The sequence below is a fragment of the Schistocerca cancellata genome, chromosome 3 (assembly GCF_023864275.1).
Source record: "Schistocerca cancellata isolate TAMUIC-IGC-003103 chromosome 3, iqSchCanc2.1, whole genome shotgun sequence".
NCBI lineage: Eukaryota > Metazoa > Arthropoda > Insecta > Orthoptera > Acrididae > Schistocerca > Schistocerca cancellata.
Genome location: NC_064628.1, coordinates 23,161,480 through 23,305,658, shown reverse-complemented (window position 1 = coordinate 23,305,658; position 144,179 = coordinate 23,161,480).

Genomic DNA, 144,179 nt, shown 5'->3' with positions numbered 1-144,179 from the left:
TTTAAAATTCTACGAGGTCATAGGTATATACCGTTCAGAGAAGGTAAGGGAGGATGATACTTACCCTCCCTGTGTTGATCTTTAGAAAAAAAGTGACGATATGTGAGATCGGGAAACCTAACTATAGTATCAGTTTTAATCAACGTTAAATGTACAGGTAAGATTCGTGACTACAACACCATAAATGGAACAATAAAGACAACCAGATTTAAAATTACATGGAGCCATCAGACAGTTATAGAAGGGTGTGGTGTCACCGCCAGACACCACACTTGCTAGGTGGTAGCCTTTAAATAGGCCGCGGTCCGTTAGTATACGCCGGACCCGCGTGTCGCCACTGTCAGTGATTGCAGACCGAGCGCCGCCACACGGCAGGTCTAGAGAGACGTCCTAGCACTCGCCCCAGTTGTACAGCCGACTTTGCTAGCGAAGCTACACTGACCAATACGCTCTCATTTGCCGAGACGATAGTTAGCATAGCCTTCAGCTACGTCATTTACTACGACCTAGCAAGGCGCCATTACCAGTTTATATTGAGATTGTACTTATGTATCAAGAGCGATGTTCTCCAATTATGGATTAAAGTTAAGTATTCCAACAACTACGTTCTTTTCTTATTAGACTCAACTACTTTACATTGTTCCAGACCTCACGCCAGTCTGCGTGAGCTTAAACGCGTGCCTTTCGACTTCCTCCAAACTCCGTGAAATGGCTCCTGCCAATGCACAACAAAGGGCTACTAGGAATATTTCGAGAATTGGCTGTTTATAGTGGACAGTAGTTACTCCGGTTCACCTCTTCTAACCATTTTAGAACTACTAATATATTTTAAATATAGCAATGCAGTCACAAGTTTTCATGGAGTGCACGAGGATGAGCAAGTATCCTTTCCTTCCTTGACAGGTCTTTCATGACTCCTTGAGGGTTTGTGATTGATTATACACTTTAGTAGTTCTCGGATATGCACCCGGGAAGTGTCGTCCAAAAGGGGAAATATTTACCATCTGCTGAGGTTCGTAATGATTGGGTGATATCTGCTGCTTTTAGATGCTCTTCCGCTTCCCCTCCCGCCACCGAAAGCCTGCGCCTCCGGGGACGGATCCGGTGCGGTGGTGGGAGAGGAATGGCAGGGGGCGTCGATCCAGTTCCTTCAGTAGCACCCCGTCCGGCGGCGGATGCTGACCTCTGCTGACGTGGCGACAATGTTTCTTCGCCTTCTTCAGTTGTGACGTAGGCTGCCTCTGTGCTCTAGTGATGCTTAAGATGCCGGTAGTGTGACCGAGCGGTTCTAGGCGCTTCAGTCTGGAACCGCGCGACCACTACGGTCGCAGGTTCGAATCCTGCCTCGGGCATGGTTGTGTGTGATGTCCTTAGGTTAGTTAGGTTTAAGTTGTTCTAATTCTTTGGGACTGATGACCTCAGATGTTAAGTCCCATAGTGCTCAGAGCCATTTGAACCATGCTTAAGACTGGGTCCCAGCCGGTGCTTAATTGAAATTTGCTCTCCTTATTTATTGGTCAGTCATGTAGTCGGACCTCTGTAGATTCCCTGGGAATGCAATTCCACAAGGTGGCGAATTGTTGCAACAAGTTTATGTCGTCATAATTCATGGTATGTCCGCTGAACGTTGTGGAGAAATGCAAGCGCAAATCTGAATTTGTCGGTTTACAGTATACGTTGTGTCCTAGTGTACCGTCTGCTCTTCGATTGACGAGCATACTCTGAAATGAAAGTTAATGGTTTTCCTCTACCTAATCGTGATTTTGAAGTTCTTATTATATACTACATAGGTAGTGACCAGAAACGTTTGGGTGATGAGAAACGGCTAATACCAAATTGGAAGAAAATAAACTTCCAAAGAATGCACAACATGAGTTTTTCAAAGTACGTCACTTATCGGAACATAGTATTCTAAACCTTTATCGAAGCAGACTCCAAAAAAAGATTTCTTTAATACCAGTCAACGAAGACATCTCTATTTCATTGAAATGATATTGAGGTCTGCATCATCGAAGCTGCTGCGAAGGTATCTACCGGTTAACCGCTGAGTAGTTGCTCTTCCTAACAGCACCTCATACAAGAAAACCAGTTGCGTCTTTACCTGGGGTTACTCGTACTTTTGGTACTTGGTCTATGCACGGTTGTGTTTAAAAAGAACTGTTCGATCTAGTCACACGGTCGAGCCATACATCTCTGTTTTCACACGCCGCAGCTAACTGGCTGCAAATTAACAACCTGTAGCTGTGATCCCGGTGTCAAATAGTCTATCCATTGATTAGATTTCAAATTAATAAAATACTCCGAAATACAAAATAAAAGTTAAATGAATAATTTAATAACAAGGATTGTATTCTGACGTCTGTAATTGATGTAGACGACAGAGAATTATCTGGAATAACGCTCAGTCAAGAAAAGACATTTCAAATAAACGGGAAGTGGTCCTACGACACTCATTTGAAATACAGACCGAAAATACACTTACAAAACGCAGTAAAGTTACTTTGAGAACATTATGACAATGCTAGAAAAATCCCAAAACTAAATAATCATCAAAGATGTGCGAAAACGAATGTTTCATAATTACAATACACGAATGATTCACCAGCTCAAAATAGTTCGTATTTCAAACATGATTATTCACGTATTAAATCGTAAATCGTATTCTGAAGCACATTCATACCTGTCGAAAAATAAAGTAGTGGCTGTTCACCACCTAGAATCAAATATCTCCGTGATCAAATGTCACTCGTTACCACAGGCAGGTCTGCTTCCTTCCAGACTTCGACATAAACTGATCAGGATCGATCCCTTGTGCTCTTCATTCTAAAAATCCCAGTCTTCACTTGACTCCTATAGTGTTCCGCTATTGTCTGCTTTCCCATTGGCTGAAGGTCGTCCCCACATCGTTCTTATGATCTACAGTCATCATTTGGTACAAGTGCACCACTTCCCAGACCAAACCAACATATTACAACAATATATGAATAAAGAAATGTCATAAGCGTTTGGTTGCACTCAGGACATTTACAATAAATGTAAGTAATAGTTGATTCATATGTAAATAAGCCAGCATTCTTGCACAAGTCTGCTCATGATACATGACAACAGATTGTTCTTAAATACTGTTTAAACAATTACTTACGTCTTCTTGAGAGAACTGTCATTTTGTTCTCTTTTCAATTGTGGTAGCCGCTAACACATGCTATTGGCCACTTATAAGTTAGAGCAGCTTTTAATAGCACTTGCAATTAACATTTAAGTAAAATAACTGTCCATTAAATAATCACACAATTCTACCAAAATGTGAGGTATTTATTCAATGACTATTTGGTGTGTAATTGTGAAGAATACGATGTTCTGACAAAGATTTGCAAAATGAAAAAGACTCAAAACACTCGAAAATCAATACGTAATACACACATATCAAAAAAAGTTTTGCATCACCTCGGTTCCGACAGTTCCAAAACCTGTACAGAAAATTGGAATAGTAATCAACAACATCATTTCCGCCCTCTTTATTACAATGAAACCCACACATTGCATGTTCAACCATCATACAGCGAGACCTTGAGAGGTGGTGGTCCAGACTGCTGTACACACCAATACCTCTAACACAGAGTAGCACGTCCTCTCGCATTGACACATGCCTGTATTCGTCGTGGCATAATATCTACAAGGTCATCAAGACACTGTTGGTCCATATTTTCCCACTCCTCAACGGCGATTCGGTGTAGATCTCTTAGAGTGGTTGGTGGGTCACTTCGTCCGTAAACAACCCTGTTCAATCTATCGCAGGCATGTTCGATAGGGTCCATGTCTGGAGAATTTGCTGGCCACTCTAGTCGAACGATGTTGTTGTCCTCAAGGAAGTCATTCACAAGATGTGTACGATGGGGGCGCAAATTGTCGTCCATGAAGACGAATTCCTCACCAATATGCTGCCGATATGGCTGCAGTAAAGGTCGGAGGATGGCATTCACGTATCGTACAGCAGTTACGGCATCTTCTGTGTCCGGCAGCGGCGTACGTCGGCCACACATAATACCACTCCAAAGCAACAGGGAACCACCTCCTTGCTGCACTCGCTGGGCAGTGTGCGTAAGGCGTTCAGCCTCACCGAGTTGCCTCCAAACACGTCACCGACGATTATCTGGTTGAAGGCAAATGCGTTACTCATCGGTGAAGAGAAAGTAATGCCAATCCTGAGCAGTCCATTCGGCATGTTGTTGGGCCCATCTGTACCGCGCTGCATGATGGACCTCACCATGGACGTCGGGAGTGAAGTTGCGCATCATGCAGCCTATTGCGCACAGTTTGAGTCACAGCACGACGTCCTGTGACTGCACGAAAAACATTATTCAACATGATGGCGTTGCTGTCAGTTTCCTCCGAGCCTTAATCCGTAGGTAGCGGTCATCTACTGCAATAGTAATCCTTGGGAGACCTGAGCGAGACATGCCATCGGCTGTTCCTGTCTCTCTCTGTATCTCCTCTATGTCTGAACAAGATAGCGTTCGTTCACTCCAAGACGCCTGGACACTTCCCTTGTTGAAAGCCCTTCCTGGCACAAAGTCACAATGCATTCGCCATCGAACCGCGGTGTTGACCGTCTAGGAATGGTTGAACTACAGGCAACTTGAGTCACGTACCTCCTTCCTGGTGGAATGGCTGGAAGTGATCGGCTGTCGGGCCCCCTCCTCCCAACAGGCGCTGCTCATACATGGTTGTTTACATCTTTGGGCGGGTTTAGTGACATCTCCGCACAGTCAAAGTTACTGTGTCTGTGTTACAACATCCACAGTCAACGTCTGTCTTCAGGAATTCTGGAAACCGGGGTGACGCAAAACTAATTAGACAAGTGCATATACAGATAGGTAGATTTTAATGATGATAGCTGTAATGGCATGGTATTGTCTCAGATAACATATGATGACATCACATGAAGCAATTAAAAGTTGGCCGGCCGTTGTGACCGAGCGGTTCTTGGCGCTTCAGTCTGGAACTGCGTGACCGCTACGGTTGCAGGTTCGAATCCTGCCTCAAGCATGGATGTGTGTGATGTCTTCAGGTTAGTTAGGTTTAATTAGTTCTAAGATCTAGGGGACTGATGACCTCAGAAGTCAAGTCCCATAGTGCTCAGAGCCAATTAAAAGTTGTTAGTTCAGAGATTCATCGTGTCAATGTTTATTCACTGTGAAGTGTTAACTTCCATAATTTTAAAGATATTGAAACAGTATTGTGTCATGGGATGCGCCTCAATTTTCTATGATCCCCTATGTATTCAGACTTGAATTGATATGTGATTCTAAACTGTTATACACTCTCAAAGGGTTGCAAGAATCCGTGTTTCAGCTTGTTCGACACTCCGCCATTTCTTGGAGAATTATGTGTCCTCTTCAGCGTCAAATTTCCTCGTACCAGAGTTTTCCCATTTCCGGCCACGTGCTTGTTGTCTGTGCACCTTTACTAGCCTGGACTGCTAGCCTAGCCGACCCTTCGGCAGCGCGCCCTGAACCCTTGGGCCCACAAGAGTTCAGCTGTACATCAAATTCACATCACCTCAAAAGAATTCTTGGCGGTAGTTCAGCTCGCCCACATACTTGCAATGTTACTAACACTTGGTAAAAGGAAGATAACGAGAAGAAAAAGATGACTCAGAATTTGGAACACGGAAATTAAAGAGGCCTTTTAAGTAAAAAGGTAGCTTATTTGACGTTTCTACAAACAACGACATCCGCGTTGAGAAAAACATAAAGTAAAAAGGAACAGTACGAAACAAACAGATGACAAGGTACATGAAACTTCTCATTTTCTACCTTGTCAGTCTACAAAATTTTCAACATTCCTCTGTAGCACTACATTTCAAAAGCTTCGAGTCACTTGTATTCCAGTTTTCCCACAGTCCATATTTCACTAGCAGTTTTTACTCGTTAGACTGTGCATTCAATTCAGCAGATACTGTTTATTCTTCTTCACTTTCACCCAGGATAGCGATGTCATTAGCAAACCTTATCACTGATGCCATGTCACCTTGAATTTTAGTCCAACTCTTGAAATTTCTTTTTATTTCCGTCATTGCCTCTTCCATGTACTGACTACATCTCTGTCTTACACCCTCATTAATCCGAGCACATCGATCTTAGTTTTACACTCTTATTGTTACCTCTTGTCCGTGGTACATACTGTATATTACCTGCCTTTTTCTCTAGCTTACTCCTATTCTCCTCAGAATTTCGAAGGTCTTGCCCCATTTGGCACTGTTGAAACTTTTTTCCAGGTCGACGAATCCTCTGAATTCGTCTTGATTTTTCTTTAGTCTTACTTCCATTATAAACCGCAACGTCAGAACTACCTCTCTGGTGCCTTTACCGTTACTAAAGCGAAACTGAACGCCAAATCCTCAACTTCCCTTTCCATTCTTCTGTAAATTATTCTTGTCATCAACTTGGATGGAGAGCTCTTAAGTTGACTGAGCGATAATTCTCGCACCTGTCAGCTCCTGCATTCTTCGTAATTGTGTGTACGACATTCCTGCGAATGTGAGATGATATATCGCCACCCTCATACGCTCTACAAACCAACGTGAACAGCCGTTTGTTGCCATGTCCCCCAATGATTTTAGAAATACCGATGGAATCTTATCTATCACTTCTGCCTTATTTGATTATAAGTCTTCCATATCTCTTTTAAATTCTACTTTTAACAATGGCTCTCCTCTCTCTTCTGTATCGACTCGACTCCCGTTTCTTCTTCTATCACGTCGTCAGACAAGTCTTCCCCGTCATAGAGGCTTTTCAGTGTACTCTTTCCACATAACCGCTTTGTCCTCTAAATTTAACAGTGGAATTGCCATTTGCCTCTTAATGTTACCATCCTTGCTTTTAATTTCAGCAAAGACTGTTATGACTTTTCTTTATGCTGAACCATTCCTTCCGACAGTCATTTCTGTTTCGTTTTCTTCACATTTTTAATTTAGCCTTTTCGCCTTAGCCTACATGCGCTTCCTACTTATTCTATTCCTCAGAGACTTGTATTTCTGTATTCCTAAATTTTTGTACATCCTACGTTCGTCGATCAACTGAAGTATTTCTTCCAGTACCCATGGTTTCTTCGCAGTTACCTTCCTTGTACCTGTTCGTTTCTTTCCAAGGTCTGTGATTTCCAGTTTTAGAGCTGTCAAATGGCTCGGAGCACTATGGGACTTAACATCTTAGGTCATCAGTCCCCTAGAACATAGAACTACTTTAACCTAACTAACCTAAGGACATCACACACATCCATGCCCGAGGCAGGATTCGAACCTGCGACCGTAGCAGTCGCGCGGTTCCGGACTGAGCGCCTAGAACCGCGAGACCACCGCGGCCGGCTTAGAGCTGTCCATTTCTCTTCAATTGCTCTGCTTACTGAGATATTCATTTTCGCAATATCTGTAGTATCAGAGAACTTTAATGTATCTCTTCGTTCCTCTTTGCTTCCGCATCCTTCCTCTTTGCGTATTGTTCTTCCTGATTAGTCTCTTAAACTACAGTCTGTATTGCACCATTACTAAATTGTGATCTGGTTCTGTATCTGGTCCTGGGTGCATCTTACAATGTAATATCCGATGTCGGAATCCCTGCCTGACCATGCTGTAATTTAACCCAAACTTTCAATTTATTCCGTCATTTTCCGAATATAGCTCCTCGTCATGTGATTCTTGAACATAATATTCGCTATTACTAACTGAAATTCATCACAGACCCTATTAGCCTTCCTCCTCTCCCATTCCTACTAACAAGCGCCTATTCTCCTATAACCCTTTCTTCTACACCTTCGCCTACAACAGCATTCCAATGCCCCATGACCAATAGATTTTCATTACGTACTACATTACTCGCCAAGTATCCTCCTGTAATTTCTCTTCTTCTTCTGCTGATGACGTCGGTATGCATATCTGAGCGGTTGTTGTCGGCGGTCGTTTGCTGTCGATTCTATGAGAACAACCCTACCACTGAACAGATCATAGTAACTCACTCTCTGCCCTATGTTCCTATCCAAAACGAATCTTGTTGCTGTTGATATTACCCTATACTCATCTGACCAGAAATCCCTGTCATCTTTCAATTTCACTTCACTGGCTCCCATTATATCTAAATTGAGCATTAGCATTTCCCTTTTCAGATTTGACGGCTTTCCAACCACGTTCACACTTCTGACATTCCACGCCCCGACTCGTACAACCTCTTGTCAGTTATTCAATCTTTTCCTCGTGGTCACCTCCTCATTGACAGTCCCCTTACAGAGATCCAAATGGGGAACTTGTAACGGAACTGAAATGATGGTGGGCTGACAGTAATTTGGAGCCCGCGCGTCTGAAACGGGCGCGCTTGTGTGAGACTGCCAGGGAGTGCAGCCTGATGCCATCTATTGGCGAAACTGGGAATTAGCGCGGCCTGTCAGACAATGCGCTAAGCTCTCAGAGTCAAATGTATTCTTTTTCTTGGTAATTATAAGTTATTACTGTATAATTTAATGTTGTAAAGCGCTAGTAGTAAATTATTATGACTGGTATGAACTCCAGGGTAGTAAATATAAATATTCTTAAATACTAAATAATTTCGGTAAAAAGGTGGTAGGGGAACGCCCCCACTCTTGGTGATATGAGCGTAGCTAGAGGTAGCTGGAGACACAGGGACTGAACAATGAAATGGCCTGGGGAGTGTTGACGTGATCGGACGTGCGTAACTGTGCTCACGCAAAAGTGATTGTGCAACAGCGAAGAGGCGAATATCGTCGCCGTTTTTGGAGTAGAACGCGACGAATGGTTGTCGAAGCCGCCTCTATGCCACTGGGGCTGAATGTAAGAGTTCCTGCGCCCAGAATTTATGGCGGACGTGCAGTAGCTTATACGAGTGCTACAGCTCGTAGTTCCAGCCGCCATTAAGGGCATGAGGCGTGAAGAGCTGCGTTAGGCACGTGCATCTCACCACCAGCACCGACACGTCTACCCAAGGCAAGACTGCTTGCAATTGTTAAGTCGAACTTTGTATACATGTAAAAGGAGAATACCAGTTTTCTTTTATGCAAGTGCAGAGGACAGAATATAGTAATGAGTAAAATTACGACGCATGTTGTTCATTGTAAAGTGTAGAAACCTCAAACATAGTATAGTGAAATCAGACTGAGGCCACCATCGCCTCTTTCATTTACAATTCTTTTGGTTGTAGAATACTTTAGCGTATAAGAATGTTGAAAAGAGCAATGGTCACACCAGAATGAGTCGTCTATTTATAGTTACCTAAATTTTTCTGAGTAACCTTTCAAGTAAAGTCATTTAACTAATTCTGTATCAATTGTCCAAAGAGTAAAATTCAAAATCATTAAATAAGTTGAAGGATAGAATTTTGTTAACCTAAGTTGCACAAATTGTCTTGGTAGTAATTACCAAGCCAACTCACAGAAATTGAGAGAGTATTTGCTGTGTAGAATCATCTAGAATGATCAGAAATAGTAATATTCAGAATTAAGTTTAAATTCAACTCAAGCCATTTCACTTTGAAACGAGCCCAAAAATTGATTTATTCTTTTGCTCCTTCAGAGCTGGCGACCGTAGTTATAAGTATTTTCAGGAGGATTCGACGGTAAGTCTGCTGCTCTCGTCGTGCCGATAGGATTATCCACTGCTGCTAGCAGTGGTGATTGGATACACAAGCTCACTACCAAGTTAAGTGGGTCAGGTAGGCAGTGTTACCGTGTGAACTGTAGGGCACTGTAGGCCGTGGATCGAACCCGTTCAATCATCACAGCTCTTAGGGAAATAGTCCGGTTAGGAGTGTACTAATCATTAGGTAAATACTGGCGAGTAACGGTCAAAAATGTATACGCAAGTGAATTTAGCAAGGTCCACGTAGCACCTAGTTAATGTGGTGCAATGGCGAGGGTAGGAGTGGAGTAAAAGTGAGCTGAGCTTGTGGTAGCTATGCTGGATTCAAATATTAACTACGTGAATTCACTACTGCCTCTTACCATTGGGACTGAGCTATTTACAGTCAAAATACGTAGCAGTAAGCGCAAAGGCGTGACAGCTACAAGTCCGTATTGGTTTTATACATACGGAATTGGGAAGTGGGTCATTCCGTCAGTGGAGGGGGTTAAAACAACCGAGTCAGTGGAGAACATACCCCATTTACTGATGGAAAGATTCAGCGGTTCGGTCGCAAACTAATCCGGAATCTTTTCCCAATAGAGTGATCATCATGACAGTTTTTCCAATTACAGGCCACATGTCCTATGGATACACAGTATGTGCCTTTAATCCAGTTCATTCCATTTCCTTCTGCATCCTTATGCCGTTGATCACTGCTGATTCTTTCATCTGTAAGGGATAGTTTCCCACCCCAAGGGCAAGAAAGGAGCTGTCCGCCCCACCAGCGTCTGCCATTGGCAGAGTGAAGGCGGCTTCTTACGTCGGGTGTCTTCGATCGCAGTGCAAGGTTTTTGTTTCCAAATTAGCCCTAGAACACGTGTCTCGCTTACAAACGTTAACAATGCCCACATAGTACAATGGACAGAAAGCTGGTTGAAACCGGAGGTTAACAGCAGTGGACTTATCAACCCCGAGTGGAATGTTTGTTGCAAACGTTGGTTGAACGCTAGTGGGGGAGTTGCCTTTACAGCAATAAAAAAATTCGTTACTATCTAGTGAGATTATTACAGATTCAGAATATGATATAATTTGTTTGAAGATAAGTGTTAGAGGCAGACAAAACGTGGTCAACGGAGGCATCAGCAGTGGCGCAATAATTGAGGGACACTTGCAGAACATTTCTCATAATTTTCCTGGGCATGGTGTGGTAGTGAGTGGAAGTTTTAACTTACCGAGTGTAGACTGCGATACTTAAGCGGTTAAGACTGGCAGAAGGGACAGAGACACTTGTGAAATTGTTCTGAGTGCCTTATCCAAAAATTACCTTGAGCAGGTAAACAGAAAACCGTCTCATAAAGATAACAGAATCGAAATTTTCTACTCAGCGTAGAACAGGGAAAATAATTAGTACACCATGAAACATCAGATGACTGAAAGTAAGTAATAGTCTCTCAAACCAAACAATAGTAAATTACGACTACTTCTGATGGGAAAATTTAATCTAAATCCCTCACATATCTCCTCTCATATGATTCTACCTATTAATTATATTTTCAGCTACTTTAATCCTATTCAATCAAATAAACTTTTTCTCATTTAAACCTAACCTTATTAAAAGAGCAAAGAAAAGAACAACTGAGATAAAAAAATTATATTGAAAATGATAAATTTATTCTCCACATATGATCGATCAACTAACATCATCAACTTGTCATGAAATTGGACTAGAACATTCTTAGGACTTTTATTAATCCCATCAGTGTTCTGACTTACACCATCACGAATTAATATTATGTGAAATAAACTAAACTTAACTTTACACCACGAATTTAAAACACTACTAGGACCAAAATCATTTAATGGAACAACATTCATCTTTATCTCAACTTTTATTATAATACTATTTAATTATTTTATAGGATTATTCCCTTATATTTTTACTAGAACAAGACATTTAGCATTAACATTTGCAATCGCTCTACCTATATGATTAAGATTCATATTATTTGGACGAATTAATCATACTAATCATATATTTACACACCTTGTTCAACAAGGAACGCCACCTGCATCAATATCATTTATAGTATTAATTGAAACAATTAGAAATGTCATTCGACCAGGTACACTAATAGTACGACTAGCAGCAAACATAGTTGCAGGACACTTACTATTAACCTTATTAGGAAACACAAGACCGTCTATAGCAATAAACTTAATTTCACTACTAATTATTGGACAAATACTTCTATTAATTCTAGAATCAGCAGTGGCCATAATTCGAGCTTACGTTTTCTCAATTTTAAGAACTTTATATTCTAGAGAAGTATATTAAACCTATGTTAACAACTCACTCAAATCATCCATTCCACTTAGTAGACTATAGACCTTGACCACTAACAGGAGCAATTCGAGCAATAGTCCTAGTAGCAAAATGATTCCACCTATTTAACATTATCTTATTTATAATTGGATTCGGAATTACCTTATTAACTATAATTCAAAGATGACGAGATGTAGTACAGAAGGAACCTATCAAGGTTTACATACAGGATTTGTATGAATTGGATTACGATGAGGAAGGGTCCTATTTATTGCATCGTAAGTATTGTTCTTTGTATCATTCTTCTGAGCCTTCTTTAGAAGAAGACTAGCACCAACAATTGAGCTAGAAATATTATGACCTCCAATAGGAATTCAACATTTTAATCCTATAAAAATTCCATTACTTAATACAGCTATTCTTTTAGCCTCAGGAGTAACCGTAACATGAGCACATCATAGTTTAATAGAATCTAACCACACTCAAGCATTACAAGGATTATTTTTTACAGTACTATTAGGGTTATATTTCACAATACTTCAAGCATACGAATATTGAGAAACACCTTTTACTATTGCAGACGCAGTATATGGATCAACATTCTTTGTTGCAACAGGGTTCCATGGTCTCCACGTAACAGCAACACTGAATAAGGCTGTAAACAGGAAATAAAAGAGAGGTAGCAAGATCTTTCTGTTTGAAAAGAGTGACAAGACACAGATTTCAGATTACCTGGCATGTCATCAAGAAGATTTCATCTCCATTACTGTGAATTTTGAGCATGCAGTTGAAGAATATCGCACAATACACTTAAGACCAGAATGTCCAGTGCGAAACTGTGAGGCATGGAAAATGCCCAGCATGGTTTGACAACGGTGTTAGGAAGATTCTATGAAAGTAAAGGTAGCTTCACTGCAAATTTAAACTCAGCAAATGCCCCACTGACAAATAAAAGCTTAACGAAGCCAAAATTAGCGTAAGGAGGACTATGCGCGAAGAATTCAACGAATACGAATGTAAGACTCTATCAGCCAACATGGAAGAAAATCATAAGAAGTGCTAGTCGTATGTTAGAAGCCAGACACTCTGTGGGCATAATTTATACGGAAAAGGCCGAAACATTAAATGTCTTTTCCTAAGAGCATCTGACAAAATAAAGTCGCAGTGTAGTTGTTCCTTTTAAATCGTCGTACGAACGACTGGAGTTCCAGTACAGCACTCGTGGCTGCCGCATCGAGGTCGCGAAGTGGGGCCGAGGCAGTTTCAGATACGTTTTTACAGCCTGACTATAAATTATAGATTTGTAGTTTTAGCTTGACGATGTCCACTATGGACAAACGGTAGTTACTGTTATTCTGAATAAGATTGGGTTATCCCGACTGAAACCTAGGTAAATTCTAGGTAAAAGGTGCAACTGAAGCTGTTGATTATCAAAATTAAAATTATCTGTCTCTCTCTGTCCACCTCTCCCTCGCCTTCCTCTCCTATTGCCCTACTCATCACCACAGCAATGGGAGGTTTGTGGTTTTAGTCTCCACAGTATTTCTTTTCAAATAGTCAGTAATATGTGTACCATGTTTGCTTGAAAACGATGGAGGGACTTAGATGTTGAACATTGAAGTATGTAACGTATGTAGCACACATATGTGTCTGATCACATACATTGATCCTAGAGAGGATGTTAAGTTTGTCTGTGGTATTCAGCCATGTGTACTGCAGCGAAGTAACGAAACTTATTCACAAAATCGTTGGCTCGTTGCCGGTATTTCTCGAGATCTGGGTGATACTGAACAACACAAATACGACACCAACTGTACTCTATACTTTTAAAAGTATTCCCAGTCAACCAATTATATGAAACAAATACAACTGGCCGTTTTCGAACATTCTTTGCGTCAATGCTTGTGATATACATTCCCAACCATAGTGGTAGTGGACAATCTTATTCCCAGAGTATTATTGTACAAAAAACAAGTCATGTACCTTACGAAATTAACTGAAATATTTCCACGTGTTCCTCAGTCATGTCCATTTCCATTGCCACCCCTACGTGGTCCTAAACATCACAGCACTGTTTTACAGATATTAAGTAACTGACTTCAAGAAGAATATAATAATTCCAATCCCAAAGAAAGCAGGCGCTGACAGATGTGAAAATTACCGAACAATCAGTTTAATAAGTGACGGATGCAAAATACTAACGCGAATTCTTTACAGACGAATGGGAAACCTGGTAGGAGCTGACCTCGGGGAAGATGAGTTTGGATTCCGTAGAAATATTGGAACACGTGAGGCAATACTGACCCTACGACTTATCTTAGAAGCTAGATTAAGAAAACGCAAACCTACGTTTCTAGCATTTGTAGACTTAGAGAAAGCTTTTGACAATGTTGACTGGAATACACTCTTTCAAATTCTGAAGGTGGCAGGGGTAAAATACATGGAGCGAAAGGCTATTTACAATTTGTACAGAAACCAGATGGCCGTTATAAGAGTCGAGGGACATGAAAGGTAAGCAGTGGTTGGGAAAGGAGTGAGACAGGGTTGTAGCCTCTCCCCGATGTTATTCAATCTGTATATTGAGCAAGCAGTAAAGGAAACAAAAGAAAAATTCGGAGTAGGAATTAAAGTCCATGGAGAAGAAATAATAACTTTGAGGTTCGCCGACGACATTGTAATTCTGTCAGAGACAGCAAATGACTTAAAAGAGCAGTTGAACGAAATGGATAGTGTCTTGAAACAAGGATATAAGATGAACATCAACAAAAGCAAAACGAGGATAATGGAATGTTGTCGATGAATTAAGTCAGCTCATGCTGAGGTAATTAGATTGGGAAATGAGACACTTAAAGTAGCAAATGAGTTTGAGAAAAATAACTCATGATGGTCGAAGTAGAGAGGATATAAAATGTTGACTGGCAATGGCAAGAAAAGTGTTTCTAAAGAAGAGAAATTTGTTAACATCGAGTATAGATTTAAGTGTCAGGAAGTCTTTTCTGAAAGTATTTGTATGGAGTGTAGCCATGTATGGAAGTGAAACATGGACGATAACTAGTTTGGACAAGAAGAGAGTAGAAGCTTTCGAAATGTGGTGCTACAGAAGAATGTTGAAGAGTAGATGGGTAGATGATATCACTAATGAGGAGGTATTGAATAGGATTGGGGAGAAGAGAAATTTGTGGCACAACTTGACTAGAAGAAGGGATCGGTTGGTAGGACATATTCTGAGGCATCAAGGGATCACCAGTTTAACATTGTAGGGCAGTGTGAAGGCAAAAATCGTAGAGGGAGACCAAGAGATGAATACACTAAGCAGATACAGAAGGATGTACGTTGCAGTAGGTACTGGGAGATGAAGAAGCTTGCACAGGATAGAGTAGCATGGAGAGCTGCATCCAACCAGTCTCAGGACTGAAGACCACAACAACAAAAACAATATTAAGTAACTAGTAAACCCATGATTCTTTAAAGAATCGCCCTCCCCTGTGTAAAGCAGCTACAAACTTCTGATTACTTTAAAATGAGTTAGTAAGTTAAATATTTTACGTTTAACATGTAAGCAAAAAAGTTTTAGAAAGATTTTACATTATATTTAAAGTTCTTTAGAAATCACCAAATGCTTTCATTTCCAAACAATGGATGAATAAAGCGCCGTCCAGATTCAGCCCATTTGATTCCGAGTAGACGACCAAGCAACACTGTTTCTATTTCATAGTGGGCGACCCACGACAGATATTGCCTGTGTAACTTTTGTGAGCTTTGAGACATCCGGCTTCGCACCTTTGTGCTCCTCAGTGCATAGTTATGTACTCATATTCTTCCTATAGTAAAGGTGATTTAAATTTACAGGCAGTGCCGAAGCATTTCACTTTTTCCTGCTCCCTCTCGCTTCCTACATTCGGCCTACCCTTCAGTTTACAGGAGCAGACCCAACAAAATTTTTATTTCAAGCCACCGCACCCCACCCCCAAATGCTACTCTGCAGGTAGTAAGTGATACGTATATCAAGTCAGGCTGAAATGGATCCAGAAGCTTAGGAAAAGACGTTGAACATAGATACCAAAGCACATGCGTACATCGATTTTTACAAAAGCTACAGAGATATATATTGGGAATGTAGATACAGATGTAGCTGTTTTACATGTGTGAAACTTTTTTCTGGTTTTGATATACGCCAAATAAACACATTTCTGCTCTAACCAATGGAAACTCGCTGGCGATGAAAGCATTTTAACCTATCAGTTAGTACAATCTTACAAAATTTGGAAACAGGAAACCCTCGATTCCATCTCTGTTTAGCGATTGAAATGGGCGAAGTTGTGTGACATTTATCCCCTGTATCGATCACGATCAACAGTCTCTTAGTAGTAGTGATGGGTCAACCTGAATATCAGATAAATCTACATTCCTTCATATTACATCATGCGTTAGTTGCCTCTCTCGAGGGGTCAGATGCAAGTAATGGGACAGTGAGAGTCAATACGAAGGCTTTAGACGAGTGCGTGAGCGTCCTCGAATTTTGTGAGAAACTAAAGTCAAATGACAAGTAGCTACATGAGCATTCACTCAGGCCCTACGCAGACTTTTTACTGTCACTGATGTTTCCACATGTTACTTCTTAACACTGCAAACAAATGTTCTCTAGCAGGATAGACTGGAGCAGCACCACTGAGGTAATGGATCCATTACTCTGAAGTATTCCGAACATTGAAAGTTCCGCAATTCATGTTCAGTGATTTCGTCACCATGTATGAATTTCACAGTGAATTTAATTCAGTTCGTATGTACCCGGAATGAAAAAAAAATTTCCACGATGTTTCATTTTATTAATCATCTTGTGGTGCAGTTCTTCTTGTTGTCTCCGTGCTTGCTAAGAAAATGGGATGAGAAGTTCCGCCTTATGCAAGACACCTTTTTTCTTTTGTTTCACCCATACATGTTTCAGCACTTTTGTGCTATCATCAGTGGGATCTATTTATATTTTTAACTGTAAATTTGTTGTTAACATATTAACATTTTCGTCGTTTACAGCATTATGTAAAAGTTGCATTTACAACTTAATTGGCGAAAAGTAACATACCTTACATTATATTATTGTCCTCTTGTTTTGGTAGCTGTTATGCTACACAATATACAACATGTCATCTGCAAACAGCAAAACGTAATTTATTTTCTATTTGTTATGTATCTACGAACGGAAATAAGACTGTATCACGTTTTCTTTGTGTAACTTACAGTTTTGAAGTTGTGGTACGTTTTCCTGTTTTGTTGGCGAAGTAAATGGGCTTACTTCTTTGCCTGTGTTCGTGTGGCAATGCAGTTTATCGATTATTCAAAACATATGCGGAGTTTTCGCTGCACCCAACAAACATTGAAACTGACCTTCACATCCTAAAAACTAGCAGCAGCCTATACCAAAAATTAACTATAGAAGAAAACTACCACATCCAAAAATCAATAGCCCAAGGAAAGAAAGTACTCAATGAATACACATCACTGTGCAACAAAACTCTCTTCGCCACAATAGAAGAACTATACAAGTAAAACACACACACACACACACACACACACATAAATCCTCTCTCTTTTCTTTCTTTCTTTCTTTCTTTCTTTCAGTCTCTCTCTCTCTCTCTCTCTCTCTCTCTCTCTCTCTCTCTCTCTCTCACACACACACACACACACACTCCCTCTCTGCCCCAGTACTCATCACACACAGACAAACCCACATAAACTACACACAACTAACACCAAATACAATTCAAACTCGCGCGCCTCAGCCAACAGAACACGCTACGAAACAAATGAACGCCACACAACCACAACAACACGTAATGGCAGCGAAAACTCCGCCTATGTTTTGAATAATCGATAAACTGCATTGCCACACGAACACAGGCAAAGAAGTAAGCCCATTTACTTCGCCAACAAAACAGGAAAACGTACCACAACTTCAAAACTGTAAGTTACACAAATAAAACGTGATACCGTCTTATTTCCGTTCGTAAATACATAACAAATAGAAAATAAATTACGTTTTGCTGTTTGCAGATGACATGTTGTATATTGTGTAGCATAACAGCTACCAAAACAAGAGGACAATAATATAATGTAAGGTATGTTACTTTTCGCCAGTTAAGTTATAAATGCAACTTTTACATAATGTTGTAAACGACGAAAATGTTAATATGTTAACAACAAATTTACAGTTAAAAATATAAATAGAACCCACTGGTGATAGCACAAAAGTGCTGAAACATGTATGGGTGAAACAAAAGAAAAAAAGTGTCTTGCATAAGGCGGAACTTCTCATCCCATTTTGATTTTATTATTATGCTGCTTCGTCTGTGAAGCCATTTTCGAATTATAGTATAGCAGTTTCCCGAATACCCTCGTTAATGAGAACTCGAGACTGCTCAGGTGACGCGAAATCGCGGATGGCTCAAAACATATTTTAATTTCAAAGAAAGACTAAATATCATGCTTCAGATGTTGAAATGTATGTGAATTTCTAGAGGATCAAACTGCTGAGGTGATCGGTCGCTAGACAGTCGTACAACTTAAATTAACTTATGCTAACAACAGCGACACACGCACCCATGCCCGAGGGAGGACTCGAAACTCCGGCGGCAGGGGCCGCCCAACGCATGACAGGGCGCCTCAAACCACGTGGACACTAGCGCCGCTATCATGCTTCAAAGCTCGCTGCGTTGTGTACGCTTTACTCGCCGGAAACCCACCTTGTTTACAAAATTACACTTCAGACACATTGTATTCCGTATAACTTGTTTTCAGTTCACTTTCGGGAAATAAAGAGTCCACTTTTGCCTGACGAATATTCTCATTTTTCGAAAAGTCAAAACTACCATACAATCGACGGAATTCTGTTCTGTATACTCTAATAACAGATCAACACACAGCGGTGGATCGGTATGTGTGATAATGTATTCCTCGATAGAGTCTCCTTCGTTCGCTTCCTCTTCCGAACCGTTTGTTCACCACATCCGCGTCACTTAGATGCTCAGATCCCGATTTACAAGCATCGCTATGTAACGCCAGCCGATGCTTTAGTCATCTATCGCTTCACGACCAGAAATTTATTTCAGTAGATCTATCGTTCGAGTACCAGGAACACATTTCCCACTACTACAACCCTCAATCTATGATCAGTTTCAGTTGAGGGTTTCGCAGTCTTCTTTTTGTTATCTCCAAGTTGCCCAGAACGCTACAAATACCATGAATTTTACCGAGCACATTCGGAAATTTCGGAAAAATAGCGATGTTCAGCTGTGGGTTCTATGGCCACATCGTCTCTTCGGCGGTAAAACATCTCACATGTGTAATAATGTATTATAATCGAAAATATTCGTTATTTTTTTTCAAAAAAACTAAACTTCAGGCTCTGTTTTTATTTCTTCAAGCGTCACTAAGCTACGGACGCACAATCCTCTTCCTGGTATTAGGAACATTACTGTGTACAATTACAGCATAAATCATCAAAATGTAGGTTCTTGTGTATCACCTCAGCGCTCATGAAATCTTACAATGTTAGAAACGTAGAGGCTGCTAGATTTCGTAGGCATAACAGCCATGTGTTACTGGTACTGATCTCACAGATATTCTCGTTTATCACATCATATTTGTTACAAAATGAAACAAGCAGGAGTTTCTTCTGGAGCGTCGGAGACAAATGGCTCTGAACACTATGCGACTTAACTTCTGAGGTCATCAGTCGCCTAGAACTTAGAACTAATTAAACCTAACTAACCTAAGGACATCACACACATCCATGCCCGAGGCAGGATTCGAACCAACGACCGTAGCGGTCGCTCGGCTCCAGACTGTAGCGCCCAGAACCGCACGGCCACTCCGGCCGGCGTCAGAGACAAATGTTAAATGTCACCTATTAATTAGCAAGGGCTAATGTAACCACGCTGTAATGAACTGCTCCGTTAGCATCACGAATCAGCTATGCGCACCTGGTCTACACAGGCATGTCTCGTAATCTGATCGGCTTACAGAAATTCGGCTGAATTACGCTGCATTCCGAATTGATACGCTGCGGCACAATTGCGCACATAATTAGAGCTTATCTGATCTTACGAATTTATGGACCGTGCGACCACATCTGAGCTCAGCGATCGCCAAGGTCGGATTACATCTGCAAGGTGACTCAGAAATGTTCAGAACTGTGTGAAACAGTTTAGAAATGTTACTGAAATAACGATGATTTCCAATATACGAAATCAACAGTCACAGCCTGTGAGAGTACTGTACTGAACCGAATACAATTGAAAGTGTATTTCAGTTACTACTGTGTTAATGAGTATTATGCACTCTAGTGGTGTCAAGGAAAGTGGAGTGGGCTAGTGTTTCAATGCTGGAAATAAGTGGAGTTGTAGGAAATTAAAGCAGCCAAATGTTTTCAAAGTTATTTTTTGTTACTAGAGTGGAGTTGTGCAGCTCTTCTGCGGTAAGCAGACGACAAGCGGAGCTCGCTGAACCAAGTGCCAAGCCCTCATTTCCAATGAGCAAAAAAAGCAAATTTTGGAAATTTCTTTTGAGACACTGAAAAGAGATACAAAGGATCTGATTGAGATTATGACTGATCATACTTTGACCTATACTTTAGATTTTCAATTAAAAAACAAAATGGCGTCCTTATGTAGGGTTTGCTCGAGGGCCGACGAGTCTGAAGTACCCAGACTGCCTGCAGTGAAGGCTCTCAGGAGTTACCTGAATTCAAAAATAGATAACATCAGTCGATACCGCATTAAATTTAGAGGAGCTTGTACCTAACCACAATGAAATAACCTTAAATTTACCAATACGGTACTAACTCTAACTTGAATTCGATATTTGGGGCTCTGTTGCACTGTTTATGGCGTTACAGAAAACAGTTACTATTAATAAATTTCATAGATTATAGGTATAAGCTCCAAAAAACAGTGTTTGCTTTTGAGCGGTCACTGGCAGAAGTTATTGAGTTGAACGTCTTTTATTTTGTGCTGTACTCAGTCTTGAAAAATAATTGCTCCAGAAAACCCTGTTTATTTATTTATTTATTTATGCTTTTATTTTACCTGGCAAGATTAGGGCCTTCAGGCCCTCTCTTACACCTAACCAGGCAAACTCAGATACAACAAATTTCAGTTTCTACAGAACATTAAGGACATGTAACATGTTATACAGTATTAATGTTACAGAAAAAAATAGAGATTATAAAAGTAGTACAATGATAATTATAACAATCAAAAAATAATTATAACAATCAAGAATAATAATAATAGTAATGACTATGTATATGAAAGTAAAACTTTAAAGAAAACTTTTAGATGTATTATTACTTCAACCGGCATTAAAAATACGTGTTATTATATATTTTTGATGTCATTGAAAAAAAGGATGAAGTTAGATTTTCAAAATTAAAAATGGCTAATTACATATGGCGGAGCAGGAGTTACGTTTCGACCAATTTCGACCTAAATTTGACCTAAAAAAGCGTCTTCGTTACTTATGTTTAGTCTGCCGTTCCAGGACAGTATATCAACCCTTCCTCTAACTCGAATAGTTCCTGGATAGCAATTAAATGATAATTAAGTCAAGACTGTAAGCTGTCGACAGGCGTTGATATACGTCAACGGGGACAGTAGAAAACGTGTGCTCCGACAGGGACTGGAACCCGGTGTCTCCTGCTTACATGGCAGACACTCTATCCATCTCAGACACTGAGGGCACAGAGGACAGTGTGACTGCAGGGTTTATCCCTTGGAAGCTCCCCGTGAGACCAACATTCCCAAATTAATGTCCACAAACTAACTTCGTAATGCCCTCGCCCATTACACTCATTACTCGCGGCAGACAATCTTACCGAGTCGCATAAGATTACGTGCAATGCGTGTACATCCAGCACAGAAGTAGAAGGTCAGTGGCCGATTAGCCTTAACTATATGAAGATGGTATCTGTTCTTTTGGACATGTCCGAAAGAACAGATACCATTTTCATATTGAGGTCAATTCTCTCGTTCTTCTTGGCGGGAAGAGCCAATCTGGCTGAGATGGATACTCTGGTGGATAGGCTGCATATATTGTACGTCAGATTTTTCGGCAAATATTTTTTAATGTATACTGCAATATAAATAATTTTTTGAACGTGCGTCTCGACACCTCAGTTTCATACCTATGCCGTGCGCCTCCGGCTCATAGCGACCCACGGCGGAGATGACACTGCTTCGAACAATGGGCTGTAGAAACTTTTGTAAAGCACTGATTCAAATATCTTTTCGTCCCAACATTCTACACTACTCGCCATTAAAATTGCTACACCAAGAATAAATGCAGACGATAAACGGGTATTCATTGGACAACTATATTATATTAAAACTGACATGTGACTACATTTTCACGCAATTTGGGTGCATAGATCCTGAGAAATCAGTACCCAGAACAACCACCTCTGGCCGTAACAACGGCCTTGATACGCCTGGGGCTTGGATGGCGTGCACAGGTACAGCTGCCCACGCAGCTTCAACACGATACCACAGTTCATCAAGAGTAGTGACTGGAGTATTGTGACGCACCAGTTGCTCGGCCACCATTGACCAGACGTTTTCAATTGGTGAGAGATCTGGAGAATGTGCTGGCCAGGGCACCAGTCGAACATTTTCTGTATCCAGAAAAGCCCGTACAGGACTTGCAACATGCGGTCGTGCTTTATCCTGCTGAAATGTAGGATTTCGCAGGGATCGAATGAAGGGTAGAGCCACGGGTCGTAACACATCTGAAATGTAACGTCCACTGTTCAAAGTGCAGTCAATGCGAACAAGAGGTGCCCGACACGTGTAACCAATGGCACCCTATTACCATCACGCCGGGTGATACGCTATTATGGTGCTGACGAATACACGCTTCCAATGTGCGTTCACCGTGATGTCGCCAAACACGGATGCGACCATCATGATGCTGTAAACAGAACCTGGATTCATCTGAAAAAATGACGTTTTGCCATTCATGCAACCAGGTTCGACGTTGAGTACACCATCGCAGGCGCTCCTGTCTGTGTTGCAGCGTGAAGGGTAACTGCAGCCATGGTCTTCGAGCTGATAGTCCGTGCTGCTGCAAACGTCGTCGAACTGTTCCTGCAGATGGTTGTGGTCTTGCAAACGTCCCCATCTGTTGACTCAGGGATCGAGAAGTGGCTGCACGATCCGTTACAGCCATGCGCATAAGATGCCTGTCATCTCGACTGCTAGTGATATGAGGCCGTTGGGATCCAGCACGGCGTTCCGTATTACTCTCCTGAATCCACCGATTCCATATTCTGCTAACAGTCATTGGATCTCGGCCAACACGAGCAGCATTGTCGCGATACGATAAACCGCAATCGTGATAGGTTACAATCCGACCTTTATCAAAGTCGGAAACGTTATGGTACGCATTTCTCCTCCTTACACGAGGCATCACAACAATCTTTCACCAGGCAACGCCGGTCATTTGCTGTTTGTGTGTAAGAAATCGGTTGGAAACTTTCCTCACGTCAGCACGTTGTAGGTGTCGCCACCGGCGCCAAGCTTGTGTGAATGCTCTGAAAAGTTAATCATTTGCATATCACAGCAGCGTCTTCCTGTGGGTTAAATTTCGCGTTTGTAGTACGTTAACTTCGCGGTGTAGCAATTTTTGTGGCCAGTAGTGTAGATACTTATATCTTTCAAAAAAATGCATTTCAAAAATCGAATTTTCGATCATTTTGAATGAGAACCTTTTAGAGGCAACCGCGTTAAGAGCGGCCTTGGCTGTTGCTGAGTCAGGATGGCATGTCAGCGTCCCTGTAAGTGGCCGGAGTGAAGAAGGCCAGTCTTCGGGAGATAGTGTGACATCTAGTTGTCGAACCCTGGACCGATGGCTGGATCGGTGCGCCAGGCTGCGGTGGATCCCAGGGGTGTGGATCTGGACGGACCACGGTTCACAGTTCTTATCATGAAGTGATGGCGTGATCCCTGACTGGCTGTCGGGTGGAGGCCGCGTCAGGGTAGAGGCGACTTGATGGTTAGGCCGTATGGCAACGGTAGCTGGTTCGCAATCCAGCTGTGCCGGTGGTGGCTGCATCAGAAAATCGGTGAAGCCACGGTAAAGACGGGCACTTGGCAGGCGTCGGTGCGTAGCGTACCTATGCTAATTACCTGCTCGGCTGGTCCAGGGGTACACAGAGCGATAAGAAAGAGTCGGGTGTTAAGTGGTAGATTGTGCTGAGAATTTAATGTTGAGAAAAAAATTCGACAAGTCTCGCCGTTTCCGAGTTAATTTGCACTGAAGTTGGCGAATCAGGTCGCTGGGCCGAATATTCAAGCGGGCTGCCAGGTACAATTACTGTCAATTGCTTAACGCAGATGATGGTATCTGAGACAGCTCAGCTTTGTGTCGGGTTCGGCCCTTACTATCGTCCCATGTCCAATTCGCTTAACGCGGTCGGTTGTAGGATATTAAACGAAGAACTAGTTTCCCGTCAACGTCTCTGGCGGACCGCTTGAATCCGTGTATACAACGGTCTGATTGGGTAACTTCAATGCTAACGAAGACGGAAACGGTGCAACATACCGAATTATTTTCTTAACAACGATTTCTCAGCAGAACGTACCCTTCAACATCCGTACCAACTTTTCAGACTTTGCCTGACCACCACGTACATTGAAGAGCCAAAGAAACTTGTACACCAGCCCAATATCGTGTAGGGTCAATACCGCAACATGAAGTGGTATGCACTCCACTAACGTCTAAAATAGTGCTGGAGGAAATTAACATCATGAATCCTGCAGGGCTGTCCAATAATCCGTAGGAACACGCGGGGTGGAGATTTCTTCCCAATAGTACGTAGCAAGGCACACTCAATATGCTCAATGGTCATATCTGGGAAGTTTGGTGGCCGGCGTAAGTATTTACCACAGACGAGTATTCCTGGAGCCACACTGTAGCAATTCTGAACGTGTGGGGTGTCACATTGTCCCGCTGAAATTGGCCAAAAAAATGGTTCAAATGGCTCTCAGCACTATGGGACTTAACTTCTGAGGTCATCAGTCCCCTAGAACTTAGAACAACGTAAACCTAACTAACCTAAGGACATCACATACACCCATTCCCGAGGCAGGATTCAAACCTGCGATCGTAGCGTTCGCGCGGTTCCAGACTGTAGCGCTTACAACCGCTCGGCCACTTCGGCTGACTGAAATTGACCAAGTCCGTCGGAATACACAATGGATATGAATGGATGCCGGTTATCAAATAGGATGCTTAGGTAGATGTCACCTGTCACAGTCGTCGTATCTAGAAATATCAGAGGTCGCACTTCACTCCAACTACAAACGCCCCACACCATTACAGTGCCTCGAAAGGCTCGAGCAGTACCCAGCTAATATGCATGGTCCATGGACTCATGAGGTTGTCTCCAAACTCATACACGTTCATCCACTCGGTATAATTTGAAACGAAACTCTTAAGATCAGGCATCATGTTTCCAGTCATCAACAATCCAATGTCAGTGTTGATGGACCCAGGCGAGGCATATACACACTTCAAAAACTTTTTGCATGACTCCGGTTGTAACCTCCCCCTCACTTATCGACCTTAATGGCAGTGAAAAATTAAACCACGTGTACGTAATGGAAATTTGGGAAAAGCAATCGTCACCGAAGTTAATTTGTCGGTAAAGAGGGCAGAAAGGGTTACATCTAAATGAAAGGAAAAATGCTAATGAAACTGGTGGAAATTAATTTTGAAAAGGGGTAAAGTTAATAAAGAAAGTAAATGTGCGGCCGTTACGTTAACAATTAATTAGCGGTAATTAGATATTTGAGATTTGGGGGAAATTACGGTCGCCAGTTCTAAGGACAATTACTATAGTAACTGAAAAAGAAAGGTTACTACACATATAATTAGCACTAGAAGCGTGGCGACTGAAGGTTGACACATGCAGTGTGAAAACTGACAGTTTGTCAGAAGTAATAAATTTCGCTACACTCTGACTTAATTTAGCAAAAGAATTAATAAAACAGGAAAATCGAAAATTAATTTAGTGACTGAAGTTAATAGTGAGCTTTCTTTCTGAAGCACATCGAAATTCAGTAAAATACGGTTAGTCTTAGACTACCTCAACACTCATTTCAAAAGCTACTTGAATCTACGCAATTATGAAATAAGGGATTTAACTTTGAACTTGACTTAAATGATTCTGAACAATTAACAGTAGTAAAATTTAGTACGTACCAAGCTGAGCTGCAGTCACAGGTAAGCTAAAATACGGTAACAAAACTCGCACTCATAATTTGTGCTTGTGTAATATAACTATTGTAGCCAGCTATGAAACTGAACTTTGAAATTAAAGCAATGAAATCGAATGATGCTGGCGTTTGAATTTCAACGACACTGGGGTTCATTCTGGAAAAGGATGGGACCCTCCTTCGTAATGCAATTGGGACAATGAGCAACAAACGTTCGTACTAAGTTGCTGTAATTTTTTGATGCAACAATTTTAAAAGTTTGAAAAGCTGAGGTCTGCCATACAGTTCTAAAACTTTATGTGCTTCCAGTCTTCCTTGTTGGTTGATTGAAGGTTTGAAGCCGTCGATCGTGGAGGTGGCGACAGTCACTCATTGTCGGCCGTCGCTGTTGCAGAAGCTGGAATGTTGGCGCGCCTTCTTCTCGACACGGTCACCAGACGAAACGGGCTCTTGATGTGCGCCAGATAATGCTTCCCGTCCGCGACACCATGTCAGAAACTATCATCGCAAGTCGAGCGCAATTACATGCTGCCAAACCCCGAAAGCGCGGCAACTCGCGGGAGCTTCACACAACACACCTGCTTCACTCGCTACTCCAGCCAGATTCCCCCTCCCCGCGCTCCACGCGGCAGAGTTAACACTACCAAAGATCCTACACACTTTGATTCTTCACACGACCTATCGATGTAATCGTTCGATAGCAGTTTTCCCTAGGCAAGACCAGCGTAAAAATACAAATAATATTTACTGAACAAACCAATTACACATCGACATAAATGCATAAATATATATATACAAATAGTAAAACAATTACAATATGTAAAGACACAGAAATGTCATATATTCAGGTAACAAAAATAAGGAAAACAAATTTATAGTACAATAGATGGAAATAGGAGGATATGCATTTCCGGCGTTACACGGTTCCCTAAAGTCCTGAAGACAGACGTTGACTGTGGATATTGATCACAAGCACACTCCCTTTGACTGTTCAGAGATGCCACTAAACCCGCACAAAGATGTAAACAACCATGCATAAGTAGTGCCAATTAGACGGAGGGGGTCCGACAGCCGATCAGATCCAGTCATTCCACTAGGAAGGAGGCATACGGCTCGAGTTGTCTGTAGCTCAACCATGCCTCGACGGTCAATACCGCGTGTCTATTGTGTCCGCATTGTTACTTCCTGCCAGGAAGGGCTCTCAACAAGTGAAGTGTCTAGGCGTCTTGGAGTGAACCAAAGCGATGTTGTTCGGACATGGAGGAGATACAGAGCGACACATACCTCGCCCAGTCCGCCCAAGGACTAGTACTGCAGTGAATGACCGCTACCTACAGATTATGGCTCGGAGGAACCCTGACAACAACGCCACCAAGCTAAATAATGCTTTTCGTGCAGCCACAGGGCGTCGTGTTACGACTCCATCTGTGCGCCATAGGCTGCATGATGCACAATTTCACTGCCTACGTCCATGGCGAGATCCATGTTTGCAACCACGACACCAAGCAGTGCAGTAGAATTGGACCCAACAACATGGCGAATAGATCGCTCAGGACTGGCATCACTTCTCTTCACCGATGAGTGTCGCATATGCCTTCAACCAGACAAATGTCGGAGACGTGTTTCAAGGCAACCCGGTCAGGCTGAACGCCTTATACACACTGTCCAGCGAGTGCAGCTAGGTGGAGGTTCCCTGCTGTTTTGGGGTGGCATTATGCGGGGCCGACGTACGCCGCAGGTATACATGAAAGACACCGCAACGACTGTATGATACGTGAAAGCCATCCTCCGACCAATAGTGCAATCATATCGGCAGCATATTGGTGAGGCATTTGTCTTCATGGACAGCAATTCGTGTCCCCATCGTGTACGTCTTATGAATGACTTCCTTCAGGGTAACGACATCGCTCGACTAGAGTGGCCAGCATGTTCTCAAGACATGAACCCTACCGAGAATGCCTGGGATAGATTGAAAAGGGCTGTTTATGGACGTTGTGTCCCACCAGCCACTCTGAGGGAGCTACTCCGAATCGCCGTTGAGGAGTTGGACAATGTGGACAAACAGTGTCTTAATGAACTTGTGGATAGTATGCCACGACGAATACAGGCCTGGATCAATGCAAGAGGACGTGCTACTGGGTATCAGAAGTACAGGTGTGTGCAGCAATCTGGACACCACCTCTGAAGGTCTCGCTGTATGGTGGAACAACCTGAAATGTGTAATTTTCATGAGCAATACAATGGGCGGAAATAATGTTTATGTCGAACTCTCTTCCAATTTTCTTTACACGTTCCAGAACTCTCCGAACCGAGGTGATGCAAAACTTTTTTTGATGTGTGTAGCTTGGTGTCGCGCTGTCATCAGGGTTACACGAGTGGCCTTCGGGTCCAAAAGCCCATATCGGTAATGTTTGTTTGAATGGTTCGCACACCGATGCTTGTTAATGGCCCAGTATTGAAATATGCAGCAATTTGAGGAAGTATTGCACTTCTGTCACGTTGAACGATTCTCTTCGTTCGTCATTGGTCCCGTTCTTTCAGGAACTTTCTCCAGCCGCAGCGACGTCGGAGATTTTGTCTTTTACCGGACTCGTGATATTCATTATACACTTATGAAATGGTCGTACAGGAAAATCCCCACTTTATTGCTACATCGGAGATGCTGTGTCCCATTGCTCGTGCGCCGACTATAACACCACGTTCAAACCCACTTAAATCATGATAACCTACTATTGTAGCAGCCGTAACCTATCTGACAACTGCTCCAGACACTTGTTGCCTTATATAGGCGTTGCCGACCTCAGAAACGTATTCTTTATAAATCTATGTATTTGAATACGCATGCCTGTACCAGTTTCTTTGGCGCTTCGGTGTACATGCGGTCAAAGTGTACTTTTTAATGCGGAAGACAACTACTGCCGCATACATTACTGCCGTCGAAACTTCCTGAAGGCCTGAGGAGACTAATGTCACAGAACAGACCGCTAGAATATGTGGTCAGCTGCTGTTCAACCACCTTCAAAAAACCTTATTTAGTGACACGTTTCGGACGCAGGCCATCATCAGAACATCAAAAAGAAAAGTCTTCATACAATGTATGGGGTCACGTACTTCGGTTGTCAACATCAGTACTAAACATACGATATTTCCTCAAGTTTACATCACGGTCACAAGTCTCTGAACGATATTTCATTTGCACTGAACTATTTTCATTGATGCACAGCAGGCTAGGTCAAATCCGTTATACGAAACCAGACAACGCCACAAGTAAATCCGGCTACTTGTAAAATTCTCGACTGGGGATTCGGCCACTCAAGTTCTTGATTTTCTATTCACTGCCGTAAACTAGTTTCAATAACATACAAGGGATCTTCGATAAGGGCTTTAAAACTTTGCAGTTGTATATAAATTTATTTTTATGCCTCACTGAGCAGACTTTTGTGTAATTATTTAGCAAAATACTTTGATTTTACTCAGTTAGTGGCAAGACATTGAGTCACATCACTTTAAGTGCTTGGGTCCATTTTTACATAATTGTTGTTTGCTGTAGAGAAGTGACAGCTATTGTGGGTACATTTAGGAATCTTTGCCAACATTTATTTCAAGCTTAGATTCCATAGAGTCTTTCGAGAACGTTCCCGGTAAAACTTCGGCAGTGTCTACGTGCTATCCCATCTTGTCCTTCACGAACCAAGCGGTCCAATCTAATACAGGTTGTTGAATTCAACATCGCGCCTCTTTTCCAGCGTCCCTGCCGAATAAACTGAAGTCCTCACGCCACTGTTTTGCCAATAGGGAGCGTGGGAGGAGCGTCACGTTTGTAGTCGCTGGGGGGTTCCGGAGTGCAGAGTGCAGCTCTTTCTGTCGCTCTCTTCTGCGCCAGCCGTTTTACGGCTCAGACGCTCTCCCATGTTGGAGCCTTCAGCCAGAGCCAACGGCCACGTGCCCTCTGCCTTTTTCCCTGTCTACTAGGACCTGCCGACTGCCGCACTTGCGTAAACCGCCGCCTCTCTTGTTCCCTTTTCCTCTGCTTAGGAACGAAGTTCTAGAAAGACATAATTTTTTAAAAAAAGTTAAATAATAGAACTCTTCTAGAACATTTTTGTAGCCTCATTAGATGTTAGTAGTTCCTTTATTACAATATCAAACACAACCGGTTTCGCCATTATTAAATTGAATCTTCAGGTGTGTATATTTACAAAAAAATATTATGTGAATTAGAAAGTACAATAATTGTAAAAACAAGGCAGTTGTTGTTGTTGTTGTGGTCTTCAGTCCTGAGACTGGTTTGATGCAGCTCTCCATGCTACTCTATCCTGTGCAAGCTTCTTCATCTCCCAGTACCTACTGCAACCCACATCCTTCTGAATCTGCTTAGTGTATTCATCTCTTGGTCTCCCCCTACGATTTTTACCCTCCACGCTGCCCTCCAATACTAAATTGGTGATCCCTTGATGCCTCAGGACATGTACTACCAACCGATCCCTTCTTCTGGTCTAGTTGTGCCACAAACTTCTCTTCTCCCCAATCCTATTCAATACCTCCTCATTAGTTATGTGGTCTACCCATCTAATCTTCAGCATTCTTCTGTAGCACCACATTTCGAAAGCTTCTATTCTCTTCTTGTCCAAACTATTTACCGTCCATGTTTCACTTCCATACATGGCTACACTCCATACAAATACTTTCAGAAATGACTTCCTGACACTTAAATCTATACTCGATGTTAACAAATTTCTCTTCTTCAGAAACGCTTTCCTTGCCATTGCCAGTCTACATTTTATATCCTCTCTACTTCGACAATCATGAGTTATTTTGCTCCCCAAATAGCAAAACTCCTTTACTACTTTAAGTGTCTCATTTCCTAATCTAATACCCTCAACATCACCCGACTTAATTCGACTACATTCCATTGTCAACAAGGCAGTTAAGCAAAAGGAATTCGGAAAGTAAGGAAAGATCGGACGCGAAGTGGAAACCACAGTGAAAATCCGATGAAGTTTTACACAGGTGTCTTGGGCAGTGTCTCTAAGACCAAGTACGAGGGCCTGGCGAGAAATTTCTCCTGAAGCTATGCAGCCAACATTACATAACTATCGTGCGGTTTCTTCTTCAAGACATTTCTCAGCCGCACTATGCAGGGGCAATGAAGATGCTCCTGCATCGTTTTCAACTGGAAATGTTTGATTACCCGCAAAATACAGCCCGTAATTGTCTCCCTCTGAGTTTCATCTCTGCTCACATGAGCCGCTGGCTATGAAGACAACATTTTGGCACAGACAACGAGCTGTGGGCCAGCGTAGAGGACTGGCGGAAAACACTGGCGGCTGCCTTCTATAACGAGGGTATTGGAAAGTTGGTACAACGCTACGACCTATCGTTACTTACTTTCTGAATAGCTCTCAAATCTGACTTTGATGAGTTAACTATACACGGTCTCCCAAAGTTCGGATGGCATTAGAATTGTCAGAACCAACTAAAATGGATATTTACAAGATGAAATGTTGTTTCACCCTCTAGCAGCATATTTCCATGCTTTTTGTTGGCCGCTTCTCTTGGCCACAGTGCTCACCGGCAGTTTCAGTAACACAGCATCAACGATGGGTTCATTCCGTACAGTTTTCTACCGAGGTCTTATTTAAACTCCTTTTTTAAATCCATACCAGGGCTCCCAGTGTTCACGTAACTGCCTGTGCCTCCACTGGAATTTTTTATTATTCATCTTGTAACCAACCAATTTAGGCGGTTCTGGCAATTCGAGTGCAACTTCCCCTCCCCTCTCCCCTACCCCAGCCATCACCGTTCCGCCCCCCCTCCCCTCCTATCCTCTGCGAGTGCCCACTCCAAAGCCTTGACCGTTCCGCATCCTGTACATTGGGCTGTTCCTGAACATGCTTGCTCTGAGTTTTGGTTAAAAGAAACGAAGACCGCAACAGCTGTATTCCATTTCCAAATTTTCAGAAGTGGCTAATGCGAGAGGCAGACTTTGGTTGTCTGTTAAGGGGCTCCGGAAAGGCTCAAAATCATGAAAAGTTCAATTTTTACTTTTTTGCGTTTTCTGAATCTGCAGACTATTACCTTTTAATAGATATATAATTTATTCAATTCCGAAGACTACAACTATTTTTAATTTTTTTTTAAATGTGTTCTACATGGGCGTGACCCACTGTGGCGCTGTTAAACTGCTGTCAAATGGTGTTATTATTAACGTCCGTGTTCATCAGGTACATTTTAGTGATGTGAGATAAAGTATGTGTTGCGGCTAACCTGTGATGGTTCAATATATATCGCAGTCGTTATCTCGAAAATATTCGTAATTAATTCTGTTTCTTGAGTCTCTGTTTTGTTGTAGTATAATAATGAGTAAAAGTAAAGTTATTAGAAATCCTCTGAAGGCTTTTAAGAAAAGGAGAAATGTTGGAAAGCCAAAGGTATGTGTTATTACTGTAAATAATAACATTCTAACATGGTACGAGCGATGCTTGCTTTAGACAAGGAACGCCTTCGGGCTGCAGACAGGGCTGTAAAGAGTCTAGAAATACAGGCAAGAGTAAACAGGAGGAGGAACAAGAGGAAGCTGGAGGAGGAGTTTGCAGAGGATGAAGATAATCCATCCTATGGACCTGGAATGCGCTAAAAAGTTAATCCAATCTTTGTCGCTCGATTCCCAAAACTTTTATTTTCTCATACTAATTACATGTTTTCTAAGGATCTTCCAAAGATATTTGTTTCAAACTTTCAGTGAATGTTACACAGTACCTTCTGCATAATTTAACACAGCCTTTTATCAAAAAACTGTATATTTTTGAATATATAAATAAAAAATTGCAAAAAATGTTGTGAATTTACATTACAATTGAAAAAAATCATCTTTAATAAGTGAACAAAATTTTGTAAAATCCCTGTGTTAAGTTGTAGCCCATATTCCAATAAATCATCTGTAAAAAGTTCAACTTCCTACCTCAAATACTTTGTGAGGAAAGATGTAATTTATAAGCGTTATTTTAACATTGCAAGTATACGGCGTTCCGGAGCCCCTTAAATGCTGGGTAAAATATATATTAAGGAAACTGGTTACAAGACACCTGAATACATGCGAATTTTATAACGTCGAAATTTGTGCTTGTATTCCGCATCTCCTATAAATCGTCTGCTAAAAGAATTGAACTTCGGAACAAATTACCTGATCTATTGTTTATTAAGTAACTGAAAAACCAGTACAGCAGTACTAAAGTGTACTAGTAGGATAACTAGACTGCTCTTCAAATTTAATGTACGAGATAGATTAAATAACACAACACATTAACAACTCGGCGGAAGTGAATGGAAATGCTTGAGTATGTCTCCCAGTTCCGCACGGAAAGTTGGACATCACATGGCGTGAGAGAGTCATTATAGCGTCAAACGGAGCTGGCTCCAGAACACGAGGCTGTTGAAGGAAAGGGAAATGACAGTGTGTGACATTCAGTGAGCAGTTACGATGCTCTGCGATTGGGTTTGTCATTCAAAATTGGCTCGGAGACAACATTTTGATGACTTCACACGGGAATGAATCATCGGGAAACTGGAAGAAGTACATAATAAGCTGAGTGTAGTCCAGGAGTGTCGTGTAGCTCACAGCATTGTTTCATATGCATGAGGAGCGTTGTGAACCACAGGCTCATCTGCACAACGGAGAGATGTCGGTCGACCACGGTCAGCTATACTAACATATAATCGCTACATTGTGCAACAGGCAAAAGTGACCCACGTCAAACTGCGATTTCAACTGCATCCATATTTAACAGGAGTGCAGGCACACAATTACATCTCCACATTGGCGTTTTGACTACATGGTGGTGGTCTCTTTCCCCGATGATCACTTCGTTATGTTTTGTTGACACTCGCACATGAGCGGATTCGTTTCGGATGGTGCTTAGACCGCAGGGACTAGCAAACAACGAATAGAGTGGCATGCTGTTTGTGACGAAGAAAGCTGGGATGATTTTGGTTCACCTCTTGTTTTGCCATCTGCCTGCTTAAATTTTTTTGTTACTCCTGGCTAATTATCGTTAACATACGTGAATGTAATTTGCATTTCCATAAGAGAGAAAGGTTGGCCTCAGTTTTAAATTAAATAACACCAGGTCTAATTTTGTGCGTAGTTTTATGTATGTAATTGATTTTCTAATTTAGTTTGAGTATTCATAGTTAGTATCATTTGTCATAGGGTGAAATCAGCGATTGTTCCGTAACTTCAATTCTATTGTCGACATATAAGCAAGTACAGATTCTGTAATAATTGTAAAATTTGGAAGACGAAGAACTACTAATCTTAAAGTATCTATTTAGATGTACTCGAAAACTTGTTAGCAAGGCCTGCCCTTAATTAATTCCAAAGTAATTACCACTTTTGTGAAAGTATTATTTGCGTAACTATACAGGGTGAGTCACCTAACATTACCGCTGAATATATTTCGTAAACCACATCAAATACTGACGAATCGATTCCACAGACCTAACGTGAGGAGAGGGGCTAGTGTAACTGGTTAATACAAACTATAAAAAAATGCACGGAAGTATGTTTTTTAACACAAACCTACGTTTTTTCAAATGGAACCACGTTAGTTTTGTTAGCACATCTGAACATATAAACAAATACGTAATCAGTGCCGTGTGTTGCATTGTAAAATCTTAATTACATCCGGAGATATTGTAACCTAAAGTTGACGCTTGAGTACCACTCCTCCGCTGTTCGATCGTGTGTATCGGAGAGCACCGAATTACGTAGGGATCCAAAGGGAACGGTGATGGACCTTAGGTACAGAAGAGACTGGAACAGCACACTACGTCCACATGCTAACACCTTTTTACTGGTCTTTTTCACTGACGCACATGTACATTACCATGAGGGGTGAGGTACACGTACACACGTGGTTTCCGTTTTCAATTACGGAGTGGAATAGAGTGTGTCCCGACATGTCAGGCCAATAGATGTTCAATGTGGTGGCCATCATTTGCTGCACACAATTGCAATGTCTGGTGTAATGAATGTCGTACACGTTGCAGTACATCTGGAGTAATGTCGCCGCAAGCTGCCACAATACGTTGTTTCATATCCTCTCGGGTTGTAGGCACATCACGGTACACATTCTCCTTGAACTTTCCCCACAGAAAGAAGTTCAGAGGTGTAAGATCAGAAGAACGGGCTGGCCAATTCATGCGTCCTCCACGTCATGGTAATGTACATGTGCGTCAGTGAAAAAACCCAATAAAAAGGTGTTAGCATGTGGACGTAATGTGCTGTTCTAATCTCTTCTGTACCTAAGGTCCATCACAGTTCCCTTTGGATCCCTACGTAATTCGGTGCTCTCCGATACACACGATCGAACAGCGGAGGAGTGGTACTCAAGCGTCAACTTTAGGTTACAATATCTCCGGATGTAATTAAGATTTTACAGTGCAACAAACGTCACTGATTACGTATTTGTTTATATGTTCAGATGTGCTAACAAAACTAACGTGGTTCCATTTTAAGAAAACGTAGGTTTGTGTTAAGGAACATACTTCCGTGCATTTTTGTATGGTTTGTATTAAACAATTACACTAGCCCCTCTCCTCACGTTCGGTCTGTGGAATCGGTTCGTCAGGATTTGATGTGGTTTACGAAATATATCCAGCGGTAACGTTAGGTGACTCACCCTGTATATGTTAATGTCATTATTTAAACAAATAATTCGGCCTGAGAAACTGTTAAAAAGAACTAATCTTTCCTTATATCCAATTAATCTTATTAGTTAAGTTTTAATTGTAATTTCTGTAATTTTAACTTCAAACATTGTATAGTTTCAGTACCTATTATTGAGAAGATATATAAGGGCCCGGTATTTGGTCACGAGACAGAGAGACCACGGCCGAGTTTCAGACGAGTAACCTGTGCTGGTTAGAACAACAACAATTCTTCATCTTAACAGTGTAATAAATGTTAAACAATTAGGCCATGTGTAATAACAACGACAGTGTCTGCTGCATATGTACCTGATTATTCTTAAAGAACTGTGAACTTTGTGGTTATGTTTTTACTGCTCGTAGTGTTCAACAAGAAAATATTATAGGAGTATGTGGAGATTCGCCTGCAAACTGTTAGTGAGGCTTATGAAAAGTTTAACCAATAGTGCACTGGCCATACATGTATAACTGTGTATAATTGGGGGATTGTGCAAAGTGAACATCAGTGAATCTTAACTGTTCATCTGTCGGCTACATTACACTACTGGCCATTAAAATTGTTACACCAAGAATAAATGCAGATGATAAAAGAGCATTTATTGGACAAATATATTATACTAGAACTTACATGTGATTACATTTTCACGCGATTTGGGTACATAGATCCCGAAAAATCAGTACCCAGACCAACCACGTCTAGCCATAATAACGGCCTTGATACGCCTGGGCATTGAGTCAAACAGAGCTTGGATGGCGTGTACAGGTACAGCTGCCCGTGCAGCTTCGGCACGACGCCACAGTTCAAGTATGGCGTATTGTGACGAGCCGGTTGCTCGGCCACCATTGACCAGACGTTTTCAGTTGGTGAGAGATCTGGAGAATGTGCTGGCCAGGGCAGCAGTCGAACATTTTCTGTATCTAGAAAGGCCCGTACAGGACCTGCAACATGCGGTCGTGCATTATCCTGCTGAAATGTAGGGTTTCGCAGGGATCGAATGAAGGGTAGAGCCACGGGTCGTAACACATCTGAGACGTAACGTCCACTGTTCAAAGTGCCGTCAATGCGAACAAGAGGTGACCGAGACGTGCAACCAATGGCACCCCATACCATCACGCCGGGTGATACGCCAGTATGGAGATGACAAATACACATTTCCCATGTGCGTTCACCGCGATGTCGCCAAACACGGATGCGACCATCATGGTGCTGTAAACAGAACCTGGATTCATCCGAAAAGAATGACGTTTTGCCATTCGTGCACCCAGGTTCGTCGTTGAGTACACCATCGCAGGCGCTCCTGTCTGTGATGCAGCGTCAACAGTAACCGCAGCCATGGTCTCCAAGCTGACAGTCCATGCTACTGCAAACGTCGTCGAACTGTTCGTGCAGATGGTTGTTGTCTTGCAAACGTCCCCATCTGTTGACTCAGGGATCGAGACGTGGCTGCACGATCCGTTACAGCCATGTGGATAAGATGCCTGTCATCTCGACTGCTAGCGATACGAGGCCGTTGGGATCCAGCACGGCGTTCCGTATTACCCTTTTGAACCCACTCACTCCATATTCTGCAAATAGTCATTGGATCTCGACCAACGTGAGCAGCAATGTCGCGATACGATAAACCGCAATCACGATAGGCTACAATCCGACCTTTATCAAAGTCAGAAACGTGATGGTACGCATATCTCCTCCTTACACGAGGCATCACAACAACGTTTCACCAGGCAACGCCGGTCAACTGCTGTTTGTGTATGAGAAATCGGTTGGAAACTTTCCTCATGTCAGCACGTTGTAGGTGTCGCCACCGGCGCCAACCTTGTGTGAATGCTCTGAAAAGTTAATCATTAGCGTATCACTTCATCTTCTTCCTGTCGGTTAAACTTCGCGTCTGTAGCACGTCACCATTACAAACCCCATTTTTCAGCCAGTGTAGCAACGCAGTACATCGACAACGAGGGCAGCAAACGAAGAAACAAAAGCAGGTGGAACCGCTACACGTTCTCGAAAGAGAGCCCATTCATTCTGAATAGTTATTCTGGACGTACCCTCACCTATGAGGAGAGATGGGAAAATGTAATGCACGCGGGAAAATTATTGAAAATGACCGTTTTGTTGGTTCAGGTGTCACCGTGTGAGGAGGATTAAAGCTGCACAAGCAAAGCGACCTCAGAATCATTGAACACGGTACACTCATAGTACAATGTTGTGACGATGTACTGGTTCCCCCTGTGCGTTTCTTCAGACGTGCATTCGACGCTGAATTTATTTTTGTGGATGAAAATAAGCCACCGCTCAGATATAGGACGTACTGGAAACAGAGGAAACGCGGCGAGTGGACTAGCTCGCCCCTTTCGCCGGTTTAAATCCCATCGATCACCTGTGAGATACATTCGTGAGACGAATCGTATCACGTCAACAAGCGCAATGAACCATCCACCAACTGTCGAGCGCGCTGGTGGAGTAATGGAACGCCCACCACGAGAACTCCTCACTGACCTTGTGACCACCACGGGAACACGTTGTACAACATGAATTATTTGTTGTACATGGTGATCACACACACACTACTAAGAACCATATCCCGCCTTTTGTAATGGCCAAGTGATCATCATATGTCACAGTAGCTTCATAGTGATTACTGTCTTTGAGTAAAAGTGTGATTTCTGTCCGTTTCACTGGATATTTCTTTCGCTTACCTTCTGTAGTATGCTGTAGCAGTTCTTCCTATGTATGGTCCAAGTTTCAGCGAGTAAAGTTATTTGGCAATAACACATCATGCAAAAGTTGCTATCGTCCATAAGTTTTGCGCACCTTAGTACTTCGTACAGTGTTAATAAGAAGCTTATATTTTTCATAACAAGATAATAACATATAATGAGTAACGAGTTTCAAACTTTGTTACTGAAGAAGAAACTGCGACGAGAGATAATTTTTGAATGATGTTTCTCCGCAACTGGTTTCGGACTTTATCCATCGTCAGGAGAGAGAATGGACGTTTCGCTCAAATTTATCGATTTTGTCCCGAGGTAAAATTTTTCTTTAGACTATCTAATGGTTGAGCATGGCACATATCAAAAAGCAGACGTCAGAACATTCTCAACCCTCGCTTCTTGACCTATAATAGCTTGGGTCCGCCATTTGTCAAAGATTTTTACTTGCGCGTTTCGTTCATGGCTCATCACCAGAATATCAGATAAGAGAACTAAATGCACTGTATCGTTTCAAGTGCTCATCAGGGAAAACGTAACTGAAGTTCTAGAATCAAACTGGGCTGTTATTAGCGGCGAGAAAGGGGTGATACGGACCGGATCAGCAGTAATGTAGTAGTCGCAGGCTTCTTCTCGACTTTACGTCACAAGTTACAAAAAGCAGACCTCTGTGCTCACTGCTTTCCGACGACGGACTTAAGCATGAAATCAATCACAGAGAAATGATTGATTCATTCGCGAAGTGTGGCCTGTTGTAGGTTTCTCTTCAGTGATATTCACGAAAACATCCGTGATGTTCTCAAACCGTGTTAGTCCTTGTAAGTCCATTCACTCTGCTTCAGGTGTGTGTGTGTGTTTGTGTGTGAGCTTATCTTTTAGACTTCGTATGTATAAATATTCATTTTATTTTTATTTTTTGATGAGTTGTATAGCAGCTGGAACACTCTACGTTGGTTGGTATTGCATTTGTCATTGAGCATGATCTTTCATATATCATTCTGTAGTAAACATTTTACCTGATAGAGAATATTCTATTTCTTCTATTGTTATGGCTTAAGGTTGACATATCTGTTTTACTTGCAGTGTGGTGCTTTTTTCCTGCATTATGGCTCTAGCTACGTACATGGAGTGGGCACATTCACTCTTTAGTGCTCATTGTAGCTAATCTTAGAGTTATGGACAGCGATTGCAATAACTCGAATTTACTCGTATTTGCAGCCCCATAGAGAAATACGGTTTCTCATGGGAAACAGTAACACAGAACGCAAGTCCCCAGTATTACTCTCATTGAAGAGTGCTGGACTCGTACACAGAGGAAATACGACTCATGTAGCCATCTGTGCATCCTCAGTGTGTTCAATGCAGCGGAGCCCTTCAATTGGCCACGTGTAGCCAGAGCATTTACCTTAAAGATATTCCCCTTCTTCCCTTCCACGAATGAGCTCAGTGATGACGATACTTGGAACCCAGTGTTGTCACCTTCCTTCTTTCACTAATTAAAAGTCAGATTAGCTGTCAGCACCAGTTTGGGGAATCAGAGGAATAAATAGCTACGACGGTACGAAAACCCGCGCGTGTTTTGTCACGCAGTTCGACAGAACTCAGTCTGGTAACAGGGAACCTTCTACACAACGGGTGGCCGAGGTATTCTTTAAGTTCCTGGAAAAGCTGACATCGCGCTCTGAAGAGTTCCTGGAAACCTCTGGGGGTTAAGAGCAAACTCTGTATTATATTACTGCAGCCCCAAACAATACACAGGCAGGTTCACTGTCCACTTCGCTTACGACAGGCACATTCCATGAAAGCGAAAGCATCCTCAGAATGTCGAGAAAGCCGGTGAGTCTGAAATATATTGTGAACTTGTAGAGAGGTAAGATTTTCACAGACAGAAGTTTAGTATGTTGTTTGCTTGATTCTTCAAAATACATACTGCCCGGAAAAAATATATGGAGCACCAGGAGGGGGAGGAGGAGACGAAATGAAACATCACGATTTCGGATGGTAAGTAATTTTATTGCAATGACAACTAAATTTTGTCACATTTATAAAGTGGGAGACAGGACGCCTTTGCATAGGGCTCTAGCCATAATGTTGCAGAAATACACAACATTTTGGCTCGTTGCCCCATTTGATTATTTATCATTCTGATTACATGTTTCGGGTAGCTGCCACCATTGGGTCTGCCATGAGGTAAAAAGTATAAACATGGGAAATACAATTTTTTACACATATGAAAAATGTTTTTAGTAAGAAAAGTTAATAACTATGGGATACATGTTATTTCAGTAGACTACAAATTGATAGTTCAGATGGCTCTAAGCAATATGGGAATTAACATCTGAGGTCATCAGTCCCCTAGACATAGAACTACTTAAACCTAACTAACCTGAGGACATCACACACATCCATGCCTGAGACAGGATTTGAACCTGCGACCGTAGCAGCAGGGCGGTTCCGGACTGAAGCACCTGGAACCGCTCGAACACAGCGGCCGGCTACAAATTGAGAAGTGCTATCAACTAATAGGGTAGAAATACAGTAGTATACATAATTAATAGGTACCATACATTTCAAAACACCAAAATAGTGTATGTAGTCAGACATTACATACTCGTAAAAAGTGCAGGTTCATACTGGCGGCGATACAGTTCCCGGTATGAGGGTTGTAACGCTGGAAGTGCATATCCTCCTATATCCATCTATTGTACTGTAAATTTGTTTTCCTTATTTTTGTTACCTGAATATATAACATTTCTGTGCCTTTATATATTGTAATTGTTTTACTCTTTGTATATATATATGCACTTATGTCGATTTATAATTGGTTTGTTTTGTGAATATTATTTGTATTTATACGCTGGGTCTGGCCTAGGGAAAACCATGCTATCGAACGAATACATCGATAGATCGTGTGGAGAACCAAAGTGTTTAGGATCTTTGGTAGTGTTAACTCTGTCGCGTGGAGCGCGTGCAGAGAGAGAGTCTGGCTGGAGTAGCGAGTGAAGCAGGTGTGTTGTGTGAAGCTCCCGCGAGTTGCCGCGCTTTCGGGGTTTGGCAGCATGTAATTGCGCTCGACTTGCGATGATAGTTTCTGACACGGTGTCGCGGACGGGAAGCATTAGCTGGCGCACATCAAGAGCCCGTTTCGTCTGGTGACCGTGTCGAGAAGAAGGCGCGCCAACATCCAGCTTCTGCAACAGCGACGGCCGACAATGAGTGACTGTCGCCACCTCCTCGATCGACGGTTTCAAACCTTCAATCAACCAACAAGGAACACTGGAAGCACGTAAAGTTTTAGAACTGTATGGCAGACCTCAGCTTTTCAAACTTTTAAAATTGTTGCATCACAAAATTACAGCAACTTAGCATGAACGTTTGTTGCTCATTGTCCCAATTGCATTGCCAAGCAGGGTCCCTTCCTTTTCCGAAATGGACCCGACTGTTGTTGAAATTCAAACGCCAGCATTAAAGTAACATAATTCAATTTCGCTCCTTTAATTTCAAAGTTCAGTTAAAGTATTCATAGCTGGCTACAATAGTTAGATTACACAAGCACAAATTAAGAGTGCGAGTTTTGTTACCGTATTTTAGCTTACCTGTGACTGCAGCTCAGCTTGGTACATACTAAATTTTACTACTGTTAATTGTTCAGAATCATTTAATTCAAGTTCAAAGTTAAATCTCTTATTTCTAAATTGCGTAGATTCAAGTAGCTTTTGAAATGATTATTGAGGTAGTCCAAGACTAACCGTATTTTACTGAATTTCGATGTTCTTCAGAAAGAAAGCTCACTATTAACTTCAGTCACTAAATTAACTTTCGATTTTCCGGTTTTATTAATTCTTTTGCTAAATTAAGTCAGAGTGTAGCGAAATTTATTACTTCTGACAGACTTTCAGTTTTCACACTACACGTGTCAACCTTCAGTTGCCACGCTTCTAGTGCTAATTATATGTGTAATAACCTTTCTTTTTCAGTTACTATAGTAATTGTCCTTAGGACTGGCGACTGTAATTTCCCCCAAATCTCAAATATCTAGTTACCGCTAGTTGATTGTTAACGTAACGGCCGCACATTTACTTTCTTTATTAACTTTACCCCTATTTCAAAATTAATTTCCACCAGTTTCATTAGCATTTTTCCTTTCATTTAGATGTAACCCTTTCCTCCCTCTTTACCGACAAATTAACTTCGGTGACGATTGCTTTCCCCAAATTTCCATTAGGTACACGCGGTTTAATTTTTCACTGTCATTAAGGTCGATAAGTGAGGGGGAGGTTACAGGGTAGATTATTTACAGCGCTGTAACAACGGCGTCTTATATATGACAAAAAGAAAGGTGGTGAAAGGATAACAAGAACAGCACAACACCCAGTCCACGAGCGGAGAAAATCTATAATGCGGCCAGGAATCAAACCCGGTGAGGCGCAGCGCCGTGTACCGATCCTGCCTTGGAGGCGGTTAAGTGGGAGATGTTTCTTAGAGCTGGAGAGTGACAGATGGTGACGCGAGACTGGACGCGCACGTAGTTTATGTATCGGCCGATAGAGGACAATATTGGATAGGGGACTGATTTAGTTTCAATTGTGCCCGCTAGAGTGCACTAAAGTAATAGAATGTTTTTCATAAACTGTTCTGGTAGTTTCATAAAATGTTATCAAGTCTTTTTGTGTATGTAAAATGTTATAAATGTGTTTTAGTAGTATGAATGGTGCGTGAGTGTGGTTTAAGGTTAATATGAAGATAATTGTTTAACGAGTTATGTAGTGGGATTTAGTGTGGGAACATTTCGAAGAAGTATGGATATGGACAAAGGAGATTTTTGTAGAATAGATTTGTAAAGTAAGTTTATGGTAAAGGGAAAGTTAACTCAGGTATAAATAACAATAGCAACTAACTTTATGCATAAACAAAACTTCAGCATATTAGATAATTTCGTCGGTAAAAAGTGCAGTGTTGAGGTTTACTACTTTGCGATTGGTTATGGATGAAAAGCGCGGACTGACGCGGGAGAATGTTGTTGGTAAAGCAATATTCTTCGCGCGTCTCTCTCTGCTGGTAGAGAAGACTTAGAGTATTTCCGATGGAAATGATAAGTTGCCGGATTTAGGAACATTTCATACATCAAAAGTGTTGTAAAGTGACAGCATAATTATTTCTATGGGTGTGTAGAAATTTCGGAATTTTTAAGTGAATTTTGTGACGAGAAAAGACATATATTCCGCGTGGCGTATTGAGCAGGTCGGTGGCTAAAAACTGTGACTGCATTACGTACCGACAGACTTAATATTTGGCGAGCATTCTCAACCAAAAACAATACGTATTTTTGTAGCTATGACGTTTTCCGGAAATGCAACACCATAAACTTGCTAACGTGAGTGAAAGGGATTGTGAGTGATTGTGTTAAGACTAGCACGGGCTTGGCAGTGATACCTGTTCAACTAAGTTTCAGAATATATTAATTAAGGAAAAAATTTCCAACCTTTCATTTCGTGTGAAAACTTTCTCCCGAAACGTAGATTAGTGACTTTAATTGCAGCCTGGTTCACGTTGAAGTACAGTAGGTTTCGCTCGGCTTCCCTACTGATGATCTGCTGAGACACTGTTAACAGGTAGGTGTAGGTGCATCGTACAGGGACGGAAGGAACCGCGCCGCCACACCGGGCCTGGTTCATGGTACGCAAACACGTCTTCACTTTTTTTATCTCATTTTGTTCTATATTTTTCGTTGAATTTGGTCGAGGCGGACGTCCGATGACATCTGTTCTGGTTCTTCGTTCACCCGTTCACTCAGTTATTTTTTTTTTATTACTGGGAGTAGCTGACCCTCTGACTGAACATGCTGAGCTACAGTGCCGGCGACTTAGCTTACGAGGTGGACTGATGTGTGATACACGATTTAAATCTAAATTACATTAAAAACGTACTTTCCATTTAAGTTACTACTTACTTAACACGTTAACAAAAGTATAAAGTATATTATTAATCCGACTTACATATTATTCATTATCCGCCATATAGCAAACAGGGTACGCTATTATAACTCTTTGATTACCACCTGATGACGATCGAATAATGTAACCTCTCACTGGTGACTGTGTCGTAGCCAGTATGCACCTGCGTTTCTTACGAGTATCTACTGTGTGACTAAATACATTATGATTGCGTTTTAAATTATTTGGTATATACACTCCTGGAAATGGAAAAAAGAACACATTGACACCGGTGTGTCAGACCCACCATACTTGCTCCGGACACTGCGAGAGGGCTGTACAAGCAATGATCACACGCACGGCACAGCGGACACACCAGGAACCGCGGTGTTGGCCGTCGAATGGCGCTAGCTGCGCAGCATTTGTGCACCGCCGCCGTCAGTGTCAGCCAGTTTGTCGTGGCATACGGAGCTCCATCGCAGTCTTTAACACTGGTAGCATGCCGCGACAGCGTGGACGTGAACCGTATGTGCAGTTGACGGACTTTGAGCGAGGGCGTATAGTGGGCATGCGGGAGGCCGGGTGGACGTACCGCCGAATTGCTCAACACGTGGGGCGTGAGGTCTCCACAGTACATCGATGTTGTCGCCAGTGGTCGGCGGAAGGTGCACGTGCCCGTCGACCTGGAACCGGACCGCAGCGACGCACGGATGCACGCCAAGACCGTAGGATCCTACGCAGTGCTGTAGGGGACCGCACCGCCACTTCCCAGCAAATTAGGGACACTGTTGCTCCTGGGGTATCGGCGAGGACCATTCGCAACCGTCTCCATGAAGCTGGGCTACGGTCCCGCACACCGTTAGGCCGTCTTCCGCTCACGCCCCAACATCGTGCAGCCCGCCTCCAGTGGTGTCGCGACAGGCGTGAATGGAGGGACGAATGGAGACGTGTCGTCTTCAGCGATGAGAGTCGCTTCTGCCTTGGTGCCAATGATGGTCGTATGCGTGTTTGGCGCCGTGCAGGTGAGCGCCACAATCAGGACTGCATACGACCGAGGCACACAGGGCCAACACCCGGCATCATGGTGTGGGGAGCGAGCTCCTACACTGGCCGTACACCACTGGTGATCGTCGAGGGGACACTGAATAGTGCACGGTACATCCAAACCGTCATAGAACCCATCGTTCTACCATTCCTAGACCGGCAAGGGAACTTGCTGTTCCAACAGGACAATGCACGTCCGCATGTATCCCGTGCCACCCAACGTGCTATAGAAGGTGTAAGTCAACTACCCTGGGCAGCAAGATCTCCGGATCTGTCCCCCATTGAGCATGTTTGGGACTGGATGAAGCGTCGTCTCACGCGGTCTGCACGTCCAGCACGAACGCTGGTCCAACTGAGGCGCCAGGTGGAAATGGCATGGTAAGCCGTTCCACAGGACTACATCCAGCATCTCTACGAACGTCTCCATGGGAGAATAGCAGCCTGCGTTGCTGCGAAAGGTGGATATACACTGTACTAGTGCTGACATTGTGCATGCTCTGTTGCCTGTGTCTATGTGCCTGTGGTTCTGTCAGTGTGATCATGTGATGTATCTGACCCCAGGAATGTGTCAATAAAGTTTCCCCTTCCTGGGACAATGAATTCACGGTGTTCTTATTTCAATTTCCAGCAGTGTATATTACTCATCTACACTCATGCTCACAAATTAAGGATAATGCTGATACATGGTAAAACAACGCTCTGGTGGGCGGTTTGCGGGTTAGAAGCCACCTCGGGGTATGACCATGCTGTGCATTTGACCTGCGGTCGTCGCACGGTGGCGCTGGCAGCAGTCCACATACGCAGAGGTGTGTTGGTGCATGTCAGAGCAGGGTGAAGCGAGTAAGTGTGCAGACATTTCAGAAGTGCTAATGGTGACTGTATGTTGAAAATGGCTCAAAGAACACATGTTGATGACGTTATGAGGAGTAGAATACTAGGGCGACTGGAGGCTGGTCAAACACAGCAGGTCGTAGCACGGGCCTTCTGTGTGCCACAAAGTGTGATCTCAAGATTATGGCAACGATTCCAGCAGACAGAAAACATGTACAGGCGCTACAGTGCGGGACATCCACAGTGTACAACACCACAAGGAAACCGACATCCCACCATCAGAGCCCGCAGACGGCCACGGAGTACTGCAGGCAGCCTTGCTCGGGACCTTACCGCAGCCACTGGAACAGTTGTCTCCAGACACACAGTCTACAGGCGACTGAACAGACATGGTTTATTCGCCCGGAGACCTGCAAGGTGCAATCCACTTGCCCCTGGTCACCTAAGAGTCCATAAAGCCTGGTGTCAAGAACACAGTACATGATCATTGAAAGAGTGGTTCGGGTTATGTTCATGGACGAAACCAGTCAGAGTCTGAACAGTGGACTCTTGCCGGGTTTTCATCTGGCGTGAACCAGGAACCAGATACCAACCCCTTAATGTCCTTGAAATGGACCTGTATGTGGGTCGTGGTTAGATGGTGTGGGGTGGAATTATGATTGGTGCACGTACACCCCTTGAAGTAACAGGTCAGGGGTGCAGTGTGTTCCACCTTCCTCCTGAAGGATGATAACACACGGTCCCACCGAGCTGCCATTGTGGAGGGGTATCTTGAAACAGACGATATCAGGCGAATGGGGTGGCCTGCCTGTTCTCCAGACCTAAACCCCATCGAGCACGTCTGGGATGCTCACGGTCGACGTATCGCTGCCCATTTTCAATCCCATAGGACACTTCAGGAACTCCGACAGGCACTGGTGCAAGAATCGGAGGCTATACCCCAGCAGCTGCTCGACCACCTGATCCAGAGTATGCCAGCCCGTTGTGCGGCATGTGTACGTGTACACGGTGATCATATCCCATGTTGACGTTGGGGCACGTGCGCAGAAAACAGTGGCGTTTCGTAGCACATGTGTTTCGGGAAGGTTTTCTCAGCTTACCACCAATACCGTGGACTTACAGATCTGTGTCGTGTGTGTTCCCTATGTCCCTACGTTATTAGAGCCAGTTTTATGTATGCCACATTGTGTGGCACCACATTCTGGAATTATTCTTAATTTATGAGCATGAGTGTATATTATTTTAATTGTACCACATTAATTGTGAGCGCTTGTAATTTTGTGGTCTATTGAAATAACGTGCATCCCATAGCTATTTTCCATTTTTTACGAAAAATGGTTTTGTAATATATGTAAGGAATAGTATATCTCACGTTTATACTTTTTGTCTCATGACTAATCCGATGACGATAGTTAGGCGAAACGAGTAATCAAAATCAGAAATAATAAAGTATGACCAAGACTAACACATTCTGTGTGCTTGTAAATTTACATATAACTTTTTAGTACGAGCCAAGTTATCAATATGCGATCCGATGCTCGTAACTAATAGGGTACAAGTTCAGTAATAAGCTAGATGCACACACTTTGCGGTTGGGAAGCAAGTCACAAGGCCGTTGTATCTTCTCCTGCGATGTTCTGGCCCACAAATGCTACGACTGGTCCTTGCAATCGCGGATATTGGCACGGGGACGGATTTGAAGAACGACCCGGTCCTGCACAAAGACCATCGGGTACAGATCTGGGAATCTGGGTGGGACCTTGCTGGCCGCGGGGGTAGCTCAACACGACCCGGAAAGTTCAAAGAGACACGTGTGAACGAGCATTGTCCTCTTGAAAAATGACGCCATGATACCGTCGCATGTTGTTGTTGTGGTCTTCAGTCCTCAGACTGGTTTGATGCAGCTCTCCATGCTACTCTATCCTGTGCAAGCTTCTTCATCTCCCAGTACCTACTGCAACCTACATCCTTCTGAATCTGCTCAGTGTATTCATCTCTTGGTCTCCCCCTACGATTTTTACCCTCCACGCTGCCCTCCAATACTAAATTGGTGATCCCTTGATGCCTCAGAACATGTCCTACCAACCGATCCCTTCTTCTGGACAAGTTGTGCCACAAACTTCTCTTCTCCCCAATCCTATTCAATACTTCCTCATTAGTTATGTGATCAACCGATCTAATCTTCAGCATTCTTCTGTAGCACCACATTTCGAAAGCTTCTATTCTCTTCTTGTCCAAACTATTTACCGTCCATGTTTCACTTCCATATATGGCTGCACTCCATACAAATACTTTCAGTAATGTCTTCCTGACACTTAAATCTATACTCGATGTTAACAAATTTCTCTTCTTCAGAAACGCTTTCCTTGCCATTGCCAGTCTGCATTTTATATCCTCTCTACTTCGACCATCATCAGTTATTTTGCTCCCCAAATAGCAAAACTCATTTACTACTTAAAGTGTTTCATTTCCTAATCTAATACCCTCAACATCACCCGACTTAATTCGACTACATTCCATTATCCTCGTTTTGCTTTTATTGATGTTCATCTTATATCCTCCCTTCAAGACACCATCCATTCCGTTCAACTGCTCTTCCAAGTCCTTTGCTGTCTCTGACAGAATTACAATGTCATCGGCGAACCTCAAAGTTTTTATTTCTTCTCCATGGATTTTAATACCTACTCCGAATTTTTCTTTTGTTTCCTTTACTGCTTGTTCAATATACAGATTGTATAACATCGGGGAGAGGCTACGACCGTCGCATGGAAGGCAACATATCAGGACGCAGGATGTCCCTGACTTACCGTTGTAGCACCAGATGTCGCTCAGTTACTACCAGTCGCGACTTGGAGTCATATCCGATGCCTCTCCACGCCATGACTGCAGGAGTAACACCGCTGCGCATCTCCAAAGCGGTACACTCGACGACGAGTGTAGGGGAGAGCCGTGCTCGACAATGTGACTCCATTCATCAGAAGTCCATACCTCCAGGTTGCCGCATCACTCCAAACGTAGCAGTTTTCCTTGTACGGTATTAATAGGAGCCTACGCACGGGATGGAAGTTCACAAGTCCGGTGGCTGCTAGTCTCCGACCAATGGTTCGCGGTGATCCAGATACGTTTCTTCGACGATGCCATGTACGTTTGACAGATCAGATATAGTATAATACTACAGCATAAGTTGAGAATGGCTATAAAGCCGAAACCATTAAGGGGCTCCGGAAAGGCTCAAAATCATGAAGAGTTCAATTTTTACTTTTTTGCGTTTTCTGAATCTGCAGACTGTTACCTTTTAATAGATATATAATTTATTCAATTCCGAAGACTACAACTATTATAAAATTTTTTTTGAAATGTGTTCTACATGGGCGTGACCCACTGTGGCGCTGTTAAACTGCTGTCAAATGGTGTTATTATTAACGTCCGTATTCATCAGGTACATTTTAATGATGTGAGATAAAGTATGTGTTGTGGCTAACATGTGATGGTTCAATATATATCGCTGGTGTGATTGTCGATTGTTTCATGTTTATTTACTCTGTAGTTATCTCGAAAATATTCGTAATTAATTCTGTTTCTTGAGTCTCTGTTTTGTTGAAGTATAATAACGAGTAAAAGTAAAGTTGCTGTTGCGACTTTCAATGATGGCAACATTGTAAGGTGCAAGGTATTTAGAAATATGGGAATGAAGATAGGTTCTAACATGGTACGAGCGATGCTTGCTTTAGACAAGGACCGCCTTCGGGCTGCAGACAGGGCTGTTAAGAGTCTAGAAATACAAGCAAGAGTAAACAGGAGGAGGAACAAGAGGAAGCTGGAGGAGGAGTTTGCAGAGGATGAAGATAATCCATCCTATGGACCTGGAATGCACTAAAAAGTTAATCCAATCTTTGTCGCTCGATTCCCAAAACATTTATTTTCTCATACTAATTACATGTTTTCTAAGGATCTTCCAAACATATTTGTTTCAAACTTTCAGTAAATGTTACACAGTACCTTCTGCATAAGTTAACACAACCTTTTTCCAAAAAACTGTATATTTTTGAATATATAAATAAAAAATTGCAAAAAAATGTTGTGAATTTTCATTACAATTGAAAAAAAAATCATCTTTAATAACTGAACTAAAATTTTGTAAAATCCCTGTGTTAAGTTGTAGCCCATATTCCAGTAAATAATCTGTAAAAAGTTCAACTTCCTACCTCAAATACTTTGTGAGGAAAGATGTAATTTATAAGCCTTATTTTAACATTGCAAGTATAGGTCGTTCCGGAGCCCCTTAATGTGTGAAATAAATGAAAAGTAATTTACAGGAAAATGACGGAAATTTCTTAAAAAAAAAGAAATGCAGATTCTTGAAAGGGGTACGTAATCGTGTTGTCGGATGGCAGGGGAACATGTGTAGGGCTTTCGATGTGCTTGGTACACAATACGGCGACCCTCCCTTCCGTTACTCAGATGTGCTCCAACGGAAACTTGACGACATAATATGCCTGCCTTCACGTTCCTACGAAGTACAACGATGACACAGTCTTGCATCCGAGTGCTCCACAAATCTAGATATAGCACGACTCGACCAACCGACCAAATGGAGACCCTCAATGAGGCTATCAGCTGCTGATAACGCCTTCTCACACAGGCAGCAACCAGCCTAATTCTTCAAATTTTTATTTTCACCCCTCTTTAACTAGTGTAAAACACATTTGAATCTTCAGTCAGTACTTCCTTAAATCATCGACAGCAAACTGGTTGCTGCAGCTGCCCTGCGTAAAGCAGCTATCAAATTAAAAGAAAAAGGATCTTACAATCGATCAGGGCTATATAAACGTAACTGCAATTCATGTTAGAAGAGATACATTGGCGAAACAGGAAGAAATTTCAACATATGTTTCCAGGAACTGGAGGATGATCTTCCTATAGAAACTTAAACAAATCCATATTTTCCCTACGTGTAGGTGAAAGTGAACATTAAGTGACGGTAATAGTTCACGGCGACGGAGATTTGATGTTTCACCGGATTCCTGATATTCAAGGTACACTCGTGAAGTGCTCGTACGGGAAATTCCCCACATTATCGCTACCTCGGAGATGCAATGTCCTATCGTTCGTCCGGCAACTATAACACCACGTTCAGACTCACTTAAATCTTGATAACCTGCCATTGTAGCAGCAGTAACCGATCTAACAACTGCGTCAGACATCTGTTGTTTTATATAGGTGTTGCCGACCGCAGCGCCGTATTCTGCCTGTTTACATATCTCTGTATTTGAATACTCATGCCTATACCAGTTTCTTTGGCACTTCGGTGTAATTATATGTCATGTAAATCTGTTATTCTGTCTTTATTGTCTATATAATGGTACTTCCTGCTGTGAATAAAATACGTAATACCAATGCTTTTAAGTAAAATATATAGTATTACTTTTATAATATTCCATGTAGTCGAATTAAACAGTCACTCAAGAACTTATTTACTAACCATACATAGTACTCACACATTTGTACTAAATAATTTTATTTCCTTTTAGTCATAATAAATCTTAAACTTGAAGTAGTATTTCCAGAACCTGTAACGAAAGTGTAACTTCGGCCATAGATACAACTGTCGGGATGTAAACAAAGACATGGTAACACGGCGAATAACGAGCTTTCTTTGTGCAAGATACAAGTGCAAAAGTGTTTGTGCCACATCTATGAATGCGAAAGAAAATCCGAATAAAAACAAGCAATATATCGTAAATATACAATCCGTGAAGAGTGGTAGCTAAACAAAATTGTTATTTTGCACAAGGGAGCTGCAGTATCCAGTTTGCTGTAGATCTTTCAACGATGTACTCACTGAAGATTTCAAATATATATTACGCCAATTTAAGATCGGTAAAGACCTAAATGCCCATTGATATGAATAAAAATACGTAAAAAAGTGGCTGGCTGCTATATTTCTTAATGTAAGGTATAACCTACAGAGTTTCTTGATTTTAACCTTTTGTATATGAAGTCGTGGGTATAAAAATTAATGTTAACCAGTTGGCTCAGCTACCTATTTAGAGTATAAAAACACCACTAAAATTCACGCGTTTCGAAGATGAAGCCTTCATCTTCAGAATAAATGTACAAGAAACCTCTACAAGCGACAAGTATAAAACATATACAAGAAAAATAAAAATGATAATAAAACGTGACTGCTTACCTTGCAGCTGTGTGTTCTTAAAATTTACGAGGTGGTTATATTTAAAATTTCGCTGCGTCAGACAGCCCACATGAGAAACCAGTCATCGTAGGACAATGAAACTTTGTGGAAGCAATTGGAAGGAGATCCGGTAGAGAAATAACGAATAAACTACTTGGAGAAACACATTTTAATTTCCACACGAGAGAGCAACATTTGTTAATTGCTTACCGTTTTTTGATCTAGGATAAAAACGTTGCACAGTTTGATCACCATCTGCATCCACGACAGCGCGTAAGTACGCTACGTTGCCCCACCGCTGCCGAAACATCTAAGGTGGGATGTGGGCCACGGAATGTTCAGCTGTTGTGACACAGCTCGTGCACTGCTTGGATATCGCACATTGCTTGGAAAATTCTCAGCCAAGACAGCAGTAAATTCTTCTTTTTTGTGGCGCAGCTGGTCTTTGGCCTCTCGCAGGAACAGTTCCCAAATCGCCATTTAATTCGAGCTTCCGAATTATGTTCCTCAAACCCTTTAATGCATCGACACTGGTGAAGGGCAACATCACTGTTGTTGCTGTTTTGATAAAACAAGTAAAATTATGTTCACCTCGTCCAGAGCAAAGTAGACTGCATGCAGCTGTAATGCTCACTGATAACAGAGGTTCAACCCTACGTCACCGTACCAGTACCTAACGACCAGTCACGACATTAATCCCACTAACAACGCAAATACTCCAGTGCATAGTCACTCCTAGACACCTACACACAACATAAAAGTTTTGCGTCACCTCGGTTCCGAGAGTTCCGGAACCTGTACAGAAAAATGGAACAGAGATCAACATAAACATCATTTCCGCCATTTCTACTGCTCTTGAAAACCACACATTGCATGTAGTACCAGCATATAGTAAGACCTTCAGAGGCGGTGGTCCAGATTGCTGTATTCTGGTACCTCTAATACCCAGTAGCACGTCGTCTTGCATTGAAGCATGCCTGTATTCGTCGTGGCATACTATTCACATGTTCATCAGGGCACTGTTGGTCCAAATTGTTCCACTCCTCAACGGCGGTTCGGCATTCATCCCTCAGAGTGGTTGGTGGGTCACGCCGTCCATAAACAGCCCTTTTTAATCTATCTCAGGCATGTTTAATAGATTTCATGTCTGGAATACATGCTGGCCACTCTAGTCGAGCGATGTCGTTATCCTGAAGGAAGGCATTCACAAGATGTGCACTATGGGGGCACTATCTGTCGGAGGATGGCCTTCACGTATCGCACAGCCGTTACGGCGCCTTCCATGACCACCAGTGGTGTCCGTCGGCGCCAAAACAGCAGGGAATCTCCACCTTGCTGCACTCACGGGAATATGTGTCTCAGGCGTTCAGACTGACCGAGTTGCTAATCCGACGATTGTCTGTATGAAGGAATACGTGACACTCATCGGTGAAGAGAACGTGATGCTAATCCTGATTGGTCCATTCGGCATGTTGTTTGGCCCATTTTTACCGCGCTGCATGGTGTCGTGGTTGCAAAGATAGTCCTCGCCATGAACGTCAGGATGAAGTTGCGTATCATGCGGCCTATTGTGCTTAGTTTGAGTCGCAACACGACGTCCTGTGGCTGCACGAAGAGCGTTATCCTACATGGTGGCGTTGCTGTCAGGTTTCCTCCGAGGCATAATCCGTAGATAGCGGTCATCCACTGCAGTAGTAGGCCTTGGGTGTTCTAAGCGAGGTATGTCATCGACAGTTCCTGTCGCTCTGTATCTCCTCCACGTCCGAACAACATCGCTTTGGTTCACTCCGAGATGCCTGGTCAGTTCCCTTGTCGAGAGCCATTCCTGACACAAAGTAACAATGCGGACGCGATCGAACCGCGGTATTGACCGTCTAGGCATGGCTGAATTACTGAAAACACGAGCCGTGTACCTCCTACCTGGTGGAATGACTGGAACTGATCGGCTGTCGGACTCCGCCATCTAATAGGCACTGCTCATGTATGGTTGTTTACATCTTTGGACGTTTTTAGTGACATGTCTGAACAGGCAAAGCGACTGTGTCTGTGTTACAATATCCACAGTCAATGTCTTATCTTCAGGAGTTGTCGGAAGCAGAGTGTTGCAAAACATTTTTTGATGTATGTATAAATCTGAGTACCCATAAGGTAATTAATTTTCCTTTTAAACTGACTCAAGAAGTGAAAATTTAAGTATAAACACCTTGTACATCTTCATCACCGTCTTCTGATAAAATAGACGATCATCTGTTTGTCTGTCATGTGGCTTTCAGGAAGATAGCCCGCTGTGCATACATAGGGCTGCTTGTGTGAGCCTGCCAGCACCTGCGGACACCATATGTCATTCCATTTTAATCTATTTTAGTAGTTGACGATCATGTGGATGTTCTTCCATACTGAAACGACCGGAATTGCATTTCACCCGATTTGTATGCAACCCACATAACGTAACTATCTTGCTGGTCCTCTGCTCTCTTTTCGTTACAGTCGTTTCACTATACAAAATGGTTAGTACAAGAGGGCGCAAGAGATAACTGCTCTGTAATGGCTATAAAACGATAAGCAAATTAGTAACAGGATAATGTAAATATCAGAAAACACGTTGTAGACGTAAAACAGCCAGACGCTTGTAAACTCAAAATTAGTAAATGACATTTCAAAAATTAAATTTCAATTTGAAATTATATTACGAACATTTTTGTACTGGACTGGAAACCTCGACTCTAATCCACCAACTATTGTTCCTGTTAACTAACCACGAATACTGTTAAACATCGTTTTATTAACAAGTAACAAACTTGAAATGACGTGACTTAAAACTTTTGTGCTGGATGGAGATTCGAACTGAGCACCTTATTGCGTAGGTAACTAAACAAAATCAACTCTCAGGAATCGAATTTTCTCACCAGCAGTAAGATACCTAAAAGTGAAATGACGAGACAAACAGAATAGTATACCTTCCAGGAATTCGAAAGCAGCACTTAATACCGTCATTTTCTAGGCAAGAAAGAACATCAAATACAGCTTTCTTTCACCAGTAGTGAGATATGTGCCTGTTTCCAAATTTACGTGACGAACAGTTCAGCGCAGACTAGGAATCGACCCCTTCACATATCGTCTATGACCACACACAAAGAGACGTTAATCATAGAATTTCTTTACACCAGTAGTTACGAGTGGCATGTTTGAACTTAAAACGGTGTGACGAAAAGTTCTGTGACTCGCTGGGAGTCAAAACCATCACTTGCCTTATTTACTGTCAACGAATGGAGGAATGTTAAATACAAAAATTATTTTCCGTCATCAGGTAGGTGGCCTCATGCTTCAGCTTCAAAAGACATGATGAAAACCTTCATGCCGCACCAAGATTCAAACACAGACACACGCTTCTTTTGGAGACCTTGAGGGCCTCAACGTCTTGATCAAACAACGAATTGATGAAACTAAATTGATGAAACTACATCGTCACGAAAGGATCAGATGCCGCGACTGGCCATATCCAAGTTCGAATCCCAGTCCAGAACCAATACAATCAATATCTCAAGCTCAAATAAAAGATAAACCAAGTGCCCTTTGACCTTAGACGGCTTTTGGTTCCTTAATTAAAATAGTATTACTTGTGTATGAAAGTTTCCTGGTGACAGAATTTCCACTGGCTATCTGTTTCACCTTTGTCGTGGCCGACTGGTTAAGAATTCCGGCTAGATTATTGGATTACAGGCTGTTCAGTACATTCCCTTCCTCGTTCATTCGAATCGCCATTAACGAGCTGTCTTCACTGCACAATGCGTATATACGACTTGATTTTGCAATCACTGAAATAAAATCGCATCCACACAAACTACAAACACTGTAGGGTATGAAAGTGTCCATAGGAAATGTTGACTTCCATTTGAGTTTGTTTGCTACGCTAATGTTTGTGATAAAAGTCACGGAATGAAAGAGAAAATCTGAGTTATTGAAAGTGTTTCTACCGTAGTTTCATAAACCATATCTCATCTGACAGCTAACATTTAAAGGGACTGCTTCTGTGTTCGCAGCGCTGTGTAGCGCTTTGCATTGGATCTCTGACTGCGCTTTCTTTGTAAGACACTCTGTGGCTGGTTGGACTCGTTGTTGGAAGTTAATCGCCAGTAGTGTTGGGCAGTTGGGAGTTTGTTGCCTGCAGTGATGGAGAAGTGCTGTTGCGCAGCTGGAGGTGAACAGTCAGCAGTGATGGATGTTAAAAGAGAGAAGTTAGCATTGATGGAGGGTAGAGGTCTGAAGTGTTAGCGTAGGCTAACGATCTGGAAGTATCCGTCTTTGAAAATTATTCATGATTATACACTCCTGGAAATGGAAAAAAGAACACATTGACACCAGTGTGTCAGACCCACCATACTTGCTCCGGACACTGCGAGAGGGCTGTACAAGCAATGATCACACGCACGGCACAGCGGACACACCAGGAACCGCGGTGTTGGCCGTCGAATGGCGCTAGCTGCGCAGCATTTGTGCACCGCCGCCGTCAGTGTCAGCCAGTTTGCCGTGGCATACGGAGCTCCATCGCAGTCTTTAACACTGGTAGCATGCCGCGACAGCGTGGACGTGAACCGTATGTGCAGTTGACGGACTTTGAGCGAGGGCGTATAGTGGGCATGCGGGAGGCCGGGTGGACGTACCGCCGAATTGCTCAACACGTGGGGCGTGAGGTCTCCACAGTACATCGATGTTGTCGCCAGTGGTCGGCGGAAGGTGCACGTGCCCGTCGACCTGGAACCGGACCGCAGCGACGCACGGATGCACGCCAAGACCGTAGGATCCTACGCAGTGCCGTAGGGGACCGCACCACCACTTCCCAGCAAATTAGGGACACTGTTGCTCCTGGGGTATCGGCGAGGACCATTCGCAACCGTCTCCATGAAGCTGGGCTACGGTCCCGCACACCCTTAGGCCGTCTTCCGCTCACGCCCCAACATCGTGCAGCCCGCCTCCAGTGGTGTCGCGACAGGCGTGAATGGAGGGACGAATGGAGACGTGTCGTCTTCAGCGATGAGAGTCGCTTCTGCCTTGGTGCCAATGATGGTCGTATGCGTGTCTGGCGCCGTGCAGGTGTGCGCCACAATCAGGACTGCATACGACCGAGGCACACAGGGCCAACACCCGGCATCATGGTGTGGGGAGCGATCTCCTACACTGGCCGTACACCACTGGTGATCGTCGAGGGGACACTGAATAGTGCACGGTACATCCAAACCGTCATCGAACCCATCGTTCTACCATTCCTAGACCGGCAAGGGAACTTGCTGTTCCAACAGGACAATGCACGTCTGCATGTATCCCGTGCCACCCAACGTGCTCTAGAAGGTGTAAGTCAACTACCCTGGCCAGCAAGATCTCCGGATCTGTCCCCCATTGAGCATGTTTGGGACTGGATGAAGCGTCGTCTCACGCGGTCTGCACGTCCAGCACGAACGCTGGTCCAACTATGGCGCCAGGTGGAAATGGCATGGCAAGCCGTTCCACAGGACTACATCCAGCATCTCTACGATCGTCTCCATGGGAGAATAGCAGCCTGCATTGCTGCAAAAGGTGGATATACTCTGTACTAGTGCCGACATTGTGCATGCTCTGTTGCCTGTGTCTATGTGCCTGTGGTTCTGTCAGTGTGATCATGTGATGTATCTGACCCCAGGAATGTGTCAATAAAGTTTCCCCGTCCTGGGACAATGAATTCACGGTGTTCTTATTTCAATTTCCAGGAGTGCATTTCTTTGCTCTGGATGTCACATTATTAAGGTAAAAAAAATACATTATTTGGTTTGCAACAAAATCTTTCCTTTGCTAACCACATGCCTATTAGTAGTTAGTGGCTTTAGTAGTTAGAATCTTTTATTTAGCTGGCAGTATTGACGCTTGTTGCATTGCAGTAGTTCGCGTAATTAAGATTTTTATGAGATAAGTGCTTAGAGAAAGTTGCAGGTTATTGTTAAGATTTCTTTTTAGTCACGGCCATTCTTTTGAATTAATTATTTGAAGTCAGGTTGTAATTTTTCTGAGCAGTCAGTTTGCGTTGTGCTAGAATATTGTGGGTCAGTGTTGATATGGTAATGAAAAGTAAAGAGAAAGTAGGCTCAGTACGTTCAGTTTTACTCAGCTGTTTCAGAATCAAATAATGTTGAAGTTTAATCTTCTCAGTCATTCAGCAGTTTAAGTACAGACACACACATTTAAATAAAGAAGTTCCAAACAATATCAGTCTGTTCGAAGTCCAGTGATAATTTACTTCATTTTCTAACTCGCCAGTAATAACAACGTCTTGGAAGAACATTTCCGTGAAAAAGGTCGTGGCTTCCTCAGCCTGATCAGAATAATTCCCGCTCGACCAACCTACATCCACCTGACACTAGCGGCTCACAGATAAGGCGATCGCAGCCCATTGCGCCTTGGGCCTATGGTATACAGCAGACATTTTTACTTTCACATTGGCAAGCATAAGATAACTTAATATTGTAGTTTGGTTTTTGGCATGAAATATTTTCAATAAACTGAGTGCACAACATACAGTAACACAGCCAGTACTTACACAGCACATTACTTTGGGAGTAATGAGTGTGTAATCTACGATTGAGGGGAAAATTTACACGGAAAACGACACGGGAAAAGTAGGTTAGAGCAAAAATTCGAGGATATTTTGTCTGGTATGTTGATAAGCAGATTTTCGTGGCGATCTTGTGTGGTGACTACCGTAACTGTATTTATCACTCTTTATTTTTTGTTTGCGGTTACTGTTCTTAAGATGGGATGTTCAACGTTGCGTAATTGAAAGTTAGGAGCAGTGTTGTTTATGGATCGGGAAACGAAGTGCTAAACGGGAAAAGGTTTTATGTTTGTGACATTGGTTCTCTCTGGATTTGATGGAGGGATGAAGGAAGCGGAGGAAGTCCGAACATTTGTGTCGTGTGCGGGGTGAGAAATTACGTCAGAGAATAGTCTTTTCACTTCATGTAGGATCGGTTTACAAGAATTACTCGCCGCATTGAGGAAGCCCAATATCTGTAGCTCTCTCACATAAAAGATATAAGAGATAAAACACTAGTTTCCCGTGAGACTGGAACCTAGAACAAACGCTACGCTCACGTTGCAGCGTAATTAGATTTCCACACGTCCACCTAGCACCTGTTGCATTCATTGCTCCCTAGTTGTGCTAGTGATAACTCGCAACGCAAACACGAAATAAGTTACAGCTTTTGCATGTAATGAACTTCTTGGACTAAAAATGTACATTTAATAGATGGCATATTTTAAGCGATAATCTTTCAGAATATTTATTGGAATACCGACGAAGTATCAAGTGATTATAGCGGGATAGTTCTGTGTCTATCAAGTAAGTAATTCGGTTACCACAGGTTTCCAAGACATACTCTATAGTGTACGTTTCGCTTAACCCTTTGTTGCCTGACGGTACTTAAAAGTACCAGTAAGTTTCGACTCTCATTATTTTCTCGTGGTGCAGTTTCGTGATCTGAAAGCCTGTCGGTACGTAACAGTAACTCTGCTCTACTGTTTCATAGATGTTATTGTGCAATACATAGACCTCTCTGGCGGTCAGAGCTTGAAATTGTTTTTCGCGCGCTGCTGTGAAAACAGAAGATTGTATGTGCTTGTTTCCATGGTGTTGCCTGAATTTGTGTGCAGTTCATTGAAACTTCCGTTGAGTTTTCCATTGTACGTACTTACCTTCTTTGTTTTTTTATAATAGCTTGAAGCATTACGTTACAAGTGAACGAGATAAAGTGGAAAATATAAGGCGGACTTATTAGTACCGTCAGGTTGTGCGAACAGTTTATTGTAGCAACAATACGTTACCTCTCACTATTTGTTCTGTCCACTTTTTCTCACACAGAAATCCGTAAATACATTTGCCTGTGGAACAATTAGAACAAACAGGAAAGGTTTGCCAGGGAATTTACCTAAAGAAAAATGTCTAAACCGTTGGGAATCTAATCACAGAGAGTCATCTTTAGACCTGACAGTATTTCAATGGAGGGAAAATAAAGTAGTGTATTTTGCGTCAAACTTCCATGGCACTGAACAGAGCGTAGTGACAAGAAAACAGAAAGCTGGAACTAGTATGACTATACCATGACCAGTTATTGTATGTGATTACAATAAACACATGGGTGGTGTGGATCATGCAGACAGATTACGTTCAACTTATGGTCTTGACAGGCGATCAAAGAAACAGTGGCACCGTCTCTTCTGGGGAGCAATAGAAATTGCTTTTGTCAATGCTTATGTCATTTCCAGTGATCTACATGGGGCACTGCCACTGGTGGAATTCAGGAGTGCTTTGGCACTAGGGTAATGAATGAACAGCAAGTGCCAAATCTCAAAAAGAGAAACTCTGGTAAAGATGAAATAACTCCCCCAAAGAGAAGGAAGGATAACTTTTCTGTTCCGCAGAATGTACGTCTTGACAACTGAGAAAACCATTTTGTAGTGTTCAGTTGTAAAAGAGGACGATGCGAAATGTGTGCGAAAAATAAAATTCAGTCGACACCACATTCACAATGTAGTACATGTAAAGTGTATTTGTACTACAAAGAGAAAAAGAACTGTTTCCTACAATTTCATGAGGTATCACTAACACTAAATATGTGATATGTATATACTGTCAAAAATGTGTAGCTAAGTTACTATGTATTGTGAAGTTGCTCTAGACTAAATTTATGCGAAATTTTTAAAAAAATTCAGAAATATCATATTTCTGTTAATTAATTTTCTATTGTAAATATATTTAATATTTATGAGGAATAAAGTACAAGTTATAAAAATTGGAGCATTTTTCTGCGCATATTGTGATTCTGTCCATGGAGTCTGACGATACTTCTGAGTACCAGGAGAGAAAAAAGTTGTGAAAAATAAAATAAAATTTTACAAAAAATCCTACCGTCATTTGAGGCCACCATAGCATCAATTCTGCAAAGAAAATGTTAAAAAGTAAATTTTTTCTTACGTCAGGAAACAAAGGGTTAAGTAATGAAAATAGCTCGTACAGAGGCTTGTAGACAGTTTCCCTCTCGCTCTGTTTGCGAGTGGAACAGAAACGGAAATGGTTAGTAGCGGTACAACGTAACTCTCCGCCATCAACTGTAAGGTGGCTTGCAGAATATCCATGTATGTATACGAGGGCAGTTCAATAAGTAAGGCAACACATTTTTTTTCTCGGCCAATTTTGGTTGAAAAAACCGGAAATTTCTTGTGGTATATTTTCAAACTTGCCCGCTTCGTCTCGTATAGTTTCATTGACTTCCGACAGGTGGCAGCGCTGTACGGAGCTGTTAAAATGGCGTCTGTAACGGATGTGCGTTGCAAACAACGGGCAGTGATCGAGTTTCTTTTGGCGGAAAACCAGGGCATCTCAGATATTCATAGGCGCTTGCAGAATGTCCACGGTGACCTGGCAGTGGACAAAAGCACGGTGAGTCGTTGGGCAAAGCGTGTGTCATCATCGCCGCAAGGTCAAGCAAGACTGTCTGATCTCCCGCGTGCGGGCCGGCCGTGCACAGCTGTGACTCCTGCACTGGCGGAGCGTGCGAACACACACTCGTTCGAGATGATCGACGGATCACCATCAAACAACTCAGTGCTCAACTTGACATCTCTGTTGGTAGTGCTGTCACAATTGTTCACCAGTTGGGATATTCAAAGGTTTGTTCCAGCTGGGTCCCTCGTTGTCTAACTGATCACCATAAAGAGCAAAGGAGAACCATCTGTGCGGAATTGCTTGCTCGTCATGTGACTGAGGGTGACAATTTCTTGTCAAAGATTGTTACAGGCGATGAAACATGGGTTCATCACCTCGAACCTGAAACAAAACGGCAATCAATGGAGTGGCGCCACACCCACTCCCCTACCAAGAAAAAGTTTAAAGCCATACCCTCAGCCAGTAAAGTCACGGTTACAGTCTTCTGGGACGCTGAAGGGGTTATTCTGTTCGATGTCCTTCCCCACGGTCAAACGATCAACTCTGAAGTGTATTGTGCTATTCTTCAGAAATTGAAGAAACGACTTCAGCGTGTTCGTAGGCACAAAAATCTGAACGAACTTCTCCTTCTTCATGACAACGCAAGACCTCACACAAGTCTTCGCACCCGAGAGGAGCTCACAAAACTTCAGTGGACTGTTCTTCCTCATGCACCCTACAGCCCCGATCTCGCACCGTCGGATTTTCATATGTTTGGCCCAATGAAGGGCGCAATCCGTTGGAGGCACTACGCGGATGATGAAGAAATTATTGATGCAGTACGACGTTGGCTCCGACATCGACCAGTGGAATGGTACCGTGCAGGCATACAGGCCCTCATTTCAAGGTGGCGTAAGGCCGTAGCATTGAATGGAGATTACATTGAAAAATAGTGTTGTGTAGCTAAAAGATTGGGGAATAACCTGGTGTATTTCAATGCTGAATAAAACAACCCCTGTTTCAGAAAAAAAAAATGTGTTGCGTTACTTATTGAACTGCCCTCGTAGATATAGATGTAAAGAGATGTATGGCAGTTAACTCTGTGGTTCACAATTATTCTTTCATAGCTCGAGGCCGTCTGAAAGTTCGCTTGCTTAATATGTCTTTGCAGTGTAGATTATAGCTGGTTTATGTCAAGCAGCTCCCTACTTCTCTGATAATATTCCTCACCCAGTAGTTTGGGAGAATGTTGATAAAGGTTCAGGTCAGTAATGAACAGTGACTTACAGGGATAAAAGGATTACATACTTAAATACCCCTTCTAAATTATATATTCACAGAAAATAAGTAAAATCAATTCCGATTCATCGATGCAGCGCTAATGCAAGCTAACAATATGTAGTTCAAGAACTCTTTGAATAAACAGGAATCGTTTCACAATATGGTGATGGGCCATTCTCTTAGGTGACGCAACGAATGGCAACAGTCTTTACTTTTGAGCCTACTACTAATGCAGCCTAGACGTCTAGAGCTGATTGAGGCTGTACTTCTGGACGGTGTCTCCAAAACGGCAGCAGAAGCAATGTCTCCGATGGCAGCGCCAGGTGGTACCGGGTGGCCCCTTCGTCACGGAAAAGTGTCGTGGAACCCCTGCTGGCTGCTGCGGACGTCTTCCCTACTTACAAAGTCGCTTAAGCGTCTGGTAGCCTTCCCCCTGATTCTCTCGGCGGGCTCAATCTCGCGTCTCTTTCGCCCCACCGAGAAACGCTCTCACTAGTCGTCCTTAAACTTAGAGCTTCAAAGGTTCAGATCACTACAGAAACTTAGTATTTATTTTCTCTGTTTAAAGTGATACATTATGTTCTTATTTAGTAATAAGTATAACAGATAAGAGATAATAGAATAATATATAAAGGTGCTATTTGAATTTTCCTCTCAGGCTTAGTACTAATGATAGGCTTCTTGTCTGATCTACATCTACATCTACATGATTACCCTGCAGTTCACAATTAACTGCCTGTCAGAGGGTGCATCGTACCACGTTCAAGTTGTTTCTCTACGCTCCTCTCTCGAACAGCGAACGGGGAAAATGATCACTTAAATGTTTCAGTACGAGTTCTAATTTCCCTTATTCCATTAGGACTAATTCTCCCTATAATTTCGTACTCTGAGCAGAAAGTTTGTTATTAAAATATCATGGCAAGGACCCACCGCCGGCCGGAGTGGCCGAGCGGTTCTAGGCGCTACAGTCTGGAACCGCGCGACCGCTACGGTCGCAGGTTCGAGTCCTACCTCGCACATGGATGTGTGTGATGTCCTTAGGTTAGTTAGGTTTAAGTAGTTCTGAGTTCTAGGGGACTGATGACCTCAGAAGTTAAGTCCCATAGTGCTCAGAGCCATTTGAACCATTTGAAAAAGACCTACCGCAATTGTCTTTGTTCTAATGACTGCCAAGCCAATTCTCGTATCGTAATCGTGATACTCTCTCCTCTACTTCGCCATAACACAAACGAGTAGCCCTTTTACATGTCCTCCGTCAATCCTATCAGATTTGGATCCCACCACCAAGCAGAAATACTCCAGAAGAGAACGGAAAAGCTAGCGTGGGAAGTGTCTTTAGGAGAGCTGTTGCATTTTCCAAGTGTTGTGCCAATATTTTGCATTCTCTGTTTCACTTTCCCCACAACGTTATCTACCTGACTGTTCCAATTTAAATTGCTCGTAAATGTAATCCGTTTATTTCAACTCACAGCCTTTTTAGATTTGTGTGATTTGTCGTGAAACCAAAATCTAGCGAAATCCCTTCAGTGCTCATATTGATGACTTCACACTTTCCATTATTTCGAGTTAACTGCCATTTTCCGCACCGTACATACATCTTCTCTAAATCGTTTTGCATTTGTTTTTATCATCTGATAAACTTATGAGAGGGTAAATGACAAAATCATCTGCAAAAAACCTAAGAGGACTTCTTAGATTGTCCCTTACATCGTTTATTTTGACTAGGAACAGCAGGTGGACTATAGCGCTTCCTTGGTGAATTCCAGGTTACTTCCGTTTTAATCGGCGACTTACGTTTAGCTACTACTATTTCTGACCTTTTTGACACGAAGACAAGAATCCAGTCGCGCAACTGAGAAAATACAAAGTAGACACATAATTTGATGAGAAGTTGCTTATGAGGAACGGTGTCTAAAGCCTTCTGGAAATCTAAAAATATGGAACTAATCTGATATCCCCTGTCGATAGCACTCATTAGTTCGTGAGAATAAGAAGCAAGTTGTGCTTCACAAGAATGTTATTTTCTGAATCCGTGTTGCCTATTTGTCAATGAATCACTTTCTTCTAGGCCACTCATAATGTTCGAACACAGTATATGTTCTAAAATCCTATTTCAAATCGACGTTAGTGATATAGCTGTGTAATTCAGAAGATTTCTCTTGTTTCTTTTCTTCAGTATTTTTGTGACCCGTGCTACATTCCAGTCTTTAGGTACAGATCTTCCGACGAGCGAGCGATTGTATATGATCGCGAAGTATGGAGCTGTTGTATCAGAACTCTCTGAAAGCAGCCTAACTGGTACACAGAGTGGACCAGACGCCTTGTCTTTATTAAGTGATTTAATCTGCTTAGCTAGACCGAGGATATCTACATTTAAGATACTCAGGTTGGCGGTTGTTCTTGATTCGAATTCTGGGATATTTATTTCGTCTTCTTTCGTGAAGGAATTTCGGAAAAATGTGTTTAGTAACTCTGCTTTAATATCACTTCTGTCAGTAACATAATCACTGCTATCGCGCAGTGAAGCTGTTGATTCCGTCCTGCCGCTGGTGTATTTTATATATGACCAGAGTCGCGTTGAGCTTTCTGCCATATTTCGTTTTGAAACTTTTAAAAACATCTCCCATTGAAGATCGCGCTAAATTTCGAGTTTCCCCAAAAATTCTTCAATCTTGAGGATTTTGCGTTATTTTAAATATAACATGCTGTACTCGTTACTACTGTAACAGTGTTCTGGTCTGTTATGTGTAGCATGCTGGATAAATACCATCTCTTATTAATTTATTTCGTACATATCTTTGAAGTGCCGACGATACTACATTTTTGACTCTAGACCACATCTGCTCTACACTTACACACACTGGAAGGAGTGCAGACTGTTGTTTGGGAAGGCGTCTGCCTTTGTAAATACATACATTTCGCGATAAATTTTGGTGGTTTTAGATGTTACGGTATTCAGCCTTGCTACAGCGACCTTGTGATCACTAATGTCTGTATCCACAATAATTGTCCCTATTTACTCAGGACTATTAGTTCTGTGGTGCAAGCTGTTCGAGATTCTGAAAAAAGTAGGGGTAAGCTATAGGGAGAGACGGGTCATATACAATATGTACAACAACCAAGAGGGAATAATAAGAGTGGACGATCAAGAACGAAGTGCTCGTATTAAGAAGGGTGTAAGACAAGGCTGTAGCCTTTCGCCCCTACTCTTCAATCTGTACATCGAGGAAGCAATGATGGAAATAAAAGAAGGGTTCAGGAGTGGAATTAAAATACAAGGTGAAATGATATCAATGATACGATTCGCTGATGACATTGCTATCCTGAGTGAAAGTGAAGAAGAATTAAGTGATCTGCTGAACGGAATGAACTGTCTAATGTGTACACAGTATGGTTTGAGAGTAAATCGGAGAAAGACGAAGGTAATGAGAAGTAGTAGAAATGAGAACAGCGAGAAACTTAACATCAGGATTGATGGTCACGAAGTCAATGAAGTTAAGGAATTCTGCTACCTAGGCAGTAAAATAACCAACGACGGACGGAGCAAGGAGGACATCAAAAGCAGACTCGCTATGGCAAAAAAGGCATTTCTGGCCAAGAGAAGTCTACTAATATCAAATACCGGCCTTAATTTGAGGAAGAAATTTCTGAGGATGTACGTCTGGAGTACAGCATTGTATGGTAGTGAAACATGGACTGTGGGAAAACCGGAACAGAGGAGAATCGAAGCATTTGAGATGTGGTGCTATAGACGATTGTTGAAAATTAGGTGGACTGATAAGGTAAATAATGAGGAGGTTCTACGCAGAATCTGAGAGGAAAGGAATATGTGGAAAAAACTGATAAGCAGAAGGGACAGGACATCTGCTAAGACATGAGGGAATGACTTCCATGGTACTAGAGGGAGCTGTTGAGGGCAAAAGCTGTAGAGGAAGACAGAGATTGGAATACGTCAAGCCAATAATTGAGGACGTAGGTTGCAAGTGCTACTCTGAGATGAAGAGGTTAGCACAGGAAAGGAATTCGTGGTGGATCGCATCAAACCAGTCAGTACTCTGACGACCAAAAAAAAAATTAGTTCTAAGGGATCAAGTATGTTTTCGCAACCATTTACAATTCCAGTGGGCTCCTGAACAGTGGATTCCTAAACTAACTGTTCAAATAATTTTCTGAGAAAGCATTCGGTACGATATCGAACGAAGTTTTATGCCTACCGCCGACTTTAAACATGTATTTCCGCCAACATTCGAAGCTAGATGAAGTCAACACCAAGAATAATTGTATGAGTGGGGTACCTTCTGAAACGAGACTCAAGTTAAGTTTGAATTGTTCAGCAGTTGTGCCATCTGTCCGCGAGGGGAGGTGGTCGAGGGATGGCTTTAGATAAAAGGAACCAAATATTAATTTCGTCAAATCGTCAAGTATAACCTCTACCCACACTAACTTACAGGAACCATCTACTTTAATTTCTCTAGAAGATATACCGAGCGAGGTGGCGCAGTGGGTAGCATTTGGAGTCGCATTCGGGCGGACGACGGTTCAAACCCGCGCCCAGCCATTCTGATTTAGGTTTTCTGCGATTTCCCTAAATCGCTTCAGGCAAATGCCGGGATCGTTTCTTTGACAGGGCATGGCTGACTTCCATCCCTAATCCGATGGGATCGATGACCTCGCTTTTTGTCCCTGCCCCGGGATCAATCATCCGACCACTACAAAGTAAACTATTTCAGACAGCAATAAGCATTCCACCAACAACTTAATTTAATTTATTCTCTCTGAACACGGTAACTTACGACCCTCATTCTGTTTATTTTCTGCGTAAAATAACTTATGCCGTACACCTTTGTACCTTTGAAAATTACTGCGCTGTATTTGGTAACTCTGACGAAAAGAAAATGTGATATCAATATTTATCACAATCGTTAAACTTCCTGGCAGATTAAGACTGTGTGCCAGACCACGAAAGGCAAAGGTCCAGAGTTCGACTCTCGGTCTGGCAAACAGTTTTAATCTGCCAGGAAGTTTCACATCAGTGCAGACTACACTGCAGAGTGAAAATCTCATTCTGGAGAATCGTTAAAGCATGTACTGAATCAGAAGCTGGCAGGACCAGGACTGTTTATAAATCTCCAACTACAGTATCGTATTACGTAAGTTATAAATGCTGCATGTAAGTCACTGTACGTTCAAATGGCTCTAAGCACTATGGGACTTAACATCTGAGGTCATCAGTCACCTATAACTTAGAACTACTGAAACCTAACTAACCTAAGGGCGTCACACACATCCTTACCCGGGGCAGAATTCGAACCTGCGACCGTAGCAGTTGCGCGGTTACCGAATGAAGCGCCTAAAACCGCTCGGCCACAGCGACCGGTTGAACGTACGTATACAGTGTACTGTAGGTTACTAAAGATATTTCGAACAAACAGAGGTGAAACGTAAATTACAAGGGAAGTTCAATAAGTAATCCAACACGTTTCTTTTCTGAAGCCAAATTGGTTTCATTCATCATTCCAATGCACCCTTTTAATCCCCAGACTTTCGACTACTGAGCTCTATTTTGTTACATAATCTTCGTTCAGTGTGACGACCATACGCAACCTTACTGGGAGTGCCTGTATGCCCCATGGTCGACGCCGGAGCCAATGTGTTACCGCATCTATAATCTTCTATAGCCTCACGTATTGACTCCCGCGTACTGTGATATCAATATTTATCAGAATAGTTACAGTGTATATACAAATGAGACGTTCCACGACTAGGAATTTATATATGTAGAAGTTCATTGTCGCTTTATGTAAGTTATAAATACTGCGAGTAAGTAAACGAGCGTATACAGTGGACTGTAAGCCACTTCACTGGGCCAAACAGATGGAAGGCGGAATGTGCGAGATCCGGACTGTAGGGCGGATGAGGAAAAACAGCCCAACCGATTCACGGGTGCGTAGACTTGGTGAGGCGTTTCATTGTAATGGAGAAGGAGAAGTTAGTTTACATTTTAGTGGCGACGAAGACGCAGAAGCCGTTTCTTCAGTTTCCTCAGTGTGGCATAATACAGGGTGATTCAAAAAGAATACCACAACTTTAGGAATTTAAAACTCTGCAACGACAAAAGGCAGAGCTAAGCACTATCTGTCGGCGAATTAAGGGAGCGATAAAGTTTCATTTAGTTGTACATTTGTTCGCTTGGGGCGCTGTTGACTAGGCGTCAGCGTCAGTTGATGCTAAGATGGCGACCGCTCAACAGAAAGCTTTTTGTGTCATTGAGTACAGCAGAAGTGAATCGACGACAGTTGTTCAGCGTGCATTTCGAACGAAGTATGGTGTTAAACCTCCTGATAGGTGGTGTATTAAACGTTGGTATAAACAGTTTACAGAGAATGGGTGTTTGTGCAAAGGGAAAAATTCTGGACGGCCGAGAACGAGTGATGAAAATGTAGCACGCATCCAGCAAGCATTTGTTCGCAGCCCAGGAAAATCGACTCGCAGAGCTAGCAGAGAGCTGCAAATTCCACAATCAACTGTAAGGAGAGTCCTACGAAAAAGGTTAGTTATGAAACCTGAACGTCAACTACCCGAGGCGATGGATCGGCCGCCAGGCAGCCCGTGACAGAGCACTTCATCACTGGCCTCCAAGAAGCCCTGATCTTACCCCCTGCGATTTTTTCTTATGGGGGTATGTTAAGGATATGGTGTTTCGGCCACCTCTCCCAGCCACCATTGATGATTTGAAACGAGAAATAACAGCAGCTATCCAAACTGTTACGCCTGATATGCTACAGAGAACGAGTTGGACTATCGGGTTGATATTGCTCGAGTGTCTGGAGGGGGCCATATTGAACATCTCTGAACTTGTTTTTGAGTAGAAAAAACCTTTTTAAATACTCTTTGTAATGATGTACAACAGAAGGTTATATTATGTTTCTTTCATTAAATACACATTTTTAAAGTTGTGGTATTCTTTTTGAATCACCCTGTATAATTAAGAGTTTATCGTGCCACCATCATGGAAGTCATCAAACCCCTTCATGTGCCAGAAGATGATCGTCATGACTTTATCGACTTTAAACTTTTACTTCGGAGGAGAAGTGCTGTGGCCCCACTCCATGGCCGGCTGTTTTGCTTACGGTTCGAAGCGTTTAGCCCGCGTTTTATCGCCAGTGTCGATATTCGACAAAAAGTTGTTACTATCAGTTTCGAACGCGCAAGCAGTTCCCCACGGATGGTTGCTCTGTATGGTCTTCTGCTAGGCGGGGAGGAGCACATCTTCGAGTTCGCACAACTGGTTGGCGGCTGTGTCAGCACTACCAACAGAGAACGTGCAGTTGAACAGCAGTCTGTCGCCTCGACAGGGAGTGTCCGCTGGACGCGGAAGATCGGACGGGTTAGCTTGAGTTTGTTGCAGACGCCTCGCTCGACGACTCAAAAAAATGGTTCAAATGGCTCTGAGCACTATGGGACTCAACTGCTGTGGTCATAAGTCCCCTAGAACTTAGAACTACTTAAACCTAACTAACCTAAGGACATCACACACATCCACGCCCGAGGCAGGATTCGAACCTGCGACCGTAGCGCTCGACGACTCAACGTGAACTTGTTCACTGACAGGTCCCTGTAGACATTCTGGAAGCGCCTTTGAACGTCCGTGATACTCTGGTTTTCCTTCAAAAGAAATTCAATGAAAGGTGACTGCTTGGAACGCAGTTCTCGTACAGATCATATTTTCAGGGCTAGATACACCGTCATGGAACTACGGCGGTTGAAGCAGGAATATTCCACAATGCCCCGCAATAAATTCCGCATTTTTTCAACCGAAACTGGTCGAGAAAAAGAAGGATAGCTTTACTTACTGAACTTCCATCGTACGAGGGTAATCCCAAAAGTAAGGTCACCTACATTTATGTACATAGACCTTTTTATTTCTACAATGGTTTACATCAGTTTAGAGCTTCAACATTTAGCTATTTTTCGACATAACCACTATTTCTGTCGATGCATTTTTGTAAACGCTGTGGCAGTTTTTGTACGCTCGTGTCATACCAGCTTGCCACCATGCTGTTCAGAAAGTTACGAACATTTTCTTTCACCTCGTCGCCGACCTGAGTGGCCGTGCGGTTCTAGGCGCTACAGTCTGGAGCCGAGTGACCGCTACGGTCGCAGGTTCGAATCCTGCCTCGGGCATGGATGTGTGTGATGTCCTTAGGTTAGTTAGGTTTAAGTAGTTCTAAGTTCTAGGGGACTGATGACCTCAGAAGTTAAGTCCCGTAGTGCTCAGGGCCATTTGCACCATTTTTTGCACCTCGTCGTCGGAGCTGAATCGCTGGGACCACAATTAATGCTGACAGGTACTGTGAGACTCTGAAAAAACTCAAACGGGTAATTCAGAACCGGAGAAGAGTAATGTTGATCAAGTGTGTACACATTTACCATGACAACGGTCGCCCACACATCGCTCGGCAAACCGTTGCTCTCCTGCAACAGTTTCAGTGGAACATAATCACCCACCCACCTTATAGTCCTGACTTGGCGCCCAGTGACTGTCACCTGTTCCCTAGGTTAAAACAACATTTGGCTGGAAAGCGCTTCAGCTCCGACGACGAGGTGAAAGAAGAGGTTCATAGCTTTCTGAACAGCATGGAGGCCAGCTGGTATGACGTGGGCATACAAAAAACTGCCACAACTTCCACAAAAATGCATCGACAGAAATGGTGACTATGTCGAAAAATAGCTAAATCAGGGGCGGGCAGGAATTCTGCACGTGTGCGGTGCACATGCACTTGTGCAGTTAACAGGTGTTCTGCGCGCACACAGGGGCAAGCTGGCCACCCGCTTCTCTCCCCTCCCCGCCATACCGTCTCACCGCTTCTTCCTTTGTAATGCATCTTGTTTCCTGGCCTGCTTTATTGAATGAAGGAATAAGGTTAGTAGGAGTGCTTGAAAGTAATCGTGGTTTGAAAGAGTACCTATTACCTAAGATACGTTTTATTGAATTATCACACGTGGAGTTCACAATAGGTTTAATGTCTGCAACAAAATTTCTACATACAGACAAACGCAAACATTGATGTAAATTTTCATTACTGATGTTTGCCCTTAACCGAGACTTTCATAACAGAAAAAAATCTCTCACTAACGTATATCGTGCCAAACATTGACATTATCTTCATGGCTTCGCGATGGAGACGAGGAAACTCTTGCAGTGGAAAGTCGTGATAAAAATCTATTACACGTCTAGCCAAAAGGAACTTGTCTCTCAGACGAGAATTACGCTGTAGATCTATTAATTCCATTTGCAAACTGGGATGAATATCATCTACAGAAACAGCAGATTGTCTGGAGAACTATTGAAAACCTTGGGATAAGTAAGATACATCCCCAAATCGCTTGAGAAATTCCTCTTTTATTGCACCAAGAACGGCATCATACTGAAATTTATTATAATGGCGTCCAATATTAAACTTCCGCTGACCAGCCAGAATACTGTCACATATTATACATTAACAATTTTCACGTTTATGCACAGAGAATAAAATGATTCTCCCAGTCCTTTTTAAAAGATAGCAAATCTCCAATTCTCCGTTTCCTCGATTCACTCTGCATTTTCCGGTTATTGATATACACCGTTCACTACGTAGTAGTCGCTTCGCATCAACGTCCGCAGCTTAGCCTGGTACTACACTGCCGCAACCTGCTGGCTGTCGCCACTGCCCCTGTCGACGACTGCACGCGAGCAGCACACGTGCAGCGCTGTGTGCTCATGAGCCGCGTGCAACGTTTGCCCGCCCCTGAGCTAATTGCTCATGCTTTAAACTGATGTAAACCACTGTAGAAATAAACAGGTCTATGTACTTATAAAAAAATACGAGACCTTACTTTCGGAGTACCTTCGTACATATGTTCAACTCCACACCGAAGTAATCTGAAAACCATCAATACGTCACAATTTGCTCGTGTTTCACGGCTCTGTTACGGGTGTACCGCCGTCTTTTTCGGAGGCTGCAACGAAGGACAGTACCGGACACCACTCGGGCAGCCACGAGAGAGTGGACACCTTGCTAGGCGGACGGAAACACTTGTCCGGAGAAGTGAAAGGTAAACAGCGGCGGCCACCCACAGCTGAGGTCGGAAGAGGGAGGCTGCAGAGGGAGCAACGGCTCTGGAGGCCCAGCACTCGCCTGGCCAGGTCTCTCCTCACGCTTCCGATATTCACGGTCCACTATAGTTGAATTCTTTTATGTTGGCGATTCGCGCATGCCCGCCCAGACGCGGGAGGTTGCTGCGTTGCCAGTGGTACGCGCCAAGAGAAGCAGCGCCATAGTATAGTATAGTTCGCAAACTGTTTAGGGGGGAGCGCGCAGTTTATGAAGTAAAGCCACCACGGCCGCATTAACCCTTTCGCTGCTACAGAGATGTGCTCCCCGCATTCCGCGATGTGCGCGATTTTGGCACCATTGCATTGCTCGCCTGCGCAGACACACGGTGTTCCGACTTCTTTGACACACTTTATCATTCGATTTCACAAAAACTATTTGGCCCAAAAACTTGATATTTACACATCTTCTTGACTGCTACCTTCCCCCCATAAATGACTTAATTTTGTTTCGATGTTCAACGCAGTTATTGTGCAGCATTAGATGTGGTAAACCATTGCACGAAATTTTTGAGAGTTTGCAGAGGTAAAAGTCAATAGCATATACTTTCCGTATGGTCGATTTTAGTTGCCACTAGAAATTTCAAAAAATTACATTCAAACGAATAAAATTCATGAAGTAAGACACTTCGATGTTGTTTTTAAAATAAAGAAAATATTTAGTACCGTTCAAGGTTTGAACTCAGGACCTTTTGCTTAGCAGCCTTACACTTTAACCATTTTTTTTTACATTTTTATTGTATTTTACTAAAACATACATTTCAAGTTCAACAGTACAATTAATGATTAAACCATTGGCAACATTAAAAAAAGAACCAGTTTTAAACTATTTTTATGCTAAATATGTCTTATACAGTAATAATGGTAAAACAAACTTTAATAGTGGGTTACAGTAAAAACTTTGCTCAAGATAACTGAGATTATTCTAAGGTGTAAACTATTGTCACCCAATCACTGGGTTTGTTTTCAAAGTTTAATTCACTGTTTAATTTGTAAACTGTCCATTGAATAAAAAATAATAGCATATATAATACCAGTTTTCTTGACTATGAACCAGTTTAAATACAATCCAATTAAACACATACAACAACACACACAAAAAAAAAGTTCCGGAAGCAAGGTTAAAGTAAATAATAATAAGGAACCAAGTGACTTTTATTTTTCTTCTGTTCGTTCCCGTTCAAGGTGTTGTAGTGGTTTCACATATTTAACCAACACCCATTCTTTCAAAAATGATCTTCAGCATGTTGCCATAGTGCTTCTTGTGGTTGCGATACGTGCTGATTTTTGCATATTCACACTTCATGTAAACGCGGAATTCTATCTCGTTGTCCGACCCAAGTGAGTGGATGACATAACTAATATATTTTCCCAGTAACCAGCTAATGGCGTTGGTTATTAATTTCGGAAAGTATGTCATGTCCGGTCTCAGGAGGAGCGACGGCGTTATATATTGCGTAGAGGATCTGGTGAGAAAGGCGATTTGTTGCCTGATCCAATTCCAGTTATGCACATTGCCACCGCAGGTGAATCTGTGGCTGAGTGTATCCACCAGATTGCATTTTCCACAAAGGTGTGTCTGGTTTAAACCGATCCCATATAGTCTCTCGTTGGTGCTGACGACATTATTAACTGTTTTGTACCATGCGGAAATAGCGTCTGTAGATAGCCCGGCATAGTTGATGTTCCGCCATACAGCTTTCCAGTCACAATTAGGGAATTTCGTTTCAATTTTGTTTCTACCCTCATTTAACTTCCTTTCAAGTATGATGTCGCACGCTGTGATACGTGTGTTGCTTCTGATTTCGTCACTAAGATAACTTGCTTCGACGAAAAAGTTCCTCACATACTGCAGACGGGCATTAATCCTTCGCACATCAATCGGTGCTTGCAGGCTATGGGGTGTCACAGCCTCAAAGAGCTTCGCGGTTATACATTGTGGAAGTTCTCTGAGTATATGGAAAGTCCGTTTGAGGAAGAGAGCAGACGCTTTATTGCGAATATCCACCAAACCGAGGCCCCCGTTTCTGACATCCAGTATAACCGTAGTCGCACCAACCCTGAATATGTCTCCTCGCCATAAATAATTGGTAACAGTGGACATTGTGGGGCGGCGAGTGAGTACTGCAAATAGCTTGTGAAATAAAGTTTGTTATTTAAATGTGGGAAAAACACTGCATTTCCCGGCTTTTAGAATGTTGTATAATTCTGTCTTTCGCCGTTCTCAACACTGGCTCTCTCTTTACTTTTTAGCACCCAGAAAGTGATTTAACGAAACGTGGAGCCTGTAATGAGAGTTCCTAGTGCCCACTTAACCTGAGAATATTATTATAGCTGCAGCTTATAGCTCTGAAGAAGTAGGAGATTGTTCGGGATTTCTAATCAAAAACAATTTTCCAAAATAGTTGAGTATATTCTGAAATTCACTGATAACATCACAATTATCCCAACAGCCTAACAAACAGAGCAGTTCAGAGTCTAATTCGCTGATGCAACTATGAATGTCCGAATTGAATGTCAAAAGAATGCTCGCCAAAATTTGATGAGAAAATCTCATCAAACGCCACGCTAAAATGATTGGTAGAATGTCTGTCCCGCGACGGCACGTGAAAATACAACAACACGCAAACTGAAGCTAGATAATGAAAATCATTCCAAAAATAATCCTTCATTTGAAATGTTTTCACAGATACGCGTATACATCGTAACTCAATACGGCACCCGAGGCAGTTTGTAGCAGCGCTACCGTAGCGAAGCGACTCCCGACACAGCTGACGTGCTATTCAGCGTCTGGAGAGAACTGGGGCCTTCCTTACTCGCGCAGTGCTCTTATATATATAGCCTCGGTGCGGACGGCTAAGAGAACGCCGGCTCTAACTTGGCTCTCACGACTGGCCGCTGGGCTAGTAACGCACCACTTCAAGTTACATAATAATTTATAGCTTCTTTTGCTGATGGCTTATGAAGCTGTTAATTTAATCGTGCATTTAGCACGCAGGTAAGTATTTATAATAAAATTATGACGTGGCTAAGTTAAATATCTTGGGCGAGAGAAATAATTAAGTTACGCTGCACGCAGCATATGAGCTCTGAACTGGCCCTTTGGAGATCCGCTATCGCTATAATTTTATAGGTATTCAAAAGAAACTTTTCACATCTTCATAGTCATAGCGGACCTCCAACCTATTTAAATCTAAACATCCTAGTCTTATTCATTAGCCTACTTAATCTATCTTGCTTCCTTCAGTTTTGAGATGAAAACCAGAAAATCATGAATTTCCACTAAAGTCTTAACCTGTGAAATCCAAAGTACTGTTTTTATTTAATCATTCTGAAAGATGAGTCTAAATATAAATTTTGAAGTCTCTAGCTCCTTTCTGTTGCGCCAATTAATTTTTTAGAAAAACGTCCAAATTACAAAAATGGCTAAAGTTATCGAACTGATATTTAATACACATTAATTTAGTATTATTCCTTACATGCTGGAAAAGTTTCAGATCATTTGCTTGAATTTTAAGGTATTGCGCAACATTTATGACGTCAGAGCTAGTTACAGCAGACTGGCTGGCACACAATGGAAACTGATGTGAATTTACTACAGCGTGAGTAGGCTGCTTCCCTACATCACCCTCTACTTAAATTTTTTTTGTTTATGAATGTTAATGAATGAAAAAAAAATTTAATTACAAAAAGGGAAGCAAGAGTACAATTTAACTCCCTATAAAAATCAAAATTGAAATATAAACATGTAGAAACATTAAAGAAAACTGATTATCTACATTAATTATTTAAATTGTGGGCATGTTCACTGCCTTTTAAACAATGTCAGTACTCAAAATTTTAAGCGAAGTCACTGAAATATTTCGGCATACATATTGCCTTAGACCAACAAACACATAATAATTGAAAAATTATGAAAATCTTAGACCCATTAAATACATTAATTACACTTTTACATACACAAATACAAAGAAAATAACATGATACATAAACAGATGATTATCTCTTAGCAGTCTTTTCTAAACCTGAAAGAAAGTTCACAAATAATTTTTACACACGTGGTTGTAGCCGCTTTGGCTGGCGTCCTACACTTCCATTCACAAGGGTAGAGGAGGGGAAGTTGCTATGGTGTGCGTCCTTCACGTTCTCTCTAACTTACATGGGGGAAAGGGGAGGGGTCACTGTGAGTTGTGTCCAAGTCACTCCACGCTTTCACGCAGCTACCAGGCTGCCATTATCTGGTTTGTCCTGTAGAACAAACAAAAGAGTGCCTCAGACTCTGTTCACTTAATATCTAAGGGTGGGTCACAATGAACTGGGGATATATACATTTTAACTTTCAATATATTACTGGAACAAAGTTAACAGAACTTTTTCAACATTATTCTCGTGGTTACTTAAATGTCATAAAATCGGTAAACAAATGGCTCAAAACGCCGTTAGTCACGTACTAGAGAAAATTTATGCTCCTAAGGCATACAATCATAAATCCTATTTAACATTAATTTATTATTTCTGGGCCGGAACACTGAACCAATGCTCGGTACATTCCTGACACATTTGTATATTAAGCACTTAACTGAAATATCTTTGATTATCTTATTCTTAGAGATAGTATGAGTATGATTAGTGGTTGTTTTCTCAGCTTCTTTGTATATGTGAGTAACTTTTGGTAATAGTACAGTCCTGAGTGTTCGAAACACACTACGTTTAGTTGCCTACAAAATCCACTTATTGGTCCTCTGCTGTTGTCAGTTCCACATCTGCAATTAGGGTCTTACTTACTTTGAAGTGTATTTATGCTGAGCTAAAATTACTGTTTCACGTCTGCTATTATGTTTCTTATTTATATTGCTAGTGTATGTACTTATTTACCACTCACTCTATTAATATTTAAAGCATAGGATAGCACATTTATTTCATATTCATAGTGTATTGCGGCTGATTAGTTTGCTCACGTGGCAATCCATTTCCACTCGATCGGATGCTGAAACCTCAGGTAGTCTCTCTCGGACCTACCACTAAAGTGCATCAAATAATTATGGATGAGCGTAATGCTAAATTCCTTAAACCTATAGGACACCATGAGCTGCTCTGTCTCATCTAACATAAGGGTACCTATGGTCGCATTCACGCTTCCAACTCATAACCTCAATACGCGTAGGTGTATCCTGTCACACACTACACTAAAATAATGGCCAGCTCCAACCTTATAAATACTTCAGGGACGTGTCCTTCACGACTCAACCACAAACACTGCTCATTTCTATTACACTGCCTTTCCTTGCTACATCAGGTGAGTTTAAACTTACAACTTATCTGCATATTTTTCATAACACTTAGCAATCTCTTTCTTATTATTTATTAGTTAGCTCTAATGTATCCACTAGGTTTCATTACCACTTCAGATTCTGCTTGTACACGAATTCGTATATCTTTTTAAATATTATTGTGGGACCATTTCCAACCAAACAACACTTTGTACTTACTATATTACCAGGGTACTACACATAATTGTTACTCAAATACATTTGTATCTTAATTACGTCATACTTCTCTATTGTTTGTCACTATTCAGTTTATCACATTAGGTATCTTTCTTCACTGATCGGTAGATAGAATGGTAACATAACTCCTGGCCTGATAGTCATGACAGAAAAATTTCATGTCTGAAAGAAGAGATCTAAATTTTGGTGGATAGGAAAGATGAAGAATGAGTGAGACCTGAAAGGGAAAGAAGATCTCACACAGCTGGGACTGCACAGCTGCCACACTGTGTAGAGGTTACAGAACAACCTCCTCCCTACAGCCTTCATTGGCTGAATGCTGACTTGATAGTCATGACGGAAAATTTTAGTATTGCAAAGAAGGAGTCGAAACTTTGGTGGATAGAAAAGAGGAAGAATGAGTGAGACCTGAAAGGGAAAGAAGATCTCACACAGCTGGGACTGCACAGCTGCCACACTGTGTAGAGGTTACAGAACAACCTCCTCCCTACAGCCCTCATTGGCTGCCTATGAATACGCCACGTCGATCTGAAAATACCTTATGATGCCTTTTTAGAACCTGTCTCAGTTCTTCCTTTTGATTGTCTGAAATCTTATCGATTTCCTGCAATTTAGCTTCTATTTTGTCCAAAATAATTGCTTCTTCTTCTTCTGTGTTCAGCTTATTGTTACTAAGATTAACACCTTCGTCCCAATACCTCCTATTTTTCAAAATTCTTATAGGCAACTCCCAAGTTTCATGATCAGTTACTACATGCTTATCACTAAAAGGTACTATAATTACTCCGGTTATTGGTAAGACCATTTTTAATTGGCTGTTCTCAAAGTCCACAACACTCTGATATTTTGACAAGAAATCTATGCCAATTAAAATCTCAATACTGAGATTGTTTACAATTAAACATGGATGATCTATTAAATTACCATTAATGTTAAAGGGTAGTAAAGCTTCTTGCTTTACCGTTTTTGAAACCTTGCCAGTAGCACCAATTATTCTTAGTCCTGATACTCTCATTACTGTAAGCTTATCTTTACCAGGTAATGCATCAAAGAAGGACTGAGATATTGCACTTACCTCACTTCCACTGTCTAAGAGACAACGTACATTGATACCTAACATATTTACTATTATTATAGGGTGGCTTATTCTAGGTTGTACAGGTGGTTCCTCAAATTCATCTAGTAGTTCCTTTTGGATTTGTCTCCAACTAAAGTGATTGACATCTGTCTTCATTACATTTAGGTCACAGTGTGTAGGGGTTTCCTGAATTACATTTTCAGCTGCCTTTTCCAGTCGGTCTATTAATTTTAAATCGAAACACTGCACAACTTCATTACATTTAGTTTGCTGAACATAACCCAAATTACTGTAGTCTGAGCGATTCTGCGTCTCCAGACCGGGCATAACACTAGTTACAGCTAAACCACTTTCACCATTATCGTCGGATTCCTTCTCAAGTGACAACTGGTCACAGCTACTGGGTTCATCGACCCTCAACAGCCTACCCTCTACATTCTCACTTATCTCCTGTCCTAGGTCTATTAGTACATTATCAACATCCTGCACAGGCACTTTAGATAAGAGCACATCATCCTCATCGTAAATATAAGCATGAATTTCTTCTGCTTCTTCACCTGTCAATTCAATATTTTGTAGCTCTTCCCTATTGTTACACTGCTGCGCCTTCTCTTTCTCTTCCCACTTAGAAAGCGTTTCTAACACGGTATCTATCAAATACTGTGAGTGATCTAATATTTCTGTTGTATCTTTAGATGCTACCGACTCTTCATCCACATGTTCAGTTTGAGTATTCTGATCTGTCTTACCAATTCCCTTAACTACTGGCTTAGGAAAAGTAACCGCCTGGTGAGCGCCAGTGTCCTCATAGACGGGAACTAGTTTTCCTGCCTCGGCCTATTGCTGTTTTCTTTAGTTTCATTATAACTGACTGGCACAGCATTGCTTCCCGTACTGTTGTTTACATGCATATTTCTGTTCGGAACAAAATTATTATCTCTTGGACGCCATTGTTGGTTCTGATAATTATTTCCCCAATTCCTACCTCTCTTAGGATGGCGAATACCTACTGTTCTGATGTTTACATTACCATTTTGCTCATTCCTAAAATTACTATTATTGTTAGTGGCATTTCTGTTATTACGTGCCTGCTCCTCATTGGCAGCAACACGTTCTACACGTTCCAAATATTCAATGAAACGATCAAGATTGTCTCTAGGGGCCGATATAATTCTGGTTTGCCAATACCATGGCAGTTTGGCTTCAAGACCTAATATAATCATTTCTGGCTTTAGCTTTTCCGCCAAATGTGACAAACGTGAAATCCATGACCTAGCAAATTCTTTAATTGATTCCTTGCCTGCACTGAAGCGTTTTCCACTCCAAAATTCTCTTAACACTTCATTTTGCTTATTACTAGACCAATATTCATTAATGAAAGCTGTTTTAAACTCCGCTAAAGTTTTACACTTCAACATAACATCAGCGGACCAACGCAAGGCGTCACCTGCTAAATGGCTTTTAATAAATGAGATTTTCTCTCGTTCAGACCAATTTGGTGGAATTACATCTTCAAAATCGTTCCAGAAATCTAGCGGGTGGATATTTTTATCTGGATCAAACCGCAAGAACTGCCGACACCCGATAAATGCGGCGTTTGCAGCTACAACTTGTTGTACACTACCATTACCAGAAGTTACTGAAGCTACTTTACTCTCAATGTTAGCAATGTTAGTACTGATATTTTCTACTCTCAATTCAACATTATCTACTCTTTGTACAATATGAGTAGTATCACTTTTGATTGCATCTACGTCTGCTTGACATATGTTTACTTTAATATTAACATCTTTAAATCTATCTGAGCACAGTTCAGATTCCGCCTCGATCTTTTCTGTTAACTTGTGCTCCAGCTTCGCATCTTCCATTTGGAAGTCTTTGCGAACCTCAGCAACTTCAGATTTAACTGTTTTATACATTTCAGAAAATTGTTGAGCAACCTTTTTCTTAATATCCTCATGGTTGTAATCAATTTTATAATTCAAACTGTCTAGATCCTCTTTCAACTTATTGCAACCAGCCTTGAAGGTATCGTCCATTACCTCCAATCGTTTATTAAAATTAGTTTGACTGGCGACAATCCTGTTATTTACCTCAATTATATCAGATTTTAATTCAGCATTACTGTTTTTGACCTGTTCACTTATTTCAGATTTTAATTCAGCATTATTGGATTCTAATTTATTGTCCATTGCCTCAAACCGCATATTAAAATTTGTTTGACTGGCAGCTATTGCTTGTAATATAACATTTAAATCAACAGCCCCAGCATTTTTGGGTTGCTCACTAGCTGGCTTTTTATCACACTCAGGTGACGAAAAACTAGCTCCAACACCAGAATCATCAAAATTAAATGAAACTTCTGATTGATTAGTCCTATCTAACTTCTCCTTCTTAAACTCTACCATCTCTGATGACTGTTTCATTTTTAATTCATCAGAGAAACAATCATCCAATAAATTTACAATTTCTACTTTCTGTTTTACTCCAGGGGTCTCTATTATCGAATCATTCTCCCTTCCCACACTACTGTCAGGAGACAATACTTCATATTTCACTTTAACATTACTACTTTCATGCATATTTACATTTGAAACGTTGTCTGGATTTACAGTTTGCTCAACAGACATAGGTTCTGATTTAAGTTTAACCCCAGTTTCTTTTGGCGGTTCCATCGCCGACAGTCTCTTAGTGCAGGTTAGTAAAATTTTAAACAGTTTTTCACTTAACTTAGTTCCTTCTGCACGACGTTGTTGTTGCCGGCGCGGCGTACCAGGATTCCTGATGCGACGTGGCACGTTGAACTGCAGACGGCACTCCGACGGCTGTTGTGTGTTCGCGTGGCCCGCAACTGCAGGCGCGGCCCCGGCTGCTGTGGGGGACGACTGCGGTACGGCGAAACTGGCTTCTCGCGATGCCGGCAGCACCGCTAAACTCAGTGCCAGCTCCGTCAATCCAGATGCGTTGTTAATTCAACTGCGTTGCCCACATGCCCACGTAACACTTTCACTGTTCTATACTCAGTTGCGTGTCGCATTTCACTCGCGAATCCGAATAGTTAAAATCACTTTCACTTAGTTAGTTTCCCGGCCGATGCACCATATGTGGGGCGGCGAGTGAGTACTGCAAATAGCTTGTGAAATAAAGTTTGTTATTTAAATGTGGGAAAAACACTGCATTTCCCGGCTTTTAGAATGTTGTATAATTCTGTCTTTCGCCGTTCTCAACACTGGCTCTCTCTTTACTTTTTAGCACCCAGAAAGTGATTTAACGAAACGTGGAGCCTGTAATGAGAGTTCCTAGTGCCCACTTAACCTGAGAATATTATTATAGCTGCAGCTTATAGCTCTGAAGAAGTAGGAGATTGTTCGGGATTTCTAATCAAAAACAATTTTCCAAAATAGTTGAGTATATTCTGAAATTCACTGATAACATCACAATTATCCCAACAGCCTAACAAACAGAGCAGTTCAGAGTCTAATTCGCTGATGCAACTATGAATGTCCGAATTGAATGTCAAAAGAATGCTCGCCAAAATTTGATGAGAAAATCTCATCAAACGCCACGCTAAAATGATTGGTAGAATGTCTGTCCCGCGACGGCACGTGAAAATACAACAACACGCAAACTGAAGCTAGATAATGAAAATCATTCCAAAAATAATCCTTCATTTGAAATGTTTTCACAGATACGCGTATACATCGTAACTCAATACGGCACCCGAGGCAGTTTGTAGCAGCGCTACCGTAGCGAAGCGACTCCCGACACAGCTGACGTGCTATTCAGCGTCTGGAGAGAACTGGGGCCTTCCTTACTCGCGCAGTGCTCTTATATATATAGCCTCGGTGCGGACGGCTAAGAGAACGCCGGCTCTAACTTGGCTCTCACGACTGGCCGCTGGGCTAGTAACGCACCACTTCAAGTTACATAATAATTTATAGCTTCTTTTGCTGATGGCTTATGAAGCTGTTAATTTAATCGTGCATTTAGCACGCAGGTAAGTATTTATAATAAAATTATGACGTGGCTAAGTTAAATATCTTGGGCGAGAGAAATAATTAAGTTACGCTGCACGCAGCATATGAGCTCTGAACTGGCCCTTTGGAGATCCGCTATCGCTATAATTTTATAGGTATTCAAAAGAAACTTTTCACATCTTCATAGTCATAGCGGACCTCCAACCTATTTAAATCTAAACATCCTAGTCTTATTCATTAGCCTACTTAATCTATCTTGCTTCCTTCAGTTTTGAGATGAAAACCAGAAAATCATGAATTTCCACTAAAGTCTTAACCTGTGAAATCCAAAGTACTGTTTTTATTTAATCATTCTGAAAGATGAGTCTAAATATAAATTTTGAAGTCTCTAGCTCCTTTCTGTTGCGCCAATTAATTTTTTAGAAAAACGTCCAAATTACAAAAATGGCTAAAGTTATCGAACTGATATTTAATACACATTAATTTAGTATTATTCCTTACATGCTGGAAAAGTTTCAGATCATTTGCTTGAATTTTAAGGTATTGCGCAACATTTATGACGTCAGAGCTAGTTACAGCAGACTGGCTGGCACACAATGGAAACTGATGTGAATTTACTACAGCGTGAGTAGGCTGCTTCCCTACAACATGATCCCTTTCGCTACTAGTTTAGGGATTGGAAATACCTGCGCAGTGAAATACGCTTTGGACAAAACGCAGGAGTTGATGAATCTGACTTTTTGTACCAGGTCCATAGTTCGATGGATGTTCTCCATTACAGCACCATGAACTTTCCTCCGAGTTTCCGTCCAGTTAAAAGCAGCCATCCGCATCGGACATGCCATTAAGGTGATTCCCAAAGTTTTATGTTTGTTGTCTTGTTTTGCCCATGCCAGTCGAAGGTGGTCTAGGCCCCGTAGATTCAATATTTGACTTTTGTTTTCATTTGCTGTCGCTCCCGACGCTAGACAATATCTTTGGATTTCTCTTTCCAGTGTAACTGTCTCCTCCTTATTCCTTATTACAACGCCCACGTCATCAGCATAAGCTCGTATGACAGTTTTCTCACCACTCAATGTTATGCCTGTTAATCTTGCGTGGACAGTGCGGAGGAAGGGCTCTAATGATACTGAAAATAAAAACATTGATAAGGGACTGCCCTGTGGAACCCCTCGCCTTATCTGTATGGGTTTAGATGTTTGGCCGTTGATTGCAATTTTCGCATTTACACCTGTTGCAATATTCCTTAGCATGTTCACAATCTGGGGGTGGAAAGCCATTCTTGACAGCGTCGCAAAGAGGTATCTATGACTAACGCGGTCAAAAGCTTTGTTGAAATCGATAAAGATTAAAGCACATTTTATACTTGTCACTGAGGTAATTGCAATGACGTCTCTGTATGCAGATAGACTTTCGAATATCGTTCTGGTCGGAGAGCAAGATTGGTGATGACTCAATATTTTGTTGGAAAAGGCAGAGAGTCTTTTGTTGATAATACGCGAAATTATTTTGTAATCAGAATTTAGTAGCGAAAGAGGCCGAAAATTGTTTAAGTTGGTTTTGCCTTTACTCTTAGGAATCAGTACTATTTTACTTTCCTTAAACTCTGCAGGGACCGTTTTTCCGTTCAGGACCTCATTTGCCATGGAAGTGATCTTATCCCCAATTATAGACCAGTAGCGGGCATAAAACTCCACAGGGAGGCCATCAAGTCCCGGAGATTTTTTGAGAGGTGAGTTACTCACTGCCTCATGCACTTCATCTTTAGTAATAGGTGACAGGATGTCAGCGTTGTCTGTTCCCGACAATTGTGGACCTAAAATAGTGAGAAAATCCGCGAGAGCTGCATCTTCCACTGTGGTAGGGGCATATAAGGTTTCATAGTACCTGTGGACTTCGTCCAGTATTTCTTTCTGGCGTGTGAGCTTTGTACCAGTATGCGTCTGGACTTCATCAATAAAAGTTTGACGTCTATTTTTAGCATGCCGCACCAAGTGATACAGAGAAGCTGTTTCATCTGCTATGACTGATGTGGCTTTCGATTTAATTTTTAGTCCCTCCATCTGTTGCCGTTTAATGCTTAATAACTTGGCTTTTTTTTTTTATATCATTCAGACGAATTACGTCATCATGTGCCTGTTTATATAAGTCTCTTAAAACCTTATAATAAAACTCCATTGTATTCCTCAACTCCCTGTGCCTCGCTGCACTATACTGCATGACAACTTTCCGCAGCCTTGGTTTAGCCCTCCTTGTCCACCAGTCAATGACTGTTGGGTGCTTGTCTACTGTGCGGAGGCACATAGTCCACGCAAACCTTACTTCCTGTTCCAGTTCTTCGTCAGTTAAAACAGAGATATTTAAGTTCCATTGGCCTCTGAATCGACGGGTTGGCTGTACACTTAGATTAAAGCAAGTTAAAAGTGTACTGTGATCGCTAAAATACACTGGAATAGTCTCAACGTTTAATAAATAATTTTGCAAATTTGATGACACGTAAATTCTATCTAGTCTGCTGCGAGAGTGGCTGGTTAAATACGTGAACCCGACTGACGTCGGGTGCTGAAGTTCCCACACATCCTTAAGGTGTAGATCACTTACTAACTTTTTTAACTGTGGCGAGTAGTTGAAGTTGGGTTGTTGATCTTTCTGGTTTAAAACACAGTTAAAATCTCCACCTAGTATAAGAGAACACGGATTTTTCCTCAATAAATAAAAAAGTTCATCTTGAAAAAACTTCGCACGATCCAATTTGTGGGAAGTTCCTGATGGGGCGTAAAGGTTAATCACTGTCACATCGGAAATTTTTATGCCTATGGCTCTTCCTGATTCTAGTCGTTCGATTTCAGTCACCGGAATGCCTTCCCTTATAAGAATGGCTGTACCGATATTGGCTTCCGTAGAAACATTAACAATTTCAAAAAAGCCTGGGATCCGAAATTCCGCTATCGCAACTTCTTGTAGCAACGCGATATCTGTTCCGGACTGGTACAAGAATTCTTTTAGTGCTGTCAATTTCAAGGGTGACTGTATTTTATTAATGTTAATAGTAGTAATGCTATAAGCTAGCAGCACAGACATACCGGAAGAAGCTATTTGAGATGAGGTTCGGTATGATTATAGCAGCAAACGTACTTCCCTACAAGGCACGATCTTTACAAGCTGTGTGATCATAACATGTACTAACTGCCTAGAAAAATTTGCACTGCTTTTAAACAAATAGCTTGAGAAGAAAAGTATCCTGACAACGCATTGCTATAAGTCACTGTGGCCATTCTCTTTCTCCTCGTCAGTGTTGGCCCTGATGACTTCATATTTAATATACTTTTTCTTGATGTCTTTCTTCTCTGGTGTGACTTTCGCTTGATGACGCCTGACAGCAAGACCCGGTGTCTGTCGCAGCCGCCGGCGGTGGCTGAATGGGGCAACGGCCGTGGCTTGCGAGTCGTCAATGTTTGGTTCCGGCGTGGTGTCTGTTGTGTTGTTTTGCTGGCGAGGCGGTGATGCTTGTGTATTTCCTCCTTCGGCGCGGCGTTGCGCTTCGGAGTCAGCAGGTTCTTTACCTGGTACTTCCTCGTACGGTTCGCACTGTATGGGTTGTGCACTTGATGCGGTTATTTCAGCCGTGACCTCAGGCTCAGGGTCACATATCCGTGAAAAATCACTACCCGCTGCGTCACTATCTGTTCGTGGCGGTGTAAGTCCTTGGGCGGAAGTGGGAGCCACATCGACCTTCATTCCATCTCCTTTTTCCACTTCCAACAGATCTTCAGGACTGGGCTTCGGCCTCCTGGCAACGGGTGTTTCACAGGAAGAGTCCTCATCAACATTTCTTTCAGTGTCCTCTAGAGGACGCTTTTTTGTGGGAATCTCGCTGTCACGGGACGGAATTTCAGCAGTTAATGCAGGTTTTAAAGACGGAAAGTCATTAACATTAAGTGCAACATTTTCAGAGGTAGTAACAGGATCCACGACCGCCGCCGCCTCTGTTGTATTACTGGCTGGCAACAAATCGTTGAGTGTCAATTTCCGGCGTTGCGTAAGGTTATTTGTTAGCACAAATACACGGCGACGGCAGTCCTGACGGAGGTGACCAGACTCGTTACATACATGACATGTAGGGGTTTGCCCTGAGTACATAACATACGCCTTGTGCCCGTCAACAAAGATGTGGGAGGGAATGTTTGCTTTCACTTCCATCTGCACGGAGCGAATGCCGTTAAAGCACTGCAGCTTGAAATGCGAAGCCCACCTTTCGATGACTATTTGCCTGACAACCCCATACTTTGAAAGGACATCTTTAATTTTCGAATTGTCTACTTCTATGGGAATATTCAAAACCCTAACATTCCTAATTACAGACTCGGAATTCCGGAGTTTGACAGTACTTTTAGTACCATCACGGTGTATAAATTCCGTTTCATAACCAAATTTTGCCAGAAAGCGGTCTACACTCGCGGAATCGTTAAACTTTACAAAAATGCAGTATTCATCAGAGTCCAGCTGCATGGTATGAACAGATTCAGAATGAAGGCCAATTACCTCGGTAATCCAGTCGTGTATTTCAAGTGCAGAGGGCTGTACTCGACGGGTGTACTTGTCGAAGGTGAAAATCACGGTGTTTTTTCTCACGGAGTTTGCCATGGTGTTCTGCAGCGAAGAAATCTCGGACAACGCCGAAATCCCAACGGCACTTCGTAGAAAGATGACACGAAAGAAGACCAAATGCTCAATTGATAACGCTTAATTCACGTGCAAAACGTCAATAAACGAGCACAAAACACGAAAACACTGGCGTAAACACTGAACGTTCACGGAGCAAACTTGAGGAGCGTGCGACCGCTGCGGCAGCTAATGCCAGACTGAGGCACAGACTTCTACTTTATCCGAGACTGACAAAAATTGATTTTAAAGTGATCATGTACACTGAGTACGAACCATTACACTAACGCAGCTTGTTGTTGAATTCACTCCCGAAGGGCTTTAAAGTGTCACGCAAAATACCGACAAACACTGTTGGTATGGTTATGAATTACTCACGTTTCGTCGAAGTACAATAGGAAATAAACAATTACCGCTGTTCTTTATTGCGAAAAAGCGGTTAGTGAGAATGATACAAACACCTTTCCTTGCTATCGACTGCATTAGGAGGCTTATTGCTTGTTTAATTAATTAATAGAATATGAAACAGTTGATATAAAGAACGCTTTATCCAAACTTTCTATAAAAGAAAGTCTGCTACCAAGACATTGCTTTTGTTCAGTTACTTTCTTTATGACTGAACGTTTCTAAAACTGAAGACACTCGTCCGTGCTCTGCACTGCAGTCGAGCTCTGGCAACGTCGTTCTCTGTTCATTGGCTGACTGTGTTTTGTGACGTCAGATGCGCAGAACGAACCTAAACTCGGCCGCCGTCATAAATGACGCGCACTTTAGTGAAATTGTCGTACGGTACGGCAAAGTCCCAACTTCACATCGCTGCCTCGGGGATGCTGTGTCCTATTGCTGGTGCGGCCGACTGTAACACCAAGTATAACACCAAATTTCTGATAACGTTTTAATACAGCAGCAGTAACCGATCTAACAACTGAACCAGATACTTCTTCTCGTATGTGGGCGGTTCCGATCGCAGTGCTGCATTCTGCCTGTTTACATATCTCTGTACTTGAATATGCATGCCTATACCAGTTTCTTTGGCGCTTCAGTGTATAATGATACAGTTATGATACATTTATATGTATTATTCGTAGATTACGAAACAGTTCACTTCTATTTTATGTAAATAAGTGATTATTTACACTTAATGCAGGAAACTAGGTTCGTACGTCATTATGTAAATATGTGATATAAAGTAAATAGGTAACGCATTTTTCTCAACAACGTTAGGCTAATTACGTGAGTGATGAAAAGTAACCGAACTCCACTATGTAACGCGCTAATAGCCTATGCAAAGTGTTATGAGGTGTCACGAGAGGTAGGACTTGCTATTATACAGGGTGTCCCAGCTATCTTGTCCACCCAAAATATCTCTCGAACAATAACAGCTATTGGAAAACGACTTTCACCGGTATCAATGTAGGGCTGGGGCCCATGAATGTACATATTTGGAAACATTCTAAAAGGAAAGCATATGTGTTTTTTAACACAAACTTATGTTTTTTTAAATGGACCTCCTACATTTTTTCTTCAGAAATCCATAGCATGACAAAGCACATACACAATGGCGTTGATTGCATCGCAATATTCCCATTACATCCCGAGATATTGAGACGCGAAGTTGACGCTTGAAAGAACCGACATGCGCTGCTAGCGCACGTCCTGGGGCTCAGGCGTGAACCCCATGCTGCCCGTTTTCGCGATGAGATTGACATGCGTAAGCACACTTTCATACTTATCAAGAGGTCCGAAACGAATAATACGCATGTCAATCACATCGCGATTACGGGCAGCATGGGGTTCACGCCTGAGCCTCAGGACGTGCGCTAGCAGCGCATGTCGGGTGTTTCAAGCGTCAACTTCGCGTCTCAATATCTCGGGATGTAATGGGAATATTGCGATGCAATCAACGCCATTGTGTATGTGCTTTGTCATGCTATGGATTGCTGAAGAAAAAATATAGGAGGTCCATTTAAAGAAACATAAGTTCGTGTTTAAAAACACATACGCTTTCGTTTTAGAATGTTTCCAAATATGTACATTCATAGGCCCCAGCCCTACATTGATACCGGTGAAAGTCGTTTTCCAATAGCTGTTATTGTACCAGAGATATTTTGGGTGGACAAGATAGCTGGGACACCCTGTATAAGAAGGCGAGGAGTTTCGTGTTGTCAATAGACAAAGGGTAAAAGCAGAAAGGGTCGGTCACGGGAGCTCAACGGCTTCTAAAGTTGACTAGTCATTGGATGTCAGCTGACCAGCAACTCGATCACGGACGCTCTTCAACTCTTTTATAATACCTAAAAGGAAGTTAACAGTAGCTACCCTTTCCATAACGGCATACTTTCATTATTGCTGGATATAAGTCTCTTCTGTTTGGCGTCATCTCTTCCAGGCACTCGTGGCTCTCAAGCACACCTCAAAACAGCTAGTGATGTTATAATTAGTTATAATATAAAAAGTGAAAAACGACCCGTCTTTAATAAACCTAACATTGTTAAGGAATTGACGTACCTATTCATTTTATATATTTGTACATAGTCAGGTACGAACTTAGTTTTGTGCGTTTATCTCTTTTACGAGGCCTGTGTCCTGCAGTGTTTTGGGGACAGCGTACAGACTCACGCTTCAGTAAACAGCGATCACGAGTCGCGTGATGTGTGGTATGTGGCGAGTGGGGCGTGAATAAAGTGCAGCGACCAGAACGGGCAGTCGCGTGGGGGCAGGCGTCTACAGCATACAGCTAATTTTTCACTGTAAGTTAATTGAGACTTAGACTCAACGATTTGGTGTTATTGTTTTGATATTTATCTACGTTGTCTAGGCAACTGACTTGTATTTAAATGTCATGCTTTATCATTTTTAGTTGTATTCTGTGTTTATTTTGTTTACTTAGCAGTCCCCCGGCGCGACGACGCTTGGATCAAAATATTACCACTTCTATTAAACCTAATGGGGCTCTACAGGGAGTGTACCTTAAGAGCTACGAGCAATTTTTCATCTTCGATACTGTGAGCAAATCTCTTCTACTGTAAGCTCTTTGCTTTCCACAGTTTGGGAAGTAGTACTATGGACCAAAACAAGAAAAAATGTCCAGTAAGCATTTGCTCTAAAATGCATACCTAAAAAGTTATGAGCAGTTGTTCATTAGAAGAGTTGTGTTTCCAAGTACCGAAGATGAGCACGTGCTCATAGCTCTTAAGGTCTGCATTTTAGATCACAAGTGTACTGGAAATTTTTTTTTCTTGTTTTGGTTCACATTACCATTTCCCAAAATATGGAAAGCAAAGAGCTTGCAGTAGAAGAGATTTGCTTCGCAGTATTAAATATGAAAAATTGCTCCTAGGTCTTAAGGTATACATTTTCGACCCTATGTTTACTGAGACTTTTTTGCTTCTAGTATCCTGGACTTTCAACTGTACGCGTTTACGCCATTAATTATGATACATCCTGCATACAGATCCGCCAGAAAAATGTACACCCATTTTAAGGAACGAAAAGTATTTCTTATATGTTCATTTTACATGTAATAATTGATTGCACATGTTGTACAACCTTCAGTTTAGCACACGGTTACTTCAAATGTTCAAAATATTCACCGTCGGCGGCTACACACATACCAGAGCGACCAGCGGTCACCGCAACTACGTCAGTCAATGTTACAGTGGAGATCGCTGCACATGTCACTGTAATCTCCTGGCGAAGTTCCTCCAGCGTGTGTGGCTTACGTCGATAGATGTTATCCTTCACAGATCCCCACAAATAAAAGTCCATAGTCGTTAGATCTGGTGACCGTGAGAGGAACTCAGTTGGCCCTCTTATTCCAATCCAATGGCCCAGAAAGCTGTCATCCAGGAAAGCTCGTATGGCTAAGTGATAATGTGGTGGTGGCTCGTCCTGTTGGTAGAAGACCTCTTCATCAGCTCTGTAAAGCTCACATATACCTAGCAAAACTGATGTGCGTACCATTTACAGCTACATTTCTCCAGTGACCATCAGAGAAATACGGTCCAGCTAAGCCCCTAGATGAACCACTTGTAGATAGACTGCTTCATCCACATAAACATGTGGATTTTCTTGTGCCCAGTACACACTATTATGCCGATTCACGGTTCCATTAAGTTTAAATTGTGCCTCGTTGCCTAACTAACTTCTTCACCAATTGTTCGTCATCAGTTACCATTTGCTGATACCATTCGTAAAATTGCATTCGGCTATCAGGATCATCATCATCAATCCTGTGCAGTTATCAACGAATGTAAACTTTCCACTTTGCAGCTTTCAGTAGTCTTCGTACGCTTGTACCGCTAACCCCCACTTCACCTGCAAATTGCGTAGCAGACTTCTGTGGAGAGTTATCACACGTCTCCAGCACGAGAGCCGATGAAGCAGGACTTGTAGCTGTACGCTATCTTCCTGAGCTTCCTTTGTGAATATCACAAATCATTCCATGTTCAAATGTGCATGAATTCGTAAGGGACCAAACTGCTGAGGTCATCAGTCCCTAGACTTACACACCACTGAAGCTAACTTATGCTAACGACAACACACACATATCCATGCCCTAGGCAGGACTCGAATCTCCGGCAGGAGAGGCCACGCAATTCGTTACATGGCGCCTGTAACTGCACGGCCACTCCACTCGGCATCTTTCCATGCAATTTAAACTTGTCAGTGATGCATTTAACCCTTTCATTATGGTGAACGTCTGTAGAAGTTGGGAGTGAATGTGGTGCTCAGCCGGTGGACTGCTGCAGCAGTCGAGTGCCGCCCCTGCTGCCCAGTCAGTGGACTGCTGTAGCAGCTCTGCCTCGCATCATATTTCTCCGCTTCACTACGCTCGACTTGTGTGGAAGCTTGACCTATGCACAACCTAGCGGCTTCGTTCACTAGATGCAGTTGCATCCAGTTTCAAAGCGTTGGTTTAGCTTGAGTTGCACTGCTCATTTCCCCCCTTGTTTCCGTAGCGGATGGTTGCCGGGAGGTGCCGTATTAAAACTCGGCGAGAAATTTCCAAGTGATTTATTGTTTTTTTAGCTACAGTGCCCTCATTCCTCTTGTTCTGCCTCACAGGGCTCTACAATGCTGAGGAAGCACCCAAGCAACCTGTATAATACAATGTTGTGTCTTGCTGGCCTTGTACGCCAGTGGAGTTCCGATGATGTCAGGATGGCTGCGTCAGCAACCGACTCAACAGCCACCATCCTCAATGTCTCCGTGCTGCTCTGCCAGGAGCCGCTGCACGGCTAGCTGACAACTGCAAGATGCCCATGCCACGCATCCTCGCCGGCGTGGCCCAAGTTGCGGCGCCAACAAGCACCTGCAATCTGGCATCTGAATCTGCGGCCCTCACCTCGGGAAGCCTCGGGTGGGAGTTGGAAGCCAAGACGACTGCCCGCAGAACCAAGCCGTGGACTGGCCTGCTATTGGCTGGCTGGATACGGACCCCACGTCTGCCTCAGGGGGTCGAACCAATGACCTGCCGTGGACTGGGATGCTGACGCCCCATCTGCTGCGGTGTGTAGCCGGTGGTGTTACATGCCCCACCGTCCAGGAGAGCTGCCACACTTGAATGAATCTCATTAGACGACGGCACCTATTTGTACAGGGTTATTACAAATGATTGAAGCGATTTCACAGCTCTACAATAACTTTATTATTTGAGATATTTTCAAAATGCTTTGCACACACGTACAAAAACTCATCAAGTTTTTTTAGGCATTCACAAATGTTCGATATGTGCCCTTTTAGTGATTCGGCAGACATCAAGCCGATAATCAAGTTCCTCCCACACTCGGCGCAGCATGTCCCCATCAATGAGTACGAAAGCATCGTTGAGCTCGCAGTTCTGGCACGTTTCTTGGTAGAGGAGGTTTAAACACAATCTTTCACATAACCCCACCGAAAGAAATCGCATGGGGTTAAGTCAGGAGAGCGTGGAGGCCATGACATGAATTGCTGATCATGATCTCCACCACGACCGATCCATCGGTTTTCCAATCTCTTGTTTAAGAAATGCCGAACATCATGATGGAAGTGCGGTGGAGCACCATCCTGTTGAAAGATGAAGTCGGCGCTGGCGGTCTCCAGTTGTGGCATGAGCCAATTTTCCGCGGGCTACGCGTGAAACTTGCCCGCACGCGTTCAAACGTTTCTTCGCTCACTGCAGGCCGACCCGTTGACTTACCTTACAGAGGCATCGAGAAGCTTTGAACTGCGCATACCATCGCCGAATGGAGTTAGCAGTTGGTGGATCTTTGTTGAACTTCGTCCTGAAGTGTCGTTGCACTGTTATGACTGACTGATGTGAGTGCATTTCAAGCACGACATACGCTTTCTCGGCTCCTGTCGCCATTTTGTCTCACTGCGCTCTCGAGCGCTCTGGCGGAAGAAACCTGAAGTGCGGCTTCAGCCGAACAAAACTTTATGAGTTTTTCTACGTATCTGTAGTGTGTCGTGACCATATGTCAATGAATGGAGCTACAGTGAATTTATGAAATCGCTTCAATCATTTGTAATAGCCCTGTACTTGGCTGTGTGCCTCTGCTTTGCTAACACGCCACTCCGAGTCATGTACTCACCACACCCCAGTTGCGCCAGTGGGCCCCTTCTGCCTGTAGCTTGCTCCATGCAAACTGCTGTGTGTGCCTTCTCCAGCAGTTCTAAGCCCATGTGGCAACTGCTGGTATGCAATCCGGCCCGCACCTGGCTGTGACGTGTGCTGAGAATAAAGCACAAAACCAGCTTTCCATCTCCTGAACGGTGGTGAAGCTGCATTTCCAGTCTGAAGTGACGTGTTGTCGTGAACCGCAGTTTCTACTTCAAGTGATATGGCAGATAAGCGACATACTGTGGAGGAAGCTCTACCTCTCATGCTAGGTAGTGATATTGAAGATGAAAGAGGTTCATCGTCCAAATCTGACGATGAACATGAAGCACCTCTTGTAGCTGCGTCTACATCTACATCTACATCTATACTCCGCGAGCCACCTTACGGTGTGTGGCGGAGGGTACTTATTGTACCACTATCTGATCCCCTCTTCCCTGTTCCATTCACGAATTGTGCGTGGGAAGAACGACTGCTTGTAAGTCTCCGTATTTGCTCTAATTTCTCGGATCTTTTCGTTGTGATCATTACGCGAGATATATGTGGGCGGTAGTAATATGTTGCCCATCTCTTCCCGGAATGTGCTCTCTCGTAATTTCGATAACAAACCTCTCCGTATTGCGTAACGCCTTTCTTGAAGTGTCCGCCACTGGAGCTTGTTCAGCATCTCCGTAACGCTCTCGCGCTGACTAAATGTCCCCATGACGAATCGCGCTGCTTTTCGCTGGATCATGTCTATCTCTTCTATTAATCCAACCTGGTAAGGGTCCCATACTGATGAGCAATACTCAAGAATCGGACGAACAAGCGTTTTGTAAGCTACTTCTTTCGTCGATGAGTCACATTTTCTTAGAATTCTTCCTATGAATCTCAACCTGGCGCCTGCTTTTCCCACTATTTGTTTTATGTGATCATTCCACTTCAGATCGCTCCGGATAGTAACTCCTAAGTATTTTACGGTCGTTACCGCTTCCAATGATTTACCACCTATGGCATAATCGTACTGGAATGGATTTCTGCCCTTATGTATGCGCATTATATTACATTTATCTACGTTTAGGGAAAGCTGCCAGCTGTCGCACCATGCATTAATCCTCTGCAGGTCTTCCTGGAGTACGTACGAGTCTTCTGATGTTGCTACTTTCTTGTAGACAACCGTGTCATCTGCAAATAGCCTCACGGAGCTACCGATGTTGTCAACTAAGTCATTTATGTATATTGTAAACAATAAAGGTCCTATCACGCTTCCTTGCGGTACTCCCGAAATTACCTCTACATCTGCAGATTTTGAACCGTTAAGAATGACATGTTGTGTTCTTTCTTCTAGGAAATCCTGAATCCAATCACAAACCTGGTCCGATATTCCGTAAGCTCGTATTTTTTTCATTAAACGTAAGTGCGGAACCGTATCAAATGCCTTCCTGAAGTCCAGGAATACGGCATCAATCTGCTCGCCAGTGTCTACGGCACTGTGAATTACATACAAGTGCTACTCCAGCTGTTCCATTGACATCTCCAGACTTGGATTTGTGCACAGACACAGACAATATCAAAAATATGTGTGATTTGTATAAATATTTTCTCTGATATAGTATCAAGTCCAATAATTGCTATAAAACTACGCGTGCGAAAGCACGACAGAGTAGCGCCACCGGGAGTGCGAAAAATGCGCCGTACAGCGGGCACGGCCGGGCGGGACTGGCGCTCGCCCACAGCCCACGACGCAACAATCACGGCACCGGCGTGAAAGGGTTTATTGTTAGGCGGGTCCGGGGTTCTGATTCAAACTTCTGCCTCCACTGACGTTGCACTTCAACGGCATTATCAAACATGAAGAACAACTTCACAATACAGGGTTATTACAAATGATTGAAGCGATTTCACAGCTCTGCAATAACTTTATTATTTGAGATATTTTCACAAAGCTTTGTACACACATACAAAAACTCAAAAAGTTTTTTTAGACATTCACAAATGTTCGATATGTGCCCTTTTAGTGATTCGGCAGACATCAAGCCGATAATCAAGTTCCTCCCACACTCGGCGCAGCATGTCCTCATCAATGAGTTCGAAAGCATCGTTGATGTGAGCTCGCAGTTCTGGCACGTTTCTTGGTAGAGGAGGTTTAAACACTGAATCTTTCACATAACCCCACAGAAAGAAGTCGCATGGGGTTAAGTCGGGAGAGCGTGGAGGCCATGACATGAATTGCTGATCGTGATCTCCACCACGACCGATCCATCGGTTTTCCAATCTCCTGTTTAAGAAATGCCGAACATCATGATGGAAGTGCGGTGGAGCACCATCCTGTTGAAAGATGAAGTCGGCGATGTCGGTGTCCAGTTGTGGCACGAGCCAATTTTCCAGCATGTCCAGATACACATGTCCTGTAATGTTTTTTTCGCAGAAGAAAAATGGGCTGTAAATTTTAAACCGTGAGATTGCACAAAACACATTAACTTTTGGTGAATTGCGAATTTGCTGCACGAATGCGTGAGGATTCTCTACCGCCCAGATTCGCACATTGTGTCTGTTCACTTCACCATTAAGAAAAAATGTTGCTTCATCACTGAAAACAATTTTCGCACTGAACGCATCCTCTTCCATGAGCTGTTGCAACCGCGCCGAAAATTCAAAGCATCTGACTTTGTCATCGGGTGTCAGGGCTTGTAGCAATTGTAAACGGTAAGGCTTCTGCTTTAGCCTTTTCCGTAAGATTTTCCAAACCGTCGGCTGTGGTACGTTTAGCTCCCTGCTTGCTTTATTCGTCGACTTCCGTGGGCTACGCGTGAAACTTGCCCGCACGCGTTCAACCGTTTCTTCGCTCACTGCAGGCCGACCCGTTGATTTCCCCTTACAGAGGCATCCAGTAGCTTTAAATTGCGCATACCATCGCCGAATGGAGTTAGCAGTTGGTGGATCTTTGTTGAACTTTTTCCTGAAGTGTCGTTGCACTGTTATGACTGACTGATGTGATTGCATTTCAAGCACGACATACGCTTTCTCGGCTCCTGTCGCCATTTTGTTTCACTGCGCTCTTGAGCGCTCTGCCGGCAGAAACCTGAAGTGCGGCTTCATCCGAATAAAATTTTATGAGCTTTTCTACGTATCTGTAGTGTGTCGTGACCATATGTCAATGAATGGAGCTACAGTGAATTTATGAAATCGCTTCAATCATTTGTAATAGCCCTGTACATTTTCGTTGTTCGAATGTCATGCGTTTTCTCAATACCGAGATGAAAGCACAAACATCTTTTGAGCCAAAGACCATAATACAACCCATTCGTAACTCAAACTGAACGACAATATCGATATGCCGATACAGCCTGTCATGGAGTGTATACATTTTTCTGGCGGACTACGTGTCGGTCTCTTTTAATTTTTAAGTTTTATTTCATACTTTTTAAACTTTATATTTTACTATTAGCCATGGCACGATTGACACTCTATCCACACATTCACACAAATACTTTCCAGGATAAAAAAAGGAATTGCTACACCAGATGTTTTTCATTTACGCAATTTAAGTGTTTCTTTTTTTAATAAAAAAAATCGCACAAACACTACTGGCCATTAAAATTGCTACACCAACAAGAAATGCAGGTGGTAAACGGGTATTCATTGGACAAATATATTATACTATAACTGACATGTGATTACATTTTCACGCAATTTGGGTGCATAGATCTTGAGAAATCAGTACCCAGAACAATCGCCTCTGCCCGTAATAACGGTCTTGATACGCCTGGGCATTGAGTCAAACAGAGCTTGGATGGCCCATGCAGCTTCAACATGATACCACAGTTCATCAAGAGTAGTGACTGGCGTATTGTGACCAGCCAGTTGCTCGGCCAACATTGACCAGACGTTTTCAATTGGTGAGAGATCTGGAGAATGTGCTCGCCAGGGCAGCAGTCGAACATTTTCTGTATCCAGAAAGGCCTGTACAGGACATGCAACATGCGGTCGTGCATTATCCTGCTGAAATTGAGCGTTTCGCAGGGATCAAATGAAGGGTAGAGCCACGGATCGTAACACATCTGAAATGTAACGTTCACTGTTCAAAGTGCCGTCAATGCGAACAAGAGGTGACCGAGACGTGTAATCAGAGACACCCCATACCATCACGCTGGATGATACGCCAATATGGCGATTACGAAACTTTTTTTTTTTTTGGTCATCAGTCTACTGACTGGTTTGATGCAGCCTGCCACGAATTCCTTTCCTGTGCTAACCTCTTCATCTCAAAGTAGCACTTGCAACCTACGTCTTCAATTATTTGCTTGACGTATTCCAATCTCTGTCTTTCTCTACAGTTTTTGCCCTCTACAGCTCCCTCTAGTATCATGGAAGTCATTCCCTCATGTCTTAGCAGATGTCCTATCATCCTGTCCCTTCTCCTTATCAGTGTTTTCCACATATTTCTTTCCTCTCCGATTCTGCGTAGAACCTCCTCATTCCTTACCTTATCAGTCCACCTAATTTTCAACATTCGTCTATAGCACCACATCTCAAATGCTTAGATTCTCTTCTATTCCGGTTTTCCCACAGTCCATGTTTCACTACCATACAATGCTGTACTCCAGACGTACATCCTCAGAAATTTCTTCCTCAAATTAAGGCCGGTATTTGATTAGTAGACTTCTCTTGGCCAGAAATGCCTTTTTTGCCATAGCGAGTCTGCTTTTGATGTCCTCCTTGCTCCGTCCGTCATTGCTTATTTTACTGCCTAGGTAGCAGAATTCCTTAACTTCATTGACGTCGTGACCATCAATCCTGATGTTAAGTTTCTGGCTGTTCTCATTTCTATTACTTCTCATTACCTTCGTCTTTCTCCGATTTGCTCTCAAACCATACTGTGTACGCATTAGACTGTTCATTCCGTTCAGCAGATCATTTAATTCTTCTTCACTTTCACTCAGGATTGCAATGTCATCAGCGAATCGTATCATTGATATCCTTTCACCTTGTACTTTATTTCCACTCCTGAAGCTTTCTTTTATTTCCATCATTGCTTCCTCGATGTACAGATTGAAGAGTAGGGGCGAAAGGCTACAGCCTTGTCTTACACCCTTCTTAATACGAGCACTTCGTTCTTGATCGTCCACTCTTATTATTCCCTCTTGGTTGTTGTACATCTTGTATATGACCCGTCTCTCCCTATAGATTACCCCTACTTTATTTAGAATCTCGAACAGCTTGCACCATTTTATATTGTCGAACGCTTTTTCCAGGTCGACAAATCCTATGAAAGTGTCTTGATTTTTCTTTAGCCTTGCTTCCATTATTAGCCGTAACGTCAGAATTGCCTCTCTCGTCCCTTTGCTTTTCCTAAAGCCAAACTGATCGTCACCTAGCGCATTCTCAATTTTCTTTTCCATTCTTCTGTATATTATTCTTCTAAGCAGCTTCGATACATGACCTGTTAAGCTGATTGTGCGAGAATTCTCGCACTTGTCAGATCTTGCCGTCTTCGGAATTGTGTGGATGATGCTTTTCCGAAAGTCAGATGGTATATCGTCAGACTCATATATTCTACACACCAACGTGAATAGTCGTTTTGTTGCCACTTCCCCCAATGATTTTAGAAATTCTGATGGAATGTTATCTATCCCTTCTGCCTTATTTGACCGTAAGTCCTCCAAAGCTCTTTAAAATTCCGATTCTAATACTGGATCCCCTATCTCTTCTAAATCGACTCCTGTTTCTTCTTCTATTACATCAGACAAATCTTCACCCTCATAGAGGCTTTCAATGTATTCTTTCCACCTATCTGCTCTCTCCTCTGCATTTAACAGTGGAATTTCCGTTGCACTCTTAACGTTACCACCGTTGCTTTTAATGTCACCAAAGGCTGTTTTGACTTTCCTGTATGCTGAGTCTCTCCTTCCGACAATCATATCTTTTTCGATGCCTTCACATTTTTCCTGCAGCCATTTCGTCTTAGATTCCCTGCACTTCCTATTTATTTCATTCCTCAGTGACTTGTATTTCTGTATTCCTGATTTTCCCGGAACGTGTTTGTATTTCCTCCTTTCATCAATCAACTGAAGTATTTCTTCTGTTACCCATGGTTTCTTCGCAGCTACCTTCTTTGTACCTATGTTTTCCTTCCCAAATTCTGTGATGGCCCTTTTCAGAGATTTCCATTCCTCTTCAACTGTACTGCCTACTGCGCTATTCCTTATTGCTGTATCTATAGCGTTAGAGAATTTCAAACGTATCTCGTCATTCCTTAGTACTTCCGTATCCAACTTCTTTGCGTATTGATTCTTCCTGACTAATGTCTTGAACTTCAGCCTACTCTTCATCACTACCTTATTGTGATCTGTGTCTATATCTGCTGCTGGGTACGCCTTACAATCCAGTATCTGATTTCGGAGTCTCTGTCTGACCATGATGTAATCTAATTGAAATCTTCCCGTATCTCCCAGCCTTTTCCAAGTATACCTCCTCCTCTTGTGTTTCTTGAACAGGGTATTCGCTATTACTAGCTGAAACTTGTTACAGAACACAATTAGTCTTTCTCCTCTTTCATTCCTTGTCCCAAGCCCATATTCTCTTGTAACCTTTTCTTCTACTCCCTCCCCTACAACTACATTCCAGCCGCCCATAACTATTAGATTTTCGTCCCCCTTTACATACTGCATTACCCTTCCAATATCCTCGTACACTTTCTCTATCTGTTCATCTTCAGCTTGCGACGTCGCCATGTATACCTGAACTATTGTTGTCGGTGTTGGTCTGCTGTCGATTCTGATTAAAACAACCCGGTCACTGAACTGTTCACAGTAACACACCCTCTGCCCTACCTTCATATTCATAACGAATCCTACACCTGTTATACCATTTTCTGCTGCTGTTGATATTACCCGATACTCATCTGACCAGAAATCCTTGTCTTCCTTCCACTTCACTTCACTGACCCCTACTATATCTAGATTGAGCCTTTGCATTTCCCTTTTCAGATTTTCTAGTTTCCCTACGACGTTCAAGCTTCTGACATTCCACGCCCCGAATCGTTGAACCTTATCTTTTCGTAGATTATTCAATCTTTTTCTCATGGTAATACACGCTTCTAATGTACGTTCACCGCGATGTCGCCAAACACGGATGAGACCATCATGGTGCTGTAAACAAAACCTGGATTCATCCAAGAGAAAATGACATTTTGCCATTCGTGCATCCAGGTTCGTCGTTGAGTACACCATCGCAGGCGCTCCTTTCTGTGATGCAGCGTCAAGTGTAACTGCAGCCATGGTCTTCGAGCTGATAGTCCATGCTGCTGCAAATGTCGTCGAACTGTTCGTGCAGATGGTTGTTGTCTTGCAAACGTCACCATATGTTGACTCAGGGATCGAGACGTGGCTGCACGATCCGTTACAGCCATGCGGATAAAATGCCTGTCATCTCGACTGCTAGTGATACGAGGCCGTTGGGATCCAGCACGATGTTCCGTATTAGCCTCCTGGACCCACCGATTCCATATTGTGCTAACAGTCATTGGATCTCGACCAACGCGAGTAGTAATGTCGCGGTACGACAAACCTCAATCGCGATAGGCTGCAATGCGACCTTTATCAAAGTCGGAAACGTGATGGTACGCCTTTCTCCTCCTTACACGAGGCATCACAACAACGTTTCACCAGGCAACGCCGGTCAGCTGCTGTTTGTCTATGAGAAATCGGTTGGAAACTTTCAGAATGTCATCACGTTGTAGGTGTCGCTACTGGCGCCAACCTTGTGTGAATGCTCTGAAGAGCTAATCATTTGCATAACACAGCATCATCTTCCTGTCGGTTAAATTTCGCGTCTGTAGTATGTCATCTTTCTTGTGTAGCAATTTTAATGGCCAGGAGTGTATACTCATTGAATATGTTTTAGTATATACTTAGCTGATTTAGGTAGCAATAGCAATAGATAATCAAATCGGGAGAAAGTGGGCTGCCACTGCGCTCTCTTGCAATAGGGACCTAAACTATTAGAGCAATAATCATTTGATTTGGAACTGAAATGTAGAACTCAAAAAGAACTGCAAAAAACGTCTCCTTGAGCGTATGTTTATAACGGGCGCCTTCTTAAGTCAGAAATCACCACTGTTGTTTAACCATGATGATAAACATGTGTCCGAACGAGCATTTATTAAATATTTTCGAGCTCTACAATCCGATGCTTGATGAAGCTCTTATGTATTATGTATAATACACTCCTGGAAACTGAAATAAGAACACCGTGAATTCATTGTCCCAGGAAGGGGAAACTTTATTGACACATTCCTGGGCTCAGATACATCACATGATCACACTGACAGAACCACAGGCACATAGACACAGGCAACAGAGCATGCACAATGTCGCCACTAGTACAGTGTATATCCACCATTCGCAGCAATGCAGGCTGCTATTCTCCCATGGAGACGATCGTAGAGATGCTGGATGTAGTCTTGTGGAACGGCTTGCCATGCCATTTCCACCTGGCGCCTCAGTTGGACCAGCGTTCGTGCTGGACGTGCAGACCGCGTGAGACGACGCTTCATCCAGTCCCAAACATGCTCAATGGGGGACAGATCCGGAGATCTTGCTGGCCAGGGTAGTTGACTTACACCTTCTAGAGCACGTTGGGTGGCACGGGATACATGCGGACGTGCATTGTCCTGTTGGAACAGCAAGTTCCCTTGCCGGTCTAGGAATGGTAGAACGATGGGTTCGATGACGGTTTGGATGTACCGTGCACTATTCAGTGTCCCCTCGACGATCACCAGTGGTGTACGGCCAGTGTAGGAGATCGCTCCCCACACCATGATGCCGGGTGTTGGGCCTGTGTGCCTCGGTCGTATGCAGTCCTGATTGTGGCGCTCACCTGCACGGCGCCAAACACGCATACGACCATCATTGGCACCAAGGCAGAAGCGACTCTCATCGCTGAAGACGACACGTCTCCATTCGTCCCTCCATTCACGCCTGTCGCGACACCACTGGAGGCGGGCTGCACGATGTTGGGGCGTGAGCGGAAGACGGCCTAACGGTGTGCGGGACCGTAGCCCAGCTTCATGGAGACGGTTGCGAATGGTCCTCGCCGATACCCCAGGAGCAACAGTGTCCCTAATTTGCTGGGAAGTGGCGGTGCGGTCCCCTACGGCACTGCGTAGGATCCTACGGTCTTGGCGTGCATCCGTGCGTCGCTGCGGTCCGGTCCCAGGTCGACGGGCACGTGCACCTTCCGCCGACCACTGGCGACAACATCGATGTACTGTGGAGACCTCACGCCCCACGTGTTGAGCAATTCGGCGGTACGTCCACCCGGCCTCCCGCATGCCCACTATACGCCCTCGCTCAAAGTCCGTCAACTGCACATACGGTTCACGTCCACGCTGTCGCGGCATGCTACCAGTGTTAAAGACTGCGATGGAGCTCCGTATGCCACGGCAAACTGGCTGACACTGACGGCGGCGGTGCACAAATGCTGCGCAGCTAGCGCCATTCGACGGCCAACACCGCGGTTCCTGGTGTGTCCGCTGTGCCGTGCGTGTGATCATTGCTTGTACAGCCCTCTCGCAGTGTCCGGAGCAAGTATGGTGGGTCTGACACACCGGTGTCAATGAGTTCTTTTTTCCATTTCCAGGAGTGTATATCAAGAATGAGCGCTGGCCGAAAACATTTGCAGTTAAAACTTAACAAGCTGTGTTATCCATCTCCTCCTGTCTATGTTCATTTGGCCCTCTACCTTCTCTCTTCTTCGTCTCCCTATCCCCCTTTCCCGTTTCATCTCCTCTTTTCCTCCGCTGTCCACCTCCCATCTGTTCTGTGTCGACAGCGTCTTTAACCCTTTGTCTATCCATTTCCTCCTTCCGCTCTGTTTGTTCATCTCGTCTTCTCTCTCTCTGCCGATCTCTTCCTCCCCCTGTCTCTATTCATCTTCTCTTTCCTCTGTTTACCTCCTTCTGTCCCCTGTCTCTGTCCATTTCCTGCTCTCCATCTCTTCATCTCCTCCTACCTGTGCCCATTTGCTCCTCCCTCGTATTTCACGCTTTTCTCTTGAGTGATCTGTCTTCTGACTGGTTTGATGCGAACCACCCCGAATTCCTATCCTGAGCTAACCTTTTCAGCTCAGAATAGGACTTGTAATGTACGCCCTCAATTATTTGTTGAATGTATTGCAGTCTCTGTCTTTCTATACAGGTTTTATCCTCTCACGCTCCCTGTAGTACGATGTAAGTTATTCCGTGATGTCTTAACAGATGTCCTACCATCCTGTACATTATTCTTGTCAGTATATCACTTTAGTCCTTTCTTCACTACTTTTGTGGATAAACTCCTCATTCTTTACTTTATGCGTCCGGCTCATTTCCAACGTCACATCTCAAATGCAGTAACACATTTCAGGTGCTTCGATTCTCTTCTGTTCCGGTTTTCCCAGAGTTGAGGTTTCACTACCGAGCTCTAGATGTGCAATCTCAGGACGTTATTATTCAAATTAAGGCCTATGTTTGACACTAGTAGACGTCACTTGGCCAGGCACCTCTTTCTGCCAGTATTAGTCTGGTGTTGAAGACTCCTTGTTCCGTCCAGCAAGGGTTATTTTGCTACCTATGTAGCAGAGTTCTCTAACTTCAACTACTTTGGGACCAACACTCCTCAGGTTAAATTTCTCTCTGATCTCATTTCTGCTACTTCTCATTATTTTCGTCCGTCTTCACTTTATTCTCAATCCACAACCTGCGCACATTAGACTGTTAATTCCATTCAGCAGATCTCGTAAGTCTTCTTCATTTTCGATGACGATAGCAATGTCATCAGCGAATCTTATCACTGATATCCTTTCGCCTTGAATTTTGATTCCATTCTTGAATGTTTCTTTTATTTCCGTCACTGCTTCTTCGATACACAGATACAACAGTAGGTGCGAAAGACTACATTCCTGCCTTACACTCTTCTGAATCTGAGAACTTCGACCTTGGTCTTGTCTTTTGTATGTATTATGTATTACCCGCCTTTCCCAATAGCTTACTTCTATTCTTCTCAAAATTTCGAACATCTTGCACTATTTCACATTATCGAGCGCTTTTTCCAGGTCGACAAATCCTATGAATGTGTCTAGATTTTTTCTTTAGTCTTTGTTCGGAACGTCAGCGCTGTCTCCTTGGTGCCTTTACCTTTCCAAAAGCCAGACTGATCGTCGTCTAACACATTCTAAATTTTGTTTCACAGTCTTCTGTATTTTATTCTTGCCACCAGCTTGGATGCATGCTCTGTTAAATTGACTGCGATAATTCTCGCACTTGTTCGCTCTAGCAAACATCGTAAGTGTGTGGATGAAGTTTGTCCGACAGAGAGATGTTATTTCGGCAGCCATATATTGTACACACCATCGAGAATAGTCCACTTGTTGCCACCTTCCGCAATGATTTTAGAAATTCTGCTGGAATGTTATCAATCCCTTCTGCCTCATTTGGTCTTCTAAATTAAATTCAATTCTGATTCTAGTAGTGGTTCCTCTCCTCTTATACGTCTCGTTATAAGATAGGTCTTTCCCCTCATAGGCGCCTTCAGTGTACTAATTACAACAATCGGCCCTCTCTTCTTCATTGTTATTGTTGTTGCGGTCTTCAGTCCTGAGACTAGTTTGATGCAGCTCTCCATGCTACTCTGTCCTGTGCAAGCTACTTCATCTCCAGTACCTACTGCAACCTACATCCTTCTGTATCCGTTTAGTGTATTCATCTCTTGGTCTCCCTCTACGATTTCTACCCTCCACGCTGTCCTGCAATACAAAATTGGTGATCCCTTGATGCCTCAGAACATGTCCTACCAACCGATCTCTTCTTCTAGTCAAGTTGTTCCCTCAGTATCACCCGATTTAATTCGACTACATTCCATTATCCTCGTTTTGCTTCTGTTGATGTTCGTCTTATATCCTCCTTTCAAGACACTGCCCATTCCGTTCAGCTGGTCTTCCAGGTCCTTTGCTGTCTCTGACAGAATTACAATGTCATTGGCGATCCTCAAAGTTTTTATTTCTTCTCCATGTAATTTAATTCCTAATCCGAATTTTTCTTTTGTTTCCTTTACTGCTTGCTCAATATACAGATTGAATAACATCGGAGAGAGGCTACAACCCTGTCTCACTCCCTTCCCAACCACTGCTTCCCTTTCATGCCCCTCGACTCTTATAACTACCATCTGGTTTCTGTAAAAATTGTAAATAGGCTTTCGCCCCATGTGTTTTACCCCTGCCACCTACAGAATTTGAAATAGAGTATTCCAGTCAACATTGTGAAAAACTTTCTCTAAGTCTACAAATGCTAGACACATAGGTTTGCCTTTACTTAATCTATTTTCTACCATAAGTCGTAGAGGGATACCAAGAGATGGATACACTAAGCAGATTGAGAAGGATGTAGGTTGCAGTAAGTACTGGGAGATGAAGAAGCTTGCACAGGATAGAGTAGCATGGAGAGCTGCATCAAACCAGTCTCAGGACTGAGGACAACAACAACAACAACAACAAGTCGTAGGGTCAGTATTGCCTCACGTGTTCCAACATTTCTACGGAATCCAAACTGATCTTCGCCGAGGTCGGCGTTTACCAGTTTTTCCTTTCGTCTGTAAAGAATTATTAAACTGACAATTCGGTAATTTTCACACCTGTCAACACCTGCTTTCTTTGGGATTGGAATTATTGTATTTTTCTTGATGGCTGAGGGTAATTCGCTTGTCTCATACATCTTGGTCACCAGATGGTAGAGTTTCGTTAGGCCTGGCTCTCCTAAGGCTGTCATTAGTTCTAGTGGAATGTTGTCTACTCCCAGGGCCTTGTTACGACTTAGGTCTTTCAGTGCTCTGTCAAACTCTTCACGCAGTATGATATCTACTATTTCATCTTCATCTACATTCTCTTCCATTTCTATGATAATGTCCCCCAGAACATCACCCTTGTATAGACCGTCTGTATACTCCTTCCACCTTTCTGCTTTCCCTTCTCTGCTTAGAACTGGGTTTCCACCTGAGCTCTTGACATTTATGCAAGTGGTTCTCTTTTCTCCAGAGGTCTCTTTAATTTTCCTGTAGGCAGTATCTATTTTACCCCTAGTGATATGCGCCTCTACATCCTTTCATTTGTCCTCTAGCCATCCCTACTTAGCCATTTTGCGCACACATTCTCCGTTTCTCACCTTCAGCTTGCGACGTTGCCATGTATACCTGAATTGTCGTTGTCGGTTTGCTGTCGATTGTGATGAGAACGACCCTATCTGTGAACTGCTCACAGTAACCAAATCTCTGCCCTACCTTCCTATTCATAAGTAACCTATTTCTGCAGCTGCTGATATTACCTTATACTTATCTGACCAGAAAACTTTACCTTCTTTCCATTTCACTTCACTGAAATGCACTGTATCTAGATTGAGCCGTATCATTTACCTCTTCAGGTTTTCTAGCATCACTACCACGTTCAGACTTCTGACTTCCACTCTCCGACTCGTAGAACGTTATGCTTTCTTTGTTTATTCAATCTTTTTCACGTGGTCATCTTCCTCTTGGCAGTTCTCTCCCGGAGACCTTAATGTTGGAGTTGTCTGCTCTCTTTTGTCAATGGTGAGATCATTATGATACTTTTTCTATTACAGACCGTATGTCTTCTGGACAAACATTGGTTATTCGAGTCATCATTCGTCTGGCCGGTTTGATGCGGACCGCCACGAATTCCTTTCCTGTGCCAACCTCTTCATCTCAGAGTAGCACTTGCAACCTACGTCATCAATTATCTGGTGGAGTATTCCAATGTCTTCCTCTAAAGGTTTTGTCCTTTACAGCTCCCTCTAGTACCACGGAAAGTCATTTCCTTATGTCTCAGCAGATGTCGTATCATCCTGTCCCTTCTCCTTATCAGTGTTTTTCACATATTCCTTTTTTCTCTGATTCTGATCAGGACCTCCTCATTCCTTTTCTTACCAGTCCACCTAATTTTCAACATTCGTCTGTAGCAACACATATTAAACGCTTACATTCTCTTCTGTTCCGGTTTTCCCACAGTCCATGTTCAACTATAGTACAATGCTGTGCTCCAAACTTTTATTCTCAGAAATTTTTACTTTCCGTTAAGTCATATATTTGGCCAGGTCAGTAGTGCCCTCTTTGCCAGTGCTAGTCGCCTTTTAATATCCTCCTTTCTCCGTCCGTCATTGGTTACTTTACTCCCTAGGTAGCAGAGAGCAGAGTTCCTTAACTTCGTCTACCTCGTGAGCATCAGTCCTGATGTCAGTTTCTTGCGGTGCTGATTTCTGATACTTCTCATTACTTTTGTCTCTCAATACATATTCCGTACTCATTAGACTGTTCATACCATTCAGGAGGTCATGGAAGTCTTCTTCACATTCACTCAGGATAGCAATGTCACCAGCGAATAGTATCAATAATATCCTTTCACTTTGAATTTTAATTCCACTCCTCGATCTTTCTTTTATTTCCATCATTTCTTCTCCGATGCACAGATTGAGCAGTACGAGCGAAAGACTACATCCCAGTTTTACACCTTTTATAACTCGAGCGCCTCTTTCTTTGTCGTACATATTATACAGGGTGTCCCAGCTATCTTGTCCACCCAAAATATCTCTGGAACAATAACAGCTATTGGAAAACGACTTTCACCGGTATCAATGTAGGGCTGGGGCCCATGAATGTACATATTTGGAAACATTCTAAAATAAAGCATATGTGTTTTTTAACACAAACTTATGTTTTTTTAAATGGACTTTCTATATTTTTTCTTCAGCAATCCATAGCATGACAAAGTACATACACAATGGCGTTGATTGCATCGCAATATTCCCATTAAATCCCGAGATATTAAGACGCGAAGTTGACGTTTGAAACACCCGACATGCGCTGCTAGCGCACGTCCTGAGGCTCAGGCGTGAACCCCATGCTGCCCGTAATCGCTATGTGATTGACATGCGTAAGCACACTTCCATACTTATCAAGAGGTCCGAAACGAATAATACGCATGTCAATCACATCGCGATTACGGGCAGCATGGGGTTCACGCCTGAGCCTCAGGACGTGCGCTAGCAGCGCATGTCGGGTGTTTCAAACGTCAACTTCGCGTCTTAATATCTCGGGATTTAATGGGAATATTGCGATGCAATCAACGCCATTGTGTATGTACTTTGTCATGCTATGGATTGCTGAAGAAAAAATATAGAAGGTCCATTTAAAAAAACATAAGTTTGTGTTAAAAAACACATATGCTTTATTTTAGAATGTTTCCAAATATGTACATTCATGGGCCCCAGCCCTACATTGATACCGGTGAAAGTCGTTTTCCAATACCTGTTATTGTTCCAGAGATATTTTGGGTGGACAAGATAGCTGGGACACCCTGTATATTACCCGTCTCTTCCCAGAACGTAGACCTACTTTTCTCAGAATTCTAAACACCTTGCACCATTTTACATTGTCGGACGCTTCTTCCATGTCGACAAATCCTATGAACATGTCTTAAATTTTCTTTATTCTTGCTTCCATTATCAACCTCAACATCAGAATTGCTTCTCTTGTGACTTTACCTTTCCTAACGCAAAACTTTCGACATCTTACATATCCTCAATATTCTTTTCCATGCTTCTTTATATTATTGTTGTCAGCAACTAGGATGCACGTGCTATTAAGCTGACTGTGGGATAATTCTCGCACATGTCAGATCTTGCAGTTTTCGGAATTGTGTGCATGATATTTTTCTGAAAGTCAGATGGCATGTCACCAGACTCATACATACTACACACGAACGTTAATAGTCTTTTGTTGCCATTTTCCCTGACGATTTTAGAAATTCCGTCGAATGTTATCTATCCCTTATGCTTATTTTATCTTCAGTCCTCCAAAGCTGTCTTAAATTCTGTTTGTAATACTGGATCCCCTATCTCTTCTAAGTCTATTCATGTTTCTTTTTCTATCACATCAGACAAATCTTCCCCCTCATACAGGCTTTCAGTGTGTTCTTTCCACCTATCAGCTCTCTCCTCTGTATTAACAGTGGAATTCCCGTTGCACTCTTAATGTTATCAACCTTGCTTTTAATGTCACCAAAGGTTGTTTTGACTTTCCTGTATGCTGAGTCAGTCTTTCCGACAGTAATTTATTTTTGGATTTCTTCTCATTTCTCATGCAACCATTCCGTCTAAGCTTAGCTGCACATCCTATTTAGGTCCATTTCATTCGTCAGCGACTTGTATTTCTGTATTCCTGAATTTCACTTTGTACTTACTTCATTCGTCGATCAACTCAAGTATTTCTTCTGTTACCCATAGTTTCTTCGCAGTTAACTTCTTTGTACCTATGTTTTCCCTTCCACCCTTTTAGGGAGGTTAATTCCTTTTCAACTGGACTGCCTTCTGAACTATTCCTTATTGCTGTATCTATAGACGCCGACAACTTAAAGAGTATCTCGTCAGTCCTTAGTATTTCGGTATACCACTTCTTTGCGTATTGTTTCTTCCTGGATGATCTCTCAAGTTTCAGCATACTCTTCATCACTATTACCTTGTGATATGATTATATATCTGCTTCTGGCTCGGCGCTACAATCCAGTATCTGATGTCAGAGTCTCTCCCTGACCATGATGAAATCTAACAGAAATCTTCCCATATCTCCCGGCCTTTTGCAAGTACACGTACTCTTCTTGTTATTCTTGAACAGAGTATTCCCTATTACTAGCTGACATTTATTACATAATTCAATTAGTCTTTCTCCTCCCTCACTCCTTCTCCAAAGCCCTTATTATCATGTAAACTTTTCTTCTACTTCTTCTCTCTGCATTGCAGTCCCATAAGACTATTAGATTGTCATCATCCTTTACGCATTGTATTACCCTTTCAATATCCTTATATACATTACTTGTCTCTTCATATTCAGCTTGCCAAGTCGGCATGTATATCTGAACTAGCATTGTCGGTATTGTTTTGCTGTCAATTCTGATAAGAACAACCCTATCACTAAACTGCCCACAGTAAGACACTGTCTGCCCTACCCTCCAATTGATAACTAATCCTATCCTTGTTGTACCATTTCCTTCTGCTGTTGGTATTACCCTATACTCATCGACCAGAATTCCTTGTCTTCTTTCCATTTCACTTCACTGACTCGTACTATATCTAGATTGAGCCTTTACATTTACCTTTTTAGCTTTTCTACATTCCCTACCATGTTCAAGCGTCTGACATTACACGCCCTGACTTTTTTGTAGTAAAACATGTTCATTATACGCTGACTTAATACAGGGTGATTCAAAAAGAATACCACAACTTTAGGAATTTAAAACTCTGCAACGACAAAAGGCAGAGCTAAGCACTATCTGTCGGCGAATTAAGGGAGCTATAAAGTTTCATTTAGTTGTACATTTGTTCGCTTGAGGCGCTGTTGACTAGGCGTCAGCGTCAGTTGATTCTAAGATGGCGACCGCTCAACAGAAAGCTTTTTGTGTTATTGAGTACGGCAGAAGTGAATCGACGAGAATCCGCGGGAAACAACTCAGTATGAACGTGACTCGCCTAAGGTGAACGTTTTCTGTGCCATTTCAGCCAATAAAGGTTTTGGTCCCTTTTTCTTCGAATGTGCTACTGTAACTGGACTACAGTATCTGGAGATGTTAGAGAATTGGCTGTTCCCTCAGCTCGAACAAGAAGCACAACAATTCATATTTCAGCAGGATGGAGCGCCACCACATTGGCACTTATCTGTCCGTAACTACCTGAACGTCAACTACCCAAGGCGATGGATCGGCCGCCAGGCAGCCCATGACAGAGCACTTCATCACTGGCCTCCAAGAAGCCCTGATCTTACCCCCTGCGATTTTTTCTTATGGGGGTATGTTAAGGATATGGTGTTTCGGCCACCTCTCCCAGCCACCATTGATGATTTGAAACGAGAAATAACAGCAGCTATCCAAACTGTTACGCCTGATATGCTACAGAGAGTGTGGAACGAGTTGGAGTATCGGGTTGATATTGCTCGAGTGTCTGGAGGGGGCCATATTGAACATCTCTGAAGTTGTTTTCGAGTGAAAAAAAACCTTTTTAAATACTCTTTGTAATGATGTATAACAAAGGTTATATTATGTTTCTTTCATTAAATACACATTTTTAAAGTTGTGGTATTCTTTTTGAATCACCCTGTATTTAGCGATGAGAAACATTTATAATGTACTGAGTTTTATCCACTTGACGTCTAGAGCATGAGATTCAGCGTAAGATGGACATGTTTTCCTACAAAAAAGTGTTTAAAATCTGAAGATGACTGCTAAGACTGTTGACGCCGATTGTCTTGCATAAAAAGTATTTTGTGCGATGTTGGTTCCTGAATGTTTTTTAAGAACCCAGTATGTTGTTCTGGACAGCGAGTGTGATTAGAGACAAGGGTATCATCAGGAGTGCCCCAGGGTACTGTGATATGATCGTTGTTGTTCTCAGAGTGGGCAACAATCTGCGGTTGTTTGCTGTTGATGCTCTCGGTGTACAGTAAAGTATCGAAGCTGAGTGACTCTAGGAAGGTACAAGACGACCTAGACAATATTTCCAGTTGGTTTTATGAATGGCAGTTAGCCCTAAATGTGGAAAAATGTAAACTGATGCGGATGAGTAGGAAGATCAAACCTGTAATGTTCGGATACAGTGTTACTAGTGTACTGCTTGACACAGTCAGGTCGTTTAAATATCTGGGCGTAACGTTGCAAAGCGATATGAGCTGAAACGAGGATGTGAGAACTACAGTAGGGAAGTCGAATGGTCGACTGCGGTTTATTGGGAGAATTTTAAGAGACCGCACACAGGAGGCTGGTGCAACCTATTCTTGGGTACTGCTCGGATTGTTGGCCTCCCTACCCGGTGGGATTAAAGGAAGACTTCGAAGTAGTTCAAATTTGAATCCCTGGAGCCAGGGCGACGCTCTTTTCGAGAAATACTATTGAGAAAATTTAAAGAAAAGGCGTCTGAAGCTGACTGCCGAATAATTCTACTGCTGCGAACATTCTCTGCGCCTAAGGCCCACGCAGGTAAGATACGAGCAGCTTGGACTCATACGGAGCCGTAAAGACTTTCGCTTTTCCCTCGCTCTGTTTGCGTGGGGAACAGGAAATGAAATGTCTAGTAGTGGTACAGGGTACCCTCCGCCACGCACCGTACGGTGGCTTGCGGAATATCTATGTAGATGTACAATTGTATGTTTACTCTTTCCGGTTTCAGCTATTACACCCAGTTTCACAGGAGTAAAGCCGTGTACGGCAATGGATCAAAATTATATTTTCGTCAAATGTGACCCTATATTTGTAATTTTGATCCATTTATGTATACTGTTTTTTTTTCTGTGACGTTGGTTGTAATAACTGAAGCCGGTGGAAAATAAACATACAATCGTACAGCTTATAGCACAAATATTCTTTTTTCCAAAATATGTTTATCATATTACATACGTATTTGTACAGATATTTCAGCTGTATCTCTATCGAATTTCGCCATGCAGTTTCATTTTCACGCAGCTCAGTGTCTATGATGTCGTATCTCCTGAACTACGGCTGTCCAACGACATAATTTTGGAGGTAGATCCAGTGGTATATGTTGCTACCATTTGTGAAATGTCATAAATTAAAACGCCATGCATGATGCGGCACTTTTTCACGCGTCTCAGTGTTTATTGCTCGTCAGTTATCCGTACCCATCAAACTGCAGAGACGGATTCCTGACTGGAAATAAAAGAAAAAGAATCCTATGAACACGTGTCCATATATCGATTGTGTGCTTGCAACGACAACAAGTCTTGCCGGAACACACTACAAAGCTGCTTCACATCCACTTCACAAGAGGTGTTCAAAGTGGCCTCCATAGGACTGCAGGTGATGGCTGATAGTAGCGGTTCTCACACAGGAAACACATAATCGTACATTGGCTTACACTATATTGGCGGGCCACTTGTCTATAGTTTGTAGTAAAGTTCGTCCCAGTACCCCATAGAACCCGGTCCTCCTAATGGTGTACGCACAATCAGCCCCATCCCTGCATGTTTGTCTTTCTGAAAGGAACTTAATCATACAATCGCTGAAAAAGGGCTTGAAATATTGTATAATGTGGTTGCTGTCTGTAAGGATACTTGTTTTGGTACAGCCGTGCTACCTCTGGATGTACCAGGAAAGTTATGTCCTAGAACGACACACAGTTCAGGAGATCTGATATCTCATAATGAGATGAAAAAAAAAAAAGAAACCTGCAAGATACATGACGTTTTAATTTATTAGTTCTTTGTTACTCATTCTATTCACAACACGTTTCGCAGACAGTATGTACATATGTCTTAGAAAGCAACGTGAAAAATATGTCATTTTACGAAACATAGTGCAGGAGATGACCGGCATTTCAGTCACCATTGAAGTGTGTGAAGTATTTCGGCCTCCACTTTAGGGCTTTATAGGGCTACTGCAGGAGTTCGACAGTCGCGCTTACGGCGAGCGAGACTTGATGCATTCTTGGTCGAATCCCTCTGCCGTTGCACTCGAAGTATTAAGCTTGGTTTCAATAAACACTTTAAGTAATGAACTGTAGTCAGCTTGCGTTAAGGACATTTCTTCGTGTCGTGAACCATAACACTATCTGCAGTTTAATCAAGTTATGGGAAGTTATCAGAACAGTAACAAACCAGTGCGGCAGGTGTGTGGCTGTCCCATACACGCTACGGTCTCAGGTGCGAATTGTGCCTCGGGCATGGATGTGTGTGATGTCCTTAGTTAGGTTTAGGGAGTTGAAAGTTCTATGGGACTGATGACCTCAGATATTAAGTCCCATACTGCTCAGAGCCATTTGAACCATTTTTGAAGAAAACTGATACCAATACTGATTACACACACGATGCTGTGATTTTCGTGTGATGAACAGAAGTAAGTATTAGAAATTAGTATTTCGTAACATACCACACTTAATGTGATGACTTTTCTCAGTAAATGTATATGGTTCAATACACAGATTAATAGACTTATATAGAACACCATTTGCATCTCGACATCAGCTCTTCGACTTCTGTGACTTCACGTCGAAATTGTATTTTTAAGCAACCTTACATGCTGCACGTAATATTAATGATGGTCTTCCGGGTATTCAACCGAACAATCGTTTCCAACAATTCGTCTGCAGGAATTAGAAAATCTCTCAGATGAAGCTATAGTATTACCTCCGCCCACATATTACTTTGTGAAATCCAACGTTTCCGACGACTTGTCCGTGATATCATGATAATGTCCACTGCAGTAGAGAGAAATCAGAATTCACTCCGTAAGCTGTCGGCAGCTAGTACAGCTGTTGGTTTTCATTTGATGACGTCATGATCTGACCGTCTCACTTATGCTCTCAGATTGTTACAATGATTTGATATGACTTCTTCAATTGCCACATCTTCGTACTTGCCAGATCCATCCAACAGTATCAGTACAGTTCTTCCTACACTTTTCGCAGCTAAAATGCAAGACCTGACAATCTAAAACAGTCTATGATGTGTTTACTTCTACATTTACGCAGTAAAGTGTATACCATATTGTTACTTAGTACAAATTTTAGCTATTTTCTGTAATGTTCAGTTCTCATAACGTATGTGCGAGCAATCAATGACTATATGTCTATGTACAGGCTTTAATCTCTCTTATTCTCATGATCCGTATGCGAGACACGCCATGGTGTCAGCAGAATAGTTTCACTGGTTTCTTTACCCAACTAATACCTGATTTGCGTCTGAATCGCACCTCTTCACTCTGGCAGTGAGTTAAAGTGCGCGATTATGGTGCCAGATGTGTCCCATTCATGTGCAGAACTGCCTCGCAACACAAGACAGTTGCAAGAGCGGGAAGAAATAGTGTGCATTGTTCGCATGGCCTGGATGACTGATAACGAATGACTTCACTGGAGGGAAGAAGCACTGGGAAACTTGAAGAACGACGAAGCTTTACAAGTGTAGTCCAGGAGTTCGGTATTGCTCACGGCGCGGTTTCATGTGCATGGGGAGCGCTCGAAACCACAAGCACTTCTGTCCATTAGGAGGCAGCGGTGGGCTATGGCGAACTGCAGCAGCAGAAGACCGCTGCATTATGCAACAGATAAGAAGCGACCTACGGCAAACAGCAGGTGCAACTAGAGTCATATTTAACTGGACTACATGGCACGCAACCCCGCACTCCATACTAGAGATGGAGGATCCGCTCCTGAACTGATTCATAGAGTTGAATCTTTCAAAGGAGTGAACAATCAGTGATTCAGAAAAAAAGAACGGTAGCTCCAAACGTTTCCCACGGCAGAGAGAGGGGGAGAGAGAGAACACAGCCAGCGCCAGCCTCTGCCCTGCTTCTTCCTTGGCTGCCTACATTGTGCAGTGCCCCACTGGATTTTGTGTTTCAAATATGCCGTGCCATCTCTGTGCGTCATCTGCCGCGTGCAGTGTCTGGCGCAGCTTAACTTCACATCGCACTCCGTCGGCGATTGTTTCAGTCGCACGTCCTGCCCTCTGGGCAGTTGATGCGAGCAACAGGACAGAGCCACAGACAGGAGAGAGCCTCCTAGCGGAGAACATAGGAACTACTTGCAACAACCTGCTTGCAAGAGAACGGACGATTTGTCTTGGAGCGGGTGACTGGTGGCCGTTCACCGCTCCCCCTACCCTCGGAACTCGCCCGCTCAACGCTCACCCCTCCGTTCTCGACTCTAGCCAGAGCGTTGAGCAAAGCAACTCGGGTGTCACTCTGGTCTCTGCGGTCTTAGCTCACGCAGTAATACAGCTCGCGGCTCGACCTGCTCGACTCAGCGCCTCTGCATCGGAGTTTGTCTCTACTGGATATTGTTCTTCGTAGTATTACCGCTATGTATATTACATTATTATGTTATGTATACATCATTTGTTTTTATTTTATTTCTATTTGTTTAAACTGATCAGATTAGGTTCCTGACGACTCCTCTTACTATAGGATTTTTATTATGGACACTCGAATTTACGCTTTAATTACGAGCGAACCGATAAACGTATAGCAAAATGTGATACACCAATATTTCCTTGTTTTATTCTGCGTAAGGCCATATGCAGCACTTTCGTCTTACAGTCAAATTTATATATTTTTTTCTTATTCTGGTACGGATTTTGCGATTTTAGGCGTCTTCGGAAGGAAACATTCACTTTAAAAATATATGGCTTGTGATGTATTTGTATGAGGTTAATGAAATTTTAATACATTATAGCCAAATATATTGTTAATGTAAATCTCAAGTTACAACATTTTCCGATCACCCAAAAAACCACGATAGTGCAAAATAAATCAATAATCAAAAATTTGTCATATCGTGGAAATTTCAATAAACAATACAAAATTCTTACTCATTATCTGTGTTACTTCAAAATAGGATCAAATAAGATCAAAATACAGGTATAGTACTGGAATAAACCAAGTTTAAAGGGCAATGTGCCTTCCATTTATTTTCTATTGTAAATGAGTGGTGAGTCATGAGAAAGAGCTAATTCATTTCAGGGAGTGAACAGTTCTGATCCGATCTCTGAAAAGAACAGTTTTGCCCATCTCTAGGTACAACCTCATTGTCAACCGGATCTAGGAGGTTTAAGTTGAGTGGGCTTTAATTCAAGTGGTGAAACCTCCATCATTGTGAGATCTCGCCATTTCTTTGTGTATTGCTGCTCGCAGTGTCGCTCAGACGAAGAGCAGTGAGTGGAGCGTTTGGGGAAGGCGAACCTAGTTAGCCTTCCTCCACTTCTTATTATTAATTGTTGCATTCTATGTGCTATTATTTGTGAAATTCAACCAGTGGTATTTTTCCTGCCTAGTGGCTGCTAACGCCCCAGTTACCTTCCCTGGAGCTTAGTGTATGTTACAGCAGTGTACCTATCCTCGCCTTGCAACTGCTGTCCAGTAAGGAGTGTAGTTCGACAGGTTCTTTGTTTGTGGGCTGGGTGGTGTTTTTTCCTCTATTCTGGTAGTAGTGGTTCCTTTCTGCTTTCGGATGCTCTAAGCACCAGAATCTGAGCACGTAGTGCTGACCGCTGGTTCCAGCTTGGGTGTGTTATTCCATCGTTGCATTGGTCGTCGCACATTAGGTAGATTTGGCAAATGATTACTGGCCGTGCGTCTACACTACCACTAGTCTGACAAGAGGAGTTCCAGGGTTGGGAAATGAAGTTCAATGAATTTCGGAGTGACGCGGCACGTGTTTGCAGCACTACCCCGTAGAGTTACAATGCCTCAGCCATACGGCCAGGTGGCCAGCCATTCACGACAAAAACGCTACGAAACTTTCAGTCCTACGGTATATAATACCCATGCGTCCGCTGACTGAACCGAATGGCGCGGTGGCCGATGCAGTATTGGTAACAATTCGTCTTTCGTATTTTCAAAGAATCTATTTGCTTTTCCTTATTAAAAAAAAATACAATGACGTTCAAACTGAAAACATTTGTTCTTTCAACATTTTCAACTTTTCCAACCAAATTATTTCCTTCAAATATTCGTTCGTATTGTATACCGACAATATTTCATTTCTATCATGTATATCATACATAACATCCTTCGAACAGGAGCGTACGGCTTCTATCCGACTAGTTAAGGTACACGATCGACTTCAATGTCTTGAGACCGCTATAAACGAGGGTCCCCACAAAGGAGCATTTGACAAACTTGGAGAGCGAAGGGATAGCCGCGCATCCGCGCCCCCCTGCGCCACAAACAGGGAAGAAGAAACTAGCAGTTGCTTTTGCGCGCTTGGAATGAGTACACATGTGTGAACGTTTTTCCTGTTCCTAACGTTTTGTGGTTACAATGCTTCGAAGTGAACACATCGCGAGTTCTGAGGGACTTGTAGAAGATATTACCGACGATTCTCTACACAGCGAGAAATCGAAGTTGCTGATTAAAGATGCAGTTACCGATTTCAATGCACTGCTGGTTGAAAACGGTTTACTAGCGTCAGAAGGTTCGCCGTCAATTCCACACGAAGCTATGCTGATGGCACAGAAGTTGTACAACACTGTGATAGATTTCTTGAGTGAAAACACTATCGTGGTTCATGAAGAGTTACTTCACGAGAATGAAGGTGGTGAAGATGTACAATTCGAAGAGGTTAGAATAGACGATTCTTCGGACGAGTATGAACCCCCAGGGAAAAAATCCAAAGAGTCTACGTATATTCCGCTAGAATACAAAATACAATGCGTCAACATTGCGAAAGCACATCCTCGGTGGAGTCTGCAGGCGTTGAAAAGCGAAGGATGTCATCGTTTAAAAAAAAAAAAAAAAAAAGGAATATTTATCACGATGGGAAGACGAAATTAAAAAGGGTGGATATGTATTTCACAAATACACAGCGATAGATTCGTGGACTTACGATCGCTTTGTCGAAGCTAGTCGCAATTACCAGCAAGTTACCACTCGAAATCTGCAACAATGGGCTTTAGCAGCGGCCGCACAATATGAAAACTTTGAATTTAAAGGTTCTAGTCGATGGCTGGCGAGATTTAAACAACGGCACAGAATTCGTCAACGGAAAGTAGCAAAATTCGTATCGCGAAAGGAAACAGTGACACTGGAAGAAACTTTGGCTGTTGCACGAACTTTCCGGCTACAGACTCCAGATTTAATACCCACTTTTGACAAGGACTATATTATCAACACGGATCAATCAGGTACGTGACACAAAATGAAATCACATTCTATAAATGGTATTTCAAACAACGAATACCCATTTAAATAATTCTCTTATATAATCATGTAATTGTACAATCGTTTCGGTCATTAAATATCGTGCTGTTTCATTTGCTTAAAGGATGTCAGTACCAGTCTACTTTCAACCGGACTCTCACCCACAAAGGAAGCAAGACCATACTTGTGAAGAGAGTGGTCATGAAGAAAGTTACGCATTCATATACAGCACAATATGCTATTACTTTTTCTGGACGTGTCCTGCCGAGTGTTTTCGTTTGCCTGCAGGAGACGATCGATGAATACCCCAAAACATACAAGAACGTCATTATGAAGTCATCATAATCTGGAAAGCTGAATACAAACACGTACAACGAGTTTCTTAAAACATCTTTGAAGCTCTACGTTGGGAACAAAAGGTTTCTCTTGACCGTCGAGTCCTGGGGAGGGCAAACACAACCACAACTGTATGACGATGTTTTCCAGGACGACGCACAACGCCCCACCTTTACGCTCAAAGTTATTCCACCGAAGTGTACACCACTAGTGCAGCCCTGTCATGTTTATTTTTATAGACAGGTGAAAAATTTCATTAAATGCCTGCAAAATTGCGCCACGTTAATTGAACAGGAACGAGAAATTAATTCACTAGAAGATTGTATTAAAATTCACTCGATCGTTCACCATCAGTTATCATCTCGTGTTTTTCATAACATGATCCAATATGCATGGTTAGCGTCGAAACTAACCGCAGAAAGACACATCTTTAGAAATGTAAACGAGGTCTGATTTTCGACAGATATCCTCAAAACTCGCTGCTCGTGTAAAAAATCTTCATTTATTCGATGCGCAAATTGCTTAAACATCTTTTGCTTCGAGTGTTTTTATGACAAATATCATTCTGGCTCTTGTGTAATTTCGGAATCCAGCGAGTAAACATATCATTATTCATAGTCTTCACAATATGAATATCATTCTCCCATGCACACAATTTTCAATATACGGGGTGATTCAAAAAGAATACCACAACTTTAAAAATGTGTATTTAATGAAAGAAACATAATATAACCTTCTGTTACACATCATTACAAAGAGTATTTAAAAAGGTTTTTTTTCACTCAAAAACAACTTCAGAGATGTTCAATATGGCCCCCTCCAGACACTCGAGCAATATCAACCCGATACTCCAACTCGTTCCACACTCTCTGTAGCATATCAGGCGTAAAAGTTTGGATAGCTGCTGTTATTTCTCGTTTCAAATCATCAATGGTGGCTGGGAGAGGTGGCCGAAACACCATATCCTTAACATACCCCCATAAGAAAAAATCGCAGGGGGTAAAATCACGTCTTCTTGGAGGCCAGTGATGAAGTGCTCTGTCACGGGCTGCCTGGCGGCCGATCCATCGCCTCGGGTAGTTGACGTTCAGGTAGTTATGGACAGATAAGTGCCAATGTGGTGGCGCTCCATCCTGCTGAAATATGAATTGTTGTGCTTCTTGTTCGAGCTGAGGGAACAGCCAATTCTCTAACATCTCCAGATACTGTAGTCCAGTTACGGTAGCACCTTCGAAGAAAAAGGGACCAAAAACTTTATTGGCTGAAATGGCACAGAAAACGTTCACCACCTATCAGGAGGTTTAACACCATACTTCGTTCGAAATGCACGCTGAACAACTGTCGTCGATTCACTTCTGCCGTACTCAATAACACAAACAGCTTTCTGTTGAGCGGTCGCCATCTTAGCATCAACTGACGCTGACACCTAGTCAACAGCGCCTCAAGCGAACAAATGTACAACTAAATGAAAAATGAAACTTTATAGCTCCCTTAATTCGCCGACAGATAGTGCTTAGCTCTGCCTTTTGTCGTTGCAGAGTTTTAAATTCCTAAAGTTGTGGTATTCTTTTTGAATCACCCTGTACAATACGAACGAATATCAGAAGTAAATAATTTGGTTGGAAAAGTTGAAAATGTTGAAAGAACAAAAGTTTTCAGTTTGAACGTCATTGTATTTTTTTATTAAGGAAAAGCAAATAGATACAATGAAAATACGAAGCACGAATTGTTACCAATACTGCATCGGCCACCGCGCCATTCGATTCAGTGAGCGGACGCATGGGTATTATATACTGTAGGACTGAAAGTTCCGGAGCGTTTTTCTCGTGAATGGCTAGCCACCTGGCCGTATGGCTGGGGCGTTGTAACACTACGGGGTAGTGCTGCAAACACGCGCCGTCCCACTCCGAACTTCATTTCCCAACCCTGGCACTCCGCTTGTGAGTATCTCGTGAAGTGAATGCAAGTCTTGGCTGCCTGTCCCATCGCTTGCGAAGTTTTGAGGGACTTTCCCAGGTCGATTCTTTGAGCAACGTCTGCGCTCCCCCCTCCCCCCCCCTCCCCTCCCCCCCTCCCCCCTCCCCCCTTTGGTTTGGTTGGTTTTGATGATCGGTTTTTCAAAAAAGTATTTTAATGACTGTAATTGCAAGTTGAAAAAGTTAACTGGTTCTTAAGAAATTGCTGTTCAGGCCTTCAGCCATGAAGCAGTTTTAACTTATTACTATTGGGGCCTTCAGCCGAGAAATAGTTATAATTTGTTATCATTAAGGCTTTCATCTTAGAACACAGTACCCTCAACGGTCAAAGTTATTGTGACACTGTACTCTTTCACCATGTTCGCCTTTTCAGGCGTGTATCCGGCCGTGAGTGCTTTTCAGTGGATGACACAGCATGACCGCAGCAAACAGCGCAGGGGAAGGATTCCTGGAACGAGAGGCTATTCGACAAATAGGACGGCCTGCCTTTGCCCCGACTTAAATCCCATCGAGCACGTATGTGATGCGATGTGGAGATGCATTGCTGAGCTCTTCCACATTCAAACTACCGTCCAGCACTTGTCAACCTCACTAGTGGAGAAATGAAACCCCCTTACCAGCATTATCTTCAGCCTGGAGACACGTGGCCTAGCACGTGTACCTGTCCGTGGTGATTACACATCCCATTAAGGTGTACCGAGTTCTCTAATGCCCAGGGGACCATCATAAATCGCGGCGCCGTGAGTTTAATTATTGTCTTTTAATAAAATGTCATTTCCGTTCGTCTCATTGCATACTTCTTTCAGTTACGTTCTGCACAATACTGTAGCAGTTCGTTATATGTACGGCTACAGTCCCATTTGTCGTCTCCACAGGGCCCGTGTAAATTTTTATCTATTACCTTTTCTGATGTTACACCGAATCGTTCTATGGCCATGGCAATTTGCTTTCCACTGTTTTCCTACGGAACTAGACGTGTAAAACAAAAACAAAACGAAAACAAAAGATTAAAAATTCTCTAAACATATCCACTTGGTTTGTCGAGAACAGCAATATCGGTCTTTGAAGATTTCCTGTTTACGTTTCTCGAGCATTTCTGTTATCCATTTCCAAGATCTGTACTATGGTCACGCTGGTAGTGCATTCATAATCCGTTGCTGCCATACCTGATTGATAAGAGATCCAAACGCCGAAACGGCACTCTGGAATTCACTTAGACACCCTCAAGCTCTTTCTCAGAGGAATATGATTAAAGTAGGTATGAATATTCCTGATTTTATGGTTCCCTGTTCGACTGACTTCGGAGCCTTGGTAGCGCGCTGATAGTTTTGGCATTAGGTACAGGAAAACACAAGCCATGTATCAAAAGCCACAAGAGAAGAGACAAAAACACAGAAGACTGTTAAACAAAAGACAACAGTAAGATACCGGCACGGGTGTTTTTTGTGACTTTTAATTTAGGACGTAACAGAAAGTTTATAAATCATGGCGTACATATCGCATTACACCCTGCAGCTACATACAGAACTGAAACGCAACTGCGAGAGACTTTTTTCTGTGATTTAATTCCGTAAGTTATTCAGATATATGTCTCCATTCAGATCTGAAATACGAGCGCAGTGTCTTCCCACCCCTACCATTCGCAGCATTCGCTGGCATCAGCGAAACACGTACATTTGAGAGCTGCGAAGCAATAAATTTCATATATAACTAAACTGAAGTCAATGTATCTTTCTCTGTGTATTTATACGCATGTCTGTGTTTTACTCCACAAACAATAACTATTTAGCCTGGTTTTTTCTGAGCTATAAAGACTATTAGCATCATCAACACGATTCCTTCCCCTCTACGTAACCACAGCGAACTGCATTTGTTGATAGTGAGACTCTCCCATTGCAGAGACAGAGTTTATGCTATGACGCTTCTGACGTTTATCGTTAGACCAATGAACTCGAGTAGTTTTCGTAGGCAAAGTTTCCTTAAAAAAGTTAAAGGAGATATAAAATTTCTGAGCACGTGTACTGGTTTTATACATAATCAGTGCAACATACGGTGCCTTGCTTGAAAGTAAAATTTCAATTCACGGAAGTATCGTACATTGATCTACTTGTCGCTAGTATCTATAAGTAAACTACGTTTCAATGAATTTTACTTGCACTTGGAAATATATTAAAATCATTAAATATAATAAAACTGTACATAACGTAGTAATGTGCTAGGAGCTTATTATTCGGTAGAGCTCGGTTTCTGATTCGGACGGATGCGTGAAAAAACTTGCATAGAAAGTACTTATTTCGCGAATGCTGTTACGTTAATTAGTCATGATGCTCGAAGATTAAACAAAGATCCTACTTTTATTTGCAATGGAGGACCGGTCTGACCATGACCTTCTGTCTACCTGCTTTGGACTAACTTTACCACATATGAAGTGTTAATGGTCTAAGAACGTTTAGCAATGTACGCGATAGTGGCATGAAAGTCGAAATCTAAATAGAACAGAAGATAAATACAGTAATATACAGTCAGATAGTGGTTTATTCTTTCAAAAAGTATTGCATGACCTTTGGCTAAGCACCATCGAAAACCTCTGAACTTCAGCCACTTTCCCCTAGCTAAGATGTTATATTACAAATGGGAGCTCACCATTAATTTCCGTTGTATCATAACCGCCAGGATGGTCTGACAGCAAGTACAGTTCCGTGAAGTAGTACTAGAAACAGCCATCCCCGCAGAAATTCTCCAAACCCGAAAGATGAATGCCAATGAGGAGCAGACAGCTTCAAATGTGTCTCCTCATCACATAGCTACCTACATACAGGAAAACTTCCCGCCCTCGCACCGTGACACCCGTCACTGTGCTAGACACTCGAAGTACTCGAAGCTGTTCCAAATGTACTGCCTTTAGCCCTTCCCTTCTTTCTTGTGCTTGCGTGGTATCTACCGACCGCCCATTCAGAAACAGCGTCTTCTCGTAGCATGCCGAGTAACTCAAAGGCAAAGCATCACCGGAGGCTCACGAAAATATATCGATACGAACGTATTACATTTTAACAACATTACTTGCTCAACGTGTTAAACTACACTCCTGGAAATTGAAATAAGAACACCGTGAATTCATTGTCCCAGGAAGGGGAAACTTTATTGACACATTCTTGGGGTCAGATACATCACATGATCACACTGACAGAACCACAGGCACATAGACACAGGCAACAGAGCATGCACAATGTCGGCACTAGTACAGTGTATATCCACCTTTCGCAGCAATGCAGGCTGCTATTCTCCCATGGAGACGATCGTAGAGATGCTGGATGTAGTCCTGTGGAACGGCTTGCCATGCCATTTCCACCGGGCGCCTCAGTTGGACCAGCGTTCGTGCTGGACGTGCAGACCGCGTGAGACGACGCTTCATCCAGTCCCAAACATGCTCAATGGGGGACAGATCCGGAGATCTTGCTGGCCAGGGTAGTTGACTTACACCTTCTAGAGCACGTTGGGTGGCACGGGATACATGCGGACGTGCATTGTCCTGTTGGAACAGCAAGTTCCCTTGCCGGTCTAGGAATGGTAGAACGATGGGTTCGATGACGGTTTGGATGTACCGTGCACTATTCAGTGTCCCCTCGACGATCACCAGTGGTGTACGGCCAGTGTAGGAGATCGCTCCCCACACCATGATGCCGGGTGTTGGCCCTGTGTGCCTCGGTCGTATGCAGTCCTGATTGTGGCGCTCACCTGCACGGCGCCAAACACGCATACGACCATCATTGGCACCAAGGCAGAAGCGACTCTCATCGCTGAAGGCGACACGTCTCCATTCGTCCCTCCATTCACGCCTGTCGCGACACCACTGGAGGCGGGCTGCACGATGTTGGGGCGTGAGCGGAAGACGGCCTAACGGTGTGCGGGACCGTAGCCCAGCTTCATGGAGACGGTTGCGGATGGTCCTCGCCGATACCCCAGGAGCAACAGTGTCCCTAATTTGCTGGGAAGTGGCGGTGCGGTCCCCTACGGCACTGCGTAGGATCCTACGGTCTTGGCGTGCATCCGTGCGTCGCTGCGGTCCGGTCCCAGGTCGACGGGCACGTGCACCTTCCGCCGACCACTGGCGACAACATCGATGTACTGTGGAGACCTCACGCCCCACGTGTTGAGCAATTCGGCGGTACGTCCACCCGGCCTCCCGCATGCCCACTATACGCCCTCGCTCAAAGTCCGTCAGCTGCACATACGGTTCACGTCCACGCTGTCGCGGCATGCTACCAGTGTTAAAGACTGCGACGGAGCTCCGTATGCCACGGCAAACTGGCTGACACTGACGGCGGCGGTGCACAAATGCTGCGCAGCTAGCGCCATTCGACGGCCAACACCGCGGTTCCTGGGGTGTCCGCTGTGCCCTGCGTGTGATCATTGCTTGTACAGCCCTCTCGCAGTGTCCGGAGCAAGTATGGTGGGTCTGACACACCGGTGTCAATGTGTTCTTTTTTCCATTTCCAGGAGTGTATTTAAACGAAAGAATAATGTGAAAGAACACCAATCTGAACGTCTCTCGTTGGAGCGTGAGTAATGGAAGAGATGTTGGAGAAGGCGTCTTTGCCAGAAGAAGACGGTGTGGCCGGAGTTGGTTTAATCCGACACTGAGCCGCGGCAGCTGCCAGTGGGAAGCTGGCTCAGGAAACGCCACCGAAGGATACAAACAAAACGTAACGCAGCCACACACACTACGCTGCCAGGCCGCCTTCTACGAGACTTCCTGCAAAGTGGGAGTTATTACAGCTCTTAACGCCGTGTGCTACATTGGTTACACAAGTCTTGAAGTCAGAGATAGAGATGGCTGACATTTACTACTTGGAGGAGAGGACATGAACATCATGAACTTAGAGAACTATTCAGATAAATACGAAGACAGTCTTGAGGGCGTTAGTCAATGGTGAAACAATTGTAGCAAACCTTCTGGGTCGAATTTCAATGTTTGGATGGTTATTAAACACCGATTTTCACTGGCAATACCTAAAAGGTTAAATTAATATTTTCAAAAGCCATCGCGAACTCGGAAAATTGCAGTCGCGTACGAATTTTCTTACCGGTGACCCCAGCTTTCCTGGGTACGATGAACTACTCTTGCATCGATCAGCGGAACGACGTCATATGGGCGAGAATCTGTAACCGTGACGATCAGATGCTGCGCAGCGGTGACGTATATTCAGTACACAAGGGCACTCATTCAGTACACTGACGGAATGGAAGATGCCAGCCGGTTCCTCTGAAAGCCAAAGTTACTACATATGGCAGCTCCGGCAGGATTTCTGGATGAGCTGATTCGACAGGAAAACCGAGGCGAATGTCATCACTGCGCAATGGCAGCTCCTGCCCACTGCATCCTGCTATGGGTTCCCGGATGGGAGTGCTGTCGTAGGTGGAACACTTTTATTTTTATTTATTCACACGTCAATTTCCGTAGGACCAATTGAGGAACAAATCTCCAAGGTCATGGAACGTGTCAGTACATGAAATTACAACGTAAAAGTAGTAACAGATAAACATAAAATGTTTATGAACCCGAAAAAAGTATACAATGGGTTTAAGTCAACGCAATTAACAATACAATGAGAATCAGCTTAATTTTTCAAGGAACTCCTCGACAGAATAGTCCCCTGAGGACACTCTTCACTTTCGATTTGAAAGCGCGTGTTTTGCTGCTAAGATTTTTGAATTCTAGTGGTAGCTTATCGAAAATGGATGCAGGTTTCATACGGCCGAGTATTAACTGCTGAAAGCTGCTTATTCTTGGGAATAAGCCAATATTGTTAACAGTAAGGAATATATATAATGAGAAGCCAACGTCAAAATACCCAGACCCGTGAACAAGGGACGAGAAGTGGTTCGTGAACTTGCACCACTTATTGGGCAAACCGTCCGTTTCTCAGCCAAAAATATCCTTTTAGAATGGGGAAGAATTACCCCAAAATATAGTACCATACGACGTAACCAAATGTAAATACGCAAGTAGACTAATTTTCGTGTCGAACGTTCACTCACTTCAGATACCGTTCGAACAGTAAAAATAGCAGCATTAAGTCTTTGAACAAGATCCAGAATGAGGGTTTTCCACGACAGTTTACTATCTGTCTGAACACCTAATAATTATAACTGTTTAGTTTCACTAATCATACGCTCATTCTGAGAAATTAAAACGTCTGGTTTTGTTGAATTGTGTGTTAGAAACTGTAGAAACTGAGTCTTACTGGGACTAAGTGTTAGTTTGTTTTCTACAAGCCATGAACTTATGTCACGAACTGCACTATTTGTAACCGAGCCAATGTTGCACACATCCTTTACTACCCAGCTAGTGTAATCAGAAAACAAAACTATTTTAGAGTTACCTGTAATACTAGAGAGCATATCGTTTATATAAATAAGGAACACGAGTGGCCCCAGCACTGATCCCTGGGGCATCCCCATTTTACCGTACCCCACTCAGACCCCACATCACAGCCATTCTCAACACTGTGAATAATGACCATTTGCTGTCTTTTGATAAAGTAACAGGTGAGCCAATTGCGAGCTACTCCCTGTATTCTGTAATGGTCCAACTTCTGGAGCAGTATTTTGTTATCAACACAATTAAACGCCTTAGTTAAATCAAAAAATATTCCTAGGTTCGAAGCCTCACAGAGAAAAGAGAATATAGCATTTTCAGTTCCTAAACCACTTCTAAAGCCAAACAGTACACTTGATAGCAAATCGTGTGATATACAATGATCAATTATCCTTACATACACAGCCTTTTCAATAACTTTAGCAAACGCTGATGGCATAGATGTAGGTCTAAAATTGTCTCCATTATCCCTTTCTCCAATTTTATAAAGCGGCTTTGCTACTGAGTACTTTAACTGACCATTCCTAAATGAAAAATTAGAAATACTGGGCTATCATGTGCAGTACAGTACTTTAATATTCTGCTGAGCACTCGTCAGATGGTTTACATATATGCCACCCTCATTCTCAGTTTGTGCTCAACAGTATCCATGTACACACAGTATGCCCACTGATGCTATTAACAACAGTCCAATAAATTCGAGAAGACTAACTGCACCTCAATATGAAGCAGCGAGCTGCTATCGCGAGACAAAAGCAGAACTCTGCCTGAGCTTAAGTAAGCATGCACTCAGCGCGATTGCTGTGTCGACTCAGCCGCTGTGTAATGATCTTCTGCCGAGGATCACCTCCATCGAAGACTGTTTATTCGAGCTCGGGCCACCAATCTGTCTAACTGCTTTGTCGCCATCTGCCAGCCCACGCGAGCTCACATTCCTGTTGTCCAGTTCTCAGAGTGAGCGCACCCCATCGTTTTCAGCCATGCCCAGAGCTACAAGTTAGCACCAGCAGATCCGAAGTGTTGTACGCTGCCACCAAGGGGATTAGCCAAGCATCCAAGGCTTTTCTCTATCGCCCATCGCTGACAACACATCACCCTCCATCAGCTGACAGCAGGGCACGCCGCATCCAATGCACGCCGCCTTCTGGTAGATTACCCCCTACAGTCGGGTGAGGGTTGGGTTGGGTTGTTTGGGGGAAGAGGCCAAACAGCGAGGTCATCGGTCTCATCGGATTAGGGAAGGTATTCGGCCGTGCCGTTTCAAAGGTACCATCCCGGCATTTGCCTAGAGCGATTTAGGGAAATCACGGAAAACCTCAATCAGGTTGGCCGGACGCGGGATTACCCCCTACACCGGCATGTTCCAGCGACAGTAGCAACAGACATGACAGAGGGCGCCGACCGCTACCTCAGTTACGATTCTGTCTCTCTGTAAAACATGAAATGATCGTGTGGTATTGATGGCCGAGAGGTCCCATGCAGGGAAGTTCGACCGCCGCGTTGCAAGACTTATTTCAGGGGACGCAACACTGGGTGACTTTCTCGTAGGTGATGACGAAAGGATGATGGGGGTGACACAACACACAGACCAAGGGTGATTTCCTGTCCAGCCAGGAATCGAACCCTGACCCGCTGCATGGTAGGGAAACACGTTACCACTAAGCTAAGCAGGCGGACCACTTCTCTGTACCTGCCATGAATAAAAAGCTGTCTTCGCCGGCGATTCAACTCCAGCTCACCACCCAATTGCAGGTAATCCTGACTTGGGAGCAGCCCCATTCGCCCATCGTCATAGTGTCACGCCCCAACCTTTACATTATCAGAGACTTGGCGGGGTCAATTTCAGAACAAACATGGAGCTCGTTGGAGTGAACTCGCTGACCTCCGTACTAAGAAGACGTCAAAAAGTAAGTGTGAAACGTCCCCTTTCAAGAATTATACATGACTGTGCTTAAACTGACACACAATATTTTTTTAGCGCAACGCAATCTGACTTTCAGAAATCCCTACAAAGACATGGCCCTGACTAACATTAACCTGTACCTTTCACAAATCACTTACCTCACAAAAATCTTTGTTACTCGAACTACTGCAATACAGCGAGCGTCACTACTGCCCGCTAAATAAAAGATTCGAACTACAGAAGTCACTAACTACTGATAGACATAGTTAGCAATTGAAAGATGTTAATAGAGAACAAACAATGTATTTACCTTAACAGTCATAATATATATATAGTAGTTCATGACATCCAGTGTTACAAATTTCAAAACTCCGCCATCTCTCTCCCCACATCCACCACTGCTGGCGGCTCATCACCAACTGCGCAACGCTACGCGCTGTTAACATCCAACAGCCCAACACTACAATGGCAGACAACAATGAAAACTAGCCACAGACTGCACACAGCACAGCCAGTGATTTTCATACAGAGCGCTATGTAACGTTGCCAATAAGAAAACATAAACAGCCTACTTACAAGTGTATTAAATATTCGTATAGGCATGTGATCAGGAAAAGCAGTAAACGAAAATTTTATCTGCTGCCTTACGTTCATTATACTTGTTTTACTCTGTTACTCTAATTGTAAGTGGCTATCAAATGAGAACCGAACACCCGCCACAACAGGCCTGCGGAATTCTTCCACTGAAAAGTAATCATCACACGCACTAAGACATTTGTCCCAGTCGATCAGTTTCAGTTTCGTAGAATGCTGATGGATGTCCAGCCACACCTTATTCTTGCACTTCCTTGTCCGACTGAAACCGCATCCTCGCATGCCATTCTTCTGGTCGACAAAGATGTGAAAATCGCACGTTGAAAGATCCGGGCTCTACGGAGGATGTTTATAATTCGTACGATTGGTAGTGTGGAGACGGGCGTTATCGTGCGGCAGGATGCTTCCTCCGCTCGTGGAGTTCCTCGAGCATGGAACTACAATCAGTGTGCAACGCTATGAAGACTCTTTGCAGAAACTGCGATGAGCTATAAAGTCAAAACGCCCAGGGATGCTGTAGGACAGGGTAATCCAGTCGTGATTTTCACACGCTTGGCGATCTGAAGAAAGACGTGCGGAGACATCGGTTTTAGTCGGACAGCTAATTCTGCTGGGTAAAAATTACGCAAAAACGTCATAGAAAATAATTAAATTTTGTAGGTGTGAAAATGAAACAAACACTTTACACATTTGTAACAGGGTAAGTATTTTATCTCCGAACCTCATCCCCCTTAACGTCTGGAGGAGTAGCAATTTCTTGCTCACACAGTATTTTTATATAAGTTACGAGCCATCCATACTGTGAGGTAACAGAGTGGGTGAGGTTGTTGATCCGACAGCAATTGATCATCTCATCTCCCATTGGCATGAATGTCTTAACGTGTGTGATTACTTTTGAATGGACTCAGTGCATGGTCCTGTTGCATTTGACTGCTTCTCATACATGAAGTTCTACTGGAACGCATATAAAGTAATTTTTTTTCTTTATTCTTATTTTAATACCTGTACAAATCAGGCAGGCTGGCAGCGGCACACTACGCCGCTCTTCAGCCATAGCGTTTACAATAGTATAAGAACGGAGAATGATAATGAACATAGTGACGGGCAAAAGAGAGAGGTCACAGAGACACAAAAAACACGGAGTCGTTCACACGTGACGATAACAACACTGAAAACACGTTGACACGGCGCACAGAACACTGATGAAGCCGATGGCACAAGTGAATGTAATAGCGGGACAGCGGACACCAAAAACACTAAACGGCGTCACACACACGAGACACAGAAGGCGCGAATGTTCACTATGCGTGTGCGAGTCCGGGGACCTGCCAAGAGAGGAGGAGGTGGAAGGGGAGTGGGAGAGCGAGAGGGGAGAGCAGGGATGCCACGGGCAGGGGAGATTGGGGGGAGGGAGGAAGGGGGAGGGGAAGCCTGGGGGAAGAGGGGTGGAAATGGAAAGAGAAGGGAAGAGAAGAGAAGGGAGGGAGGGTGCCGAAAGGAAAGGACACCGGAAGTGGGGGGTGGGGCAGGATCAAAGTTGATAGGAGGGGTAGATGGAGAGGACGAGGACATCACAGGGAGGGGGAGCTGGCGGAAGCCACCTTGGGAGAGGGTAAGGAGGGTGGAGAGATGGAGACCGGGTGGGACGTGGGAATACAGGCGCGGCAGCAGGCGGGGATGGGAGAGGATCGGGGAGACGAGCGGGTGAGGAGGGTCAAGTTTACGGGAGGTGTAAAGGATCCGTATCCTTTCAAGGAAAAGGAGGAGGTGGGGGAAGGGGATGAGATCATACAGGATCCGTGTGGGAGATATAAAGTAATTATTTAAAACCCCTTTTTGTGTAGAAAATATCTGCAATTCTTTGTTCTGGTATCAGCTAGTCTCGACATCCTCAACATTGTAAAGAATCATCTTCAAACGTTTTTGTTGAAAATGTAGCACTCAGTGTTCAGGTTAATCTGAAGTAGTAATGCGAATATAACCATTTTTACTTTGTGACGAGTCTGAATTATACGCCAAATAAACATGAGTGCTGAAGCAATGGCGAGAGAGCGGACGTGATGGTGGCGCCACCTGGCCCGTTTTTGCCAGGGGCGGACAGAACTGTTCGATAATCCTGGGCGGTAGCTGGGACACTGTATCACTTGCTGTTTATTATGCGCGTTCCTCTCGTCAATAGCTTTCAGTTTTCACCGTCAAGACGCTAAGTTACTTAATCTGTCTCAGTAACATAGCCAAGCCGAAGTCCAACAACGAAACTATTGACGCGAACGTAGCGGGAAAGGAGGTAATTAACACTTCATTATTTGGTAAAGCGATAACATTCGAAGTGGCGTTACTTGCGTTACAGCCCTGTTATTCATTAGGGTCGCGACAGCAACACCATCATTAGCAAGTGTTTCATGCTACGCTTTCTCTTGCATATCTACTAATGCCAACTACACCTTCCACGAGCTCGGTATATCGGTCTTCTGCTATTTTATAAGACGTAGCAGCGAACTTACTTTTGTAAGTTATCAATCCATTCTTCTGGAAACATGTCTTGGCAATATAAAATTCATTCTCATAGTGGCTATAATTACGTTTCCCTTTCTAGTTTGTTTCCTGATGTATTTCTTTTTCTGTCTTTCCTAATTACAACGTGCGTCTCAACTGTGCTTTAAGGTCATTTTTAGTGAATGCATAGTGTGATATATTCAAAAACGCAAAATCTGACAAGCTAGAAATGTTTGAGAAATCAGTGATCGGTGTCTGTCACACATTTTCAGACGATCGTCAGATTACTACGATTTATCCACAACCAGAGGCAGATTATACAACACTGACTCAGTAGATAAGTGAAGGGTTTCGTGGTCGTAGTTGATTTTCCTGCGGCCTCCAGTCCTACAACGTTCGATGGAGCTTGTAAGGGGTCAACTGACCCTTACGTACTGACAAGGGAACCTCCCCATCGCACACCCCTCAGATTTAGTTGTAAGTTGGCACAGTGGATAGGCCTTGAAAAACTGAACACACATCAATCGAGAAAATAGGAAGAAGTTGTGTGGAACTATGAAAAAATAAGCAAAATATACAAACTGAGTAGTCCACACGAAGATATGCAACATCAAGGGTAAGGTGAGCTCAGGAGCTCCGTGGTCCCGTGGTTAGCGTGAGCGGCTGCGGAACGACAGGTCCTTGGTTCTAGTCTTCCCTCCAGTGAAAAGGTTAATTTCTTTATTTTCACAAAGTTATGATCCGTCGTTCGTTCATTGACGTCTCTGTTCACTGTAATAAGTTTAGTGTCTGTGTTTTGCGACCGCACCGCAAAACCGTGCGATTAGTAGACGAAAGGACGTGCCTCTCCAATGGGAACCGAAAACATTTGATCGCAAGGTCATAGGTCAACCGATTCCTCCACAGAAAAACACGTCAGATATATTCTATACGACACTGGTGACAGCATGTGCGTCACATGACAAGAATATGTTGTCGACCCACCTAACTTGTACACTAGGCGAATGGGTAAAAAGATTCTTCTACCCTGCCCGATTTAGGTTTTCTCGTGGATGTGATAATCACTCCCAAAAAAGTGATGAAAACATATGAGTTTGTCACATAAACTGCAACAAATGAATGCAACAGTTTCACAGTCGGACAGTTTTCTCTGTGCTCTGTCAAAACATGTTTTTAACGTTTTCAAATTTTTCCTTGTGTAGACTGTCAAATCCTGCATATGTCCAAGCAAATATGAACATGTCCTGGAATTTTGGAGAGCGATGTTGATTATGTGTGAGTGCTTGAACTTTGATAATTGTCTGAAAAAAAACTTTCAGTCCAGGGAAGAATTGAACCAAGGACTTTCCGTTCCGCATTTGCTGACGCCAACCACAGGACCATTTTTTTTTCTTTTTTTCTTAATCCCTTTTTTTTTTCGCTGTTGTTCATTGCATCTGCTCGGGGCGGACGTCGTAAGACATCCGTTTTTGTTCGTTGTTGATCCATTAACTCAGTTTTTTTTTATCACAGAGGGCAGCTGACCCTCTGACCGAACACGCTGAGCTACCGAGCCGGCGGACCACGGTGCTCCGCGACTTACGTTGTCCTTGATGTTGCCTGTCTTCCAAATGGACTACTAAGTTTGTATATTTTGCTTATTTTTTTCATAGTTCCACACAACTTCTTCCTGTTTTCTCTATTGATGTGTGTTCAGTTTTTCAAGGCCTATCCACTGTGCCAACTTATAACTAAATCTGAAGGGGGTGCGATGGGGAGGTTCCCTTGTGAGTACGATATATCCTAGCCTCACGCAGGTCGCAGTAGTGCTATCGATAGTCAAGCGCCCAGTGCGCCAGGCAGTCAAGTGTCGAGACTCCGTGAAAGTAGGTTTCTGACTGCTAAACGAGCAGGGCGGATTTCGGCCGGACGGGCGACCGCACGTACAAGTGTTTTACGGCTGTGGGCGTAACACAACGCCGTGGGCCTTACTTCCAGCAAATACGGAATTAGCATTAACTGAGTGATTTTTTGATGTGTTTAGGTGTTCATTTGTGCACCGTGATTACACGACAGCCGCGCCGGGCACCAACGATTTGGGTTGCAGTGAGGATTGTGCATTCAGTGTTATAAGAGGAATACTGGCGTGTGACGACAGTAACAGGCGACCTGTGATGAGTTAACCGTTATTATTTTGTCAGACGAAGGGAGTAACTGCCTCATTCATGCTGTTTACTCAATATACCGGGTGATCACAATGTCAGTATAAATTTGGAAACTTTTTAAACCACGGAATAATGTAGATAGAGAGGTAAAAATTGACACACATGCTTGGAATGACATGGGGTTTTATTAGAACCAAAAAAAGTATTGCTAGACGCGTGAAAGATCTCTTGCGCGCGTCGTTTGGTGATGATCGTGTGCTCAGCCGCCACTTTCGTCATGCTTGGCCTCCCAGGTCCCCAGACCTCAGTCCGTGCGATTATTGGCTTTGGGGTTACCTGAAGTCGCAAGTGTATCGTGATCGACCGACATCTCTAGGGATGCTGAAAGACAACATCCGATGCCAATGCCTCACCATAACTCCGGACATGCTTTACAGTGCTGTTCACAACATTATTTCTCAGGAATGATGGTGGACATATTAAGCATTTCCTGTAGAGAATATCATCTTTGCTTTGTCTTACTTTGTTATGCTAATTATTGCTATTCTGATCAGATGAAGCGCCATCTGTCGGACATTTTTTGAACTTTTGTATTTTTTTTTCTAATAAAACCCCATGTCATTCCAAGCATGTGTGTCAATTTGTACCTCTCTATCTACATTATTCCGTGGTTTATTCAGTTTTCAAATTTATACTGACTTTTTGATCATCCAGTATATAGAACCTTGACAACAAAGCATCTACTGATTATTGCTACCTGATATCCTAATTAGCTTTCTCAAACTTGATACGGAACAACTGCCGTGCAAATAGTAACCGATCAGCCTTTATCAGCTGCATACGGTCAAACTATTCTGAACTGTTAGGCTATAACCCACTGGTTAATAACAATGGATCAAAAAGGGAGTGTTTCAAGCCTCCCCAAACAAGCCTATCTTGTACTAGCCTTTCATCGCTGTATATCCACCTCAATCGACATTCATCTGAATTTGCTTGCCGTATACCAGTCTACGTCTCCCCATATAATTTTTACGTTACATAATTTTTACATATATAATAAGATCTTTACTTTGCACTACATTACTAAATGCGTGTTTTCTTGCTGCTGAAGGTGTGTCCTCTCAAATGATTCATTCTTTTAGTCAGGGTGTACCATAAATTTCATTTTTTCTCCACTTCTATCCAGTACCTTTCCATTAGTTATTTGATATTCCCATCTTATCTTCATCATTCTTCTGCAGCGCCACATTGCGAAAGCTTAGTGTCTGAACTGTTTATTGTTCATGCTTCACTTCCATGGAGGATGTACTTCAGACAAATTACTTCAGAAATATCTTCCAAATGGTTAAACTTACATTCGATCTAAATATACTCGTATTTATTTTATTTTATTTTTTAATTTTAATTTTAGTACCGGTATTTATTTTACTTATTAATTTAATACATTTATTTTATCAGTAATATTTTCCTTGTTATTTCCAGGCTGTTGATATCCTCTACAGTTCAGTCATCATCACTATGCAGCCCAAATAGAAACCTCATCTGCCACTGTCAATTTCCCATTTCCTGATCTAATTCTCTCGACATCATCCGGTTTATTCGAATCTAGGACGCATTTAAATAATCACTAACAACTTTAGATTTCAGATCCTCACATTAATTTTAATAAATGAAACGTAATACTGGTACGCAATCTTTAGGAGAAAATGGAACAGCTAGATGTTCCCACAGTGCTACTAACCTTGGCTTTCAGGGGTGTAATATTATCTAAAGGTAATACAGAATACAGAGCAGTGTGGACGTCCACAGAGAGCAAATTTCTTAAGGTTACAATGTCGGATTCAACATCCACACATAAATGAACATCAGTTTGTGCAATCAATATTTACATTAATTTGAAGTTGTTACTATATTTCAAGTAATTCGACATTCAAACTTTAATCAACATCAGTTTTTGTGATCAGTATTTATACTAATTTGAGATTATTAGGTTATATAATGTAATCTGTTTCTGTACTTCATGCATCAACAGCATAAGAACGTCCATAACAAGTTTAAAGTTTTCAGATGATATTTTAAGAGCTTCATAAAGTTTATTGAAGCTTAAAGGAGTACTGAGTGAAGGAAAACTTAACCACAGCAAATCACGTCAAACATAGTTCAGAGGAATTAGGCTTTTCAGTATCGTATAAGCTATTGGCAACATTTAAATACAATAGTTTAAGTGAACTATAGAGGAAGTTGTAACGTCGGAAATGCATATCCTCCTATTTCCATCTATTGTACTATTTTTTTTCCTTGCTTTGTTACCTCAAGATATGACATTTCTGTCTCTTTGTATATTGTAATTGTTTTACTATTTGTATATTTATGCATTTATGTCGATGTATAATTGGTTTGTTTCGTAAATATTACTTGTATTTTTACGCTGGGTCTTGCCTAGGGAAAACTGCTATCGAACGATTACGTCGATAGGTCGTGTGAAGAATCAAAGTGTGTAGGATCTTTGGTAGGTTAACTCTGTCGCGTGGAGCGCGGGCTGAGAAAGAGGGAGTCTGGCGGGAGTAGCGAGTGGAGCAGGTGTGTTGTGTGACGCTCCCGCGAGTTGCCGCGCTTTTGGGGTTTGGCAGCATGTAATTGCGCTCGACTTGCGATGACAGTTGCTGACATGGTGTCGCGGACGGGAAGCATTAGCTGGCGTACATCAAGAGCCCGTTTCGCCTGGTGACCGTGTCGAGAAGAAGGCGCGCCAACATCCAGCTTCTGCAACAGCGACGCCCGACAATGAGTGACTGTCGCCACCTCCTCGATCGACGGCTTCAAACCTTCAATCAACCATCAAGGAAGACTGGAAGCAAGTAAAGTTTTAGAACTGTATGGCAGACCTCAGCTTTTCAAACTGTACCATTTTCGTAACTATAATAACAGCAACTTAGCATGAACCTTTGTTGCTCATTGTCCCAATTGCATTACCAAGCAGGGTCCCTTCCTTTTCCGAAATGAACCCGAGTGTCGTTGAAATTTAAACGCCAGCACTAAAGTAATATAGCTAATTCTATTTCACTGCTTTAATTTCAAAATTCAGTTAGCTGGCTACAATATTCAGATTACACAAGCACAAATTAAGAGTGCGAGTTTTGTTATCGTATTTTAGCTTACCTGTGACTGCAGCTCAGCTTGGTACGTACTAAATTTTACTATTGTTAATTGTTCAGAATCATTTAATTCAAGTTCAAAGTTAAATCTCTTATTTCCAAATTGCGTAGATTCAAGTAGTTTTTTGAAATGATTGTTGAGGTAGTCCAAGACTAACCGTATTTTTCTGAATTTCGATGTGCTTCAGAAAGAAAGCTCACTATTAACTTCAGTCACTAAATTAACTTTCGATTTTCCGGTTTTATTAATTCTTTGCTAAATTAAGTCAGGGTGTAGCGCAATTTATTACTTCTGCCAAACTTTCAGTTTTCACACTACATGTGTCAACCTTCAGTTGCCACGCTTCTAGTGCTAATTATATGTGTAATAACCTTTCTTTTTCAGTTACTATAGTAATTGTCCTTAGGACTGGCGACCGTGATTTCCCCCAAATCTCAAATATCTAATTACCGCTAGTTATTTGTTAACGTAACGGCTGCACATTTACTTTCATTATTAACTTTACCCCTTTTCAAAATTAATTTCCACCAGTTTCATTAGCACATTTCCTTTCATTTAGATGTAACCCTTTCCTCCCTCTTTACCGACAGGTTAACTTCCATGACGATTGCTTTTCCAAAACTCCCATTAGGTACACGCGGTTTCATCTTTCACTGTCATTAAGGTCGGAAAGTGAGGGGAGGTTACACGTGGCGACCGTGACAGGACAATCTTCAGATTTGAGGTTGTTCTGGACACGAATTTTGCATTGTGCAAATCTCGTAACAAAGTATTGTTTACGTACAGGTCGTTACGTCAGCGAGAATAAGTAGTGGGAGTAATCCTAATTATATTTGAGATTTGGCATTTATATTGAAAATTATTAAAATGAGTGAAGGCAACAATTGCCAAAATTTGGTAGACTTGGATACGGAACAATCGGTCGAACAGTGGGAAACGCGCACCGCGGTACCCATTGTTCAGGGGCAGGCGGCTAGCATGAAAGACGCGACCGCCGAAACGCAACAAAGAGCAGAAATGGAATTCCAAACTTTAGAAAATGTTTCGGAATCGGAAGTGAAAATCAAACCTGAATCCCTTTATGACGAATACGGGGGGAGAATTAAAGAGGAAGCCGCTACGGCAGTGGAACCGGTAGTTTCCGGGAATTTAACTGATTTATTGAATGTTTTGATTAACGAAATCAAGAGTCAATCGGCCAAGCTAGACAATCAGAACAAAGCTATTAACGTTGTTAACAACAATGTTGGAGTTGTTAATACAAAAGTTGATAAAATCAAAGAAGATATTGTTGTAATTAATACCGAAATCGGTAATCTTAAACAGGAAATGATAGGCGTTCAGGCGGAAATTGCGAGCATAAATACTCGTTTTGATTCCGAAATTAGCAGAATCGAGAAAAGTGTAGGAGAAGCAGTTGCTCCGATCATCGAGAATAAGGTGACGGAACAAATTCAATTAGTGAAAAAAGAGGATCAACAGAAGGTGGAAACTTTAAAGGCTTTAGTGTCCGAAGTAGACACTAAAGTGAGGGAGCAGGCTAATACCTGCGAAGAGAAAAAGAGGGAAGTGGAAACGCTTGCGACAACCACTTGCCAAGTAATTACGAGAGTGTCGGAATTAGAAAAGAAACTTGACGAAAAACAGAGCTATGTGCCAATCTGTGCACATAGTTCGGAATTGTTGACGAAAGAGGAGCGGTTCGACCCCTTGAAAAAAGGCGGTATACACGCGACGGATTTCATTAAAAATTGTGAAAGAGTTTTACCCAGATCATGGACTAATGAGAGAAAAATTAATGCGGTTATTGATGTGCTGGCTGGTGATGCCAAGCGTTGGGGCTTAAACCTCAACATTACGAACCTGACTTTTGACGAGTTTAAAAATTTGTTTCTGGCTGAATACTGGTCAGAGCAAAAACAGCAAAGTGTTTGGCGCGAATTTGTCGTATCGAGGCCTTTCGATGCGAATTCGCGCGGCTCGATGAAGGAGTTTTGTGAGGGCTGGATCCGCAAGTTGGAATATTTGCGTGATCGCCGCACGGAATCCGAAATAGTCTGGGAACTCTACAAGAAGCTTCCAGATGATACAAAACGCTACGTAGGAAGCAATTATAGGACAGTGAATGATTTCCTGGAAAGAGTTGAGGACGAGGACAATTGGCGCAATAATCGCGACAGTGGTAGAGGCCGTGGTAACAACAACGAGTACCACAGCAACCACAACAATGATAACCATGGGAATAATGCATACCGCAGCAATAACAATAATGGTTCGGACCGTAATAACAATCGGTACAATGCAAATAATAACAGGAATGACAGAAACCAGTATCATACTAACGTGATACGGGCTTCACAGAATAGTAATAACGCCAGAGGGTGTGATCAGCCGCCTCAGCAGCATCCGGGGAGCGTATCTGCTGGGACGAGACAGGGAAACCATTAGCCGCGCCGGTGAGGGGCCGAGCGGGCGTGGAGAAATTTTGGCGGCCCAATAACAAGAGAAAACCCAGGTGTCGCCGTTATGAAAATTCCGTATGGAATAATCAACGGCGGGAGAGTGTGCCAGTGTTAAGAGAAAAGAGTGCGCCCACAAGTAGTAGATCAGCTGTATACACGGCAGTAGAAAATACATTCGCTGTCAGTGAGAACAATTTAAGTAGTGTTCCGGAAATCGATCATAAAGTGGCAGCTGTAATACCCACAGCGGAACTGGAGATTGAGTTTAAGAATGATTCGCAATTGTTGAGAGAAGATCAGATGTCGGATAACACGTCCGTCATCGAGCTAGGGGATGCAGAGACGGATGAGGTCTGGTTAAGGCAGTTCGGTCGCTTATATGACGAACTAAGAGATTATAGGGGTCTGTATGGGAGAAGTGTTTATGGGGAGCGCGTGCAGGATTTTCCGCGTCTCGTCCCGCAGGAAGATAGTGTTTGTGAAATGATAGAAAGTTCTGGCCCTAATCGGCAGACTTTACTAGAAATAGTTGATGTTAAGGGGGAGCACGAGCAAGATTCGTCGTGTTTCGTCCCGCAGGAGTTAGATGTTGAAGTAGTAACGGAAAGTTCTGGCCCTAACCGGCAGACCTTACCGAAAGTTTCAGTGGTAGAAGTAACCGACCCATCCGACGCAAACCTCCAGTTTAAACATTGCGAGAGTATTAAGGAGAAAGATTGCGAAAATTTTAGTGATAGCCGGACACGATTGGTAGAAAAGCACATAGATTACAACGTGTATGAGGTTAGAGCTGACATTATACGGTCAGACGATAGCAGTGTGGGTTGCGCAGATCTAGCGGAAGTAATTGCAGAAACTACTGGACACATTCCTCCAGGTAGATTGGCGGATGAGATTAATCTGACCAAAGTGGAACCAACGAAGGTGACGATTAATGAATTGATAGCAAAGCAACACTCACTAGTTGACGAGTTACAGGAAAAGGTTTCGGTATTGGAGGCGAAGCTACAGGCTAAGCCTCAGGACAAACGTGTTGAAATTAAAACTGTATGTGAACAGAGGCTGAAAAAGCCGCCAGATAAGCCGGATTTAGGGTCAAAGCCGGATGGTTTTTTCTGGAATGACCTGGATATAGACGAGGATTTACTGTGGGAAAATAAAGAGACAGCCGAGGACAAGTGTAGACAGATAGTAGTGTCTGTTAATATGCATGACCTACAACTAAATGTGTTGATTGACACCGGTGCAGAATTGAGTGCTGTATCTGGGAAAATATTTGAGTTACTGAAAGACAGACCTGGCATCGTAGTTATGCCAGTAGCAGGAGTGAAAATTATCGGTGCTACTGGGAAGGCCAGTAAACCGGTCACAAAACAGATTTTTGTCAACTTCGAAATATGTGGGGCACGATTTGAACAAGAGTTTGTCGTCGTGCCAGACTTGACTACGGAAGTAATTATCGGGTTAGATTGGCTATTAAAGTACCGTGCAGTGATTAATTGCGAAAGCAAAACTTTGACATGTACGTCACAAGATAAAACGATAGTAGTTAGTTTTGACGGGGCAGGAGACGGTGTGCATAAGCAATACCAGCCTATACACATTGTTAACTGGCCGGATGACATTTATGTAGGAATGAATTTGAACTGCCGTAACGTGAGGAATTTCGGCAGTGACAAA